Here is a 144,179-nt window from a genome sequence, read left to right on the forward strand (position 1 = left end):
ACCCTGTGCCATGACACCAAAGTTGAGATCAGCAGAGGAACCTGAGCTCAAGCACTGCTTATATAATTGAGAAGGGGCTGCTGGCCACGTTCTCTCTAAGAAAGCCCTATGAATTTTGAATTCGCTCCCCTCCCTTCATCCAAAATACCTGCTTCTTGTATCACCATAAATCTCCAATAATTTGATGTTAAAATATCATTAAAAGCAGATGTGCACAGAAAGCTCTTTTACTTTGGATGCTTCAGAACTTCAAAGAATTAAATCTCAGCATTCACTTACCCCCTGAGCCAAATTTTATACTTGTAAATAAGCTACTGCATAATTAGATTTACAATAGGTTGTATCATTTATTCAGACTGTTGATGAAGTTAGTTAAGAGAAGATGGCTGTTCTGGTCCTTCAAGCTGGATAGTGGTGCTGTCTCACAAAGCCAGCTGCTGGGCATTTTATCTTCTTGACAATATAGTTCTTAGTCCCCGCACACTGAAGCTCTATTCAAAAATTAAACTAGCTGGGTATAAATACAAGCCTTCATTTTCTCAAGAGTGAATAATATTAACAGATACAAATCCTGCTTTTTTTAAAAAACAGAAAACTTTCTGACAAGCAAGGTATTATACATAAAGGTCTTCTGAAGAAAGAAGTACTTTAAACAATACATGTTCTTTCATGTTGCATTTTAAAAGAATTTAAGATCTGCCGAACAACAGAAGAACAGGGTATTTATTATGCCTGATGTGAACATTTGGCAGGTCCTACTTTAATTTTTTTTTAACTGCAACTAGTCATTTAATAATTTGCAATTACTAGTTTATATGAACATTTTCTTGTTTTCATACACAAACATCTATCTTTGCAGCAAATTTTTTTTAAAAGAGTATTTGTTCTGGGGGAGTTCCTGAACTGGTCACAGTCTTAGGAAAAAATGGGGAACTTTTTTTTAAGAAGGCTTTTAAACCTTGCATCTGCAATGACACACCTACTATCAATTACAGCAGTGGTCACCAACCAGTCAATCGCGATTGACTGGGAGATCCTAGAGGATCTCCCAGTTGATTGCGATCCCCGGTAGTGCAGTGTGGCTGCCGCTAAGGGAGACTCCCGGCCTACCCTGGCCCCACGCCACTCCCGGAAATGTCCAGCGCAGCCTCAGGGGCAGGGATCTCTTTCCACGCGCTTCTCCTGCCTGCTAGCACAGCCCCCACAGCTCCCATTGGCTGGGAGAGCTGCGGGGGTGGTGCTTACAAAGAGGGACAGCGCAAAGAGCCACGTGCCCCCATACCTCACAGGGTCTGCAGGGGCCCATTGGTCCCTTTCAGGAGCATGGTGGAGCTGAGGTAGGCAGGGAGCCTGCCTTAGCCTCACTGCGCTGCCAACTGGGAGCTTCCGGAAGCAGGTGCTGCCTGGCTTGGAGGCCGCATGCCAATCCCCTTACCTGAGCCCCCTCCCGGAGCCAGCACCCCATACCCTCTTCTGCACCCCAAACCCTTCCCTGAGCCCCCTTCCGGAGCCAGCACCCCAAACCACTTCCTGCACCCCAACCCTCCTCTCCAGCCCTGACCCCACTCCCAGAGCCAACACCCTGTACTTGCTCCTGCACCCCAACACTCTGCCACAGCCCAGAGTCCCCTCCTGCACCCAAACTCCCTCCTAGAGCTTGCACCCCTCACCCCCTCCTGCACCCCAACCCCCTGCCTCAGGCTCAGCCCAGAGCCCCCTCCCACACTGTGAACCCGTTGGCCCCAGCCCAGAGCCTGCACCCCCTCCTGAACCCCAGCCCCCTGCCCCAGCCTGGTGAAAGTTAATGAGGGTGGGAGAGAGCAAGTGACCGGAGGGGGGGGGGCGGGAAATGGCATGAGCGGGGCAGAGCTTTGGGGAAGGGACAGGGTAGAGGCTGGGTTGCCCTTAGATTCAAAAAGTGATTTTGGGCATAGAAAGGTTGGAGACCACTGAATTACAGGCATACAAGATAGAATTTAGATGTCTAACTATTTTCTTATACCTGCGTTAAATGCCAGCATAGGATTGGAGAGGCAAAGGCCCCCAGGGAAAGACAAGAAAAAGAGCCTCAGGATGTGCTTATGATGGGGTGCTAATCCTTCTGCTTATGGGGGAAGGAAAACCAAAGCAGTCACATGCTGTCCTGAAGCTCCTGTTCTGCCACTAGTGGTGCTTGTCTGGAGAATAAGGGCAAACACGGAATAATGGCAACAGCTAAATCCTCAGTCTATTAACTAGTAAGGCCTGTGTTCCTGAGTATTACTTACAGCACTGCAAGTTTTTTTTCCATTTTGAACAACGTGCTCTTTTGCGAGAAGAAAATGCTCAAAGTTAATCTCAAAATTTGGGTTTGGTGGTTCATTTTTGTCAACCCACCTCCCAACTGATAATTTCAAGGTTTTTATTTTTCCCTTTCAGAAAAACAGTGGGTTATTTTGAGGTCAAAAATATTATTAAAAATAAAAAACACAAGAACCCTGGTCAGTCAGAAAATGCTTTGCCCATCTGTTTTCACAAACATTTAGGGCTTATAGGTGGTTCAAGAAACAACTGAAAGGCTCTCTAAACATTACACACCAAAAATCAAAGGATCAGTGTTGCAAGGCAGACTATTTAAATATACTAACTGCATTTGGTATTGCAAATTGTAGTTCAGTGTATGAGCACTCACAGCATCAAATGGGTTCCAAATACTACTACTATATATCAAAATAAACAAGCACACACACATTTAAGGTACGGTCAGAAATGTAGCTTATTGCATACTCTAGCCATCACAACTGGATAATTGTTTAGATACAGTCTACAGTGTTATTCTGAATATTAATTCACACAACCACAGTTAAAACCTGCAACTGATAAAAGCATATATTGAAATAATTTACGTACATGTTTTATAAAATTAATTGTGATATCCACCTTTCATCATCTAGTAGATGTTAGACATATAAATCTACAGGTTTCAGAGTAGCAGCCGTGTTAGTCTGAATTCACAAAAGAAAAGGAGTACTTGTGGCACCTTAGAGACTAACAAATTTATTTGAGCATAAGCTTTCACGAGCTACAGCTCATGCACACGAAAGCTTATGCTCAAATAAATTTGTTAGTCTCTCAGGTGCCACAAGTCCTCCTTTTCCTATATAAATCTATGTATCAGCATTATTTCTGCACCTTACACTACTGAAAATGTTCCTCGGCTAAACTGCAGTGTCATTTCAAATACTCTAACCACTAAAGCACTGGAGAACCTATGCAGTCTATTATTTAAGCAAGACGGACTCCTTTAGAGGTTTTTAATATTTACCAAAGATGAAAGAAAGGTCATACAATATTCTAGCTAGTTATTAAAAGGCAGGGTCCCCTCTCATGGATGTTTATTTTAAGATTTCTGTGCATAACTAGGCTATAGAGTCTAATTTCAAATCCTCTTCTATCTATTCCCTCAATCTGAGTGCAGCAGATCACGCTGCAAGAGGATTTTTGAGATCTGTACTGCCCTTGCAAATTAGTGTTCACAGTGCTTTCATTTCCTCCTACAAATGCTAACATGTATGGTGAGCTTGTCTACAACAAGCATCTACAAGCACTAGTTCCAGGATAAAATTGTTTGTTACCCTAGCCTAAGCCTAACTGACAATTAACTCCAGGTAAAAACAGTCCAGCATAGACATACCCTTTGGGCCACACACTCACCCACTCTTAGCTTCACACCTACTTTTATACAGTCCTTTGAGCTTATTATGGTCTTTCTACTTTTTGATTGCCATTTACCTGCTATTTCCTCCTCTTTCAAATTTATCTTCACATTTTACTGTATTCTATTTAGGTTTTTATACTGTACCCATTACTGTCATCTGTGACTCTTTTCCCATTATTCCTGCCTATGTTGGCTCCCTCACCAATGATTTCTCCACCCCCTCCCTTATTTCAACTGTTATATCCTACCTTGGCTGGTCTATGTTGTAAACTTTTTTGGTCAAAGGCTGTTGTGTCTATTATTTTCCCTACAGAGAACCATTAACATTGACAGTACTAAATATGAAAAGGAGTACTTGTAGCACCTTAGAGAGACTAACAAATTTATTTGAGCATAAACTTTCATGAGCTACAGCTCACTTCATCGGATGCAACTAACACGGCTGCTACTCTGAAACCTGTCAGTACTAAATATGATTATCTGAAGTACACTACTCATATGTTCTTGGCTTAATGTTCTCTGCTCCAGCTAAACAGACTCCCTAAATCCCTTCCACCAAATGTACAGAGTCCCAATGTAACAGACTGCAAACACTGTGCATCTTCCAAGGCAATAGTTCCTTCTTTCCCTTTTCTTCTCTCACTTTCTCAAAGAACTTACCACAGTTCAACAAAGCCAACTCAGTACCTCTAACAGTTCACTCTACTATGTCAAAATTAGCTTCTAAACACTGAAATACACTGAAAGCACAAACCTGAGACAACCCAGAATTCATGTAGTATCAGACAGTCTGACCAATAGAGTCACCAATATATTCCAGAAAATGTTGGCTCAACTCCCCATGTATACGCACTACCCTAACTTAACTGCACTGAATCCTCCTCTAATTTACATTTTGCATCACAAACTGTCATGGATCAAGATGGTATTTGTGACAGTCTGTATTCCTATGCTCTCCCCTTTTACAAGATGATAAATTTTGTACAAAGGATGCCTCGTGAAGTATCATCTGAAAACTCAATCTGCTGATCATTGTTGTCCTGGTAAAATATCTGTGGCAACGTTCTATGTAAATCTATAAAATTCTACTGTATGATATCACTGAGACATGTTCCAAGTTTAGAAAAGCAGGCATAAACCAGTTTCTCAGAGACAAAAGGCAAACTGACACCTCAGCCAGGTGTCAACAAAATCAAATTGACAATCACCTGGTTAACCGGCCATTCTTTGGCAGGGAAAAGGGTGTGAGCGAGAAATTTACATCTTGGCAAAGGAACAGCTGGATGTTCCCATCCCCACTGACCTTCTGTCTCCTAAACCCCAGCTGGAGATTATTTTCAAAGAAAAAAAAAAAAGAATGATAAAGGGAACAGATGACCCAAAATACTCTTCCCTTTCTCTCTGCGCATGGCATCAACACCACCTTAAGGACAAGGAAAGTAACACTGAACTGGGGGAGGAGTCCTCGCTGAAAGGGTTCCAGCCAGCAAGACTGCTGAACCACGTGGTGAGAGAGACCCTTTGTTTTGAATTCATTTAGCTTGTTAAGTTAGACGTTAGGTTTTTTTTACCTTTTATTTTCTTGTAACCACTTCTTACTTTTATGCCTCATTACTTGTAATCACTTAAAATTTTTCTTCCTGTACTTAATAAACTTGTTTTACTGTTTTATCTTAACCAGTGTTTGGATTGAAGTGTTTGGGAAACTCCATCTGAGATAACAGGGTTTGTGCATATCATTTTCTATTAATAAAATGACAGGCTTTATATGAGCTTGTATTGTCCATGAGAGTGCTGGGCAGTAGTAAGATGCACATTTCTGGGGGCAAGTGGGGGACTGGGAATTTGCTGGTATTACTCTGCAATGTAATTCATGAGTGGCTGGCTGTAGCACTCATACAATATAACTGGGAGTGATTTACATACTGGAGGTTGTGTGGGCACAGTTCAGGAGTGGTTGCTCTCACAGCGAAACAGTATAAAAGGCACCCCAGGTTAGAGGATTGAGAGGACACAGGTGTCCATCAGTCCAGACTGTACCCTGGTAATGTCACAGTACAATCATACAAGATGCAAGTGTAAGCCTCAGACGGAAGAATAAGGATACAAACAACCAGACTGCTTTCTGATGTGTTCAAAAAAAGATTTGGAGATATGGAACAAAAAAAACATATTGTGTTGTGTGCTCCAAGCCCCATCTGGACCCAAGGAAAAAGAAAACTCAAAATATACACTATAGATTTTAATCAGTAAGTCGGTATAAGATTCCCAAATCGAATAAGCTGCAGAGGCAAGAAGCCAGGACAGAACAAATTAAAGTAATGGTCTGATGGCAGACTGTAACTGCAGCCACTCACAACTCCTTTTGCTATCACAGGATTGCACATGTGCTACACATTTCAATCATCACAGAATTATAGAAATTAGAGTGGAAAAAACAAATATATAGTTCGTATTAAGTTTCTCAATCTCCATATCTGTATAGACTTGTTTCAGAGTGTTTTGTCCTGGCTATTTGTAAATGACTCAAGTGGCAGAACTTCCATTATTTGCCTTTGGAGACTATTCTATAGTCTAATACAAATATGATTTTTTTGATGTTCAGAACAAGCTTTCCTTTGCTTAATTTGATCTAGTTTCTCCTACTTATACCGTTTTGGATCACTCTAAACAATTGCTCTCCTTCCCTACTCTTACACAGCTGTTTTTATCTCTCCATAAATCTATGTTCTTTTTTCAAAAACTTAGCCCCAATATGAATGTGATGCATAATCATCACAATCTGGATCAAGAAACTAACTAGTCAATGGCCAGCTCGTGTTAATTGACCTGCAGAGAACAACAGATGTGTGATTAAGTTATATTTTAAATAAATAAATGCTTTTTAAGAGATTTAGTAGAACTTGTACTATTCTGCTACAGTGAGATCTTGCACCAACTTGCTCTGTTTGGCAGTCCAGATAAATTCTGATTGGCAGTTAATTGTGCCATTCATAAAAACAGTGCTTTGATGTTTTTACAAGAAATCATAGTTTTGCATTTTGTATTTTTGGAAGCCATGTGTGTTTACATGGTTTGCTGCTGACTATGTAAATAAAACTGGTATTATAAATTGCAAACATTCCTATGAGCTTGCAATTCCTACTCTAAAAGGGTCCAGGTTTTAATCCATCACCTACAAGTTTTGGAATATTTCATAATTGCATTTATTTTATATCATTTACTGTATAAAATATTCCTTTATCAACTGCTGTTTTACAAGGAATCTCCCCTTATTTTTTTTTTTATGTTTTCATTTGGCCTTGGATTACAATAGATACAGTCAAGAAGGGATGATAAAACCAGGTTATATGTTCCACCCTATGAAGGTTTCTCTGAACTCTTCCTTGGCCAAGAGCAAGCTTTCTATTTTGCACATCAAAATGCTTCTAGCTCATCTTTCAATTCAACTAAGAAAAAAATCCCACATGAATATTCATGTCCCTCTTGTAGGTCCCCATTACTGTCATGCTTGCTTTTTAAAGGTACAGCACTTGAAATAGAAGATCACGGGGGTTTAGGTTTTGTGAAACCCTAAAGAAATATTTCTAATTATTTTAAATGTTCTAACAATATACAGAAGTGATTTAAACAAACCATTTAATGGAAATTACTCAGAATGTGTTAAACATATATCAATTTGTTCTGTAGCATAGATGAAACTCAACTATATTCCTTTCTGGCCTTTGTCTACTGTCAGCATCTCATCAGTCTTCTCCCTCTGCACCTTTATGAACTGGACTTTCATCTTCTCTGTTCCAAGCCCGTAGTCTCTGCTCTCAGTTCTTTCTCCTCCAAGACCCCATCTTCCTGATTCCACTATGCTTTTTTCCAGCCTCCCTCTAGTTTCTGTTTGCTACAGGCACCTTCTTCTCAATTCTGTCTCCTCCATTCTAATCCCACCGCTGGACTATACAGCTTGCTCCACAACAACATTTTCTAAGTGGTCAGCATTTTTCAAATACAGTTGCCTGAAGACAGGCACCTAAGGCTGTATTTCCTGACCAGACTACATTTATTAGTTTAGGTTTATAAAAGGTAACCAAGACATGGTCTGAGAAACTCTGCGGCCACTACAAGGTTTAAAGATAAAACTAGGGAGAATAACTTTGAATTAGGGGTTGGCTTCAAATATTCCAGCCCAATCAAACTGAGAAGGGAAAAGTATGCAAACCCTGTCCACATGTGCCACACAATATCTGAAATTCCCTTCCGAAAACAGAAGGACAAAACACTTATATGGATGCCTATATACCGTAGCGATGGGCACGCTATAAATATGTAAGACAAATCTTTCTATCGACATTAACTTTTGAGCTAGGCCTGGCATTTTATTTTTAAGTCACAAAGAGTCACCAACTCTCAGCTCACTTCTGCAGCAACCAAAACTGAAATGCACGTTTCTCCTCTCACTTACATGGATACAAAAGCCAGCATAACTCTACTGGAGTCACTCCTAATTTACACTGATGGGAGAAACAGGAGAATCAAGCCTCTTCATTGTGCATGTGAATTATATATATGCACACATTCAGTTTTTTTAATTTTGATATCTGTTGCTGTACATACTGGACCAAATCCATCCCTAGTGCTATGCTGACAACTCTCACAATCTGATTGCTGTACTTAAAGCTCCAGCTTCTGGAGACAATTATATGAGAATCTCAGCTTTCATTTTAAAAGGATGAAGTTTCTAGTCACCATGTTTTCATGGAAAAGCTTAACATATGTGACACAATTTGAATCCTGAAAGCACAAAATCCAAAAGACAGATAAAAGGAATGCATTTTTTTTCAATCTCATGATTTCTTGGGGATTAACATAATTTTTGAATTTGTCAGTACTGCTAGTAGCATTCCATTGACTTGAGTCAGATCCTCAACCTCACTCCAGCCCCTATGTGCTAGGTAAAAATGCCAGAGCAGTGTAAAGAGTCTCTAAAAGTCCCAGCTCTGGATGGGGAAGTATCAGCCAATACAGCAATTGAGGATAACAGCAGCAGGCTGTCCTTCCAAATACCCCCTCACAAGCTCAACTAGCCAAGGAGTGTGCTGGGGCAGGAAAAAGAGCATCAGGACCAGGGCCACACATAGTGCTGTGGAGAGTCTGGACAGCACATGGGACTGCCTAAATCAGTCATTTTCAAACTTTTTTTCTGGTGACCCATTTGAAGAAAATTGTTGATGTCCAAGACGCAACAGAGCTGGGGATGAGGGGTTTGGGGTGTGGGAGAGGCTCAGGGCTGGGGTCAGGAATGAGGGGTTCAGGGTGTGGGAGAAGATGCTGGGCAGGGTTGGGGGGATGGCGTGCAGGTTCTGGGGTGGGGCCGGGGATGAGGGGTTTGGGGTGCAGGAAGGGGCTCCGGGTTTCAGGAGCTCAGGGCTGGGACAGAGGATTGGGGTGTGGGCTTACCTCGGGGGCCTCCTGGCACAGCAGGGGTACTAAGGCAGTCTTCCTACCTGTCCTGGCACTGCAGACCACGCTGCACCCCAGAAGTGGCCAGCAGCAGTTCCGGCTCCTAGGTGGAGGCGCACAAGTGGCTCCACGCGGCTCTCGCCTGCAGTCAGTGCCACCCCCCCCAGATCCCATTGGCCAGGAACCAGCCAATGGGAGAGCGCAGCCGGTGCTTGGGGCACGGTGCAGAGCCCCATAGCCCCTGCTGCCTATGAGCCACACCTGCTGCTGGCCACTTCCAGGGCGCAGCGTGGCATCAGAACAGGTAGGGATTAGCCTCCCTTAGCCGGGTAGCACTTCCGACAGGACTTTTAATGGCCCAGTCGGCAATGCTGACCAGAGCCACCATGACCCAGTGCCTTACATCCTGCGACCCAGTACTGGGTCACGACCCGCAGTTTGAAAACCACTGGTCTAACTTACACTATGTGCTACTCCAGCCACTAGAGTTACCAGCCTTTCCAGAGGGGATAATAGCTGCATTAAATTATTACAAACATCTTTTAACAGCCCTTTTTTAACTGACAGATTGTACTCTCAGGGAAATGATAGGAACATGCACTGTTAACCTTTAAATGACCTGTTTTAAGCAGTGGTCATGCCCCCTATAACTGAACTGAAAATTTGCCAATACCTAAGCAATTCTCTTTCTACTTTCTATTCCTTTTACTGTTCTTCTCCCAAGTAACTAATCTTTTCTGCTTCTGAACTTCTTTCTGAGGATTCTACCTTTCTTCCTGATCTATTCTATTTTTCACTTTTACCTTCATTAGCTATCTTTTCCACTGTTTCTCCAATTCATACCCCAATTTTACATGCCAATTGGTTTCCAAAAGTGTACATTCTTCTTCAATCCATTCAACTCTCAATGCTCCATCAAAAACTATTGTCCTTTCTCCTCAAATCTCTTACGTATTTTATTCTCAATTCTCTCACTTTCATTGCTACTTTCTATTCAAGTCTCCAATACTTTTTGCCCTTGACCCTTTCATTTACATGATAGCCTTTCACATAATAGATGTTGCTCTCTATCCACCAACTTCTACAGCCTTTCCTTTCCACATACACTTTCCATACTACAGTAATACCCCCAGTGAGAATAGCAGGAGAAGAGGTTGTCATCACTCAGTGCCTTCTGTTAAATGATTCATCCTTACAGGTGAGTTAACACACTACCATTGAGTTCTCGGTCACAAAACGTTGTGTGAAGTTAATTTGTGCATCTACTGGTCATATACTGTACCTTAGTCTATCCAAACCCTGTAGCAAATTTTGATTTTTTCTTCAATCAATGTAATGCATTTAAACCATTAAATGTCTCTTTATTGGTGTTTTTGCTAAAAAAATGTTTTGCTGATCTTCATATTGGTGTAAACGGCATCTTACTGACCACTTAAAAAAAAGAAAAGACAGGTCTCTTCCCAGAGTATTTTACAATCTAAATTAAACAAACAGCATGGATGACAACAAACAGGAATGGCGAGATATTGAGGGGGACGGGAAAATGAGAAACAATTGTTATAATAGTGAAAAATCATGCTACGCTAATTTTTATAAGCATCTTGGTAACCCCTTTCTGGGATAATTATGTTTTAAAATTAATATATTCATATTTGGGGACATTGTCTAAATTGAGGACCTGAATACAGGTCAGTGGTATTAATGTATCCAGCAATTAAGTTACAGATCAACTCTATTTATTCTAAGGCAAAATATTAAACTACAGCAACAACTGTATTTAGAAATAGCTGAAATAAAAAGGTCTCAGTATATTTTAATGGTGCGGGCAAACAACACCTAATTAGGGCTAACTTATTCTTCCTTATGCCTCACCAAAATTCAGAGATCTTATGTTTAGATTTATAAAAAAAACAGAAGAGAAGCCAAGTTAGCCTTAATTGTGTCTTGTTTAACTGACAATTTGAAAGGCAAACTCTTTTTTAATGTGGCTGTTTTTTAAAATTATCACGTCTATTTCTGAACTGTTCTTTTTCCTCATTTGACTTTTTTTTTTTTTTTGCACAGAGATTTGGATCAAATACTAAGTATAGTTGCTCAAAGAAGAAAAAGGGTACTGTGAGCTCTTACAGGAACATTTTATAATTCAAGCTGTTATGCTTCATACTAAATGTTAACAAGGAGAAAGCTGTAATCACATTATGAATTGAACCATTTCAAAACTGAAACAACGCAGGAAGTAACAGAAGATCCAGATGAACATTTCTATATGTATTCAACAAGCACTACAAGAGGAAAGCTGAAGAGTGGTCAAGACGAACATTTGCAATGCAGTTAGGCTAGACGAGTAAATCTGACTGTATGCCAGCTGCAAGGGCTTGCCCTTAATTCACACAATCAAATGTCTAGTGTTGCACAGTGTCTAGCATCACTACCAACAATCTTAAAAATCTCATCAGATAACTCTACTTTTACTGAGCATTTTAATCAGGGACTGAACACATTTCTAGCTATACTATGTAGCGCACTCTTTCTGTTGGTCCACCACCATCTGTCACTTATAGCTTCCAGAAATACAAAATTTTTCACTTCATACAAACGCACTCTGCACTTAAACTAAGCTATCATTCAAATTCCGACATGAGAGCTGAATTCCTTTTCTAGTGTTCTTCAACTCTGACCCAACTATACCCACTCCTTCACTGAAAAGGGCAAAGACAACAACCCAGCAAGTGGGACAGGCAAAACAGACCTCCTTTGTTCACTTCTTTTTTTTCTTTCAGTTTTCTATTGAGGTAAATAACTGAAAAGCTCAGCCAGCCTTCAGTGGCTCAGAAGAATGCAATATAGCTAGCTTGCAACTATGCTTTCCTGATCAACAAACAGTATGATGAAACTTAGGGAGCATCATTTCAACCTTAAAGAACAATGTACTGAAGCTTAGAACATCTTTTAAATTATAGTAGGAATAGTACAATTTACAATATTAATCAAACATGTATACATAAAGTGACAATATCTTTAATGTTAACACACAATAGGCACTATTTGCTTGCTATCTTAAAATTCAGCAAATCATCACTATAAAGAAAATATACTGAATTTTCTACATGCTATCAGCCCACTCAAGAAGGCAATATCAGATCCACTGCATATTGCAGAGCAGATGACCTGCTACTTCATTCCCTCAGTTTACACTCCCAGGATATGCATTTTTCAGTGTTACTTTCCATTTCTTTCCTGCTCTGTACATAAAACAGAACATAAACATACATGCAATAAGAACTATTACCAGCCTGTCCTAATGCCACTTAATAACAATGTCGGCTTCAATTGTGTTTGGCTTTGTTATCTGACAGCCAAGAAAAACATAGGGTAAATAATATCTCAATTCAAGGTGATTTGGGGAATCTATGTAGCTACATATATGCAAAACAGATTTATTTAGCGTTGCTTTTTGATATTTATTCTGTAGTTTAATCTGTGTAATAGGCCAGTTAGCCTTTTTAGGACTCAGTATTTCTTATGGGTTTCAGAGTAACAGCCGTGTTAGTCTGTATTCGCAAAAAGAAAAGGAGTCCTTGTGGCACCTTAGAGACTAACCAATTTATTTGAGCATGAGCTTTCGTGAGCTACAGCTCACTTCATCAGATGCATACCGTGGAAGTAACTGTAGAGATTCACTTCTTTGGATAAAAAAAAAAATCATCGCCTTTGTTGAATTGAAATTTCAATCCTGCACACCAATAAAACAGGTGAATTAGGGTGATGCTGTCGCTCTCCCATTAACTCTGCTGAACAATTATAATCTTGTAGTTAAAGCTTATGCTGTCATCTTTGCAGAGTCCACAGTAGAAGGCAATACCCCAACACAGCAGGATCTAACTAGCAGCACCAGCAAAGTAGTAAACATCCACCTGAATGTTTACACCTTTATCCTTTTCTCTCTTACAACCCTTCTCTCTAACAACAACAGAATTAATATCAGTTAGACAATCTTTTCCACACTAGAGAAAAAGCATGCTAAATATTGGTCAGATTCTGATGCCCTTACTCACAAGGAGTGTTCTCTTATTTTGCCAGTATTCCCATTGAGGTCAGTGAGACTAACTGCATAGTAAGGGCATCAGACTCTTTCCCCATATATTCTCCCAGCTGGTAATATTTTATTTCAATGGCCTCAGCATAAAAAAAATCCTATATTTACATTAATTTTACATCATAGATTAGATATAATTTCAGATATTTCTGACTTCAAATATTTGTTTTTGTTGTAATTTGTATTAAAAATATTCACTTGTTTAACCATTTAAGTCATTTGCTCAGTAATTAAACATTTTAAAATGAGTACAGCCATCAACTAATTGCATATAGATTTCCCTGAAATGCTTATAATATAACCTACCTCAAATACATGGAAATATAAGAGATAAAATAGTTTGAATTAAAAATAGAATGTCTGTTGCCCCTGCAAATTGGTTTTCAAATAAATTTTTATATCAATATTGTACCATCTGAACAACTTCTTCCATTTTTCAGCTCACATACTTATAGATATTTGTTGACCAAAGTTTGAGACTTTTCTCTCAGCACATCTGGAGAACTGAAATCTAAAATGAGGCCAACTGACACTGAGTAATGCCCAGCTCTGCGCCTAGCCCTATCAATTTCAGTTTTAAAGTGTAATGTTAATTATGTCAAACAACTGGAAAAGATGAAGAAGTTGATCATATGGCTACTGGAATTAATGGAAGTTTTACCATTGACTTCAATGAGTGCAGGATTAGGTTTTAAACTTTTATCCACTGTTCCACATTATGTACTAAACACATTTTTAATTTGAGTCTAAACAGCAAAGCAACAGAGAAGGAAATACTACAAGGCTGAAGAATGGGAACACCAGTGAAAGTGCTAATCTTCACTGCCTCAATCAAAAGGTTTTGTCTGAGTAAAGAGTGCAAAATTGGATGCTACATAAGCAGAAAAATTCACATCCCTAACAGTATTAGACTCCCAAACTACAGTCTCACACTATTGTTATGTCCTTTACCTCACAATACAAACACCAAAGAAACATTTTGCACTACCTTTCTTAATCGGATGGCCAATAGGGATCAGCGCTGGCGATTTGACAGAAGCACAATATCATCTTAAATTTTTAACAGCTTGGAAGTCTTGTGATTTTTCCTGATAATCAGATATAACTTACTATTGAACTATAAGGCCTTGATTGAAATACATTCAACACTTCAAAAATAACCTTTTGTGCTCAATGGTATAGTAGCAGATCAAGGTCAAGTTAATTATTACTTTTTAACTAAAAGGTAAATACTTTTGCCACACCGACTTTATGTTCATTTTCTGCCAGTTACCATTAAAAGGGAAGAAGCAGAGAAAAGGTGCAGATGAACACCGCAGTATCTATGTACCGTTAAGTTGTTGCAACCATACAGTACACTGTATTTCCCGGTATGTGCATATAAATTTAACCACAAGGAAAATGCCAAAAGGCATCTTTGGGTTAAAAATAAAATGGTTCTACTAAATACATTGTACACTCCCAAACTACAATGATACATTTGACAGGTTTCAAATTAAACTAGATTGTGCTGGTCTACTTCGAATGGCCGTCTGTATAACGAAAAGGAGTACTTGTGGCACCTTAGAGACTAACCAATTTATTTGAGCATGAGCTTTTATGAGCTACAGCTCACTTCATGCTCAGGAAAGCTCATGCTCAAATAAATTGGTTAGTCTCTAAGGTGCCACAAGTACTCCTTTTCTTTTTGCGAATACAGACTAACACGGCTGTTACTCTGAAACCCGTCTGTATAACAGGATACAGCTAAAAAGAAAAAACAGCACTAATGATAATTCACTAATGCTTTAGTAGCAGCGAATGATCCCCCAGCAATAGGTCCAGTACTCATGAGAAAACTGCTCTACTGACAGGAAAAGCGTTTAACAGCGTGCAGGGGACTCTTCAACCCTAATCCCATGCAGTTTGCTACTTCAGCATAGACAGCTCCTTCCGTGTATTGCCAGGGAGACAGGAGGAGGAGGAGGAGGAGGAGGGGGCGGGGTGGCGTGGGTGGGAGGACAGGGCAGCAGCTAAAGCGGCCTGCCTGAGCCAAGGGAGGCAGCTCCTTCCCTTCGCCGTTGCGCATTTGCAACCCACTTACGTGCAAGGGTGAGAAAAGGCGGCCTGCGGGAGGCAGGGGAAGCGGGCGCCCCGCCAAGCAGGCAGCCTGTTGCCCCCTGCTCTGCGCGTGAAATGGCGACCTCCCCGGCTCAGCGGAGCGCGCGGCGTGGGAGGCCAGCCCGGCGGGGCTGGATCCCGGTCCGCGGAGACGGAGCGCGACGCGCGCAGCGTCTCCGGCCGTGGCCGGGCGGGGGCAGCAGGGATGGGAGAGACTCTCCCAGTCCCAGCATCAGTGCGGGCGTCGGCACGGTCAGTCTGCCCCCGCATGCACCCGACTGAGCACCGCCCACCGGCCCCCAGGCAGCTCCAGCCACCTGCCGCTGGCAGACCGTGCCCCGGCACCAGGCAGCCCTCCCAGCCCGCCCCTGTAGCGCTGCCCCGGCGGGAACGAGCCTGGCCAGGGCCAGGCAGGGGAGCCACACAGGCACCCCCACCCCGGGGCGGCGGGCACCGCGCCGATAGGGAAACACACACACACACACGCCTGTGCGCACGTCCCTGGAGGTGGGTGTATAAATAGCTCCCTACACAGCCCGGGGCCACCGCACACCCATGCAGGTGCCTTGCTCACGCGCACACAAACCCTGGGGGACTGGACGCCGGTCTCGCCCGCCAGCCGCCCCGGAGCAAGGCTCCCCGCAGACCCCTCCGTGCCCGCCGGCCCCCGCCCTGCACAGCCCCGGCAGCCCGGCGGGGGCGGTCCAGCTGGGCGCGCGCCCGCCGGGCTGCCTGGGCATTTGGGGGCAGCCGGCGCAGGACACCGGGAGGCGGAGGGTCGCGGGTTCCCCATGTCCGGCGCTGCAGCGGCGCCACCTCTCCCCGCTGCCACAGGGCCCGGCGAGGCGGCGGCCTCTCCCCAGGCTCCCCCCGCGGACGGTACTCACGGGTGGCTGCGGCCCCGCTGCCCGGCTCGGGGTGGTGGTACGGCGCGCACCTCCCGCGGCGAGCCCCTGGCCCTCCTCCCCGCTCGGCAGGCTGGAGCAAAGCGCGCCGGCAGGCGCGCTCCCGAGCCTATCCCCTCCCCACCGCCCCCGATAGTGCCGCGGGGCGCGCGCCCGCCCGCCTGGAGGGAGCTGAGCAGGCTGGGAGCGCGCGCGCGCGCGCCCGCCGGACAGACGGCAGCGGCCGGCGGCGAGCTGCTGCTCTGCCCCGCACACCTGGCAGGGGGGAGGCGGCGCGCCCCGGGCGCCTGGGCTCGTTAATGCCACGGTGCGCGCGCCTCGGCTCAGGAGGTTGTGCAGCGCAGATACGTGAATACAATTGTCCCGGCCACTTGTCACAGCCCGCGAGACGGAGAACAGCCACTCGTATCCCAGGCGTGTGCGCTAAAGAAAGGTGTCCCTAGACATCTACCGCTGCTACAAGGATTTCCCACACTGGGGGGAGGGGCTATTCCACCTGAAACATTTTTTTTTTCTAAACAGACTAGTCCGTCCCCCAGTGTTTAGTAAAGAATAAACCAAACCGCCTTTTCTTATATGTCTACACTACGAAATTAGGTCGAATGTATAGCAGTTGGTTTTTTAGAAATCGTTTTTATACAGTCGATTGTGTGTGTCCCCACACAAAATGCTCTACGTGCATTAGCTCGGCGGAGTGCTTCCACAGTACCGAGGCTAGCGTCGACTTCCAGAGCGTTGCAGTGTGGGTGGCTATCCCACAGTTCCCGCAGTCTCCACCGCCCATTAGAATTCTGGGTTGAGATCCTGATGCGGCAAAAAACATTGTCGCGAGTGGTTCTTGGTACATGTCATCAGGCCCTCCTTGCCTCCCTCCCTCCGTGAAAGCAATGGCAGACAATCGTTTCGCGCCTTTTTTCCTGAGTTACCTGTGCAGACGCCATACTACGGCAAGCATGGAGCCCACTCAGCTCACTGTCACCGTATGTCTCCTGGGTGCTGGCAGACGTGGTACTGCATTGCTACACAGCAGCAGCAACCCATTGCCTGGTGGCAGCAGACGGTGCAATAGGCCTGAAAACCATCCTCATCGTGTCCGAGGTGCTCCTGGCCGCTTTGGTAAGGTCGTGACTTGACCAGGTCATTCTCTTTAGTCCTGCAGGCAGTCCTATTGTACCACCTTATGGTGAGTAGGCAGGAGATGAGGACGGCTAGCAGTCCTATTGCACCATCTTCAGCCGAGCAGCTAGGAGATGTGGGTGGCTTGCAGTCCTACCGCACTGTCTGCTGCCAGCCAAAGATGTAAAAGATAGATGGAGTGGATCAAAACAAGAAATAGACCAGATTTGTTTTATATTTATTTGCTCCCCCCCCCCATCCTTGAAATCAACAGCCGACAATCATTTTGGTTAGGTCTGTTAGGGGCACCTTGAAAACTTTAATGGAGATTCAATCCTGCCTGAAATACTAGAGGGAAGTATAGCTTAGTGGGTTGAGCATTCGCCTGCTAAACCTAGGGTTTTGAGTTCAATCCTTGAGGGGGCCATTCTGTATGACAGTTGTTTTTGTTTCTTCTTGATGTAAAGCCACCCGCTTTGTTGATTTTAATTCCCTGTAAGCCAACCCTGTAAGCCATGTCATCAGTCACCCCTCCCTCTGTCAGGGCAACGGCAGACAATCGTTACGCGCCTTTTTTCTGTGCAGACGCCATACCACGGCAAGCATGGAGCCTGCTCAGATCACTTTGGCAATTAGGAGCTCATTAAACACCATGCACATTATCTAGTGGTATATGCAGCACCAGAACCTGGCAAAGCGAAACAGGGCGAGTAGGCGACATCAGCGCGGTGACGAGAGTGATGAGGACATGGACACAGACTTCTCTCAAAGCACGGGCCCTGGCAATGCGGGCATCATGGTGCTAATGGGGCAGGTTCAGGTGGTGGAACGCCGATTCTGGGCTCGGGAAACAAGCACAGACTGGGGGGATCGCATAGTGTTGTGGGTCTGGGACTGTTCCCAGTGGCTGCGAAAATTTCCCATGCATGAGTGCACTTTCGTGGAACTTTGTGACTTGCTTTCCCCTGCCCTGAACCGCATGAAACCAAGATGAGAGCAGCCCTCACAGTTCATAAGCGTGTGGCAATAGCCCTCTGGAAGCTTGCAATGCCAGACAGCTACCGGTCAACTGGGAATCAATTTGGAGTGGGTAAATCTACTGTGGGGGCTGCTGTGATGCAAGTAGCCAACACAATCAAAGATCTGCTGATATCAAGGGTAGTGACACTGGGAAACATGCAGATCATAGTGGATGGCTTTGCTGCAATGGGATTCCCTAACTGTGGTGGGGCCATAGATGGAACCCATATCCCTTTCTTGGCACCAGAGCACAAAGCCGGCGAGTACATAAACCGCAAGGGATACTTTTCAATAGTGCTGCAAGCACTGGTGGATCACAACGGACGTTTCACCAACATCAACGTGGGATGGCCGGGAAAGGTACATGACGCTTGCATCTTCAGGAACTCTGGTCTGTTTCAAAAGCTGCAGGAAGGGACTTTATTCCTAGACCAGAAAATAACCATTGGGGATGTTGAAATGCCTATAGTTATCCTTGGGGACCCAGCCTACCCCTTAATGCCATGGCTCATGAAGCCGTACACAGGCAGCCTGGACAGTAGTCAGGAGCTGTTCAACTACAGGCTGAGCAAGGGCAGAATGGTGGTAGAATGTTCATTTGGATGTTTAAAAGCGCGCTGGCGCAGTTTACTGACTCGCTTAGACCTCAGCGAAACCAATATTCCCACTCTTATTACTGCTTGCTGTGCACTCCACAATATCTGTGAGAGTAAGGGGGAAGACGTTTATGGCGGGGTGGGAGGTTGAGGCAAATCGCCTGGCTGCTGGTTACGCGCAGCCAGACACCAGGGCGGTTAGAAGAGCACAGGAGGGTGCGGTACGCATCAGAGAAGCTTTGAAAACCAGCTTCATGACTGGCTAGGCTACGGTGTAAAAGTTCTGTTTGTTTCTCCTTAATGAAACCCCCTGCTCTTTGGTTCACTCTACTTCCCTGTAAGCTAACCACCCTCCCCTCCTCCCTTTGATCACTGCTTGCAGAGGCAATAAAGTCATTGTTGCTTCACATTCATGCATTCTTTATTAATTCATCACACAAATAAGGGGATAACTGCCAAGGTAGCCTGGGAGGGGTGGTGGAGGAGAGAAGCACCGGGAGGGGTGGTGGAGGAGGGAAAGACAAGGCCACACAGCACTTTAAAACTTATTGAATGCCAGCCTTCTGTTGCTTGGGCAATCCTCTGGGGTGGAGTGGCTGGGTGACCGGAGGGCTCCCCCTCCCACCACGTTCTTGAGCGTCTGGGTGAGGAGGCTATGGAACTTGGGGAGGAGGGCGGTTGGTTACACAGGGGCTGTAGCGGCGGTCTGTGCTCCAGCTGCCTTTCCTGCAGCTCAGCCATATGCTGGAGCATATTAGTTTGATCCTCCAGCAGCCTCAGCATTGAATCCTGCCTCCTCTCATCACGCTGCCGCCACCTTTCAGCTTCAACCCGCCACTTACTCTCCTCAGCCCGCCACCTCTTCTCCCGGTCATTTTGTGCTTTCCTGCACTCTGACATTGTCTGCCTCCATGCATTTGTCTGTGCTCTGTCAGTGTGGGAGGACAGCATGAGCTCAGAGAACATTTCATCGCAAGTGCATTTTTTTCGCCTTCTGATCTTCACTAGCCTCTGGGAAGGAGAAGATTCTGTGATCCTTGAAACACATGCAGCTGGTGGAGAAAAAAAAGGGGACAGTGGTATTTAAAAAGACGCATTTTATAGAACAATGGGTACACTGTTTCACGGTAAACCTTGCTGTTAACATTACATACATAGCACATGTGCTTTCGTTCCAAGGTCACATTTTGCCTTCCCCCAGCGCGTGGCTAGCCCCTCTACCCTCCCACCTCCCCGTGGCTAACAGTGGGGAACATTTCTGTTCAGCCACAAGCAAACAGCCCAGCAGGAACGGGCACCTCTGAATGTCCCCTTAAGAAAAGCACCCTATTTCAATCAGGTGACCATGAACGATATCACTCTCCTGAGGATAACACAGAGAGATAAAGAATGGATGTTGTTTGAATGTTTGAATGGATGTTGTTTGGATGTTGTTTGAATGCCAGCAAACATACACTGCAATGCTTTGTTCTACAATGATTTCCGAGTACGTGCTACTGGCCTGGAGTGGTAAAGTATCCTACCATGGTGGACGGAATAAGGATGCCCTCCCCAGAAACCTTTTGCAAAGGCTTTGGGAGTACATCCAGGAGAGCCACAAATGCCAGGGCAAATTAATCATTAAACATGCTTGCTTTTAAACCATGTATACTATCTAAAAAGGTACACTCACCAGAGGTCCCTTCTCCGCCTGGCGGGTCCGGGAGGCAGCCTTGAGTGGGTTTGGGGGGTACTGGCTCCAGGTCCAGGGTGAGAAACAGTTCCTGGCTGTCAGGAAAACTGGTTTCTCTGATTGCTTGCTTTGAGCTATCTACAACTTCATCATCATCTTCCTCGTCCCCAAAACCTGCTTCCGTGTTGCCTCCATCTCCATTGAAGGAGTCAAACAACACGGCTGGGGTAGTGGTGGCTGAACCCCCTAAAATGGCATGCAGCTCATCATAGAAGCGGCATGTTTGGGGCTCTGACCCGGAGCGGCTGTTTGCCTCTCTGGTTTTCTGGCAGGCTTGCCTCAGCTCCTTAAGTTTCATGGGGCAGTGCTTCGGGTCCCTGTTATGGCCTTTGTCCTTCATGCTCTGGGAGATTTTGACAAATGTTTTGGCATTTCGAAAACTGGAACGGAGTTCTGATAGCACGGATTCCTCTCCCCATACAGCGATCAGATCCTGTACCTCCCATTCGGTCCATGCTGGAGCTCTTTTGCGATTCTGGGACTCCATCATGGTCACCTCTGCTGATGAGCTCTGCGCTCACCTGCAGCTTGCCACGCTGGCCAAACAGGAAATTAAAATTCAAAAGTTCGCGGGCCTTTTCCTGTCTACCTGGCCAGTGCATCTGAGTTGAGAGTGCTGTCCAGAGCGATCACAATGGAGCACTCTGGGATAGCTCCTGGAGGCCAATACCGTCGAATTGCGTCCACAGTACCCCAAATTCGACCCGGCAACACCGATTTCAGCGCTAATCCCCTTGTCGGGGGTGGAGTAAGAAAATTGATTTTAAGAGCCCTTTAAGTCGAAAAAAAGGGCTTCGTCGTGTGGATGGGGGCAGGGTTAAATCGATTTAACGCTGCTAAATTCGACCTCAACTCCTAGTGTAGACCAGGGCTCAGTCTTTATGAAACTGGCTGTGAACAGCAAACCGCAGACTAGTCTGTTTGCACCCTCGCCCAGGAGAGAGATGCAAGACGCCCACCACGAGCATGAGTACCACAAAAGAAAGGTTTCAGAGTAGCAGCTGTGTCAGTCTGTATCCACAAAAAGAACAGGAGTAATTGTGAAACCTTAGAGACTAACAAATTTATTTGAGCATAAGCTTTCGTGGGCTACAGCCCACTTCATCGGAAGAGGTGGTGGATGCTCTTCCTGCGGTAACAGGCAGGTATTGTTAACAGGAACAGAGGTCCTGATTCTGCAAAGGGACCAGCACAAGCAGACCTTTACACCCAGAGTCCAATTCAAAGACTTTACTTTAAATACACGGTATTTTTAATCTCATAGTGGCCCTTTAAATAGATAATTTAGAGTAGTTCCTAACTGGAGCTAGGGATAATTATTGGTCTTTATTACATGTATTATAATAGCACCTAGGAGGAGCCCTAGTCATTGTACATGACCCTGTCGTGCTAGGTATTGCTTTCAATTTAAATAATTTTAAGCTATTAAAATTAAGTAATTTTAAGCTAGTTTACTTCCGGAAGCGGACTTTCAGAGTTAATATAGTCATTACTTATTAACAGTCCTGATCACAAAATATTTACATATGCTTAACTTTTCACAAAAATAGTCCCATTGAACTCAACTGCGCTACTCATCTGCATATAGTTAAACATGAGCATTTGCAGGATTGGAGTCAATACTTTTGCTCTGGCACTGTACAACAATGCAATAAAGAAAATCATTTTTAAAATACCAAACTCATGCAACTGAAGCTTAATAGGGGCCAAATTCTGGGACATGCTGAATTTCCTATAAAATGATGATGAGCCATTACAGCTTCTTCCTACAGGCTGTGACTAGAAGGTTTTTCATTCTCATTCTGCAGACCACCTTCCACATCCATCTCTTGATACCAATCCCTTGACTTCCCCACTTCATTCTTTGTTCCAATTGTCCTGAGGACTATCCAAAAGGGCTCCAAGTCTAGAACATCCAATAACCTTTCCAAATCCTATACTACTGAATTTCAAACCATTCACAAGTAAATTTAATCTACATTCTCAATACTGCCATAGCTTTAGAAAGTTGAAAACTTCCTAGACATAGCTACTAAAGATGAATCAATCCACAAGATGAATTCTATGGCACTAACTTAATAGCACAGAACACAATGTTTGCAGTGTGCAAAAACCTTATCCTAATTCTACTGACTGTACCAACAAAGCCATCATTACAACTGTGCAGTGTTAAAGCTGTACTACTGACCTACTGAAAACACAGTGGATAAATGACGGGTTCTAGAAATGATGCAGCACAAGTTTAAATATCCAGAATTTTACTAAGTAGTAAATCAACTGATCGCCACTTTAGATTCCATAGATACTAAGTTCAAGTCAATCAATGTTGTGCAAGATATTAGGTATTATCAGTTTGTTGTCCAAGATTAGATGGATGAGGGAAAGTCTATCTAGACTAGTTAACTGTGTTAACATTTAAAAAAAAAAAAAAAAGAAACAGTAAGCACTCACATAGTACACCATGATGTAATTTACTTGTACTTCTGCACTTACACAGCCTTCAGATATAGCATTCTCCAATTCTCATCTAACTTATTTTTGTTTATCATGAGCGTAGTAAAAATACAATTTAAAAACCCAACAACCAGCAAGAGGAAACCAGAGGGCCCAGAACGCCATGGTGCTGTCTGACTTATCCTCCCCATTGGACACAGTTCTCTTAAGAGATGTGTTGTTTCCCTGAGTGAAGAAGTACACGCATGAAATGCTGAAAGCAGCATTAACATCCAGAAAGATATCTGCTTGCGTTCCCACCAGATTCTGAGAGTGACCTGCAGAGCTGCAGCAATGAGCTTCTACAAACTTTGAAGGAGAGATTGCATGTAGTACAGCTTTTGCTCTTTTACACCCTTTGTGTGCACATAACATATCTTAATACAATATTAAGTATACAATCACACAAGTCACAAAATTCAAAGTCATAGTTTCCACAGTAATTTAAGCTCCGAAAGTTGTGTGTGAGATAGAATATATATTACATACACACAGAGTATGTATACATTCTAATGTAGACATTCAACAGCATAAACAATAATACAAAATACCAACTATTTATGATGTGCAGAGTTTACGCTTCTGAGGGAACCTTCACTTTTCTTCATGTAAGTTTTCAGAGTGACTCTTTGCAGCTTTGCATTCTATGAATTCGTTTTGCTACCTTTCTGGTTTTGTAATGTTTTACTCTCACTTTTCACGCTGAGTGTAAGTGGCTGCACAGGCTGCCAGGCAGTTGAGAATCCATCCTAAAGTCTTTGTGCTGCATTAACACTACCTTTTTCCATTTTATGTACTGCATTAAATACTACATTTATTAACCCTTTGATATTTGTCGATTTTTGGTCACTTAAACACCAGTCAGGTGATATAATATGGCATATGACACTCAGATAATTGACATATAGAAGGCTTTCTCATGTGCTATAGCATAGGGAAATATACCATGTAAATAGGCATAGAGTGCATTATGGATATCAGTCATGACATGGACTCCTGTGAAGCATGGGTAGGAAGAAGCTACCAGCTAACATTTGCTGAGTGTTGATATAGGGAGGAGGATGGTTTCAGCTGAAAAAATATTGTAAACATTTTGCTCCTGATCCAACTCTCATTAAAGAAAATGGAAAGACTCCCACTGACTGTAATGTGAGTTAGTTTAAGTTCTACACCACCAGTTGCTTTCATGTCACTCGTGCTGATGTACGGAGCAGAACGCAGTGAGGATAAGAGATAAAAATTTCAAAAGCACCTGAATGACTTATTGAGTTATATTGAAAGTAAATAGGTCTTAGACTCCTAAGTGACTCAGGCACTTTTGAAAATTTTACCCAGGGTATCATGGGGCCATCCCTGCCGTATCCTGGTCACCTTTTAAGGTGGAAGTGGCCAATCCAGGTGTTCCCCTGACCTCTTCTTTTACAATAAGCCACACAACAAACTGATTTAGCAAATTGTTTTACATTTATAACTTGGTACATTTTCATCTAACTAATTTTTTATTATTACTAATTTCTCTCAGAGGGCCTGCTGATCCAGTATATTCACTTTTCCTTAATGGTTATTTCTGGGTTGTTGTACTAATGCACATAGGAAACTAGTATTTCTAGGCATCAGATAAACTGTGATGCAAATATAGGAAAATTAAATAATGCAAAGCAGAAAAAAAGAAGATCAAAAGCTCTAGTGCTCACGGTCTAATGTAGAAACTGTACTGTTTGGTATACAGTAACAAGGTTACGTTTCACAGCATGCCATCTAGGATATATTCTTTTGATGTAAGATGTAGAGAACTTGTCTGGAAAATAATCACACTGAAGATGAAAAAGAGTGAATGCACAGGTTGTGCTGTGTTGTGAAGAACTTGGTTATTGAAAATAATTAATATCTAATTTACGGCGTCAGTGCACAATAAATATCAATTTCATTGTCCACTAACTGATATTTTAATGGGTCCAGTTGATAATTCCTTATTTTTTAAATTAAACTGAAGGGTATGCCACAGAATACTGCATGGCAGATACTCCATGGTAAGCTAGTTGTTTTTATTGATGTCAAAATTACGCTTATTGAGATCAAAAGAATATTACCTACTCTATATTTATTTATTATATTTGTATCCAACTGGATGAAATTTTATCTCCATTGAAGTCAATGGGTGTTTTGCCATTAACTTCACTGGAGCCAGGAATTTATCCAGAGTGTACAGGGGCAGATGTTATGTAGTCTGCAAACTTTAAATATTTCTTGTGCATGACTGCATCATTCACCTTTCTCTCTTGTAAAAAACATCTCACTCAAAAGTTCTTAAAAATAGGAAGCCTAAAGACAGGCTTAACCTTGAGAGATTATCTAAAACACTTCTTGGGTTAATCATATATAATCCAGGGATTTTGCCTTTTCTCTGGAGTTTTACAAAACAGAAAGTGAGCATGGGGGCAACTCTCCTTTTAAGACTGTCAATTTTGATTAGCGTGTGAACTAATTTTTGTTAGTGATATAGTTTTACATTACTCTGTATGTCCTGATCCAGCAAAGATTTAACCTTACATATGACCAGTAGACTTACTGACTTCAGTGAAACTACGCAGTGTGTAAAGTTCATTGTGTGTTTAAGTATTTGCAGGATTGGAGATTGTGTGAGATTTAAGGATGGTGGAAGGGAGAGTAAATTTGGTGAGAAGGCAAATTGATGATCAAAGAATAAGTGCTGCCTTTTTTTGTTTGTTTCCCCCCCCCCCCCAACACAATTTTGTAAAGTCAGCTTTGTCCACATGATTAAATGTATTAGGACTCATGATTGAGGGAGTTTGGGAATGAAGGATTTTGCATAAGCAACTACAAAAAACAGGGGAAAATGTTAGTAAAAAATTGCATCATATAACAAAAGTAAGATGGAAGTGATGCCGGGGACTTTAACCAGAATGATGCCCTAAAGATCTTCTGTAGTTTGATTTCCTGAGATACTCTTTATTCTAAATCCTTTGGAGCTTCCAAAGAGGAGATGCCATTGGATCACATACAGGCTGTTGCCCTAAAGGCTTATATGTTTTGATGCTTTGAAGCAGTTTAAGTGAGAAAATCTCTGGATAAATTTGTAGGATCTGTTATGATTCCCTGAGGAAGAAAGTATTTGAATTTTAGTTTGATGGCCTTGTAGCTTTTTTTTTTTTTTTTTTTTTTTAAGTAAATGATTCATTTCAGGTTCTAGTCAACCATTATGAGTTGACTGACGCTAATGAAATTAATGTTGTAGCCGTGTGGGTCCTAGGATATTACCTCATCCACCTTGTCTCTCTACTGATATTAGATAGAATGCAATTTAAAAAATCATTTTTGATTTCTAATTCTTAAACTAATGCACTTCATTTTTGAGAGCTGCACAATTAGGGCCCAATCCAACTCCTATTGAGCGAAGTGTGAGTATTTCTACTGACTTCAGTTTAATTGGATGGAGCCTTTCTTCGCAGATTAATCACCGTTATTTAGTTTCTCTTGCTAAGCAACTAAACATTTTGCCTAGACTCTGTTAGCAGGATAGCATCAAGATAAAGAATTGTACTTTACAAATTTCCTTACCTATGTTATTAGTAATGCCTGAAATTATTAAAAAGTGAAAGTTTTCTTATCTGACTTTACCTTTCAACATTATTGTTGTTATTTATCTAACTTTACAAGAACGTAAGAGAGATCCTTGCCCCCACCAGCATACAGTCCATATAGACAAAACACACATGGCATGGGGAAAAGCAACATACAAGCCAAAATCCCTGATCCTACAAACACTTAAGCATAGGTTTAATTTCATGCATGTGAGTAGTGTCATGGAAGACAATTGGGTCTACTCACATGCCTAAAATTAAGCACACGCTTAAGTGTCTGTAGGATTACAGACAAGAAACTGAGCTGATATTTGGCACATGTCTTGCTAGGTATAGGATTTTCGTAGGTTTCATCATCCCTACCTATCACCACCATCCCCAAAGTGGTCTGGTGGGTCCTGCTGGGCCCAGGGACAACAACTGTTCTTATTTTTGCATTTAATTCTGTTTAGATACTGGACACTGGAATGGTCATTTTCAGTTTCTCATATACTAATGCAGTGGTTCTCAAACTTTTGTATTGGTGACCCCTTTCACACAGCAAGCTCTGTGTGCAACCTCCCTTATAAATTAAAAACAATTTTTACATATTTAATACCATTATAAATGCTGGAGGCAAAGCAGGGTTTGGGGTGGAGGCTGACAGCTCGCGACCCCCCATGTAATAACCTCGTGACCCTCTGAGGGGTCCCGACCTCCAGTTTTAAGAACCCCTGTATTAATGTATGATTGGCATGTTTATGTTTTTGTCACAACAGAGGAGTACATTCAATTCCATTTAAAAGATTGAACAATAAAAAAAATGATAAATAGTTCTATTCATATTACACTTTATAACAACATGTTCTTAAAACCTAAATTTGGGATCTAAACTTTACATCTATAATTGGCTAATACACTACCCTCGCATACATAGGCCAGATTATATTAGTCTCTGTATTAGTTCCCAATATAGGAATAAAGGGTTTGTTTGTTTATTAAGGTGGGGGAAGGGAAAAAAAATCACCCAATAATTCTCACCCTCAGTGAAAGAAACACTTCTCTAGATTTCCAAACTTAAATAATATTTCTCCTCACTAGAAGTAGATACACAACATGAATAAATCAATAGTAAATTGAATCAGTCTCTTTGCTTTAGTTCATTTAGTTAGCAACAGAACCCATCCTCCAAAATTACACACTCAACATTACCATTGATTTCTGCTTTAGGTTCTGTGTGGCCATGTGCAAAGTCATATATAAGGACCGTGTTGTATTTCAAACTTGATTGTCTGGGGGAAGAGGTGTTAGAACATTTTGAAGCTGATCAAGTTGGGAATAGAGAGAGTTCTTCATTTTCTCCCAAAGGAGAGGGACAGTGTTGTGTTCAAATTCTACGGTGCTCACATATTCAGTATTAGTGTCCACACATCATACTGCAAACACAGATAGACTATGTAGACTGATTAGCCACACTTCATGTATTAACACATGGTAATGTTTGTTAACAAATATTAGAAGATAAAATCTTCATTCTTTCCCTGTTCTTGCCCGTATGTAGTTGCATCTTTTCCTCAATCCTTCTGTGTCCATTTTTTCCTCAGACTAATTTTACTATTATTTTCACACTTTTGAAAATCTTATAATTTGTATTACCGTGGAGCCTAGGGGCCCCATTTATGGATGAGGAACGTCCTTGTGCTAGACACTGTACAAACACTGAAAAAAAGCCTCAAAAAGCTTAACATGTCCAGTTGCTTTGCCACCCTCCATACTTTTTGTCATCCAACTTAAAGACAGCCCCCTAAAAGATATTTTTATTCTTCATTTCTTTATTCCTATTACTTACTACATATTTTCAATCCTTAACTTTGATTTTCTTCTCTCCTCTCTTGAACCCCTTCCTCCAATCTCCCACTTTACCTTCCTAAACAATCTGTCTCTCTCTCTCTCTCCACCATTTTCTCTCTTTTCTCACCTGGTTAGTCTCACCTCCTTTCTGCCCACACCCTCAGTCCCATTCAGTCCTTTTGCATTATGCCCACAAAAGTATCTTCTCTTTCCACTCTTATCTGGCCAGAAGCCCTCTTTGATTCCTTCTGCAGAGTGAAATAAAGTGGGGCACCTGCTATTGAAAATGCTGGTAGTGAGGTCCAGTGTCTCTCTGTTTCTCTACTCTTCACTGGAGGATCCAGCCTACAGCAATCCTCATTATGTCAGACCTCTCAACTTTCAAGGACAACTTCCCACTGAAATTAGTGGAAAGTTTTGGTAAATAAGTGAGGGCATGATGCTGGGGTTCTGATCCTGGGGGAGGCAGTAGGGTGCCGATCACAACAGGTCCTCTGAAAGCTCGGTCAGAATGAAAGAGTGCTTGTGATTAGAGCTCAGGGTTGCCAACCCTCCAGGATTGTCCTGGAGTCTCCAGGAATTAAAGATTAATCTTTAATTAAATAATATGTATATGATGAAATCTTCAGGAAAATATCCAACCAAAACTGGCAACCCTATGTGGATTTCTTCAAATCTCCTTACTCTACACTAGTGGTCCTCCCCATTCAGGCCACCTATCCATCTCTCTCCTACATATGCTGGTCTCTGACACTCACTTATTCAGCATGGTGCTGCCTATGGACTATCAGCAACAGCTTCCTAGCTCTTTGTAAAAGGGAGATTTGCCAAATATGCAGTAATATGTTCAATTCTACGGTTTTTATTCGCATAAAGTTCTTCTTTACAACACCTCTATGCTAAATGAACTTAGTTTGCTTTTCAGAGCAAAATGCAGTATTAGTACCAGCTGCTAGCTACCCTGTTTTATAGCAAGCAGCGTTACGAGAAAAAAAAATATTGAGAGTAGGATTGTCACGTATTGACCCAAAGCTAGCTCCACCACCATGTGACCTTTGGAAATCCACATCCAGAGTTCCAGGTGGAGTCTAAAGATATTAGCCCCCTTGTTTAGTGCATGAACAAGTATTGTAGCCTTGGGGACAGAGAATAAGATCCCCTGGTGTGCATACTAGCTACATACACTCAAGTACAAACATCTATAATATTAGCTCCCACTATTCCACCCACTCCCATTCCTTAGTGAATTACAAAGAATTCCTTTATTTCTTTCAATCTACGATAGCACCATTTAATTATAGTATTTTCCTCTCTCCGCTGATAATTCCCTTTTCTTCTGCTTTCTTTGTTCCCCTGTCTTTTATCCCCAGCAGATTCTTAATGTCAATCCACCTTCTAAGGAAACTACTTCCTCCTCTCCTGTATATCTAGGTCTGTCTCCCATATGCTTACTAAATTACCTCCAATATCCAACCCCTTTGTCACTGGTTTAGTACCTGCCCCAACTTCTCTGAAGTTATATTTGTTATATTTTTATTATACAAGTACCCTTCCCCAACTCTCCAAAAACAACCCCCCTCCCTGACCAATTCTCCAACACTACTTATCTTCCTTTATTTTAGCTACATGATTTAAAAAAGGAGCTATCTCTCATCGAAAAAGAGAAAGCTATATTACTGTTTCAGTTATTTGCTGAATGTCTTAAAGTATCTTCCAAGAGATAGGCAAGAAACATTTGTGCTCAACTCAGCCTTTTAGAAATACCCTAACATTGTCATTTTTGAACACAAGAGACAAGGTTATTTCTTGTTTTATTATAGCACTTTGTGTTATTTTTTGTTCAATGGCACAAACTCAAACTCAGAAAGTAACTAAGAGAATTACCTTACCCCAGTATAACTTTGTCCCTGAATAAACAGGAAAATAGTTGAGGACAAAGATAATTACTGTAATCTTTTAGCAATTAATGCTGCTGTAGCTGTTAACTTTCAAAAGTAGGCATTCAGGCACTGACAACATTATAAAGCGAACAAGAGTGCTAGAAGAGGAGGTTGGGGAAGGGAGTCAACATTAGAGTACAAACCACAAGAAGTTAGCCTGTAAGACAGAGCTAGTGAGAGTTTGTCAGAAATTGGAGCTAATGCATGGAAAGTGCTGAGGTTTTCTGGTAAAGGGATAATAAAGAACCTAAAGTAACAGAGAAACTCATGTCTGAACTCAGACAGGAACACTAGCATACCTTCCATTCTAGACCCTGATTTTCACCAGATGTTGTCCTAGATTTTGGTAGTAAGATGAGACTAGACCTACAACAAGGCAAGATGACTTACCTGAGAAGATCTAATGCAATTAGACATCTTCGCTGAGATAAGAGGGATCAGATGCACCTGAAAGCAGTTGACTGCTCACCAGCGACTACCAGTGCAGCCTGTTTAGTAACGATAGAGACATTTAAGTAGAGATTAGAGATATATTTCTCTGACACAGACACCTACCAGTACACATAAGTAGTATATTTAACAGAATAAAGGCCAAACAAAGATGTAAAACATTAACATTGAAGCTGCTATAATGTCATCCCTGCCTATGAGGTAAGGTGACTACAGACAAGAGGTTAACTTTAAAATAAAGAATAGCCATAAAGGGTATTGTTTCATTCAAATTAAATGAAGGCTTGCAATCTTATATTACTGTAAACCTTTTCAAGTATATCTGCATCAGATTAGAAAATATAAAACCTGCTGTGTTACTGTTTGGGGTGATGAGATTTACAAGGAGCAATGTGTTTGGCTTTTGAAAAAACAACCTGACAGGGCGACCTACCTTTTTTGTTTCTTTTCAGGTGTCTGGGGAGGAAAAGCTGTCTAGGGATTGTCATTTAAGGTATATATTTTGGAGTTGTTGTTTAGGGATCCCTGAGGGTCATACTCCTGAATGGGAGATTAAGAGTTCTATTCACTGCCCTATCCAACCCTGGTCATATCCCACTTAATTTCTGGTTTCTCCTCTGCACTGGGAATCCTCTTACTTGATTTCTCTGAGCAAGAAGAGACACAAATAGTGAATGACTAATCCAACCATCCTTCTAGATCGTTGCAAATCTGTCTTTCTAATAAGCTCCAGAACAAAAGAATGGTTCTTTTACCCCTTTTCCTGTGAAAGGACTAACTGGATAACTGAGTGGTAACTGATGTAGAGTAGCCTTAATTCAGAAGGAGTAGATCTGTTATGCAGTTGGCCACTCCCTGGATATGGCTGCTGTTAGGCATCAGCCAGCCAGCAGTGGCAATTTAATGAATAAGCAAACAACAGAAATGGAATGTAAGTAATTCTGCTCTATAGGAGTGACACAGCAATAGTCTGGAATAGTATAAAGCTGGAGCAATGCTACATGATTTCAATTAATAGATTCTGGATATATTCTGAATTCTTGAACCAGTATTCTGCTTTTCTTTTAATATTTTGTTTTACATGAATAATTCCTACTTACTCTGACAGGTTTCAGAGTAGCAGCTGTGTTAGTCTGTATCCGCAAAAAGAAAAGGAGTACTTGTGGCACCTTAGAGACTAACAAATTTATTTGAGCATGAGCTTTCGTGAGCTACAGCTCACTTCATCCGGTGAGCTGTAGCTCACGAAAGCTTATGCTCAAATAAATTTGTCAGTCTCTAAGGTGCCACAAGTACTCCTTTTCTTTTTACTTACTCTGAGTCATCTCAATGTAAGCCTAGAGCATCTGTACTGAACTGGGGAGAAAAGACATTTTGTTGACTGTCTGCAATGCACTTAGTCAGTATAGAGGAAAAGACAGTTCCCCAAAGATCTTACAGTCTGAAGTAGATGGATAATACAGGGAAAACACAAAATACATTGGATGATCAGGAACTGGGAATCCAGGTCAAAATGGGTCTGGGATGTTGATTTTAGTGAATACTGTGCACCAGTGTGGTCTCACAGCAGTCACACTAAACTCCTTGATACTCAACTGACTAACACCATACGCATAGTGTCAAGGATGCTCAAATTGACTCCAGTTCACTGGCTCCCAGTCCTATCATGCATCCAGCCTCCACAGATTTGAAGAGTTGCCCAGACATCTTGCTTTCTCAACCATGTCAATGCAAACACAAGGATCCCATTGCACGATGACTTCAGAACCTGCCAAACACAAGATTAAAATCCTGTAACCCTGGATGGAACCGCATCAAGACCCTTACACTCAACTTTGACTCTGAGGTTCAATGGAGAGCCACATGGAGCATTCTGACTGCTCAAAACAAACAGCTCACCATTGACCATGCAGAGGAACCACTGGGTTTTGATTTATGTTGGAGAGACTGGTGCAGATTGAATCGCATCAGGACATCTCAAGGAAGATGTGGACAAACCCTCTTTAAATGGAAAATGAGGCAAACACCTGTATGTGATGGTGGTCACCAGGCACAAACAATGGAGCACATCATATCTGAGTATCCCCTTCATTCTTTCGCTGGGACTCTGAAGGACATATACCAGCTCATTGCTTCCTCAGTGTGCTGGCTATCAAATCTAGATTTACATTTGTAATCGTTGCTACCTACCCAAGCCGTACGAAAGAAGATTTTTGGTTAGAACTAGCGGCATAAACACAGCACTTTATATTGTATTTTTTATCCATGTGGCTAAATATACCTCCTCCTGGACTGCCTTACCTGCACTCTATCCACTAAGCCCCTTTCCCAGGGATTTACAACATTTCAAACCTGCTGCAAACATCCACTATTTTTAAAATTCAACCTCCTAGGGAAATGTTTCCTTTTCCTTCTACCCCAATGTGTGCAATTCACACAAATCTGCAATAGCCCAAAGCCAGGCATTATTCAGCACTGCCCCATGACAGATTTAAGTCTAATATCTAGCTAACCTGTACAGCTAGAAAAGAGAACTCTCTAACATTCATCCCCCTTCAGCATCAATGGGCCACAACAGCACTTGCTTCCAGCTAAGTTCTCAGATTTTAAAGTTGTGACAAGGTTATCCATAGCAAAATTATGTTAAGTCATTTTCAGAGGTTTCAAGTTTAATTTCCCTCTTATTCCTAACTTTACCTCATGGTAACAGAGCTACATGATTTTCCAGGTAGAAGGATATAAATTAATTCTAATACAACTTTCAAACTATCAAACCTTTCTAAAATATTTTTTCTGCAACACTTGTGACTATTGACTCCTTGTTTATTGGATTGCATGATTGCTTGTCTTATCTGCCTTTCTCTCTTCTATCTCCCTATTTCCCAGTGCCTGACATAGATGAAAAAGAAGCCAGACACAGTCTAGAAAACAGCTTTGAACTGACAAGACTGAGTTCCTGGTTCCAGCTGAGCAGCCACATTAATCGACCGAACAGGAACCAAACCATCGGTTTTGCTGAAAAAAAAGACCATATACTTGAAATATATTCTTATCAGGTTATAAAGCAATTACTTTAGTGTGACTGGGGTTCCAGTGGGGGCCAGCTGTGGTCACTCAACTAGGGTGAACTGCAAAGAATGGGGCAGACAATCCCTGAAAAGCTGGTGGATATTCCAATACTTAGATTTACCAAGACAGCATAAAACAGTTTCTTTATTACCTTACTGGGTACTCAGAAGTCCAAACAACACAGTTCCCTTAAAGTGATCCAGCCTCAGGCCTCCATCCAGGTACCTAAGTCAAATATGTTGATTTCTGAAAATCTTATTTCATCATATAAAAGAAAAGGTTCTACCAATCCCAAAGGATTGGACACATTAACTCCCAGGTTATTGAATATTCCAGATCTTACCCAAATACACGCTACAGACAATTTTTATTAACTAAACTAAAATTTATTAAAAAACAAAAAAGAGAGGCAGTATGGTTAAAAGATGAATATACATACAGACATAAGTTCAATTCTTAAGATTCAGATTCATAGCAGAGATGGTGAGCTTTGTAGTTGCAAAGAGTTCTTTCAGAAATAGTCCATAGGTTATAGTCCAATGTTTTTATTTCAGGGTGATCCAGTTAGAACTGGGATCTCAGTCCTTGTGGCTTAGGCTTCCCCTGCATGAAACCTCGAGCTGATCTTAAATGAACAGGATCAGGACCCAAGGGTCTTTTTATACAGTGTTCTAGCATCAACTTGACCACACAGTCCTGCTTAAAAAATAGACTTTTGATGTAACCTTTTGCTTGCTAAACACTACCAGTAATGAGTTACACAAATTAATATAGGGCAATTTATCCATTAGGCAGTCTATTACAAACGTCAAAGAGACATATAGACCATGCCATTATTTAACCCAAGATTCATCTAAATGTTAATATTCCATTTTGATCTCTGAATTAATAGTTATAGTGACAGACAGAACTATCTGTTTACATGCTATAAAGACATGTTATAAAGACAATGGATTTCAAGAAGGCAGACTTTAGCAAACTTAGGGAGTTGGTAGGTAAAATCTCATGGGAAGCAAGTCTAAGGGAAAAACAATTGAAGACAGTTGGCAGTTTTCAAAGAGACATTATTAAGGGTATAGTGTCCATCAGAGCTTAGGAAAGATAGGAAGTAGGGCAAGAGACCACCCTGGCTTAACCAGGAGGTCTTCAGTGATCTAAAACTAAAAAAAAAAAAACCTCCTACAAAAAGTCAAAACTCGGTCAAATTACAAAAGATGAATATAAACAAATAATACAAGTATGTAGGGACAAAATTAGAAAAGCCAAGGCACAAAATGAGATCAAACTACCTAGGGACACAAAAGGAAACAAGAAAGCATTCTACAAATACATTAGAAGCAAGAGGAAGACCAAGGACAGAGTAGGCCCATTACTCAATGAGGGAGGAAAGACAATAACAGAAAATATGGAAATGGCAGAGGTGCTTAATGACTTCGTTGTTTTGGTTTTCACCAAGAAGATTGGTAGTGATTGGACTTCTAACATAGTGAATGCCAGTGAAAATGAGGTAGGATCAGAGTCTAAAATAGGGGAAGAACAAGTCAAAAATTACTTAGACAAGTTAGATTTCTTCAAATCACCAGGGCCTGATGAAATGCATCCTAGAATACTCAAGGAGCTGACTGAGGAGATATCGGAGTCATTAGCAATTATCTTTGAAAAGTCATGGAAGACGGGAGACATTCCAGAAGACTGGAAAAGGGCAAACATAGTGTCCATCTATAAAAAGGGAAATAAGGACAACCTATGGAATTACAGACCAGTCAGCTTAACTTCTGTACCTGGAAAGATAATGGAGCAAATAATTAAGCAATCAATTTGCAAACACCTAGAAGATAATGAGGTGATAAATAACAGTCAGCATGGATTTGTCAAGAACAAATCATGTCAAACCAACCTGATAGGTTTCTTTGACAGGGTAACAAGCCTTGTAGATAGGAGAGAAGTGATAGATGTGGTATATCTTGACTTTAGTAAGGCTTTTTGTCTCGCATGACCTTCTCATAAACAAACTAGGGAAACACAACCTAGATGGATGGGTGCATAACTGGTTGGAAAATCATTCCCAGAGAGTAGTTGTCAGTGGTTCACAGTCTGTCAAGGTTCCTTCCCCACTCTGAACTCTAGGGTAAAAACTTGCCCAAGGTACAAACTTTGCCTTGTCCTTGAACAGTATGCTGCTACCACCAAGCGATTTAAACAAAGAACAGGGAAAGGGACCACTTGGAGATGTCTTCCCCCAAAATATCCCCCCAAGCCCTACATCCCCTTTCCTGGGGAAGGCTTGATAATACTCCCCACCAATTAGTACAGGTGAACACAGACCCAAACCCTTGGATCTTAAGAACAATGAAAAAATCAATCAGGTTCTTAAAAGAAGAATTTTAATTAAAGAAAAGATAAAAGAACCACCTCTGTAAAATCAGGATGGTAAATACTTTACAGAGCAATCAGATTCAAAACATAGAGAATCCCTCTAGGCAAAACCTTAAGTTATAAAAAGACACAAAAACAGGAATACACATTCCCTCCAGCACAGCGAATTTTACAAGCAATTAAACAAAAGAAAATCTAGTGCATTTTCTAGTTAGATTACTTACTAACTTTACAGGAGTCAGAAGGCTTGCATCCATGATCCGTTCCCAGCAAAAGTCTCACACAGACAGACAAAACACTTTGTCCCTCCATCCAGATTTGAAATAATCTTGTCCCCTCATTGGCCATTTTGGGTCAGGTGCCTGCAGGGTTACCTTAGCTTCTTAACCCTTTACAGATTAAAGGGTTTTGCCTCTGGCCAGGAGGGATTTTATAGTTCTGTATACAGAAAGGTGGTTACCCTTCCCTTTATATTTATGACAGTCATGCTAGAAGGGCATAATGAGCAGGGATTGGTGCTGGGTCCGGTTCTGTTCAATATCTTCATCAATGATTTAGATAATGGCATAGAGAGTACACTTATAAATTTTGCAGATAATATCACGCTGGGAGGGGCTGCAAGTGCTTTGGAGGATAGGATTAAAATTCAAAATGATCTGGACAAACTGGAGAAATGGTCTGAAGTAAATAGGATGAAATTCAATAAGGACAAATGCAAAGTACTCCACTTAGGAAGGAATAATCAGTTGCACACATACAAAATGGGAAACGACTGCCTAGGAAGAAGTACTGTGGAAAGGAATCTGGGGGTCATAGTGGATCACAAGCTAAATATGAGTCAACAGTGTAACACTGTTGCAAAAAAAGCAAACATCATTCTGGGATGTATTAGCAGGAGTATTGTAAGCAAGACATGAAAAGTAATTCTTCCACTCTACTCTGTGTTGATTAGGCCTTAACTGGAGTATTGTGTCCAGTTCTGGGTGCCATATTTCAGGAAGGATGTGGACAAATTGGAGAAAGTCCAGAGAAGAGCAACAAAAATGATTAAAGATCTAGAAAACATGACCTATGAGGAAAGATTGAAAAAATTGGGTTTGTTTAGTCTGAAAAAGAGAAGACTGAAAGGGGACATGATACCAGTTTTCAAGTACATAAAAGGTTGTTACAAGGAGGAGGGAGAGAAATTGTTCTTCTTAACCTCTGAGGTTAGGACAAGAAGCAATGGGCTTAAATTGCAGCTAGGGTTGTTTAGGTTGGATATTAGGAAAAACTTCCTGTGACGTTGCACTCTATATGATTTTATAAAAATATGCTAATGTGTGTGAATATAATGTAACTGGGATATGCTTCATGCAAAAGATCTCGTGTAAGGTATCATTACAAAGCTTATAATCTACTGAATGTGTTCATCCTATTTGTATGAATGTATCATTCTTGTATCTGAAACTAGAAATATAAAATATAACTCTGAGGGCCTATTGTAATTACGCAAAGTGTGGGCCATTAATGGTGGTTTGGAATCTTAATGGCTCCCATTAACCAGGACAATTGTCTGTAGATGGCTCTGTTTTACTTGTAAGTCTTCCTGTATACATATGTGCTGGCAAGTGGGTAATGAAGTTTTACAGTGACATGTGATCATTTGTCACCTGAACTGGAATCCTGGCATTTAACCTGACATTTTTCCACTGAGAAGGAGGGGTGGGAACCCAGAGGGACAAAGGATTCCTGCCTTATGCAAAAGATGTATAAGTGGGTGGAACAGAACAGAGGGGGCAGCCATCATGAGAAATCCCCTAGCTGCCACCTGAGCTGGAACAAGGACTGTACAAGGGGAAAGGATTGTGCCCAGACTCAAAAGGTGTCCAGTCTGTGAAAGAAACTTATTGAAACATCTCTGAGGGTGAGATTTTATCTGTATTCAGTTTTATTACTGTACTAGACTTAGACTTGCGTGTTTTATTTTATTCTGCTTGGTAATTCACTTTGTTCTGTCTGTTACTACTTGGAACCAATTGAATCCTCCTTTCTGTATTTAATAAAATCACTTTTTACTTATTAATTAACCCAGAGTATGTATTAATACCTGGGGGGGGGCAAACATAATAAGGTTTATACTGGGTAAAACAGATTTATTTAGGGTTTGGACTCCATTGGGAGTTGGGCATCTGAGTGTTAAAGACAGGAACACTTCTCAAGTTGCTTTCAGTTAGTCTGCAGCTTTGGGGCACGTGGTTCAGACCCTGGGTCTGTGTTGGAGCAGACTGGAGTGTCTGGCTCCACAAGACAGGGTGCTGCAGTCCCAAGCTGGCAGGGAAAGCAGGGACAGAAGTAGTCTTGGCACATCAGTTGGCAGCCCCAAGGGGGTTTCTGTGATCCAGCCCGTCACACTTCCTAACTGTCAGAGTGGTTAAGCACTGGAATAAATTGCCTAGGGAGGCTGTGGAATCTCCATCATTGGGGATTTTTAAGAGAAAGTTGGACAAACACCTGCCAGGGATGGTCTAGATCAGGGGTGGGCAAACCTTTTGGCCCAAGGGCCACATCTGGGTATGGAAATTGTCTGGCAGGCCATGAATGCTCACAAAATTGGGGGTTGGGGTGCAGGAGGGCATGAGGGCTCCGGCTAGGGGTGCGAGCTCTGGGATGGGTCTGGGGATGAGGAGTTGGGGGTGCAGGAGGCTGCTCCGGGCTGGGATCAAGGGGTTCAGAGGGCAGGTGGGTGATCAGGGCTGAGGCAGGGGGCTGGGGCACGGGACAGGGTAAGGTGTCAGTTTCTGGGTGGCACTTACCTCAAGCAGCTCCCAGAAACAGCGGCATGTCCCCACTCCGGCTCCTATGTGGAGGCGTGGCCAGGTGGCTCTGCATGCTTCCCTTTGCACAGGTGCCGCCCCTGCAGCTCCCACTGGCTGCAGTTCCCTGCCAATGGGAGCTGCGGGGGTGGCGCTTGGGGTGGGAGAAGCGTGTGGAGCCCCCTGGCTGCCCCTACGCGTAGGAGCTGGAATGGGGAGGTACCACTGCTTCCGGAAGCTGTGCGGAGTGGGGCAAGACCCCGACCCCACTCCCCAGCTGGAGCGGGGCAAGCCCCAGACCCCGCTTCCCGGTGGGATCTTGAGGGCCAGATTAAAACGTTTGGAGGGCCAGATGTGGCCCCCAGGCCATAGTTTCCCCACCTTTGATCTAGATAATACTTAGTTTTACCTTGAGTGCAGGGGACTGGACTACTAGAGGACCTCTCGAGGTCCCTTCCATTTCTATGATTCTCTGCTAGCATTAAAGATATACACAATTAGTATCACTTCTAATGTCTAATAATATAAGTTCTAGCCTACCTAGCCATAGAATGGCCCTAATTACCATTTCTAACATGTCTTTAAAGGTTGGCTTTGCATACTGCAGCCTGCAAACTGTTTAACCCTCTCTGGCCATGAGTTACACTTTGCATAAGATTTGTGGCAAGTATACAACAGTATAGTGGTAGAAATAATGGCTTGCATAATTATATTTTAATCAGACAACGTCACACTTAGTACTTTACTATCAAAACTCTGAGAAAATCTGGAGATGCTGAAGGAGTGATCCAAATAAGGTTATTTTAGCTTTAGGTTAATAGATACAGGCATGATGCAAGCCTTTCTCCCCCCTTTATCTGGGTTTTCACAACTTAGTGAATCTTAAAACCTAAATTGTAGATTTACTAAGATCAGCATGTTACTTTATTGGCTTGCCAGCAGCTGTATCTCTAGCTATCCTAAATGGCGTTATCTGAGAAAAATCAAAATAATGGTATGGTCTTTCCTCCTCAAAATTGAGGGCTTTCAAATTCCATTTCAATGATGATGTTTCTTAGGTTACTACAGTTATATGATATTTGGTTTCCTTTTTAGAATGCTTGAACTAAAATTAAGCTATAATTATAAAATATTCTTATAAGAAACTGTATTAAATTAAAATTCAAAAGACAAAAACTGTATTATACCAAAGAATATTTTAAAATATACTTTGCTCCCAGTGATTACAAGAACATTTAAATTCCTGGTTTGATATATTATTGTGCTGAAAGATGCCAATGGCTGCCATCAGCAGAGTGTTGGATCCAAAGATAATCAGAGACCTTATTAGAGCCAGTGGATGTGTCAATCACCCTCCTTCAAGCTCAAGCCCCTTTATATAGTAAGGACAGCTGCAAATAACTGAGGCTACCACCCAAAGACTAGGTGTGTGGCATGCCAGAAACCTGATTGCAAAGGCATGGACTAGGAGACTGGGTTACAGCCTGTGTGTACTAGAGCAGAAAAAGACTGGAGGAGTTGTGAGCATGACCCCGAGAGGAAACATGGAGACAGTTTCTTAAGCACAGAGATCACAAAAATCACAATTGAGGGTTTCTGAGCAAGGAAACTGCCTGCTGTTGCTTATTTCTACTGTGTTCAGGAAAACAGGACTTCTTTTTTGGTAAAGAAACAATATTACACCAATAACACCTGACTCGTATAACTGATGTTCTCATCTTACTGGAAACAACTTTGCAGGGCCCTAAACTTGGCTAGCTACTTGGGCCAATCTACTGCATTTGGGGCCTGATCTGGTAGGCAGCCTCTGAGCACATCTAGTGGATCAGGTCCCATTCAACATCCAGCTGGAGGAGATGATGCCCACCTTATAACTCTTAGTCTAGTGGTTTGCTCACTCACCTAGCATGTAGGAGAGACAGGTTCAATTCTCCCCTCCTTGCTAGAGGAGGAGAAAGGATTTGAATAGGGATCTCCTGCCTGATTTGCTTATGTTCTTAGGACAATAAAAGAAGCTCCAAGCATAGGACCTTAAAAAAAACTAATGCCTTAAACTTTATTTCCCTCCCCTGACAGGTGAAACTTCCCCCCGCATTCCCTTCCACTCACATTATTGAAGAGTTACAGATAACCTGTGGACGTCCTAAGTCTCTGGTGTAGCATAAAGATAAAGAAAATCCTGTTATATTTATATTTATTGATTTTAAAAGACTTTGAGATCCAAGGTGCTTAGTGGTTACATGGGTAGGCTTAAGAATGATAAACAAGATATCTATACCTGTTTCTTCTTTTGTTTGAGCTTTTCCTTCCTATTGCCTCTCAAGATGAGATGAGAGTTCTGTGTCACTTCTGCAAAAGACCCGATACCATCTTCATCTAAATTTAAGCAGAGAACTTCATCTGTTATACTTTTTTTCCCCCCATGGCATTATTGATTACTTCACAGAATTCTGAACACACTTCTGGCAGGTAAAATTCCTTTCACTCTACTTTTCAAATGTATTTGTAAATGTTAAGTTTACACATGCACTGTACTGTGTAAATTATATTATTTTAGGGACAGATTTTGCTACCTTTATTCATTCTGATTAGGGCTGTGAAGCGATTAAAAAAATGTATCTCGATTAATTGCACTGTTAAACATTAATATAATATCATTTATTTAAATATTTTTGGATGGTTCTACATTTTCAAATAATTAATTTCAATTACAACACATAATACAAAGTGTACAATGCTCACTTTATATTTATTTTTTATTACAAGTATTTGCACTGTAAAAAAAAAAGTAGTGTTTTGCAATTCACCTAACACAAGTTCTGTAGCGCAATCCCTTTATCATGAAAGTTGAACTTACAAATGTAGAATTATGTACACAATAAACTGCACTCAAAAATAAAACAATGTAAAATTTTAGAGCCTGCAAGTCCACTCAGTCCTACTTCTTGTTCAGCCAATCGCTCAGACAAACAAGTTTGTTTACATTTGGAGGAGATAATGCTGCCTGCTTCTTGTTTACAATGTCACCTGAAAGTGAGAACAGGTGTTCTCATGGCACTGTTGTAGCCTGCGTAGCAAGATATTTACGTGCCAGAAGTGCTAAAGATTCATATGTCCCTTCATGCTTCAACCACCATTCCAGGGCACACATGCTGATGACGGATGCTACTCAATAACAATCCGAAGCAGTGTGGACTGACGCATGTTCGTTTTCATTGTCTGAGTCAGATGCCACCAGCAGAAGGTTGATTTTTCTTTTTTGGTGGTTCAGGTTCTCTAGTTTCCACATTGGAGTGTTGCTCTTTTAAGATGTCTGAAAGCATGCTTCATGTCCCGTCCTGATCAGAATTTGGAAGGCACTTCAGATTCTTAAACCTTGGGTTGAGTGCTGTAGCTATCTTTAGAAATCTCACATCGGTACCTTCTTTGTGTTTTGTGAAATCTGCAGTGAAAGTGTTCTTAAAATGAACCACATGTGCTGGGTCATCAACTGAGACTGCTATAATATGAAATATATGGCAGAATGTGGGCAAAACAGAGCAGGAGACATACAATTCTCCCCCAAGGAGTTCAGTCACAAATTTAATTAATGCATTATTTTTCTAACGAGCATCATCAGCATGGAAGCATGTCCTCTGGAATGGTGGCTGAAGCACAAAGGAGCAAATGAATGTTTAGCACATCTGGCATGTAAATACCTTGCAATGCCAGCTACAAAAGTAGGAGCACTGCCAGCAGATCAAGGGAAGTGATTATTCCCCTCTATTTGGCACTGGTGAGGCCACATCTGGAGTATTGTGTCCAGTTTTGGGCCCCCCACTACAGAAAGGATGGACAATTTGGAGAGAGTCCAGTGGAGGGCAACAAAAGTGTTTAGGGGGCTGAGGCACATGACTTAAGAGGAGAGGCTGAGGGAACTGGGCTTATTTAGTCTGCAGAAGGGAAGAGTGAGGGGAGATTTGATAGCATCCTTCAACTATCTGAAGGGGGTTCCAAGGAGGATGAAGCTAGGCTGTTCTCAGTGGTGGCAGACGACAGAACAAGGAGCAATGGTCTCAAGTTGCAGTGGGGGAGGTCTAGGTAGGACATTAGGAAAACCTATTTCACTAAGAGGGTGGTGAAGCACTGGAATGGGTTACCTAGGGAGGTGGTGGAATCTCCATCCTTAGAGGTTTTTAAGGCCTGGCTTGACAAAGCCCTGGCTGGGATGATTTAGTTGGGGTTGGTTCTGCTTTGAGGAGGGGGTTGGACTAGATGACCCCCTGAAATCTCTTTCAACCCTAATCTTCTATTATTCTAAAAAGAGGGCAGCAGTATTTCCTGTAAATGTAAACAAACTTGTTTGTCTCAGCGATTGGCTGAACAAGAAGGAGGACTGAGTGTACTTGTAGGCTCTGAAGTTTTACATTGTTGGTTTTCTATACTTTTTTATTTCAAATACAAATACAATATATGTAGAAAAACATCCAAAATATTTAATAAATTTCCATTGGTATTCTATTGTTTAACAGTGCGATTAAAACTGCAATTAATTTTTTTAATCGCAAGTCATTTTTTTGAGTTAATCATGTGAGTTAACTGCGATTAATTGACAGCCCTCATTCTGATTAGTGCCTTACTCTGGAAGTAGTCCCACAGTTTGTACTACACACAAGGTGAAATCCTGGCTGCAGTGAAATCAATGGCAAGGATATCACTCTGAGTTTGACATCTATTTTTGTCCACTGTCTAAAATTGACCTTTGCCTTCTTTTCTCTAGATTGAAAATTCCAGTACTTCTCTACCTTTTCTGATTCAATCTTTCTTGTTTTCCCACTCTTTGTTATTCTCTCCCATTTGTTTTTTTTTTTTAAATGTAATAACAAAACCTATTACAATATGTTGCTTGAGGGCTTACATGCTAAGCATAGTAAGATTACAATCTTATTCTTCCATCTACATATTCCTACTTATACAACCCTATGATATGATATGATACTAGAGGTTTATTTTTCCCTCAACAGTGTCATTTTGTTGACTTTTTCAATTTGTTAACTGCGATATCTCCCAGAGCTTTCACTGTGGTACTGCACCAAGGCTGTGTGCCTCCCGCTTGTGCTTTTGCATTATTCTTCTCCCATGATCAAAATTACATTTGTTCTTGTTAGAGTCTCATTTTATTGGTTTTAGCCAATTTCTTCAATTTACCAAAATCATAAAGCATTTAAATCCCATTGTTCAAAGTATTTGTGATCCCTCCCAGCTCAGTGCAACCTATGCAGTTAATTAACACATTCTCCAAGCCATCCTCCAAGTCATTGTCATTTTCCTGCAATTCCATCTAACCCAGTGGTTCTCAGCCCGGGGATTGTGTACCTCTGGGGTACACAGAGGTCTTCCAGGGTGTATATCAGCTCATCTAGATATTTGCCTCGTTTTACAACAGGCTACATAAAAAGCACTAGCGAAGTCAGTACAAACTAAAATTTCATACAGACAATGACTTGTGTATATTGCTCTACATACTATACACTGAAATGTAAGTACAATATTTATATTCTAATTGATTTATTTTATAATTATATGGTAAAAATGAGAAAGTAAGCTATTTTTCAGTAATAGCATGCTGGGACACTTTTGTATGTTTATATCTGATTTTGTAAGCAAGTAGTTTTTAAGTGAGGTGAAACTTGGGGGTATGCAATACAAATCAAACTCCTGAAAGGGGTCCAGTAGTCTGCAAAGGTTCAGAGCCATCTAACCCACTGTTCTCTAGCACCTCTGTGAGCATACAAAAGTGCACCAAAGCCCCACCTGAATATACAGCCTTAATTTATGTGTAGGGTTGTAGGAACATGTCCACAGCAGATGAGATTCTAATGCACTGTTTCAATTTTTCTTGAAGGAACTAAATAGGTAATCACAAATGTATGGCCGCTGTATATTTTCACTTGGGCCAAAGGGGAAGCGTACTCCTAATCCATTCCTGTACAGTGTGTTTTGTCCTGAGGATCAAGGTGTTTACTATGAAAGGATTTTGTACATTTGTCTTAGAAATGTGTGCATGTAATGGCATGAAAGAGTCAGAATTAATTCTAGTCTGCAGCTCAGCTCACTTTTACGTATAATTTATAAGTACACCTAATGAGAGAAATAGAGCTACAGTAAATAAAGTTGTTACACTATAAAGAATAGAAGAAAAAGTGTTACAAATAAAGACCAGATACAGGCTACCAGCAGAAAAAAATTAATAGAATAAATGCAGCTCCTGCTCCAATGGAAGCAAAAGCAGAGCTCCTTCGGGAGCAGGAAATCAGCTGAAAAGAACAGCATGCAAAACAACGACAATAATCCTGACTCAAACCAGAACCCTCTCGTACACCCAATCTGGATCTGAAGAAAGCCTCCTCTGCCTATCTCTTCGTGACCCCCGTTTTGCTAGCTTAAGGTCAGAACTTTGATTTTTGACCTACTTCACTCCCTACATGGAAGAAGGATTTCACACTGGGAATTTTTGCTATGTATCCCTGTGTACTGACATGAATTTGTTCTGTCCCAGACAGTCATACTTATCTAACTCTGAACCAGAGTTCCATTACCACACCGTGAGGGTGAGGCCACGTTAAAGACAATAGTTCACACATTACCCTTCCAAGTGCATGTGCTCGTACCAATATCTCAAAGTTCCAAATTCAGGGGTTTTATTGTTATTTAAATTAAATCAAAACACAAGCTTACAGATAAGACAATCAGTTCTTTCCTAAGTGATCATATACTTCAAAAACTGCATACTCCAAAATTAGCACTATTGTGCACAGAGCTGGATTAAAGCAAAGGCAAACTAGGCAGATGCCTTCGGTCAAAATTTGCAGGGGTTGGGGGGCAGGACAGGGTCAGGGTGCAGCAATTTAAAAAAAAACAATGCAGAGTTGAGTGCAAACTGAAAGAACTTCGCTCCCTAGAGAGAGTGGTGTTGCGCTCCCATGCACCAGATTTGCAATGCCACTCAAGTGAGTGAAGTTCTTTCAGTTCACATACGAATCCACACCAGTGGGTGAGTGGGCAGATAGTTCTCATACACAGCTGAGGCTATGCCTACACTTAAACCACGACAATGGCACAGCTGCAGCTGTGCCCCTGTAGTGCTTCAGTGTAGACATTCACCACAGTGACAGGAGAGTTTCTCCCATTGCTGTAGTTCATCCTCCTTCTGTCAGCCTAGCACTGTCTACACTGGGGGTTAGGTTGGCTTAACTATTTCACTCAAGAGGTGTGAAAAATTCTCACCCTTGAGTGACATAGCTAGGTTGACCTAACTTTTTAGGGTTGACCTGGCCTGAGTCCCTTTGCCATTCCCAACAGAATCAAGGAGAGAAGAGGGCGTTGGGTAAAGAAATCGCTTCCTTCTCCAACAGCAGCAAGTGAACAGGCTGGCATGGGGATTTCCTGCAGAGGCATGTATGAGGGAATATCACTGAAGTGTATTTCCCCCCCTTCTTTCTATTTAGTAACTGATTGTTGTTATTCATATTAGAAGGTAGTGGCCCAGTGATGAGTTAATCCAACCTTGATTGTGCATGTGTATGCAAGCAAAATAATGTAGGTTTTCTCAAGACACATGGGTATTGTGAACTTATGAAGTTATAGTTAAGCCCTTTGAATTTGCATCCTTTGAATTTGAATTTGCAAGTGTACAAATAAAGGTTGAGAGCCATCTAACCCACAGGGAAGGGAGAAAAGTGAGGTAAGCACCGTGCCCTATTTACCCTAAAATGTCCATTTTGCCAAAGGATACTGACAGAATGGCTTGTCTTTTCACAAAACACCTCCTGTGCTTCCTTCAGTGGTGTATAGGCTTTTTTTTTTAAACCCCCCCTCCCCCCACTTACTTCACAGCTCACAGAACAGACTGCCAGTGAACTAAACAGATTCTTGCCATTCTTTTGGCTTTAAGGACACTTGAGGGTGAAGATCCTGAAGAGAGGGTGGGAGTTATATAATTCTTTTCCCCACCAAAACTCTACAGGTTGCTCTTACCAAACACTCCTTGGTGTCCGGTGACGGCATTGCAGGGGAATTAGCCTCTAGTGACCCCTGATGACCACTTCCTTGGCCCTGCAGTTGTCTGTTGCTGTCTGGGTCTTCCCAGTCCTTTCCCCAGAGACTATGGCAGTTTTCTTCAGGGCTTTCCCTACTACCTGTAGGCAATCTCTCACTGCCTCCTCCACAAGAGCCTAGCGTGCTTCCTGGGGGTCTCTTCCAGCATGAATTTCCCAGGCTCTTCCCAGAGAAGAAACACCCCTTGCTCCTCTTTCCCTGATCACTTCCTTTGACTGTATCCACAGCTCTGTTTAAGCAACCCCCCTCTCTGATCCCTTCAAGCTAGGGTCAGCCATATAATTAAGTCCATCAGCCTCAGCTGGGCGATAGCTGTCTGGTCACAGCAAGGCTGAGCCCAGCTTGCCTTACAGGGCAAGCCAGGCTGCAGCAAAGACTATAGACATGTTCTTTTAAAGGAATTAACGTTAGCCTTTGTTCTGGGAACCCTTTCTGGTGCATGAGTGTTCATAATGACAAATGACCAATATACTTTATTTTTTCACCCAATTACTGTGACATCCTATTTTTCTAATCTTTCCCCAGATCAAGGAAAAACCCAACCTCATTCCTTCCCCCTCTGGTGCCCCAAAGTAGAAAGGCTTCTTTGGCCTTTGGGTATCTGGAATTTATTTGCATCATGGAGATCATTAAAACACTCCAGCCAAAGGTTACACTTGGGCCTTAACAGAATTTACTAGCTTCAAAGACAAAAAGAAACCTGGAAATCATGGAAAGTCTTATAATGGCTGAGGAAGGAAGAACAGGTGGGGCAGAGAGGTGACAAGAGTCTCTCATGTGAAAGTTGAAAGCGTTGATTTTGTTTTACCCTAATCAAGCCAGGAGATATGTGGCACCCTGCTGAGGGGAATGCAGGATCTCAGAAGTAGCTTCCTCTTCCTACTCTGAATCCCCCTTAGAGACACTCCCTCAAAAGGAACCCGAGGACGTGTGGCACCTTAGAGACTAACATTTATTAGAGCATAAGCTTTCGTGGGCTACAGCTCACTTCATCGGATGCATAGAATGGAACATATAGTAAGATATGCATCCGATGAAGTGAGCTGTAGCTCACAAAAGCTCATGCTCAAACAAATTGGTTAGTCTCTAAGGTGCCACAAGTACTCCTTTTCTTTTTGCGAAGACAGACTAACACGGCTGCTACTCTAAAACCTGAAATAGTAAGATATATATATATACACACACACACACGTTGGAAGTTACCATACAAACTGAGAGGCTAATTAGTTAAGATGATCTATTATCAGCAAGGGAAAAAACACTTTTGTAGCCATAATCAAGATGGCCCATTTAGATAGTTGACAAGAAGGTGTGAGGATACTTAAGGAAACAGATTCAATATGTGTAATGACCCAGCCACTCCCAGTCTCTATTCAAACCCAAGTTAATGGTATCTAGTTTGCATATTAATTGAAGCTCAGCAGTTTCTCCTTGGAGTCTGTTTTTGAAGCTTTTCTGTTGCAAAATTGCCACCCTGAAATCTTTTACTGAGTGGCCAGAGAGGTTGAAGTGTTCTCCTACCGGTTTTTGAATGTTATGATTCCTGATGTCAGATTTGTGTCCATTTATTCTTTTGCATAGAAACTGTCCGGTTTGGCCAATGTACATGGCAGAGGGTTATTGCTGGCACATGGCATATATCACATTGGTAGATGTGCAGGTGAACGAGCCCCTAATGGCGTGGCTAATGTGATTAGGTCCTACGATGGTGTCACTTGAATAAATATGTGGACAGAGTCTCAAAAGAAAATACACATTTTATTTGAACTTATTTACTCCATGCATCATCTTTATATACTTTTCTTGTACATTGGTTTCTAAAGTTTGGTGCTGTCCAGTTCTGAGATTTCAATATGTTAAGAAAGTCACTATTGCAGCATGAGAAGTGGGTTATTTCAAGAGTTTATTTCCTTTATTATGTGACAAGAATATTTGCTGGGATGAGGTTTGAGAGTTATTTTCCAACAACGAATAAATTATTCTGGAGTTGAACCTATAAAAGTTCATGCACAGCACACCTTAAAATTACAGAAAAAATACTGGTTGATTTTGAGTATTTTATACCTTTTTATAATCAGCAAACATCTTACTGGACAAAATTAATTGTTACACACAAAAAAGTGCATATTACAAACAAATTTTAACATTATCTTTGAAATCGAAAAGTGCATTTACATAGGCCAAGGTTTAGGTTTTCATAAACTGAAAGGATATTACCTTCGCTGGCAGTAAAACAGCTTGTACTATATATTGCAGGCCTACAATATACTTATTTAGAAATGAGTTTGATTTTTGTTTTTATTTTAAATTCAATAATAGGTAAATAAACAAGGTATTACTGTCAACATGATTATGGTATATATTTACAAAAATGTCTAGCATATTTGCTTTTCATAATTGTCAATCTTAGCTAGCACAAAGCAAGCTAGATGTAATTAATCTAAAATAGGCCTGCATGAACAGCCAAAAAACACCTGTATTTTACTAAAATTAACTAGTACAACAGTAATTTTCCTAAAGCTCAAAAAAGGAACACCATGAAACCTTATTCCAAGGATGTGTGTACAAAGCAAGCAGCACTATTCCAGTGCTTGACTGAGAAGTGCTTTCTCCAGCATTCCCTGGACTTTGACAGCGATCCAGAATTATACAGTAACGATGTATGCACAGATCCCTTATACTATTGGCTGGATTTTCTGGAACAGTATATGTAAGTTTTCGTTAATTACATATTCACAGTTTGGAAAGAAATGGAAGTCCTTCACACATGTAGGCTTTTAATCTTATCCACTCATTAAATCTCTGCAAAACTGTTTTTTCTTGTGTTAGGATTCTGGCAGCTTTTTTAATTTTTTCTTCATTTCGTTCTAAATACCGTATTCCATCTGTCCGCAACTGATAGAGTTTTTCCTTACGATTTTCATCCAGAGGTATGTCTTCATTCATTAGAGGATTAAATCTGAAATAGGTGTCTGGAGGTAACAGGCCATCCAGCATAGTATGGACTTCTGGTTTAAAACAAAGATAGTAAAATGTTAAATCATAATGAAGTTTCTGACAAATCAAGAGAGAAGCAGTCCTACAAATTCTGCTTGCTTTTGCAGGCTAATTAACGTCACAGCAACTCGACCCTTACCAATCACCTCCTTCAATATCTCCTCCCCTCCACATTTCTTAGCCATAGTAGCTCCCATATCACCAAATTGCTTAGTTAAGCTTCTCTTCCTTCCCTACTTCCACACAAGGTGAACAACTCAGCTACCTCTCCACTTCACCATTTTACACTGATGGGAGGCAAAGTAAAAGTAATAAGAGACCAAATCCAGCTTGCCTTACTGAGTAGTCTCACATTGTTGATCTACTCATGCATGGAACTAAGCAGCAGGAGAACTATAAAGACATGTGGGTACTTTTTACATCAACATGTATCAGTTCACTCTGAGCCAATAAGTTTCCAATAAGTGTTGATAAGGACAAAACATTATTCCAGACATTCACATTTCTGCAGCTTATAAAATGGAGAAAGGTATGACCATCTAATTATGTAATTCTACTGTGCTCCCATGCCTAGGTGAGATTTTGTTCTCAGATGTGTGTGAATGGCTCCCATCGACACCAAAGAAAGACACACTGATTGACAGACAGAACTTGGTCCTTAGAGTGAAGAGGGTGTTTTAAAAAATGTCACAAGTTTCAGAAGACAAATCAACATTCTGAATCAACTGCTTTAATATTTCTCTGTGAAAAGTTGAAACTATATACATAGAAAGTGTCCCCTATTTCCTTTACTCCTGAAATGATTTGCAGGATTGTTCTTCTTCTGAAAACCAAGTTAAAACAAACAAACAAAATAAACAGTGCTTGACTACAGTAATTCTCAGCCAAATTCTTATTGTGATTTCTAAGGTTTGTAACCTTTCTTGATGTAGTTTTGTATTCCTAATACAGCATCAGTATTATGGCTACACTGCTCTGATGTGATGTATTCATCAATTAAAGACAGCTTAGTAATAGCATACTCAAGGTGCAGACTCAGAGAGATAATTTAAATGCATATTTCACTAGCTCTATAATCACCCAGTACAATAACAAATAAAAATAAAAAGCCAATATCAGAGGTAATAAAGAGAGGGAAAATGATAAATTTAAAATATAGCAAGAAAACTGGAAATATTTACAATGTATGGTGAAAACAGATTACTGAAAAAACATTATTCTTTAAATCTCCATTTTCCTGCTTTGGTCTAAATTGACTTTTCATCTAAACTAAACCTGAAATCCAACTGCATATGCAGGCAAAGAGATTAACAATCAAATCCCAATTTGAAAAAAGGTCATGAAACGTTCCCTGGACTAAAAGTGGACAAGATACATTTAAATTTTCTTTATTGCATATATTTTCATGGTATTATATTTTTTTGACGTACTGTATTTCTAATGATAACAAGTGACACCCTGAGAACCATAAATAGTTAAATCAATTAGAAACAAGATGACAAATCATTTAGACACTAACCTTCTGTGTCAGTTGCGCTGCTGATAACATTTGTAAGTTTGGTTTTCAAACTTGTGTACGTGATGCTGTTCTTCCTCTCACTTTCATATCGACCAGTGCCCAACGATATTACACACTGCAGTGGGACATCTGGCCAAAGGCATTTGCACTCATGGACTGCTAAAGCAGTGGGATTATTCAGAAGCAGACCTCCATCCTGCAAATTAATATTATATTAAATTGCTTGCATTTCCATTATGATTTAACACTGCACAGCTGAAATATGACAAATTAATGAAACAGAACACACGGTAACTTGGTGAGTATTGTGATTGGTCTCCTTGGTCTCCATGAGGGTCACGTGGCTTGGCTTCCAGGACCTGAATAGGCCAGGTGAGACAGGATTGATTTGTATCTCTGTTAGGACCATGTGTCTGAAACCTTGCTTCTATGATCAGCTCCTGCGTTTGAAGTCTTTGTGTGGTTAATCCCTCCCTCTTTTTGAGGGGATGGATTCAAGCAGTGAGATTAAGTACAGAAGTCAGTTGCTAAGCGAACTCCTAAACAACCATACAGGAAGGGCAAATGGCCGTTTTGAAGGGAATGTAAGAGGCTCTCTAGGTTCAGTTCTAAATGCAATAATGCGATGGCAAGGAGGAGGTAGTGACCTGCAAGGGCTATGCCGTACTTGCTTTCCTGTCAGAAGCCAAAAGGGACTTCCTCTATGTGAAGAAATTGGAGATACTGTGTAATAATTCACAAATACTGTACATTGATCTATTATCGGGATGTTTACTGTATGAATTTAGTGGTTTAGCTTAATAGAGTTCTGTAATGAAAACAAGCAGGAAACGAGAGAATGGCTCAAGTTAAACTACTTCTCAGCAAACAGTTGAGGGTTGTTAAGAGACAATGCCAGGAAACAACTGGGGAGCATAAAAGATCAAAGGATTAGCAGTTTAAAAAAAGGGACTATCTTAAGAGAGGGGGGCGGGGGGGTTGTTTGGGGAAACCAGGGTGAGAAAGAGCCCCTACTGTGGTGTCTGAAGAAGCTGGGCTTGGTAGGTTACCAGCCCCTTAGGGTAAGACAGACATCTGTAGATGGTTTCAAAATCCCTTTCTCTAAATGCTTTTCCCCTACTGTTAAAATAAGCAATACTTAGGTTTTAATAAGGTCATTTGATCATAACAGATGCTATATATTATTGGTCACAGACTTTCTATTGGGAGAACTGCAAGTGCTAAATGCAGTCAGACTTGCTGGGTAAACATGGTTTATACACAGGGAACCATAGCCCAGGACACAGTCTAAGAGCGGGAGAATACTGGAATTCCATCCCAGGATAGGTAAAGGCCCGAGCCCTGACACACAAAGGATTATATTCAGAGAAACCAGGAAGGGGACAAAGGTGCAGCTAGCTTTTAAACTGTGACACTCTGTATGAAGTGCAAGTTGGCGGCTGAGCTGGAAGACAAGATTTGCGGTTGGGAAGAACAAATACTGATTCTGCAGAGCATCATTAAAGCTGATGAGCACTTGGAGAGCCAGATTCAGGAAGCATCACCATCCCAGATTCAAGGAAAGAAAAGGAAGTGCTAACAAAGGAATGAGAGAGAGCAGAAACCAGGGAGAGGGAGAGGCACTCTATGTCAAAAATGGCTGTCTGAGTCACTGACAACTCTGAAACAAAATTATCCTGAATGCTTATGGATCATTGTCCTAATGGATAACACTCAAGATGACTGGGGCCTGCTACAGACCACCAAAAATCACACTAGAGAACAGGACTCCTTAAGCACATATCTTTAACATGCCCAGTATTCTGTCTTCCAACAGTGGCCAATGCCATGTACTCCAGAGGGAATGAACAGAACAGGTAATCATCAAGTGATCCATTCCCTGTTCCCCATTCCAAACTTCTGGCAAACAGAGGCTAGGGAAACCATCCCTGCCCATCCTGGCAAATAGCCATTGATGGATCTATCCTCCATGAATTAATCTTGTTCTTTTCTGAACTCTGTTATAGTCTTGGCCTTCACAATATCCTCTGGCAAAGCGTTCATAGAATCATAGAATATCAGGGTTGGAAGGGACCCCAGAAGGTCATCTAGTCCAACCCCCTGCTCGAAGCAGGACCAATTCCCAGTTAAATCATCCCAGCCAGGGCTTTGTCAAGCCTGACCTTAAAAACCTCTAAGGAAGGAGATTCTACCACCTCCCTAGGTAACGCATTCCAGTGTTTCACCACCCTCCTAGTGAAAAAGTTTTTCCTAATATCCAATCTAAACCTCCCCCACTGCAACTTGAGACCATTACTCCTCGTTCTGTCATCTGCTACCATTGAGAACAGTCTAGAGCCATCCTCTTTGGAACCCCCTTTCAGGTACTTGAAAGCAGCTATCAAATCCCCCCTCATTCTTCTCTTCTGCAGACTAAACAATCCCAGTTCCCTCAGCTTCTCCTCATAAGTCATGTGTTCTAGACCCCTAATCATTTTTGTTGCCCTTCACTGGACTCTTTCCAATTTATCCACATCCTTCTTGTAGTGTGGGGCCCAAAACTGGACACAGTACTCCAGATGAGGTCTCACCAATGTCGAATAGAGGGGGACGATCACATCCCTCGATCTGCTCGCTATGCCCCTACTTATACATCCCAAAATGCCATTGGCTTTCTTGGCAATAAGGGCACACTGCTGACTCATATCCAGCTTCTCATCCACTGTCACCCCTAGGTCCTTTTCCGCAGAACTGCTGCCTAGCCATTCGGTCCCTAGTCTGTAGCTGTGCATTGGGTTCTTCCGTCCTAAGTGCAGGAGCCTGCACTTATCCTTATTGAACCTCATCAGATTTCTTTTGGCCCAATCCTCCAATTTGTCTAGGTCCCTCTGTATCCTATCCCTGCCCTCCAGCGTATCTACCACTCCTCCCAGTTTAGTATCATCCGCAAATTTGCTGAGAGTGCAATCTACACCATCCTCCAGATCATTTATGAAGATATTGAACAAAACCGGCCCCAGGACCGACCCCTGGGGCACTCCACTTGACACCGGCTGCCAACTAGACATGGAGCCATTGATCACTACCCGTTGAGCCCGTCAATCTAGCCAACTTTCTACCCACCTTATAGTGCATTCATCCAGCCCGTACTTCTTTAACTTGCTGACAAGAATACTGTGGGAGACCGTGTCAAAAGCTTTGCTAAGGTCAAGAAACAATACTTCCTTTTGTTTGTTTAAACCCGCTGCCTATTGATTTCATTTGGTGACTCCCTAGTTCTTGTGCTTTGAGAAGGAGTAAATAACACTTCCTCATTTACTTTCTCCACACCAGTCATGATTTTATAGATCCCAATCATATCCTCCCTTAGGCGTCTCTTTTCCAAGCTGAAAAGTCGAAGTCTTATTAATCTCTCCTCATATAAAAGCCGTTTTATACCCCTAATGATTTTTGTTTCCCTTTTCTGAACCTTTTCAATTCCAATATATTTTTTGAGATGGGGCGACCACATCTGCATGCAGTATTCACTATGTGGGCATACCATGTGAGTTTTTTAAACTGTTACTCTCACCTATGATTTTATCTCTGTGTAATATTGTTTGATCTTGCAGCTTTGGTAAGTTGTAATGTTGTATAATTGCACAATTTTATTGGCTATACTGTGAAATGTATGATATTTGGTAACATACAAATTAAGTTGTTTAGCTTTTTGTATTGTTTGTTTCTTTATAAAAATCAGTCATAAAAATATATTTTTTCTATAGGACACCTAGTCATGTCCTGACACTGAATACCAGACTTTATTTCCAATTTCTGATTTTTTTAAAAGGTGTAATGAAAAATTTGATAAAACCACAATACCAACCGCCACGAAGTAAATTAGACCCTGTCAAGGTTCCTCCCCCACTCTGAACTCTAGGGTACAGATGTGGGGACCTGCATGAAAAACCTCCTAAGCTTATCTTTACCAGCTTAGGTCAAAACTTCCCCAAGGTACAAAATATTCCACCCGTTGTCCTTGGACTGGCCGCTACCACCACCAAACTAATACTGGTTACTGGGGAAGAGCTGTTTGGACGCGTCTTCCCCCCCAAAATACTTCCCAAAACCTTGCACCCCACTTCCTGGACAAGGTTTGGTAAAAAGCCTCACCAATTTGCCTAGGTGACTACAGACCCAGACCCTTGGATCTTAAGAACAATGAACAATCCTCCCAACACTTGCACCCCCCCTTTCCTGGGAAATGTTGGATAAAAAGCCTCACCAATTTGCATAGGTGACCACAGACCCAAACCCTTGGATCTGAGAACAATGAAAAAGCATTCAGTTTTCTTACAAGAAGACTTTTAATAAAAATAGAAGTAAATAGAAATGAAGAAATCCCCCCTGTAAAATCAGGATGGTAGATATCTTACAGGGTAATTAGATTCAAAAACATAGAGAACCCCTCTAGGCAAAACCTTAAGTTACAAAAAAGATACACAGACAGAAATAGTTATTCTATTCAGCACAATTCTTTTCTCAGCCATTTAAAGAAATCATAATCTAACACATACCTAGCTAGATTACTTACTAAAAGTTCTAAGACTCCATTCCTGGTCTATGCCTGGCCAAGACCCAGCATACAGACAGACACAGACCCTTTTTTTCTCTCCCTCCTCCCAGCTTTTGAAAGTATCTTGTCTCCTCATTGGTCATTTTGGTCAGGTGCCAGCGAGGTTACCTTTAGCTTCTTAACCCTTTACAGGTGAGAGGAGCTTTCCCCTGGCCAGGAGGGATTTCAAAGGGGTTTACCCTTCCCTTTATATTTATGACAGACCCCCTCTCTTTCTCTTCCTCCCTGCATTCTGTGTAATAGCCAAAAGGAACGTGTCTCCCCACGTGTAGCATTTAGTTACTCTACACATTGAATTTTTATTATAATCATATCAAGGACATTCGGCTATCACAGAGTTAATTTGCAATCACAGTTCTAATGGAAGTATAAAAATTGATAATGTACAGTACAGGATTTTGTAATGTAATTACCTAGTCAGCAGTAACTGAATTTTAATAGCCATTATACAATTCTACTTTTCCTTAGCCACTTCCAAACCCCACTGAAGGAAAAGAGTTTTTTCATTTAATTCAATGGCTTTTGGATCAGGTTCTCTGTTCAAAAAAACATGTAAGCACATGCTTAATCTACCCCTATTCAGGACCGTCACTTAGGGCATGTCTACACACCCCTGCAGTTCACACCCCTGCGGTTCAGACTTATGTGAACAGAAGTACACAAAAAAATGCTGCCCTGCAAGTCCCCCATGTGACCACTGCAGGCGTGAACTAAAAGGTTCCTACTTTGCTTTAACATAACCCTGTTCGAAGATTACATTATTATTTTAAGTATGTACTTAAATTCCATTAATTCTAATGGGATTTAAGCATGTACTTAAGTGCCTGTCCTGAGTTGGGATGCTTTCCTATTTCAGCACCCACACCACTTTCTAATAAGTGGACATCAAATAATGTTAAATATCAACAGAGTTACTTATTACAGTTACAGGAAAATCAGAACAATTCACTGTGATCATTATTATGATGAACACCAAAGGATGTAATAAAGATTTACCACATATTATGCATTGCTGCTGTGGCTTCCAATATTATTCTGTTCAAGTCTCTAACCCTTAACCATTGCATTTTAAATAGGGATCATGATAGGTCTTCCCAGTTTTGTTTGTTAAAGAAAAGACGAATGTTAAAAGCTGTGTAGCTTTGGAAGAAGTGTAAGTGAAAGAGAGGAAATTTGAAGGAGAACAAAGTGATATGGGAAGTAAAAGAGAAAGGGGAGCTGTATGGAGAACTGCAGAAGCAAAAGGGGCATTTTCCTTTTTATTTAAATAACAGAAATACCAAATTATGCTAAATCAAAATTGGAAAAATGAATTACAAGACTATTAAACATATAATGTCACTACAGTCTATTAATACAGCTTGTAGTTCTAGTTACAAAGCTATGAATATGTATTATGGCACTATAACTACTAGATGCATTTATAGACTGTAGTGATCTATAATTTATTATAAATAGAGAAAAATATGATGGCTGATGTCTTATGACCATTATATTTTATGCATTCAGAGAAGAGGATTAACTCACTTGGGAACTACCAAAGTCCTGCCTGTAAAAATACTATAATAAAATATATGTACTGCACAAAATGTCTGAAGCCATTCTAGTCCTCAAAAAGCAGACAAGATATAGACACCTTTCACTTTCAGGTGCCCCAAAGGGTTGTTCTTCAAGTGCTAATATGACTACACATATAACCAATGCAAATTTTGCTGCAACCACAGTGGTGTTTTTCTTAACAGGATTGTTTGTGTTAATATGTATATTTCAGTGAAGTAATTAAATTTTATGTTAAAAACATTTAAGTAACAATCCAAAAATGCAAGGCCTTTTCCAGATAGCGGTCACATAAAAGCCTTGCTACAAGTTCATACAATTTCAAATGTTTCAGTATTTAAAAAAAAAAAAGGGAACTACATATTTTCTGGAACCAAAATGTGTTCTACTAACTGTAAAATGACCTTTAAAAGTTTACCAAGACTAGTGAGTCACTAAGCACTGGGAAAACTACTTCACTGGAGCTGATGTCACAATATCCTTTACAAAGCAATTAGCCCTTACAATAACCTTGACACATACTCAAACAGATTTTTCATCTTTCAATCCAACCAAAAGAATTGGACATAAAATCCAAAATGCTGAAAAGGACTTCCTACATGGGGAAAACATCACAAAAATAAAAATACCGTGAAAGTTTGAAGTAGCCCAGTCAAAACAGAAAACATAATCAAGTTCAACAAGCAGCAGTTGAATAAATTCCTTGGAAATGTACCGTTTAAAATTTCACCTTCAGGCTTCTTTTGGGTGGGGGTATGGTTTTTAATATTTCTGCATTTATGACATATTTAAAAGTTCCAAACAACATCATTTTCACTGGCTATGTAAAACTGAGTTACCTCTGGAGAAAACAGACCAATTTGCCACTAATTTTGATACTTATTTTTTAACCAAACAGTTCTTTTCTTATAGCAAGTACGTATCAGTTATTGTACATTTATTTTGCCCTTGAAGCTTAGAGAGATGTTATAGCTGAAAGACAGACACTCATCTTGGAATAACACCTTTTACTCTGGTGTGAATGTTGGAATTATATCACTGCTAAGATGCACACCAATGGTTTAAAACTCCAGTAACTCTCCTGTTGGAGGGCAGATTATTTTAATAAAAGTGGACCTCCTAGTTCTGAAAGCTGAATTTTGATACGAGGCAAGTAGTCTTTTTTTCTTGTGATTGTGGCTCCATTTGTGTCTGGCCCAATTAACCATTACGCAAAGTAAGTTAATAGCTCAGTCAAATTGTGACCTGTTTAAGGGCCTGATTCTGCTTCCACTAACATGAACTGGCCTATATCGGGGCAGGACCAGATACTCTGGCTTTGTCTACACTACAGACCTTACAGCGGCACAGCTGTACCACCGCAACTGCTCTGCTGTAACGTCTCCTGTGTAGCCGCTCTATGCCAGCAGGAGAGAGCTCTCCCGCTGGAATAATTAAACCACCCCAATGAGTGGCGGTAGCTATGTCAGCAGGACAGCATCTCCATACCGGCGCTTTTGTCGGTCGGGTGTGGTTTTTTTTTTTCACATTCCTGGCCAACAAAAGTTTTACCGACAAAAGTGCTATTGTAGACAAAGCCCCAGTCACCAGATGAATAGAGTGAAAACAGATACCAGAGGAGGGTAGCTTACAATCTCTTCTTACTGCAGAGATGCAGTCCAGTAATGCATGTGTGTCAACATTACACCGCTATTATCCTACAATCTTTCTCCAATGTGCTGCTATGATGAGCTATGGGACCTTTTCCCCAACTCAAGAATGTGCCCAAGTGCTTTCCTAAAGCCACTCACAATTGGATTTCACTTCCCCCTTGTTCAAAACAGCCCAAATCTGCTTTCCTTCTGGGTGTGGTGAAAGCCCACCATTCTGAGTAGGCATTGCGCAAGACTAAGGAAATGGAGCTTTTTTTTGGAATCTGAGGAGAAATTTTATCTCTGCATATTAGTGGTTGTATGTATGAGGTTTAGCTGGTGTTTGAGTTGATTTTAGTGGATAAGGACTGCACTTTTAATGGATGACAGAGCTGTCTAGGGCCTGGGATTGGTTTTATTATTGTAGCTTAAATCCTAACAAAATCATATCCAAAAACATTTAAATAATGTAAATATAGATTAAAGTTACAGTACAATATAAGAAAAACATATCAGCTCTTAACACTGGTCCATCAAATCACAAGAATAACCAAAGATGCATTCATACTCTAGCCTAGTTTGGAATAATAAATAATTTAGAGTGGATTCACTTTCAACAGAAACCTTTTTTTTTTTTTTTTAAACTACAGCTGCAATGGATAAATAAATGTTGTGAAAACAGGATTATTGGCTTGATGAGGTTTTTTTTTTTTTTTTTTTTATTAAGCTTTCATTTGGATCTACAAAAGCTCTTTGAACTGTTGCTGGACTGGTTAGTACATTTTGCTCAAATGCAGCTGAAACGAACAGTCTTGTTTTGGTACACCGTATCCTCACTTATTGTTAATCTGTGTTCTATACAAAAAAAATCCCAGCCCAAAAATCGAAGTATAGTGTTGCCCGTGAAGAAGTTAATTATTCATAGGACCTTAATCTAAAACGTCAATATTTCTATTTTGCCTGCTTATTTTCTTAATCTTAGAATAGAGTGTGTTAACTGAATCACATCTACTCATTCTAGTGAATTTCATTTAAGTTTCATTACAGTTCTGATTTTCACACACACACCCATCCCCCATGTGCTGTAGAGAAGAATATGCGACTTGTCACCAAAAACTGAATGGAATTATAACCATCTGTAAAGTAGGCAAATCCATTAAAGCAATAATGCTGAAGTGCACTGCATGCTTGGATATTACTAGGTCTGGCCATGTTGCCATGACCAAGGCCAAAGGAGTGTGCAGTGTACACAACCACTGGAATGTTCCCAGCACAGCATACACCTGAAGTATCTCACAGGGATAATAGACCTGTGCAAAGAGTTTTAAAAGTGTGTGTGTGTGTGTGTACAAACACACCCCTTCCCTCCCCACCCACTGTCCCGCCCCTAAAAACTTATATTACAAAGCTCCTGCAATGAGAACACACAGAGTAAAGATTTTATAAAATACTGATTTAAAGGGGAAGCCAATTTCAGCTGCATACAAATGAAGTTAGAAATTGTTCACTGCTTCCAATTCATATTTTTAAAGTTGAAGGCATGAGTGAGATATGGACTGAGGTTCAAGAGAAGTGCTTCCCAAATATGGGTCCTTGCAGCTCTAAAGGGAGTTTTACGAAGAAAGATTCTCTACAAAATTTAGCTCAGTACATGGTTCTCTTCCATTTCCCAAAAGAAGTGTTAAAATTAGAGCAGAAAGAAAGATTCCAAATGACCTCTTATATATTTGAGATATTAAAGATGAAATCATTGAAGTCAATAAGAGTTTTCCCCTGACTTCAATGAGGCCAGGATTTCAACATAAATTTTAAAATCTCTCCTATAGTGAAGAAAGGTAGGGCATGAAACAGGCGCTGATATCAAAAGCAGGATGTAATGCCACCTTATCTGAAAATGCATACTTTTAAAATACTAGTTATTATATAACAGGGTAAGATTTAAAACAGCCTAAATTATTGTTTATTAAAAATAATGGGAGTTACAATACTTGAAGAGGAAAAAATTGACAGGGAAGTTCTATAAACAATCTTTTATTTTATTTGTGTCTAATCAAAGTAATTGGCAAGGTAATCATGACTATCAACAAGGTCGCGCATCCTATGTGGTACATGAGACTTATTCCTACTAGCTGTTTATTTTAATATAAATTCAATTATTTTATGTTGCCCCTGATTTTAAATTCTGTGAATTTTTGTACCGACAATTAATAAATCAGTTACAGAAGTGGGGGGGGTGGCGGAGGCAGAGAAACTGGAAGTTAATCGCTGAATACAGACAGTTGAGGGTGAGTCATGGGAAGTTTTGGAGATCTTTAAGCAAGTATGGATGTTGGTAGTGGGGAGAGCAATGTATCTCCTCCTTCCCTTCCCCTTTTTGTTTTTGGAAAGGGTAGGGGACAATTTCCTGGTGCAAGTGCTGGAGGAACCAACTAGGGGCAGAGCTCTTCTTGACCTGCTGCTCACAAACCAGGAAGAATTAGCAGGGGAAGCTAAAGTGGATGGGAACCTGGGAGGCAGTGACCATGAGATGGTCGAGTTCAGGATCCTGACACAGGGAAGAAAGGAGAGCAGCAAAATACGGACCCTGGACTTCAGAAAAGCAGACTTTGACTCCCTCAGGGAACTGGTGGGCAGGATCCCCTGGGAGAATAACATGAGGGAGAAAGGAGTCCAGGAGAGCTGGCTGTCTTTGACCATGGGATGGTGTTCTTTGACCACGGGATGGTGTTCCATGAAGGAGGAGTGCTCTTTGACCATGGGATGGTGTTCCATGAAGGAGGAGTGCTGGGCAGAGACGGGCTCCATCTTACGAAGAGAGGGAAGAGCATCTTTGCCAGCAGGCTGGCTAACCTAGTGAGGAGGGCTTTAAACTAGGTTCACCGGGGGAAGGAGACCAAAGCCCTGAGGTAAGTGGGAAAGCGGGATACCGGGAGGAAGCACAGGCAGGAATGTCTGTGAGGGGAGGGCTCCTGCCTCATACTGAGAATGAGGGGCGATCAGCAGGTTATCTCAAGTGCTTATATACGAATGCACAAAGCCTTGGAAACAAGCAGGGAGAACTGGAGGTCCTGGTGATGTCAAGGAACTATGACGTGATTGGAATAACAGAGACTTGGTGGGATAACTCACATGACTGGAGTACTGTCATGGATGGTTATAAACTGTTCAGGAAGGACAGGCAGGGCAGAAAAGGTGGGAGAATAGCACTGTATGTAAGGGAGCAGTATGACTGCTCAGAGCTCCGGTACGAAACTGTAGAAAAACCTGAGTGTCTCTGGATTAAGTTTAGAAGTGTGTGCAACAAGAGTGATGTAGTGGTGGGAGTCTGCTATAGACCACCGGACCAGGGGGATGAGGTAGATGAGGCTTTCTTCCGGCAGCTCACGGAAGCTACTAGATCGCATGCCCTGATTCTCATGGGTGACTAATTTTCCTGATATCTGCTGGGAGAGCAATACAGCAGTGCATAGACAATCCAGGAAGTTTTTGGAAAGCTTAGGGGACAATTTCCTGGCGCAAGGGCTAGAGGAGCCAACTGGGGGGGGCGCTTTTCTTGACCTGCTGCTCACAAACCGGGTAGGATTAGTGGGGGAAGCAAAAGTGGATGGGAATCTGGGAGGCAGTGACCATGAGTTGGTTGAGTTCAGGATCCTGACGCAGGGAAGAAAGGTAAGCAGCAGGATACGGACCCTGGACTTCAGGAAAGCAGACTTCGACTCCCTCAGGGAACTGATGGCCAGGATCCCCTGGGGGACTAACATGAAGGGGAAAGGAGTCCAGGAGAGCTGGCTGTATTTCAAGGAGTCCCTGTTGAGGTTACAGGGACAAACAATCCCGATGAGTCGAAAGAATAGTAAATATGGCAGGCGACCAGCTTGGCTTAATGGTGAAATCCTAGCGGATCTTAAACATAAAAAAGAAGCTTACAAGAAGTGGAAGGTTGGACATATGACCAGGGAAGAGTATAAAAATATTGCTCGGGCATGTAGGAATGATATCAGGAGGGCCAAATCGCACCTGGAGCTGCAGCTAGCAAGAGATGTCAAGAGTAACAAGAAGGGTTTCTTCAGGTATGTTGGCAACAAGAAGAAAGCCAAGGAAAGTGTGGGCCCCTTACCGAATGAGGGAGGCAACCTAGTGACAGAGGATGTGGAAAAAGCTAATGTACTCAATGCTTTTTTTGCCTCTGTCTTCACTAACAAGGTCAGCTCCCAGACTGCTGCGCTGGGCATCACAAAATGGGGAAGAGATGGCCAGCCCTCTGTGGAGATAGAGGTGGTTAGGGACTATTTAGAAAAGCTGGACGTGCACAAGTCCATGGGGCCGGACGAGTTGCATCCGAGAGTGCTGAAGGAATTGGCGGCTGTGATTGCAGAGCCATTGGCCATTATCTCTGAAAACTCGTGGCGAATGGGGGAAGTCCCGGATGACTGGAAAAAGGCTAATGTAGTGCCAATCTTTAAAAAAGGGAAGAAGGAGGATCCTGGGAACTACAGGCCAGTCAGCCTCACCTCAGTCCCTGGAAAAATCATGGAGCAGGTCCTCAAAGAATCAATCCTGAAGCACTTGCATGAGAGGAAAGTGATCAGGAACAGCCAGCATGGATTCACCATGGGAAGGTCATGCCTGACTAATCTAATCGCCTTCTATGATGAGATAACTGGCTCTGTGGATGAGGGGAAAGCAGTGGACGTGTTGTTCCTTGACTTTAGCAAAGCTTTTGACACGGTCTCCCACAGTATTCTTGCCAGCAAGTTAATGAAGTATGGGCTGGATGAATGGACTATAAGGTGGATAGAAAGTTGGCTAGATTGTCAGGCTCAACGGGTAGCGATCAATGGCTCCATGTCTAGTTGGCAGCCGGTAAGTGCCCCAAGGGTCGGTCCTCGGGCCGGTTTTGTTCAATATCTTCATAAATGATCTGGAGGATAGTGTGGATTACACCCTCAGCAAGTTTGCAGATGACACTAAACTGGGAGGAGAGGTAGATACGCTGGAGGGTAGAGATAGGATACAGAGGGACCTAGACAAATTAGAAGATTGGGCCAAAAGAAATCTGATGACGTTCAACAAGGACAAGTGCAGAGTCCTGCACTTAGGACGGAAGAATCCCACGCACTGCTACAGATTAGGGACCAAATGGCTAGGCAGCAGTTCTGCAGAAAAGGACCTAGGGGTTACACTGGACGAGAAGCTGGATATGAGTCAACAGTGTGCCCTTGTTGCCAAGGCGGCCAATGGAATTTTGGGATGTATATGTACGGGCACTGCCAGCAGATCGAGGGATGTGATCGTTCCCCTCTATTCGACATTGGCGAGGCCCCATCTGGAGTACTGTGTCCAGTTTTGGACCCCACACTACAAGAAGGATGTGGAAAAATTGGAAAACGTCCAGTGGAAGGCAGCAAAAATGATTAGGGGTCTGGAACACATGACTTATGAGGAGAGGCTGAGGGAACTGGGATTGTTTAGTCTGCAGAAGAGAAGAACGAGGGGGGATTTGATAGCTGCTTTCAACTACCTGAAAGGAGGTTCCAAAGAGGATGGCTCTAGACTGTTCTCAGTGGTAGCTGATGACAGAACAAGGAGTAATGGTCTCAAGTTGCAGTGGGGGAGGTTTAGGTTGGATATTAGGAAAAACTTTTTCACTAGGAGGGTGGTGAAACACTGGAATGTGTTACCTAGGGAGGTGGTGGAATCTCCTTCCTTTGAGATTTTTAAGGTCAGGCTTGACAAAGCCCTGGCTGGGATGATTTAGTTGGGGATTGGTCCTGCTTTGAGCAGGGGGTTGGACTAGATGACCTCCTGAGGTCCCTTCCAACCCTGATATTTTATGATTCTATGATTTTTGGGCCAGGGCAGAGGAAACAAATGGGGGGCAGGGGAGGAGGTTTGGTTTATTTCTCCCCCCTTGAACTAGTTACCTGACTGCATCCTGTTCCCAATCTGCTACTAATTTAAACAAAGACAAAAACATAATAGATTGCTGTGTCTGTTAAAATGAACACTGTTGAAACTGTAAATGTTGACAGTTAATGTCATCATTTGGCTTCAGAGTTAACATCCTACTGACATTAGTGAGGTACGTTCAGACTTACCACAGCTATTGTTTTAGGCCTTCTGCAGACTCAGGAAGACATTACCATATCCATTTACATTTGTTTCACATTGTGAGACTGTTCTTTGTTATATACTTTAAAAAAATGAAATCCTAGATTGTGGAGTACTGTTGTGTAGCACTTAATTATCTGCTATGATCTTCATTGTATACAGGGCACTAGCTATAGACAATGCAGTTACAATGAAGGATTTCCAAATGTCATTGTATAATAAACATTTATATCAAATGAAATGATCTTTCAGATTCTAAATACTTGTTTCCTCACTTCATATTGGTGAAGACTGGAAACTGTAAAATGTTTTCATTGAAACAAAATATTTTTAAATAGTCAATACATAAGTCCTGAATGACTGACTTAAATATTGCATAAAGTGGATCACTTCATGGGATCATGATGAGCTTTTCATATTTGTCTGAGACTCTACAAGATACTGCAAAAATAATTCCTTATTCAATTGTATTTATAAAACACATTGAGATTATCACAATCTTCTTTACAACATACGAATCCTTGGTTGGCATTTGAGAGTATCTATTTTTATTGTCAATTTGAGTTGGGTTTGTGCTAATATTAATTTAGTTTCTTTCTTCCATTTGCTGAGCATGTTCCATATTTGTTACTATTTTAAATGTTTTTTTCCATAGTTGTAAGCATTCTTAGCTTCTAAAAGTCAGGCATTACTATAATAGACACAAGCCAAAATATAGGCTAATCATTCAGTTTGGCTCACGTCCTTTCAGTGCTATGGAATATCCAACAGACTAAAATTAAAGAAAATGCAGAAGTACTAAAACAATGTCAGGTAAAAATGCCAAAGTTCTACATTGGCAAGGAGTTGACAAGTAAATAGATAAACTTGACCAATCCCTGGGTGCAGGGATTATATTTGTGGGCCAAAATCTGAAGGTTTGCTCTTGACTTCCTGCCTTTATTTTAAAAAGCAATTATGTCAAGTTTGTCGGTTTGATTTAAAGACCCAGTTTCCACTGTATCTGCCTTTTTGAAGCCTTTATCAATCACCTTTCTGAAGCATTTAATCTATTTGAATATTGGAGGTGTAACTGTTATCACCATTCCCAGCATGCTTCTGCAGCAAAGAAGAACAATGACAGGCCAAGGGTAGTATATCTGTATGTGAAGAGACTTACCCAAGCTATTCATGTTTGACTCTCGCTTGAAGAGATGGACCAATACAAGTTCATGATTGTGTGAAATCAAGTAATGGAATGAGGCTATGAAACACCTTGGTAGGTACAATAAATTATACAGTGGAGTGGCCATCACTGAAAAGAATGTGGGAACTATAGTGTACAAGAGCCTACCAGCTGTGGTGACAAGTTGCATTTTCTAACCTACAGATTAATAATGATGAGGTTTTGGAGAACTAGCTTGTTTTTCATCTACATGTATAATCAGTCGCACTTAAACCATGATGAACTTTTGAATGCTCCTAGGTGTAACAATTAGTGAATGCAAGGCATCAACAAGAAGTATAGAATGTATCACAAGAAGCATGTAGCCTTTAACATGCATTCTGACATCTCTACCTTTAAGGTCAAATATTCATTCCTCTCTCTATGTTTTCAAAATAGTGATTTACACTTATAACACACATTTCATGGACCCACTGTGCATATATGCATTCTACTGTCTCAAAGCCTCCCCCAACTTTCAGCTTATCCTAAGGAAAGATCAAGAAACAATGCAAACAAATCTATTCTTGCTTTACCAGACTGAAAATGTTTTCATCAAGATTAAATTATATCCCAAACAAAATGACCAATTTAAGGTGCAACTCTCCAAGCTCATGAGCACCTCGTGTGGGGAACTGAGCCTTCTCAACTCCTGGAGAAGAGAGGTGAGAAGAGAATCAACTCCTCTCAGAAAGTACAGAACACATTCCAGTATAAAGCCTCATTTATTTATTTATAAGGAATAGGGTGTACATCATGGAAGCATATATAATCAGTTAGTTTAGATTTAAAGTGAACACTTGTTTAAAAGATGTAGTTTTAGAAGCTGAACTTTAGTGTCAGCCTAAATCACATGTCATAATATAAATGGAATGGTCATTACCCATAGGGATTGGTACGTTGGAATCCATGATGAATCCAGATGTTCTTGTCAACTGCTGGAAATAGCCCACCTTGACTATCACTACAAAAAGCTCCCCCTCCTGCTGATAATAGCTCACCTTAAGTGATCACTCTCTTTACAGTGTGTAGGGTAACACCCATTGTTTCATGTTCTCTGTGTATATAAATCTCCCCACTGTATTTTCCACCGAATGCATCCGATGAAGTGAGCTGTAGCTCACAAAAGCTTATGCTCAAATAAATTTGTTAGTCTCTAAGGTGCCACAAGTACTCCTTTTCTTTTTATGATGAAAAGGGTGACTACAATGTATTGCCACTCTTCAAATAACTATTCGGTTAACAAGCATCCATATAAAGTTTGTGCAAATGTCCAAGGTTCTATTAGACTACTGGGCGAGTGGCCAGAGCTGACAAGTGGCTCATTCCCTTTATTCTCCCTGGTTCTTATGTTGTCTTGACCTACATTTTGACATCTCTTCCCTTTGTTTACATTCACAACAGCTGCAAGTCCCCCTCTTCACTTAACCAAACAGAGTCATCCCTGCCCTTTGCTGTTTCTCCATTCTTACAATGCTCTATCCTGTCATGCTGTTGCAGTCAGTGAGATAGCAAATAAGTCACACTTCCTAACATTATGATTTTTGCAACAACTCTCCAGATATAAGTCCGCTTTGCTGCCAGAACACTGAACATAAAGTCATACAGCAAGGAAAGAGGATGTAAATGAGTGATGAAAAGATTTTCCAACAGGTGTTCAGTTAACATCCCTTGCTCAACAGCAAATCAACTAGTGTCATACTGGACAATATAAAATTTTTCACACAGTGACAAATTTTACCAAAGCCTTTTATAAAAGTAATTCAGTACTATCTTTTAATTTTTATGCAATTTAGTAATATATTCATAGATCTAGTGTTATTTAGCGTGATATGGAAATTCAACAACAAACATTACAATATAAGATTTTTTTTCCTTGAAGTTTTGAATGTCTGCTCTTGGTTAGAATAGTAATTTCAAGGCTGGGGGAAAGATAAGAATTTTACTTCTAAAGCACTAGAACTCACAGTTACAACTTGATACTGCCAAAGGAACTGATATGTGCCAATTATAATGCAAAAGCAAATACGATGCAATAAACAGGGTGTGGGAAATCAAATGGATGAGATTCTAAATGCAGCCATTTGCAGTTTTGCCCTATTTATTCTTTTGGAAGGAGATGGTCAAGTTTTTAAAAGTTGGTTATAACACTCCCCCAAATTTACAGTATACACATAAATGTACAAGCTTTTACATAAAGTGAGAGAGAAAATACACACAATTCAACATACATGGAACCTGAAAGATACTGAGTCTCACTGAAGACCAGCACACAAGGGGTAATTGAAGGAATTTCTGGTTGATTTGTACATGTCAAATTAACATATTTGAAATTGATGGGGTTTGCATGCACTCTGTCTTCCTCAGGACCAGGCCTTTGGAGCAGTGGTTCTCAAATTTCTTAAGCCCATTTCGCCCCCTTCCCAAAAATTCACACCTTCTCTCCACATTACAAAACAGATTAACTAATAGTTGTGGAACATTCCTCTCTTTAGTTTTACTGATGGAGATTTGAGGGGGCTCAGGCTCTTGCAGAGCTTTAAAAAAAAAGACAAAAAACCCCAACAGATTTTTGTAACGGCAAAGTAGCCTAGAAAATGATTTCTTGTGACCAGCCTGCAAGATACCGACTAATTTGCAGCAGTAAGAAAAGGTAATTTTTGTGAAGTTAAAAACCAAACAAAACCAAAATAATGAAAACCAACATTCGCCCCGCACTCCAACCCCCGTCCCCCAGAAAACTGAAACCAGCCAACTACCATTGGTTTCAAAGGTAAAGAATTAAAATTATGATATGGAAGTCAACTGTGGCAGGGATGTATAAGTACTATAAAGGAGGCAGACACAGACTTCTAAAGTCATAGGGAAATCTCACACATGCTAGAAACCATAAGCAGTGGAACAGGGATGGGGTGAGAAGGCTAGTGTCCCCACAATGGAAATACTGGAGGGCAGCAGCTGATGCATGTCCCCCTCCCCGCCAGTGTTTTCCACCACCACAATATCTCACAGAGGAGAGACTGGAGCAGCCACCACAGTGCATGAGGATTGGGCTGGCTACTAGGAACGGATCTCCGCTCTCTGCCTTCTAGCCACCACTAGTCCCAGCAGAGGCACCAAGCCCAGGGGAGGGGCAGAAGCACATGTGCAAACTGTTGGGGTGGGGGACAGGCCACTCAGGCAGTGGAGCATCAGAGCACAGGGTGCCAGCCACCACAGGGCACCAGCTGCCAAGGAATTGCCATAGGAATGGCAATAGGAATTGCTGGGATGCCCTTTCCAGGGTGGGGATGGCTGCTCTCCCTGCTGACATCCCCATAGATCCCCTTGCTCCCCCTCATATCCTTCCACCCCCCCCCCATTCACAGCAATCTTATGCCCCCCACTAGAAACACAGGGGCACAGAGGAAGTACTGTTGACCTCACGGGAGGTCTTCTGTTCCCTTGATGGTCACAGACTGCACTTGAATAATCCTGGTTTTAGAGTATATAAATAATCGGTAAGGATCAAATCAAAATACATTACAGTATTCTATATTGTACTAACAATAGAAGCTTAATTACAGTTTAATTGTGTCATACTTTACTGTTGACAGCCAGCTGTTTGTACGTTCATAGCCAGTCATCATATTTCCTAAATTTGTTAAATTCAGATTGTGCCTTGAAATTTTCTATGGCATCCTGTATACTGCACAGATTCACTATAATGCTGTTAAGCTCTGTGAAAAAATTTACCATTATATATGACTTGGTACAGCCAAGTCTGATATTTGGGAGTGGAGTCTGTTGGCTCCATAGTAACCATTTCACTTCACTGCTTGTGCAGACATGCTTTGAATTTCTAGTTCACTTTTACAGACTTGCTCTGTTGTTTACCTTCATTGTATTTGTGAAAAAGTGGAGACAGAACTAATACAAGACTATTGCAGGCAAAGCCAAGATTATGAAAGGATTTCTCAAAAGTATTTTTCAAGTCTAAACGTAAAAATCAACATAATTAACAGAGATTAAAGTTAAGACTTGTTCTTGGGTTGAGGCATATGAAATGCTTCTACATTGTTAAAATGGACTACTTTCTAAAAAAATTAAATAGATTAAAGACTTTATCCTAGTTTCCAATAAGTGAGTGTGCACTGCCAAGTATACTGTAAATTCAGTTAATGCGCTTGCATAAGTGGCAGTGGATGTCCTCAGACCAGAAGGCAGGACGAAGCCTAGAAGCCAAATTTATGCAGCATCTTTTACTATGTGCAATATTTCTGATTTGGGCAGACACACAGAGAAAGTGAGAGACTGACTCTACAGCCCAGTGATTATGACATTCACCTCGCAGGTGGGAGAGGCAGATTCACGTCCCTGCTCCAAGAAATATTATTTTTACAAATTGGAACAGCTCCAACAGAAGAGACTGAGAGAGACAGACCCAACCCCTGAACTCCAATAGCCTGGTGGTTAGGACACACTCCCCTCCCTCGACTATCTTTTGTGCAGATTAGGCATAATCTGAACATGCTTAATGGACTGGGTTCCGCAGGTGACACAGATAGGGAAAATGTCCAGTTTGAGAATGCTTTTAGGGTTGAAGTGTGAACTAGTGTGCTGAATATCTCAGTGGTATTGGGATTTAGGCATTTTTGATATGCCCATCAGGGGAAATTTAGCTGCCTACAGGGTTAAGCAGCAGCTGGGTATGGTTTTGTGAATGCCAGTGGTGCCTAAATATTGGCTTTAGTTACCTAGAGAGCTAGTTAGGTGCTTAAATCTCTGTCAATCTAGCCCTTATATTTGTTCAGGCAATTATTACTGGTCTGCTAAATCCTAGTTTTTTCGAAGATATGCTTGAATTCAAGATTTTCCTTTTACATATAAAAGGAGTCTAACAAACCAAATCCAATAGTACCATAAACTAACCCCTGAATTATCCCCAATAGGAACATACTTCTGATGTAAGTGCATAAAACAATCCAATTGTCATCAGGCTGATTATTCTTACCTATTCATTCTGAATGTGTGTGAAGAACTTATAATTTGTGGTGATGTATAATTTTAGGTGAACTGTGCTCTATAAGAATAAAAATCAATTTAAAAAATGTTTCTTTTAATAAAAAAATAGCAAAACTTAACCACTTTGGAAGTGCTACCGAATATGAGCTCCCCAACAGGCACTTGAAATCCTTAGGGACTGTCAGTCTGCTCTGTAAGCTATTTTCAAAAGTAGGGAAAATGGAAATTACACACTAAATAATGGAGAGCTAGAATTGCCTGACTTTTGCTTTGATGGTGGTTGGCAGCCAAGGGTGGTGATATTTTTATCTTAAAACCAGAAATCCCACATATATATTTTCATAAGGCTCTGGAACTAACTACTTACAGTTTCATTTTAATGTTAGGACTGTTCCATTTTGAAAGGGGAAGGGGGAAAAGTAGTTTTTAATCTTAATAAAATTTATGTTTTATAGAAAATTGATCTTGTGGTTTAAAGGTAACCCTTATCATATAAATAAAGTATTTCATTCACAGTTTATTTGAAAAGAATACACACTTTTGCTACACAATAGAGATGCCCTAAGGTCACCAGATTCATTTATGATGTATGCTGTGTGTTGCTGTATTCTAAAATGGGGAATTAATTGATGATGTATAACAAATACTTTCCTTCCATAGACCGAATGCATCCATCATTTTAAGAATCAATCTATTCTTTTCCCATCCAGAAAGACAGAGACCCTCCTTCAAATTGCTCTCAAATGTAGCCGTGTAAATTGATAAGTAAAAGACCCATCATTATATTAACCAAACTATGATTTTCGTTCAATTTATTATTTTAAAAAGTTTAATACCAGAAACAAATATGCTAAATCAAGCTTTGAGAAGTGATTGTTATAATCTGGCTGCTTAATGGAACACATTAATGCCACTAGAACTGGCTAACGGAATTATTTAAAAAAATTATTTGCATTACAAATTAAATAAAATGTAAATAGGAAAAATTTTCCCTCTCCATGTATTTATCTTGTTGCAAAAATAATTCTGGTATAAAAGCCTCCTTTGCTATCTAGTCTGACTTTTAATCATCATACAGAATGGATGTAAATGGCACACAAGCTGCATTATGAACAAAGACAGGATTACTTTATGCTGGATGACATAACGTCTCCTCTCAATTTTACCTTCGACTGAGAAGAAAACTATGCAGACAGTAACAATGTATAGAAAAGGAAACTAAGTTTCACAGTATAGCATTAACAGAACTTCTGAAACTCTTGAAATTTCACATACATACTGTATATTTAAGGAAAGTATGATTAATCAGTATTGCACTCAAAAATACACAAATAAGAGGCCTTATAAACATGAATTAACACTATATACTAAAGTTTGAAAGTCCTTTCCAACCCACCCAAACATACTTGTGAAGTAAAATACATGTACACACTTATTCATAGGATAATTGTTATATTTACATTTAAAATGTAAATAATTTTATTCAGATAAAAATTGATTCCCTTACTAACATGATATACTGTCCCATATAATAAATCCCGTCTTGAAAACCATTCAGTTGATACTGTAACACACTAATGAACAAACATCTATGGATGTCACACACAAATGTCACTCTACAAATTCTTAACTGGGCATATGAATGCTATTGCTATTAGAAGTTAAACATTTGAAAAACTTTATTTTTTTTAAAATAGCAATGCTTGTTCAGGGCATTTCTTCAGGATTAATGATGTGCTGGGGTTAATGGGCTGATTATCTTGAGCTATCAACTCCTCTCAGCCACTCATTAATCAACAGGAAATGCTCAGCTGGTTGGTAGTTACTGCTGAATTAGTGGCTGCATACTAGATATTGAGAAAATACTCCGATATCCTACTGATGGACATTTGCTAAATATTGACTAGCATATTAAAGAACAATGATTGGTCATAAAATATACTGTTAGATGTTTCATACAAAACATAGTATTATTATATATATATATATATATATATATATAATAAATTGAAGTCTGTACACTGTTTAATGAACCGAGGCACACATCACCAAACAATACACAATACAACTCCTATTTTATGAGCTAATTGGAGACTGAGTTCATTAAATGAAAAGTTTACAAAATTTCACATCTCAAAATTAGTCAGTACTGTGCATAAGTTAACTTATGGATCATTCAATGATAATGCACATAAAGGGTAACAAAATGTACAGTGTTTCTTGGCTATCACGAAAGAGAACACTGAAGAACACAAATGCTCACACACTACCTTTTCAAAGCAGGACTCATCTGATACCAAGGTGCCTTCCCCAAAGTGTGGGAAGGTAAATAAACCCATACAAAGTGTGGGTGACCTCTGCTTACTGCCCAAGAACATATATGTGAACGTAGATGAGGGATATGGGTTTTTTTTCATGTTGGGTAAAAATAGTTCATGTAACTGGTGGTTCATAAAAATCAGTGTGTGCAGAACTGGGGAGTTCTACTGTACTGTGATATACAACATACAACTTGCCTGCTTCATCGGGATGTTGTGAGGGTTCAATTCTTAAGAAGAGAAGGGACTATTAGATCACCTGGTGCAATCTCCTATATATCACAGGACATAAAATTCCACCCAGTTTCCATTTGTTTAGAGCCCTATAAATTGTGTTTGGCTAAAACATACCTTTCAGAAAGGCATGAAGTCTTGACTTAAAAACTTCAAGACATGGCAAACCCACCACTTCCCTTGGAAGTTTGTTTCAGTGGTTAATCACCCCCTCTCTTAAAAATCTGTGCCCAATTTTTAATCTGAATTTGTCTGGCTTCAGCCTCCAGTCATTGGTTCTTGTAAGCCTCTCTGTGCTAGATTTAAAACCCAACACCAAATTTAGTACGCAGTATTTTCTCCACAGGAAGATACTTATACACTGTGATCAAGTCACCTCTCAATCTTCTTGTTGATAAAGTAAACAGACTGAATTCTGTAAGTCTCGCACTAAGGCATTTTTCTAGCCCTTGAATAAATTTTGTGGCTGTTCTGGAGATTTTTCAACATACTCTTTAAAATGTGGACATCACAACTGTCACAGTAGTCCAGTATCAGTCTAATAAATGCTGTATACACAGAGGGAAAAAATCACCTCACTATTCCCGTTTATACATCCAAGAAAATCACTAGCTGTTTTTGCAGCAGCATCGCACTGGTGCTTATGTTGAGTTGCTTGTCCCCTGTGACTCCCCAAGACCCTTTTCAGCGTCAGTGTTTTCCAGAATCCAACACCCCATTCTATAGACAGGGTCTGCATTCCTTCTTTCTAGATGTATAACTTTGCATTTGGCGGTATCAAAACACATTTTATTTGAATTGGCCCAGCTGACCAAGGGGTCCAGATTACTCTGTATGACTGCCCTATCTGTCATTATTATTTTACACTCTGCCAATCTTTATGTAATCTGCAAATTTTATCAGCAGCGATATTATATTTACTTCCAGATCACTGATAAAAATGTTGAGAAGTGTTGGGACTAGTACTAATCTCAACAGAACCCAACTAGAAACTCTCCCATTCAATAACGGTCTCTGTCCATAGGATTGAGATCACCTGACAGTGCATTTAGCAGGGACAACCCTAGTTGAAGACCTGAAACCAGACTGGAAGGGGTCTAGAATGTTGGTGGTAGTGACAAGTTCCTAGAGTTTGCTAGCCACCAACTTAAATGAATTTACCGCAGGAGGGAGAAAGATTAGTGACTGAGGAGTAGCTGACGTGCTTGATGGAATTAAATGATTGTTTCTTGACCATGAGACAGATTGATGCATGTTATAGAGATGATGGAAAAAATGGTTACTTTCTCGTAACCGTTGTTCTTCGAGATGTGTTGTTCACGTCCATTCCACATTCGGTGTGCACCCTGAAAGGTGCCAGGAATGGAGGGCTGATCAGTTATGCCCTCGAGCTCATCGTTTGCACTGTGCTCGCTTAGGTCTGGGCTCAGTGGGGCTTGTGCTGCTGGGACTGCCAGTGCCGTTACAGTGGCCTTCCCGCTCTTATCCGGGCCTTGGGAGGCACCGGCCTCCTGTGCGGGGAACGACCATGCCTTCCTTTCGGCTGTGTGGGGGGCCGCACCGGGGAGGACGAGCGGTGCCGGGGCCTAGTCTGGCGCTCTGGGGCCGACAGTTTACAGTGCTTAGCCGGCGTCGGGTCTCTTGACGGCTCCAGGGCACTACGCACCGAGGAAGCCTGAGCCGGCGTCGGGCACTCCAGGCCCGGTGGCTATAATGCGGCTTCCATCAACAGCTACTTTAAACAAGTCTCTTTCTTTCCTTGTTCTTGGCTTAAACGTTTTGCAAAATGCTACACCGCTCAGTTTGATGTCTGTCTCCCAGGCAACATAGACGTGAGTCGTGGGGGTCACTAACTGGCATAGGTTTGTGGCACATGGCGCAAGCCTCGAAGCCGTGGGCCTGCGGCATGCCCTGCGGCAGGTGCTGGAAGCCTTCAAGCAGCTAATCACTTAAGTGTCCACAATAAAGGTATGTTAACTAACTGATAACAGCTAAGGGACTGCTCTTCTACGAGAGAGAGAAGGAGAGAGAGGTTGTTCCAACGCCGCCATGGACGGTAAGAAGGAACTGGAGGGGGTCGGGCTGGCAGGGGTATATATGCACAGCGCAGTGGCGCCACTCGGGGGGGGGTCCCGCTGGCCCGACGGGAGCCGCTAAGGGAAAAAGTTTCTAATGCTCGTGCACGCAGCGCGCGCACACCTAATGTGGAATGGACGTGAACAAGCACTCGAAGAAGAAATAAACCTTCCTTGAGGGAACAGCTGTCAATAGTGGCTCTAAGTATTCTCCTCTGGCTTTTACTAGCAATGAAAACCACAAGTCCATGTCACATGCTTCCTTCTGTGCTTCCAGTACCTCTGTTAGAAACACTGGCTTACATTCTGTTTGGAAAGGTGAAGTGTTTTTCACCTTTTATCTCGAGCTCGTTTGATAGAGCTGGAGAGATTGTCTCTGATATACTTGATTCTTTTAGCATTCTCATAGCATGTAGCATTTAAGTCTGGAACTCTACAGTGCCCTAGACTGGTTAGATGGCTCACTAACTGAATCAGTACTGCAGGCTGACATTTTGCGGAAGTCCTGGTAGAAAAGGAACATGATTCTTTACTCTCCTCTTCCACGATGGCATGGATATCATGCAAACCCTTTATGACGCAACTGAATGGACTCAGATTTAGTTCTTCATTATACCACCCTCTTCTGCTTTGTGTAAATTTGTGTTGTATTGAATAACTAGCTGGGTGAGCTGCATCAATAAAGTTCTACAAATTCACAAATCTAAACAAAATATTTTAATTTAACAATACCAAAAAAGTCACCATAAACCAGCTATAAGTGCCCCAATAATTAAATTCACATCTACAAAAAGATATCACCCAACTGCACAATACATAAAAATTAACAAACCACCAATAACATAGCAGCAAGACATACCTCCTCTCCACTTTGCCCAAACACACTATGCTCACAAACCTCCCCAGAAGCCCTAACAAACAAGAATTTACACACGTCCATATACTTGGTGCATAAAGGTAAATTCCTCCTCTCCTAAACAGTAAAGGAAATTTCCAGTAGGACTAGAGGAAAGTACATGTGACAACAACTGGACTGAAACAAGAGATAAAAATAAATATTTGGAGTTCTTAGTTTCAAAATTTGTTTAATTTTATAAAATTGTGAGAAGACATACCTATCATGCTGCATCCTATCTAAGCCTGTATTGCACATCCATCACCATAGTATATCCCAGGCATGGGCAAACTGTAGCTCGTGAGCCACATGTGGCTCTTTTACTATGAAAGTGTAGCTCCCAGAATCCCCCATGCATCTCCTATTGTCTGGCTACAAGACTGGGCAGGGGGGGAGCTTGGGGCTTCTGCCCTGCAACGGGGTAGTAAGACTAGGGGCTTTAGCCCAGTGTGGGGAGAGAGGGGAAGAAGCCCCATATCCTGGCAGGCACTGCCCCATGGGACAGGTTGTGTGTGTCTTGTGGCTCTTGAACTTCTGAAGATTATTGTATGCGGCTTGGAGGGTCAGTAAGTTTGGCCACTCCTGGTATATCCCATGAATGTGAAGACCGCTGAGATGACCTACATTCTAAGTCACCTCCTTAGAAGATGGGAGGCAGTCTGGAGTTTAATTTTGAAAGCTGCAAGTTTAAAACCAGTTGGGGTAAGGATTCACTGAGCAAGTCACCTTTGAGGGCCTCTCTATTTGGTGCAAATGTTGGAGTACCTCTGCAGGTTTGTTGCCTTTAGTTACTAGGAGAAAAAAGTCTAGAAAATAACTGGAAATTATATTGTTTTCTCTTTCATTTTATCAAGAGCCCACTTGAAGTTCTAGGCACTTCAGTATATTACTTTGACATTTTAAAATATTTTTCTATATTACAGAAGATATTTCTGTTATCTTTTAGGTTGCATCTTCACTCGCCGCCTTCTTCACATTTCCCATTATTCCACTTTCACAGGTGAAATTCCACCATTAGCAGTACTAATGTAGACTAGCTGACAGCAATTTAACTACCATGTTATCTAACCCTGCCCAGAACAGGTCTAGATGACATGGTGGTTAAATCATTAGTGGCTTGCCTACATTAGTGCTGCCACAAGTGGAGTTGTAATATATTAGCACAATGATGGGAAGTCTGAAGAAATTTGCTAGTGAAGGGGAACCATTAGTGTTAACGAGTATATTTTGTCTTATGAAAGAAGATATATTGCTGTTTTAAATCTTTATTTTTTAATTATTCCTATGATACAAGTTAATTTTTTCTGTGAAATCAAACAAGTGAAATGTGCATAATAATTTTCGTTAAATCTTAGCCTGCTCTATTATTTAACTAACAAATTGCTTAACATGCTATGCTGCCTAGTCAAGAGACATTACTGAGTATCCCAAACACTGAATGTTTTTCATACTGAAGAAAAAAGGAGGAGAAGATCTAAGAAACTGCTTTCCCTTCAGGGGGAAGTGAAGGGGAAAAAAAACATTAATTCGTAGCAAGAAGACTGGGAGATTCTAACAGATCATTGGTGTTTTATATCTAGATTTTAATATCAGATTTCTTTTTATATATAGATAGTAGTATAACTTCCATATCTTGACGACATGACTTGGTATCCCTAGACTTTCATGGTTACTGCTGAAGCACGCTAGAGGGATAAAATCCCTTTGAATGTTTAATGTGTTCCTCTTTTGAACCACAAAGAGCATTAATCCTCCTCCTCTCATCTACCAACAGCTGCACTGTTTTTCCGACTTGCTAGGGCGTAACAGGATAGCACCACACGACTGAGCGAACATAAACATTGCTAGTTGTTTTTTTGGCAATACAAACTTTATAGCAGCTGATCTCCATCCAACAAATAGGAAAAATATTTAGGCATCTGATGCCTGTGAGATGTAGCAATCCCATACTCTGTCAACACTTATACTGAGAGTTAAATTTAAGAAATAATTAGCATAATACATTTCTGAGCCTTTCCAAAATTTGATAGCACCCAGTTCAGCAAGCCATCTTGTACGTGTTTTCCTAGAAATTGTTTGTGTGTGTGTGAGAGAGAGAGAGAGAAAAATTTTTAAATGAGAAACCGATAGCCATGGTTAGATTCAGACACAGTTCAGGAATGCATTGTTCAACATTCCCTATGCCACTCGGCCAATGCATCTCAATCCTGGCCTTGCTTCACTCATCCAACTACTTCATACAGTTCCACACAAGACTCCAATTTCAACAAATATCAGACAACATTCGTAGGGAAAACAGTAAGGCCGACTACCTGTAAAAATCTACAAAAAATTTGAAATGTCAGAATAAATATTTTTCAGATTCATCCTGATACCCTAAAGTCAGGTCTGTTTTTGAAAGCAGAACTGAAGGATGCAACTGACTGACGAACTGATGCAACATACTGTCTCTAAGTAATCCCTTATCAAAAACTGAAAGGCCAAAAGCCATACATGATAATGTTTCAGTTATAATGCTGTACTTTCACTGATACTTTAACAACCATCTTGACACCTTAACTGGGTCTCCAGGGACCTCTACAGAAGTTTTTTCAACTGTAAAAATTGTAACCAGGTCTCCATATACTATTCATGTGAATAGAGAATTAGTATTTTTGAAAAAAGACGACATGATGATGAGCTATTCTGAGTGGTGAGAGGACAATTTCCAAGCCATTTGAAAAACTCTTCTTTTAAAAACAAGTGTCATCATTCTGAGATAACACTACAAATATTAAAGCCTTTGACACAGGCCATTACTTCCAATTGAAGTAATGCCTCCTGGTTCTGAGACCCTTTGCAAACATATATCTACATCATTTATTTGATGTAAGCATTCTATATAATTTCTGTAAAAAAAAAAATAAAAATTTTAGTATGCATTTAATTTCCAGCCGAGTCTTGAAGAGTATGCAGTATTCAAAGCTCCCAAAATATAGCCACAATTTTCCCCATCAAATTGATAAATGAACAGATGTAATGTAAAAAAAGTAACCGGGTGACAAAACAGAATGATTCCTCTTTATACTAAAAATCAAAAGGAAAAAACCTTTTCTGCAGTATTTTGGTCAATGAGACTGATCGATGTAGGTAATGAAAATGTGAGTACTGAGTGCTCCAGAAATTGTACCACGTAGGGTTTTCTAAGGTACATATCACCATGATATCAACATCACTGTACAGGGAGGCATACTAGGATTTTCCCCAAATTCCACCAGAGTCCAGGCAATCTTGACAGGTCATGTACCAGTTCACTTGTCCAATATGCCTTGCACACACTGGCAAAGTAAGATTTGCAGGATGAGTCCAATGGGAAGACTGATTCCCTCTGACTGCATCCTTTAGAACTCTACAGGAGAGTCTTCTGCCCCTCTAGAGATAGAGCTCCCTTGGTGCTTGCTCTCCAATGCCATTTGTCATCCATGATTTTTTACTCTCAAAATATAAGTAGGCAAGTGGATATGTTGAGAGCTGACCTTAGGAAAGCAGAGAGGAAATAAACCATCAAGTTCTCCCTACCTGAGCTGGAGAAGTTTCAAACTAAACAACCACTGAGCTGACTATATACCAGAATTACTTTACGCTAACTTGGAGAAAGGAATGCATGGGAAACAGCAGGTTTGACAGTTTTAAAAGAACTCTATAAAGTTGTAAATTGTATGCACTGATTGATTATGTCTGACATAATGTCTTCTAAATTCCATTCTGTTAGTTTACCATCTTCTTTCCATTAGAGGAAACAGTGTTTAGTACTGGAAACATGCTCAGCCCTCTACAATACAGAAAAATAAAAACTGTTCCTGCCCCCAAAAGCTTAGACTGAAAGAATGGGAAACCCAGAGGTGGAATAATTTAGAGTAACCCACCACGTCCCACATCTCTTGTCTCCTAATAATTAAAATAAACCAAGTGAGGTTTTTGGAAAGATCTGAATGAGAAAAGAGTGGTGGATCTGTGAATTGGGAGGACTTTACACACAAAGGACCAGAATGGAAAAAACAGAGATGGGAGCGGAAAAATAGAATGAATAGGGTACTGAGTCTGGCATCAGCAGATTTTGATAACTGTAGACAATGGACCTGATTCTTGGTTACACCAAGGCCCCTTACATGCTCTGGCAGCGTAAAGGGGCCTTAAAGTATGTAGATCATGAGTATATCATCATCTTTAAGGCCCTTCTACATTGTGGTGTAAAGTGGGCATTGTGTAAATGAGACTCAGTCCCATCATACTGTAACAATAACAATCAAAATATTCTATTGAGGGAAAAATCATTCTACTTTTTAAACCATTCTTCATATAGAAATGGACTTTTGTGAACAGTGCTCTCAGCCCAAGGAAAAAGGGGAAGGAAAGGTGAGACGAAGAAGAAAAGTGCTTCACATGGCTTAACAGTGACCCAACAAGCAGTTATGGAGCAGCTTGGAAGGTCTCCAAAAGCAAAAGCAGCCTCCTTTCCAGTCCTTCCTGGCCAGATGGGAGATCTACATACTGCTGGGTCTCAAGCAGTGCTCAGCTTGGTAATAAATGTGATGTATGTGTCCATTTTTCTTTTAAAAATAAAACTGTTATAAAATAACAACCTCAGTCGGCACTGGTGAAAAGTGTGTACCTGGTTATAGTCACATATATCACCCCCAAAAAGAAACAGCCTCAAAACAAACACATGAAAAATAACGTATTAAGAAAATGGAAGGATTCTCAGGATCTGACTGAAGTGGCTTATAAATGTTTATACTCAAATATTACTTAAATTGTAAAGTCACTATTTTAAAACATTCCATAATTTATTAGGATTTAATATATTGTTTTCCCAACTACTAGACACATTTCATGCTACAAACATACGAACAAAGACACGTTGCCTGACACACACAAAATTAAAAGACTGGAAAAAACAAAGTGCACAATAAGGAATAATCCTTCTCTTGTAGGAAGATGTGCTGGATCACCTAATAAGTCTTTCCTCTGAATGTACCTTAAAAAAACATACTCCCTATAATAGATGCACTAATGCAAATATGATTTTTTAAAATAGAAAGTCAGCATTTCAAAAACTCTATTAACATAATTTGATACCCTCAATTCCTATTTTATTTAAAACAAAACAAGGTATTATAGGGTACTGTGTGGCTACTCTCAAGCATCAGGCTAAGATCCATTCCTTCAATAGTGCTGACTCTCTGAATTGGACTTCCAGAATATTCCTACTATGTTATGTTATATAAGTGCTAATTATGTGCTTGGTGCTGCAAATGGCACAAATTAAAAAAAAAGCAGTCAGTGTTCTGAGGAGCTTACAATTTTAAGAGTCCAAACCTGCAAACAGTTACTAGGCACATCTTTACTTCTGTACATAGCTCCACCAAAGTCTTGTGTTTCACCCAATTTAGTTTTAAAATATGCCAAGAGTGTCTTCCACCACTTTCTTTGGAAGACTATTCCACAGCCAAATTCCTTAGTGATCTCTCACTGTGAGGAAGGTTAGCTGATAGGCCTATGCACAGAAGTTTTCAGGATCAGGTCCTAAGAACAGACACAAATATGACTCACTAGGAAGTTCAGAGGACAGTGCAGTGTAACTTGTTGGATAAAATGTGCTGTGTTCTCTTCTAGAAGCTGCCCCTCATTCAGTGATCGAGCCTACTAAAGTTACAACATAATGGAACTTCTCCTTTAGCTCATGGGATAGAAGCCTGTGCTTTTGGTGCTGAATATCTCAGGTTCAATCTCCACTGACAACTGTTTCTGACAGTCAGACAAATACCGGTCTGCAACAAAAGATTTAAGTGCATTCTACCTGTATGCTATAAAAAATACCCTTTAAAATCAGAAGACCTGCAGGACTGGCAGTAAAGAGAGCACTGGAGGAAGGAAACAACACAGAAAGACTGAAGAGAACTATTAGAGAAATGTATGCGTCTCTTTCTACTTTCTCAAAAGTCAGTTAAAAGGTAACAGTACCTTAAAATGGAACAGGCTGTTGACATAAGAGATTGGCTTATTCAAGTTTTAATAACTATACATTTTTGTTGAACCAGTTAAAAGTGGGTGCTGCCAAAAGGGGTGCTGTAACAGCAGGCTATTCTCATAACGTAGCATGTGGTCTTGGACTGCAAGGGAAATTCTCTTAGGAGTTATGACTGTTAGTGAGGGAAATTGAAATAATAAATTTTCTTCCCTAGTGTAGGGAACACGAATAGTACTAATTTGTATTTTTCATGCTTTATGCTATTGTTTAATATTAGTTATAACATCTGCTTAGTGAAATAATGCTTAACGAATTACCAGTTGGAAATAGGAACTTGGAAGCAATTTGCAACTCTTGTATAGTTTCCTTCCAGAATTAGAAGAATTTGAAGGCGAGAGTGGGGTATGTGTGTGTGGAGGGGGTTGGTCAGTGAGAGACAGACATTCTCTTTCTTCATACTTTTTAACTCTTCTGTAATTGCTAAGCAAACTAAGAGTTTCCTTTCCTTCCCATAACCTTCCTGGGATTTTCTCTATGCTGCCACTTCCTAATAATCTAAAGAATAAATAATTACTAAGATTAGAATTAAACATGATAATAGTTCTTACATATTCATCTCCAAATATAATGTAACAGGATATTTATTTATGCAGATGTCAACTTACCTGATGAAGGTCATTACCCAACACATACTCCTGAAAGTAACCTGGTGCAGCAGATGATGCTCTAATGGCTTGCCATAATTTATACTGACAACCTCCAATGTAGTGAGACTTGACACCTGGAAAATGGTTGTAGTTTCTAAACACAAATGCTTTCAGTGGTGTTCCTCTGTTTACAATGGTGCTTACTGCAGCTACCTTGTAGATTAGAAAAATAAAGATAATTTCAGATACCGGCACACTACATCTCCCCTCCCACAGTTACAAGATTTAAATATTAGCTTTGTACATCATGCTGTGGGTACAAGTACACTTGACAACCGTTCAAGTAAAACGGGAAAATAAAATTCACATGACTAGCTTGAAGAAAAATGAATCCCTTGTAATCTACAACCTTGTCATACCAATTTTTTTTATAAGGTATAATCAAGAAATTTTCTTCTTCGTTTTTAACCCTATGTCAGGTTCTATTGCCCTTCTAGTTGTGAAATATGGACATTGCTCCCTGTGGAGCTCACCAACGCTTCTCCCATGTCAACCAGAGTCATAGCTGCAGAGTTGAGATACCTTCTCCCCAAGAGTCTGCATGCCCATAAAAGCCAGAGAAGCTCAAACTCTGAGGCAAAGACAGCATCCTGTATTATTTTTATCCTTAAAAAGAATACAACAAAACTCAATGGAAAGAAAGCACGGAGGACGAAGTTTTGTTTGTTTTTGAATTGCAGGTGGTAGTAGAAAGAACCTACAGACTTTAAATTCCCTATTCCTCTTCCAAACAGGCAACATGAGTTACCAGCACCTTATGCTACATTAGTCAAGAGAAAATAGGTCTCCATATCAACTAAGAAAGTTTGTAAATCAGTGAAATATCTTTTCTTGAACTTGTTATTTTCTGAGAGAAATGATGAGATTATCACCATTTGCTATTCTGTTTTTCACAAGCCCTATCAACTGAAATTTAACAGAAAATAGTCAGGTGCCTGACATAAAATGATGTTTGGGTTTTTTTAGTACGTTACAGGCAAAGGCAAATGTTGGAGAAAAAATATTGTTTAAAGACAAGTCCCAATGTCTAACAAGTGTTTTATTATTTTTAACTTATGTGGATATTTACAGATTCTTGGAGCTACTATAAAATAGTTATTTCTAATCAACACAAAGAACTACATTAAAATGTGGTCAAAGCTGCGGAGTGGAGCACTCAAAAAGTAAAAAAAAAAAAAATAGCATTATCCAAGTAAAAATGATGTGCAACACATACCTAATGTTACAAGCATCAACAGAAGTAACTTTAGATTGCCCAGTCTAGCACAGAAGCTCATATCTTAATAATTCATGTATAAACTGCACCTTTGTATTACACTTGTGGCATGCTTCCTTATCTCAGGAAAACAAAAGAGATAAAAAACATTCACTATATTTCAACAAAAAATTAATCAAATTACTATATAACTAAAATCACTAAGGTGATTAGTAGTATGAAATTGTCCTACATTTTATAGTTCTAGAATTTTCCATAAAGATACTGAAATATCATGAACAAAAGAACTGTGCATGTCATTCCAAGTGGGAGACAGAAAGTAGTCCTTCCCAGAAAGAAAGGTCTGGAAGCAACGATCAGTATGGTAAGAATTTGAAAGATCTTTAACTGATGATGCATAGTGCATGGCTGGCATTGTCTAAAACAGTGTCTCTTGGCAAATTAGTGGGTGGGTGATACTATTTGCATACTAGTTTACAAAGCAGTCTTTGTTTTTGTGAATGTATTGCTCATCAGCACTTGAAGCTGAAGTTATGGTATCAGCATATTAACTCCCATCTCTCAGTTGCACAATTACAAGTAAATCACTGTATTCACAAAAAATATAGCTTTACCAGGAAAAAAACAATACATGTAAAACTTCTATATGACAGTGATTAAGATACAAATGATGAAGTACAACAATTTTCTTTTCACCCCAAAAGGGTCGTCTTCTGCTCCCATTGAAGTCAATGACAAAACTTCCATTGACTTCAATGGGAATAGGATCACACTGAAAAGCTCATATTTGTTTTTTTTAACACCTACACATTTTTCACTTCAGGATATAATCCTAATCTGTGAAGTACTAAATGCTTCCTGCAAGGCACTAAGCATCCAACTCTTAATAGGAATTCAAAAGGAGTTGAGAGCATAAAGCACCTTGTACGGTTGCATGTTTTATTTGTTTTATGTTTTATTGGATAATACTATAGCCCTGTTACTTTGAATAACTAACAATTTCATTTCTATTTATATACTCATTTTATTACTCAGGAATTTAGAAAGGCAAGATCTCAGTTCAAAGACAACTTTTAAATCAAGTCAGTATAGGACATCAAATCCCTCAAAAAGTAATATGGTGTTCCAGCTTTTTCCATGTCCTCCTTTTACACAGAGAGCATAAGGAGAGTCAGTTGAGCTCATGTCTATTTTCAGAAGAATCTGAACCTTTTCCATTTAATAGTAAAACACCGAATATAGTACTATAATGACACTAAGACACCTGTTAATTACCAAATTGTTCTTAACAATGTGCTATTTTATTTCTTCTCCTTCCTAATAACAGAAACAAAATACCCTCTCCTTTCTCATTTTTCACTCTTGTGCTGTGCTAGATATAACACCCCTCCAATTTATTAGTGCCCTTCATATGCTACAGGCAAAGAGATCACTACCTACCAAAAGGACAAGAGGAAACCTGGTGATGCAGATGGAGGAGATGGTATGATGGGATAACATGGTTTTGGTAATTAAATATTCATGGTAAATAGGCCCAATGGCCTGTGATGGGATATTAGATGGGGTGGGATCCGAGTTACCCAGGAAAGAATTTTCTGTAGTATCTGGCTGATGAATCTTGCCCATATGCTCAGGGTTTAGCTGATCGCCATATTTGGGGTCGGGAAGGAATTTTCCTCCAGGGCAGATTGGAAGAGGCCCCGGAGGTTTTTCGCCTTCCTCTGTAGCATGGGGCACGGGTCACTTGCTGGAGGATTCTCTGCTCCTTGAAGTCTTTAAACTATGATTTGAGGACTTCAATAGTACAGATATAGGTGTGAGCGTTTTTTTTTTTTTGTAGGAGTGGTGGGTGAAATTCTGTGGCCTGCGTTGTGCAGGAGGTCAGACGAGATGATCATAATGGTCCCTTCTGACCTAAATATCTATGAAAAAAAAAAAAATGGGGAGAGACTACTAGCTCTCTCACACCACCCACAGGAAGAAAGTTAACAGCCAACATTACAGGACTGCAAGGAAACACTGAAAGGATTCTAGGACAAAATAGCAAAACTGTAGAATCAAAGATGTGACATAAAAGCAAGGGTAGTTGAGAAGTATGTATTCGTAGTCAGTTCACAAACATCATCTCATGGGAATTAATGTATGTAAAATCAGGACACTTATCCGCTAAGAAGTATAAGACTACTGCAGCAGGGTTGGCAAATATTTAAGATATCTTGTGGAATTTTAATTATTAAATGGGGATTGTTTTTATAGATACTTTTCAGAGTATAGGTTACAAAAAATCATGCAAGTTGTACAAATAACATTCGTCAAGTGATGGCACTATCACCCGAAGCTATTTGTTCCTAATTAATTTTTTTCAGTAAAATATTAGTTTTTGAAAATCTACACTTACCTTAGGACATTTGGGATTTCTTGCAGTTTCAATCATGAGATCCGATCCCATTCTATCTCTATATAAACAGGTAAAAAATTGAAAACGCATCACCAGTTTGGCATCATCAGAACAATAAATTAGTCAACATCAAAGAGACAAGTAGGGTGAGATAATATCTTTTATTAGACTAACTTCTGTTGATGAGAGAGACAAGTTTTTGAGCTTACACAGCTCTTCAGGTCTGGGAAACTTACTCAGTGTGTCACAGCTAAACACAAGATGCAACAGATTGTGTAGCATAAGTAGTTAACACATATTTCAAGGGACCATTCAAGGTGAAGTGGCCTGTTATCATCTCACCCACCTTGTCTCTCTAATATCTTGGGACTGACATGGCTACCCCACCACTGCATAGTCAAAACGACTCATTTATGCCTACTCTTACTTCTGGTATTTTCTATTTAAAACATACAGGGTGAAATCCTGGCTACATTGAAATGTATGGGAGTTTTGCCATTGACTTCAACAGACCCCAGATTTCACCCTCTGTATCTCCTCACTGGTTGGAAATGATGAACTCAGTATAAAAATGATTTGAAAAGAATGACTGAGGCCTCAGTCCAGCACAGTATTTAAGCATGTACTTAATTTTAAATCAATGGGACATGTAATTAAAGTTAGGAACATGTTAGAGTGCTTTGACTGTTTGGGACTTGAAAAAGGAACTCTTAAATATAGTGGTTTTACTTTAATGAAAGTCATTCTTGCTGAGGTGTACACCATTATCAAACAAGAAATAAAAACATCTTTCTTGAAAAAAAACCCACCACTATTATGAATTTTTTAGACTATAAGCATGCAGCGAGAAAACAGAAGTTAAAATATCTATTCTTCATTCTGCATAGATTCTTTACAAGTCTCCCAACTGCTAAGGAGAAACCATGCAAATCATCCAAAGCTGAATAGATCATCACATCAACTTTAGGGTTAGTGCTGCATCTTGTATATAACCCTTGTATATTCTGAGTCAGAAGACGACCTCAATACACGATCCAAGACTGGTTTCGGTAGAAGCCTGGAAGCAGCACTGTGCAGAGGGCCTTGTATCAGAAGATACCTCTGATCTTTCTTCTCAGCTTACAACATTCATTTACACCTTAAAATAGATAACAGCTTGACAGTTCTTGTGGGGACAGTTATAGACAGTAGGCTCTTGCCCAAGACAGATTCCCTCAGCTTCTGCAGAATACAAGCTTTCATTTACATAAAAAAATTCTAGTCCTCCTGATAACAAAAAAAAAAACCTTCTGAATGCAGCCCAAGTTTAAAGCAGTGGGGTGCGGTCTTCCTAAGTCTGCAAAGACAGTTCCAGTGCTGCCATAGTCACTAGTTAAGGTGGTTCTGTGACCCAGTCAACGCTTGGTGCCAAATGGCAGAGGGCACAGGGAGTGCATAGGGCTTTACAGGGATCCTCTGGGTCAGATATACACATAATAATCAAAGGGTGGCATGTAAGGTCTGTCCTGAGAGCTGGTATCCCACTGGTCATTATAATCATTGAGAAACATATGTACGGATAACATTTAAGGAGTTACATATCTATACCAAAAATTACGTTCTTAAGGTCTTGACATTAAAGCAGGTCACCAGGAGGGGGCATACTCAGGCATGCTGCTTTCATACAAAGGCTAGCAGACACTTATCTCCCTATCTGGCCAGTTGGGTATTGTGTATTGTATGCCTATTTGCATGAAAGAATACAACGAGAGATTGTGAAACTCTACAAGAAAGGAAATCTACAAGATGAAACAAACACCATCGGGAGCGTTCCTGTTGATGAATAAAAGACACAGGATGGGACTGGTATATTTTGGGAAGCAAAGAAACACTGGAGTTCTTCATCTAGGAGGCAAGCTGACAGCATTTGTATCTCATGAAGAGATGGATCACAGTCAAACCTGGCTGTAACGTGCTGCAATGATTTTGGGGAAGCATTACTCTACTATATATGACAGTATTTCAGTCTAGGCCCTAGGGTGAACATTATAATTTTATTTTATATTTAACCACGTTTCCAATACTTGTACTTGCTACTACTTGAATCTCTATAAATTTATACTCGATTTCACGATAAACATACGTAAGTGCTGTGTGTTAAGTGGGGCACTGATCTAAGATGGAACTAGTAAGCTGGGGTGTACTATCTTTTGGAAGCAGCAGATCTGAATACCCTGAGTGTCCAGTGGACCAGGAACTGGACACTCCAGGAAAATACTCAAGGGCTGGAGTGTACCAACTGCTAACCTGTAGAGACTGCAATGCTTAAAGGAGAGTGCTTGTGTTGGCCATGGCCAGTAGAGCGGGGGAGGTGACTGTTTATGTGGGGCTGGCATTCATTGATTTGTTTATAGGGTCTAGATTGTGCGGATCCAAGTAGAGGACCGGTGGAAGACCAAGTAAAAGGGGTGCATGGCTTGGGCGAGGCTCAAGATAGGGAACTGCCCTTGGGAAAAGTAGGCTGAGCCTTTGGGATAGTAGACGTTGGGTAATTTTTCAAGACCAACTCAGGCAGAGAAAGTTTACTGTTGCACCAGCATCCACTACAAATTTGTTAGCATTATTTATTATAACTCTTGATATTCTTAACATTCACTTAAGTGTCCAATTCATTTTTGAATCTTGCTAAGCATATGGCCTCAACAACATCCCATGGCAATGAGTTCCACAGTCTAATTTTCATCCAATGGTACAAGTCATTGTCTGTTACTAGTTTTGAATTAGTCCATCTTTTAATTTAATTGAGTGTCCTCGTGTTTTTGGGTTACCTCCTCTATACTATTCATTATTTTACATACTTTTGTCATGCCCCCTCTCATTTGTCTCCTTTCAAAAGGAAACAAATCCAATCTTTTCAATCTCTCTTCCTTTAAGAGTTTTTCCATGACATAAATAATAGGTCACCCTTTTCTAAGCCTCCTCTAACTCTTCTATCATTTCTGAAATGAGGTGACTTGTATTGCATACAGTTTCGTCACTAGGGCTGCACCACTGATTCATATAATGGCCATCATAATATCTTCTGTATTATTATCCATCCTATTTCTTATGCATCCAAACATCCTGTTTGCTTTTTTTGTGCACAGACCTTCTTCACTGAGTTGTCCACAATGACACCAGGTCCCTTTCCTGAGGTAATAAAGTTAATTAGAAATCTGCAAGGTGTAGAAGCAGTTACATTTTCCCTTGCAATATGCATTACTTTGCATTTATCAACACTCAGTTTCATTTGTCAGAGTATGGGATGTGGCCCAAAATGGTAAATAGGTTGAGAACCACTGTCATATACAAATTTATCAGTTCCCCTCAATGTACCAATATTTTGGCTAGTTTGTCAAACCCCCTCTGCTGCTCCCTCCCAGATAAGTCTTCTACATATAGTAGACACTATTCAAGGACAAAACAAAACAAAACACACATTCAAACTCAATTCAATACAAAATCCAACAATATGGGACAAAACTATACCCCTATTTTTTCTAGCATATTAAACTCAATATGGTATTATGTAAATAGATTTACATAAAAAAGTAAGGTCACTTTTGCTTTCTGCAGGAAGAAAATGGAAATGAATAGTAAAAGTAACTACATGTCATAAATGTAATGATCTTAATGATGCTATAATAGGAAGCCATCGAATTAAATGAAAAGCAAAACAGGTTGCTCAATTAAAATTAAAATGCAAAGTGTTTATATGCATAAGATTAATACTGAAGCAAATTCTCTGCATTACTTACAGCAAAAAGCTATTGTTCACCAAAATTAGTTGTAATTTCCCAAGTAGCTTTATACCACATGCCCCACAATTGTAGGGAAAACATTAGCTTTACTACGGTTATTAGAATTGTTCTCTCAAAAAGTGTTTTTTATTAATATATACTAGGGCAAATTTTATATTGGAAACCCTACGTTGAAGCAAGGAAGACTGTGTATTTTAAACAGAACAAGTTAGCACAACAAGGCATGTAAAGTTAAACTGCCTTGTATATTCTGCAATGACTGGAAGTGAGCTTAATTGAATTTTCTTACTGAAGCATTTAGAGAAATGCCATCCAACATGAATACTTTTTTAGTATACATTTTAAGGCCCAGCTGCTAGATCATGACCTGTGTGGAACCCCACTGAATTCAGTGGAACACTGTGCGGGCATAGAGTCTGCCCTGATCCCTCCAAAATCTCATTGTAGGATCAGGCCAACAGTTATATTAATATTCATGGATTTTAATTTTCAGTTTAATTTGTAGACAAAGTGTGTAACATGAAGATGACAGTAATTGCCTTGCCACTATCCACATCACAAAAAGCGTACAGTACTAGAGTGCTTAATCAATACACTGCCTACCTCCTGCGTTCTTTGTAGCTGCAGTAAATTTTCATTTTCATGAAAGTGTGTGTGTGTAGCATTTCCAGACAAGTTGATTTTGACTTACACCAACCCAAGGGGTCTGCACCCATTTGCCCTAAATGTGAGACAATTTTCCTGAGAAGATTCTGTTGAGCATAATCGGGAAGCTGAAGGTCAATCCTTCTTTTTCAACCACCTAACACTAAAGATGGATGTGGAAGAATTTTTGAAATTTAAAAACGTGCACTGGACTGTTAGATGCTGCTTCTTTATAAATGGGGTTTAAATAGGACTGGACAAATGTATCAGATAACTGCACATGAGAAAGTTCTCATCTTTCTCTTTTTTGTTGCCTGACCAAATGGCAAAGATCTCCAAGTCTTACTCCTTTCTCTGCATTCTTGGATAGCATCTTCAGACATCTGGACACAATAGGTCTGTGGTTTTCCTTTCATATAACTAAATAGGAATGCATTTTTCCTGAATGGGTGCTTGTCACCATTATCGGATCGTTCTTCGTATTCAACCATTTTACATTGGATTTTTGTTTTGTTTTTTAATATTGTGTTTCTTCATTTTCAGATGTCGTAGTGGACCAGAGAATTTAAAGCTGTCTGGAGAATATCCAAGACAAAGAGCTCCAATTATTAAATTGTCATACACTGTAGGTGTGGATGGCATAAAAGGAGGACAAAATTTTTTTTTAATCGAGTACCTCTCTTTGAATATACTATAATATCATAGTGTAAAGGCAAAGATTGGTGTCCGCCATTTTCAGGATGTCAAAGACAAATAGAACTCCTGAATGAAGCTGAAAAGCTACTGAGAGGCCTGAAATAATGACTAAAGATATCATCACGGTTATGTTTTGAGGATAATGGTGATGCTGAAGGTGTCTCACTTGAAGGATTATCCAACTCCATGTTTTCCTCTTCTACTTCAACAGTGAAACACTTTTCTACATTATGCTTTTTAACTGTGTTTACTCCCATATAGTATTTCAGTTACTTCTGACAATATCAGAAGTTAGACTCTTACATTAAGATCCCTCATTAGCTATTTCAGTAGAATGATTCCCTATCTCAGTTTTGCTTAAGATGGTTGATTACTAACTTTCTGTAACTGTTGTTCTTTGAGATGCGCTGCACATGTCCATTCCACTATTAGTGTGTGTGTGCCTCACGGACAGTCACCAGAAACTTCTCCTTCAGTGGTACCCGTCAGGGTGGCTTGAGCACCTCTGCTGCCGGCATTGGCACAAAGGGTCCAGTTGACCCCCAGTCTCCTCAGTTCCTTCCTTCTGGAAACTCTGATGCAGAGGGGTAGGAGGTCAGTTTGTGGAATGGGGGCATGTGCAACACATCTTGAACAAGTTACAAAAGGTTAGTACACTGGACCCTCGCTAGAATGTGGGGTTCGGGATCCACGCGCGGTATCATGTTAACGTGGGGACCGCGTTACCATGGATCCCACTTTAAACATTTAAATTTGGGATCCATCACCGTGACCGCGCTATATGCAAATCCGCGCTATAGCAATGTGCGCTCTAGAGAGGGTCTGTTGTAACTGTTTTTTCTTCTTTGAGCGATTGCACATGTTCATTCCACTCTTGGTGACTCCCGAACAGTTAAACAAGTGGAGGGACTGGCGTTCATGTACACAAAGACTGCACTATAGTTCAAGCAAATTTGGCATCATTTCTTGAATACCGAATGGTGGCATAATGGGAGAAGAAAGTGTGCACAGATGACCAGGTTGCTGCTTTGCAAATGGATAGGGATCTGTGCTAGGGATCCCATGGAGGATATTTGCGATCTTGTAAAATGGTCAGTCAGCTTGCCTGGAGGAGAGACACCTGCAAGATCATAACACAAAAGGATACAAGAAGTTATCCAAGATTAAATCCTCTGTGTGGAGACCTTTCTTTCTGTCTGCTATGACCATGAATAGTTGGGTGGACTGCCAAAACAGTTTGGTTTATGTAGAACAATAGTGCTGGTTTAACATCCAGTATGCATAGCCATTGCTCAACCCTATTTGCATATGGTTTGGGGTAAAATACAGGCAAGTAAATGTATTGATTGATATGAAAAACTGAAACTACCTTAAAGAGAAACCTCGAACAAGGGTGTAAATACATCTTATCTTTAAAGAAGACTGTACAGTGGTTTGGATGTGATGATGTGCCGTTCGGAGACCCTTCTGGCAGAAGTGATAGCAATTAGGAAAACCACATTCCAGGAAAGGTTTGATAAGGAGCACATTGCTAGAGGATCCCATAAGTTTAGACAAAACTAAGTTCAAGTCCCAAGGGGAAATGGGCTCCTTTAGTTGAGGGTAAAATCTTTCCAGGCCTTTAAGGAATCTAATTGTCATGTTGTTAGAAAAAACAGAACAGTTATCCATTGAGCGCAGAAAGCTGATATTGCTGCCAGGTAAACACTGATAGAGGAAAACTGCTAAGTTTGTACTATTTCAGGTGCAGCAGATAGTCGAGTTTTTGCTCGACTGACGAATGCAGCAGTGAGACTCTTTGGTTCCCTGTAAGCTAACCACCCTTCGATCACTGCTTGCAGAGGCAATAAAGTCATTGTTGCTTCACATTCATGCATTCTTTATTAATTCATCACACAAATAAGGGGATAACTGCCAAGGTAGCCTGGGAGGGGTAGGGGAGGATGGAAGCACCAGGTGAGGTGGTGGAGGAGGAAAGGACAAGGCCACACTGCACTTCAAAACTTATTGAATATCAGCCTTCTGTTGCTTGGGCAGTCCTCTGGGGTGGAGTGGATGGGTGCCCGGAGTGCTTCCCCCCGACGTTCTTGGGCGTCTGGGTGAGGAGGCTATGGAACTTGGGGAGGAGAGCGGTTTGTTACATAGGGGCTGCAGTGGCGGTCTGCACCTTTCCTGCACCTCAACCTTACGCCAGAGCATATCAGTTTTATCCTCCAGTAGTCTCAGCATTGCATCCTTCCTCCTTTCATCACGCTGCTGCCACCTCTCCTGTTGCTCCAGCCTCCTGTCCTCGTGTTCATTTTGTGGTTTCCTGGACTCTGCTATTGTCTGCCTCCACGCATTCTGCTGGGTTCTTTCAGTTTGGGTTGACTGCATGAGCTCAGAGAACATTTCATCGTGAGCGCGGTTTTTTCGCCTTCTTATCTGCACTAGCCTCTGGGAAGGAGATGCTAGTCACAGCGTTGAAACATTTGCAGCTGTGGGAGGAAAAAAAGGGAGATTAAAACTGAAAAAGACACATTGGCCATTTAAAGGGATGGGCTGATGTTTTCAGGTTACCGCCTCCCCCCCCCCCCCAAATTCTCTGGGATAATCACTTCACCCCTTCTCCCACCACGTGGCTAACAGCAGGGATGATTTCTTTTTAGCCACAGGCAAACAGACCAGCAGGAACGGCCACCTCTGATGTTCCCTTAATAAAATTCCCCTATTTCAAGCAGGTGAACATGAATGATATCACTCTCCTGAGGATAACACAGAGAGATAAAGAACGGATGTTGCTTGAATGCCAGCAAACACCAGAACCACACGCTGCAATGCTTTCTTATGCAATGATTCCAGACTACGTGCTACTGGCCTGCCATGGTAAAGTGTCCTACTATGGAGGACGCAATAAGGCTGCCCTCCCCAGAAACCTTTTGCAAAGGCTTTGGGAGTACCTCCAGGACAGCTTCATTGAGATGTCCCTGGAGGATTTCCGCCCCATCCCCAGACATGTTAACAGAATTTTCCAGTAGCTGTACTGGCCACGAATGCATCCCAAGTCTTCTGGGCAAATTAATCATTAAACACGCTTGCTTTTAAACCATGTATTATATTTAGAAAGGTACACTCACCAGAGCTGCCTTCTCCAACCTTCAAGGTCCAGGAGCCCGGGTTGGGAGGGTATTGGATCCAGGGTGACAGTTCCTGGCTGTAGTGGAAAACGGTTTCTCCGCTTGCCTGGTGTGCGCTATCTTCCTCATCCCCAAAATCCTCATCCCTATTGCGTGAGACTCCCCCCTTATAGGAGTCCATGTACAGGGGTGGGGCAGTAGTAGGGGCACGCCCTAGAATTGCATGAAGCTCATCATAGAAGTGGCATGTCTGGGGCTCTGACCCCTAGCAGGCGTTTGCCTCTTGGGTTTTTTGGTAGCTTGCCTAAGCTCCTTAAGTTTCATGCGGCACTGCTGCGGGTCCCTGTGATAGCCTCTGTCTTTCATGCCCTTGGAGATTTTTTCAAATATTTTGGCATTTCATCTTTTGGAACGGAGGTCTGATAGCACGGATTCGTCTCCCCATACAGTGTTCAGATCCAGTACCTCCCGTTTGGTCCGTGCTGGAGCTCTTTTGCGATTCTGAAACTCCATGGTCACCTCTGCTGATTGCCAAACAGGAAATGAAATTCAAAAGTTTGTGGGGCTTTTCCTGTCTACCTGGCCAGTGCATCTGAGTTGAGAGTGCTGTCCAGAGCGGTCACCATGGACTACTGTGGGATAGCTCCTGGAGGCCAATACCATCGAACTGTGTCCACACTAACCCAAATTCGACCCGGCGATGTCAATTTCAGCGCTAATCCCCTTGTCGGGGAGGAGTACAGATATTGATTTTAAGAGCCCATTAAGTTGACAAAAATGGCTTCGTTGTGTGGACGGGTGCAGGGTTAAATCGATCTAATGCTGCTAAATTTGACCTAAACTCGTAATGTAGACCAGGGCCTACACTAAGAGTGGAATGCACATGGGCAATCGCTTAAATAAGAGCTCTTAGTGATATCTTTCCATGCAGAATGTGCCACCTGGGTAAAGCTGCTGCAGTGATCCTATACCCCAGCCCAAGGTGAGTCAAGTCACTTGACTCCATCTTGTCTAAACCTGAAAATATGCAGGAGTTGGACCACTAAAGCCACAGAAAATCACAAGCTGGTGAGAGACTGGACCTGTAACACTTTGTCACTCAGAATAGGCATCTTATGCCAATTCAAGGCCAACCCTGAAGATGCATATATTTTTCACTTCAGGCAAGGCTGGGGAAGAAAGAAGTTATTGTAAAATGTTTGCTCCACATTTTCATCTCTTTAAAATATTGAATGTGGAGTTAAAACAGCATTTGTTTTCAAGGATTAAACTATGTCCCCGATCATTTTCCAGATACTGAGGCAATTCAGGTATAATCTTCTACTAATAGACGCGACCTTCAATATTGTGTGGCTTTCAAAGCAACAGTGGGGAAGACAGACTTCCCAGAATAGCAAGACATGGCAAATTCTCCATTATACTACTGAGTTTGGATAGCAAGTTGCTTCTACTTTATGTACAATTGCAAACTTGCAGTCAGTAGATACTATTTGGTAGCGCAGATACGGTCCAGAGCATCAATTTTTTGAGACAAGCAAATGTGTCAGCCAACCTTGTGTATACCCTACCATCTACAGATGCCTGCTTGAGAGAAACTTGACTCACAAATACTCAGCTGTCTTAACACAGACGCAATGCTGAGTTTTCTACAATGAAATGTTATCATCGAGGGAAAAAGAGTTAGCAGCCGGTGAATGTGATCCTTTCTGGTAATGAATAGGGAGGTCTAGTCCATCTCAGCTTTAAAATGTCCTCTAAACAAATACTCAATGCTTTCACCAGTAAATACTGGAAGATAATATTGTAATAACCAACCTCAGGTGCTGACATAAAAGCTGCTCAAAAGAGACAAGGAACAAAACAGAATGAGTATTGAAAAATCAGGATTAAAATGTATTGGCAAGTCTACATATGGAAGCTTGCCATTATTGTTTGATAGATAATCAATGTTATTTGTCTCTCATTAAGAGCCCAAAAGTTTAAAATTTAAACAACTTTCCTCCATAATGTTGATATAGGTTTTCTTAACTTTACTATTTCCAAAAAGCAAGCCACTCTAAATACACCATGAATTATGAATACTAGAACTATTTTAAATATGAATATGAAGCAATTTAATAAAAAAACCTCCTGACATCAATATATAAAAACACTAAATGCATTTCTTCAACAAATGATTTCCTAACTTGTTATCTGTTATTACACACACAGAAAACTAACTGCTCCTCACTTTATAGACAGATTTTACACAGCAGCAGGTACATCTTTTCATCACAGTATCTTTTAGTGGATTTTTTCCTTTTCAAAGAAAAAGGCAGTGGGTAGGAAGATACATAATGTAGCATTTAAAATGGGGGGCGGGGTGCTTGACACAGCCTATTATTTCACTTTTAGCACTTTTCCTTAGGGAAAATTCACAGCATGTGGCTAGCAATATTTGTAGCAGACACGTAATGAGACAGAATGAGCAAAGCTGGAAAGTATATGGGCATAAAATCAGAAAGCTGTATATCACAGCTCATTTTATTCCCTGGAAACAGAAGAATGATTGTATTAAATGCTTTCAGATACTTGGGCTAAATGGAAACAATCAGCTATTTCAAAAGATATTGGTATAATGTATCTACCCTTTTAGAGCTGTGTTTTTAAACTTTTGCTTACAATTAAAGCAGCAACAAGACCACATATTTTCAAAAATGATTTAAAGTCCATTTTAACTTACTTGAGCATCTTTTCCCAGATATCACTGTCATAAAATGCATGGCTCCAGCCCATTTTCATTGTCCCAACAATAACATTCTGCTTAAACACATCTGATCCTAATTTGTGATACAGTTCCTCACATTCATCCAGAGGGATATGAAACAACCCCAACATAAATGCTAATATAGCACCTGAAAAAAATAAAATAAAATTTGAAATGTAACTTGGGATGACACAATGATGCTGTATTACTTCTTTTAATATAATAAGTTTCAGAAGCCATGGTAATTCACATATTATAATATTTTCCTTTAAAAGGTATGATCAACTGACTTTCTTTTCACAGGCTCTTTTTTTGTTCAAAGAGTATATCAATTTGTTCGGAGGGACATAACTAGAGACAGCTTTTACTTTCAGCAATAAAATTACGGAAAGTTTTGTAAAGAAACAATAAAATATACTGTGATTTATTATTGCAAAGAGTTACATAAAATAAATATGATATTTGTAACAAGTTAAGTCCCTTTTTTTATTTGAGAAGGCAACCTAATACGTGAAGTCTAGGCTACATGTAACGGCCTAAAATCAAATCATGATATTTATTTTTCACTCTTTACATACAGAATGTCTGACAAACTCATCAGTTCAGTAAAGATACTAAATAAATATGTAAAGATTCCAGGAAAGCTCAGAAAAATTAAAAGCTTTGTAATATATTTATCTGCAACTGATTTATAGTTAGCCATTCATTCATAGTGTCACGTAGCGTGTATCAAAATAGCCTGACCCTGAACTGCTGAGAAAAAAGGTTCAATGGTATTTGAAGAGCATGCTTGCAGAATACCACCAAATGGACTTTAGACAGTGCTGACATGTGTATCACAGCAGTGGCTTTAAGGGCAGGGCCAGGATCTATGACAGATGGAATTATTATTCTAGAGTCACTCTGCAGCTAGCACAAAAGAGAAGCATAGATGTATGGAAGTGAAGCTGAGCTCTAGTCAGATGCAGAGTTTATACTACAGTAAACCAGACAATACTGCAAATGTGGGTGAGGACACAAATAATCTATACACTGTATAGACGTTAGGAATCTGGGTATAAAATAAAATTAGACTCAAATTGGTGCCGTTCAGGAAAAATAATGTAAAACTACAGATAGTCAAAAAAAAGGGGAAATATTGGGACACCAGTAATGTCAAAAAAATGCATACATATAAAGAACAGCAGGACCACAGATTAGATACGGACTGGCAATGTGATATTATGACTGAACCTCTCCTCCCACCTCCCCCAAAAGAGTAGAGGCACAGTATCAGGGACAGGGTGTTAACAATTTCCCTTTATAAAAAAAAAAATCACGAGACAGATTTTAATTTGACCAGTAGACAATTAAGATAGTGGAGAGAGAATTTAGTAATATCTGAAGAGTTTCAATGCTGGTGAGGGAGAAAAATTGTTCAGGAGAGACAAAAAGGTACAAATTAGGAGTAATTAGATTAAACTAGGTAAAAGAAAATTTAGGCTCAATATTCCCCCCAAAAGAGTCCTAGACATAACTGAGATATTTATTAGGAAATGTCTAATTAGTAGTCATTTAAAAGCTAGACTTCTCAGAGTAATAGAAAATATGTAATAGGGAAAAATCCTGCAGTCACAAATTAATATTATCCACAATGCCTGGTCAGGTCAGGCTGTATTGTAGCCTGCTATCATAATGGCAATAGATGGTACCATCTGTGTCTGGCCAAAGTCTCAGGAAGCACCAATGGCTTTGGATGGACAAACACGTTGGGAGTGTAGTGCAACAGCTGATGGAGGAAATGCCATCTAAAGGCAGAAGTATTCAATAACGACTTAACCAGTGCAGCCACAAACCTGAGGTAAGGCAATTGCAAACCACCTTTTATATTTTCTCTCACAAGAACTATCATGGGAGAACAAAGGTAACATGATCCATGTGTGGTGCTGGATGGTGAGGAACACCCCTCTCCCTTCCACCCCCCCTCCCCGCATACACAGGTCCAGACGGCATGATAAATTACAGTGGGAAAGAGGTTCTGACCATATAAAAGAGTACTGCTTGCAGTTATGGTGGTATACCAAATCCTTCAGGAAATAGTGCCTGATATTTGCTCCAAGGTAAAGAATGACCTGAACTTTCATAAACTAATCATCAGAGTAAAGTATATATAAATGGAGGATTACTATTGTGACCAAAGAAATGGAAAGATGTAAGATAGCTGTATGTGGAACCTCAAAGCTATGATGGAATGGTAGAGGTCATTTCAGGATGATAAATGGTAGAGGTCATTTCACATGCTTTCTTGGATCCTGAAGAGTAACAGAAAATGGAATTATATTTATCTTATCCAAGGAGACATCCAAGTGTGTGCTTCGATACAACCCATCAACAACTGACTCATTATAATTCGCCTTTGAACTAAGCCAGTTAATATGTCGATCATACAGGTTTATGACCCAACAGCAGCAGCTGATGACGCAATTCATAAGTTCTCCACATGGTTTGAAGAGACACTCATTCAAAACACCAAGCAAAGACATCACCCTTGTAACTGGGAACTTAAAAGCAAAAACTGGAGCTATATGTTGTCCTAAAGAAGGAATGGGAACAATGGTCTTTGTTTACAAAATGAGAGAGGAAGGCTCCAATCATCTGGTCGTTACAAACACCAAATGGGAGGTCAGCTCAGTATGTGAAGTTAGGGATGGATTAAGAAGGCTTCCAAAAATTGTGCTATGATGTCACCAGTATTCAGACATGAATAAATAGTCTTTACTTGAAACTGCCTATTAGATCTGGAAGTTCTCTCTAGTATTTATGATTCAACTCAGTACTTCCTCATGGAAAGTCAAACTGCAATATTTCAAGTTGTGATGCCTGCTAATGTATTTTGGGAACAGATTACATTGGAAGAGATATACAGAGCAGGAGAAATGGGGTACTTAAATTTCTAAAGTGAAGTGTACTGTTTTGTAACCTAAGCTGTATTGTTTTGTAACCTACAATAGACCACTTACATCAGCCTTAATAGTATTAAATTGTTACTGACTTGACATTACTTTTTGAAAAGTGAACACCAGGGTGATTAATTGGTCAGTTTTGGCCTTCTAAAAAATGGTTTGGAACCTTTCTTCTTTTCTAGGGAGAAGCATCAGCCCACCTCTTGAGGTTGTTTTCTAAATCAACACTCCTAGTAGTAGGAGCTCCTGAAAATAACACACTGCTGTTTGAACAGTAGCTTAAGATGTACAGCATGGATGGTCAAAGAAGCTTTGGTGCCCACCCTTAACAGAATATGGCAGCTTAGGCAAGAAATGCCACCTCCTGAGAATGAGATGATTATGGTGGAGATCACTAGGCTGGTTGATGGAAAACCAATTCTATGAGGGAAGATAAGACAAGGGGTGGAAGGAAACATAGGTGCTGTATCCTCTTCAAGTGAGTGGCAGATCAAATGGTTGCCAGAAGAGGAGTAGTGACAAGCAGGCCAGGACAGCAGATTGGCATGGGACAAGAGGAAGAATAGGAGCTCAGCACTTCTCTGTAATTGTTCTGTTAGGGTTCTCTCTTTTGCAGAGGAAACTTATCTGCTTATCTGCCCCCTCCCACAAGCTGCCAGATCTTAGAAGAGGAGCACAACTGCTTCCCCTCCCCTGGCCTCAAATTCACTGCACATCTTCAGCCTTGTTTCTTCAGGCACTTTGGACATCTGCTGCCTAGAGCCCCACTCCTGCTGATATACAGGAAAGAATCTCAGCAAGTAGCAAGGCTTTTCCCTGGACATGGGGAGGCAAACAGCTAAAATTAAAACTATTTTAAAAAAAGACCCAGATTACAAGTATATTTACTATGACGCTCATAGACTCATAGAATATCAGGGTTGGAAGGGACCTCAGGAGGTCATCTAGTCCAACCCCCTGCTCAAAAGCAGAACCCATACCCAATTAAATCATCCCAGCCAGGGCTTTGTCAAGCCTGACCTTAAAAACTTCTAAGGAAGGAGATTCCACCACCTCCCTAGGCAACGCATTCCAGTGTTTCACCACCCTCCTAGTGAAAAAGTTTTTCCTAATATCCAATCTATACCTCCCCCACTGCAACTTGAAATCATTACTCCTTGTCCTGTTCTCTTCCACCACTGAGAATAGTTTAGAACCATCCTCTCTGGAACTACCTCTCAGGTAGTTGAAAGCAGCTATCAAATCCCCCCTCATTCTTCTCTTCTGCAGACTAAACAATCCCAGTTCCCTCAGCCTCTCCTCATAAGTCATGTGTTCTAGACCCCTAATCATTTTTGTTGCCCTTCACTGGACTCTCTCCAATTTATCCACATCCTTCTTGTAGTGTGGGGCCCAAAACTGGACACAGTACTCCAGATGAGGCCTCACCAATGTCGAATAGAGGGGAACGATCACGTCCCTCGATCTGCTCGCTATGCCCCTACTTATATATCCCAAAATGCCATTGGCCTTCTTGGCAACAAGGGCACACTGCTGGCTCATATCCAGCTTCTCGTCCACTGTCACCCCTAGGTCCTTTTCCGCAGAACTGCTGCCTAGTCATTCGGTCCCTAGTCTGTAGCTGTGCATTGGGTTCTTCCGTCCTAAGTGCAGGAGCCTGCACTTATCCTTATTGAACCTCATCAGATTTCTTTTGGCCCAATCCTCCAATTTGTCTAGGTCCCTCTGTATCCTATCCCTGCCCTCCAGCGTATCTACCACTCCTCCCAGTTTAGTATCATCCGCAAATTTGCCGAGAGTGCAAACCACACCATCCTCCAGATCATTTATGAAGATATTGAACAAAACCGGCCCCAGGACCGACCCCTGGGGCACTCCACTTGACAACGGCTGCCAACTAGACATAGAGCCATTGATCACTACCCGTTGAGCCCGACAATCTAGCCAACTTTCTACCCACCTTATAGTGCATTCATCCAGCCCATACTTCCTTAACTTGCTGACAAGAATACTGTGGGAGACTGTGTCAAAAGCTTTGCTAAAGTCAAGATACAATACATCCACTGCTTTCCCTTCATCCACAGAACCAGTAATCTCATCATAGAAGGCGATTAGATTAGTCAGGCACGACCTTCCCTTGGTGAATCCTTGCTGACTGTTCCTGATCACTTTCCTCTCATGTAAGTGCTTCAGGATTGATTCTTTGAGGACCTGCTCCATGATTTTTCCAGGGACTGAAGTGAGGCTTACTGGCCTGTAGTTCCCAGGATCCTCCTTCTTCCCTTTTTTAAAGATTGCCACTACATTAGCCTTTTTCCAGTCATCCGGGACTTCCCCCGTTCGCCACGAGTTTTCAAACTTTTTAAAGAAACAGCATGTTTAAAAAGAACATCAAGCCATGGTAATAATATGTACACATGATCATAATACATACTGTGCTGACATATTAATATATTCATGACACGTCTTACCACTTCTCTCTTCTATACTGAGGTGCCCATTTTTAGTCACTCAAACCTTATAACAATTATGACCCACATCAATAGAATTATGTGTTGATTAAGCATCTTGGAATGTGATGCCAAAGAGATAGTGGATTTCAATCCCCCTCCCAAAACAGCAAGACCCAGGAAACCTGCTAAATATCAAAGAAGGTGTACACACATAAGATATTAATATTATTGCATCTGTTACATTTGTTTTTCTATAGACCCTTTGTGGTATTGCTCAAAACCTGCAATATTCCTCGTCAGTATTTATGGGACACCAAATATCTTGATAGCTAGGTGTTAAAGAGCACTTTCTTCAAAAATAAATTCCTCTCAGTTTCACGGCTCAACATAAAATTAGACGGAAATGTGCGGTAATAAGCATTCTTTGTGTCACCAACATTTCTACTTGGCAAACAATTATAGCCATTTAACCTAGGTCTTAAATTACACTGTAAATACAAGAGCAAACTTCTCAAAGTTGCATCCAGTTACCAAAAAATAAAACATTCCCCAACAAAAGAACTGGTTTACATTTATAAAGATGGAGTTGTTTTCCTGGGGGAAAAAAGATTTTTCAGAAAAAAGATTTTTTCATATTTTTACTTGTATTAAGTTTATCACATAAAAATCCATAATGTGAATACTAATTACCTGTGCTTACACCACAAACGTAGTCAAAAAGTTCATGAACGGGCTTTCCAGTAAGTTCTTCTAGTTTATGTAAAGTCTGAAGTGCTACTAAACCCCTGAAACATATTAAAGGAACATCACAGAGAATGGTGGTTTGGTTACGCCTTATGCAGAGCCAAACATGTATACAGTTTGAATAAGCAACAACTAAGACAGGACATAATAAGTCTACAAGGTTTTAATACAAAGGAGGAAGAAGAATTTTGTAGTTTGACAATTATAATGAGGAGTAGTATGATGCAATAAGTAAGGGAAAGGTATAGGTTAAATACCAGTGACTAATGATTTTTGGTGCCTAACTTAAGAGCCCTTGAAGGAGCCTGACGTACTCCATGGTGCTCAGTACATTCTGAAAATCGAGCCAGACACCCAAATTAAGGTACTCAAAATGACTAGTCGCTATTTAAAACCTTTCTAGAAAGTGTCCTGCAGGAAGCAATCTCTAACTTTCATTATCTTGAAACTAAAAGTACAGGAATTATTATATCAGTTGATGAAACACAAATGGGTACCATAAAACTGATTTTATATTTTGATTACATAAGAAAATGCATTTTACTTTTAAAGTAAAAGTTGAAGAATTTTGCAGATTTGCCTTAAGACACCAAATAAAATTAAGTTTGCAAATTTTCTATTCCCCTGCTTTAGAAACCATACCATAAAAAATAAAATTACAATATGAAGACCTACAAGTCTTAGTATCTAATTCCTTAAAAATTAAAGGATTTACAAATAATTTTATACTGAAGTAAATAGAAATTTAGTCCCCGGTTTTCAGAAACTTAGTTTCTACTGCACAGATCTAACTCATGGGAGAAAAGGTCAAGGCTGCATAGCAAAAATGTAAAGCCCTCGGAAAATTAAAACGGAGTACAAAAACTAGAATATTTTATTTGGGTACGATTAATGTCTCATAAAATGGGAAACAATCTGTTGTCATTCACCTTTATAGCTCATTGGTTCAAAACCAGACAAGATGATAGTGATTAAAAGAAACTAATCCTTGAAGGAAGCTTTATAATTTTTATGCTCTTGGTTGTAAAAATAAATTCAGGTCCTAGTGGGCAAGAAGCCAGATTTCCCCCAAAAAGGCAACTGGCACTTCCCTTGGCACTCTGACCACTGCGTCTAAAGAATAAATAGGAAGAAACAAGTTTTCAGCCTGAAGATTATTCCTCTAGAGCAGAATTAAAGTAATGCGGCAAGATGTCATGAAAAAACACACATGCCCACTGCAAGTATATCTACTCTATGGATACATAAAAGACTTTCATTTCCAATATAGTTAATCTGACTTCTTTGTAAATAATAAAACTATGCAAATATTCAAATATTTGTAAAGCAGAAAAGTGAGTGCCTTTTGTTCAAACTACACTGGTATTTACATTTTTAATGAAGACTGAGCCTATCGCTACCTCTTTATGATCTTGAGACCCTGCGCTGCAGGCTTTGTGGGTCCTCTGCCAAAGCACCATAGTAACCTACAATTGTCTGAATTAAGACTTGACCCCCGCAAGTCTTATTCATGCTAAAAAGGGCTGAAGTAACAGTCCTTAGAATCTAAACTCCTTGTGGAATGAACCCTGTCAAACATGTTTGTCCAGTTTAGAGCACACTATCAGTGCTAAATAAATTAAATATAGGATTGAAAAGAGCCACTGCATTATATAAATCTATTTTCACCATGTCAACTCTCTCAAGGCTTTTCCTTTTGCATTGAAGTTTTCACACTCTAAGTGGAATGGTGATTTTCTTTAGGAAAACATTAACAAAAGTCAGCTGAGTAGCTTTGGAGATATGCTAAAGGGGGGACAAGGCATATCCTCTAAAAAAGAAAAAGAAAATGATTTATATACTCAAGTAACCAAAACAGGACCTTAAAACTTGCCATGGACTTAGTCCTAAATAACTGTCTTTGATGTGAATGAAGAAATTTTACTCCTGAGGGCATTCTGTGCCAAAAAATTAAAAATTCTGCACCAAAAGAAAAATTCTGCACACAATCTTTTAAAATTCTGAAAAATTCTGCAAATTTTATTTGACAAATAAATGTGGAAACTCCAGCATGGCATTGGGGAACATGGGCCACTGGCTGCACAGAGGTGGGAGATCATTGTGCAGCTCCTGCTCCCGCAGGGACATGGACTCAACGGTGAAGCTGCATCCAACCCTGACACAGCGCAAGGGCCAGGCCTGCTGCAGAAACACCCAGGGGACCTGCTCCTCCATGCCAAGTGCACCAGGTGTTAGCAGGCAGGCTCAGCAAGGCAGGATCCAAGTGTGAAGGGGCTTAGTGTGGGTGGATCCAGGTGTGGGTTGAGAGGTTCTGTGTGGAGCAATCTGGGTGCGGGGGCTCAATGGTGGATCCAGGTACAGGGGGATCTGGATGCATGGGGCTCGTGGGGGGTTACTGTGTGCAATGGAAATGGGACTCTGAAGGGGGGGCGGGAGAAGGTGGCTGGGCCTCAGCAGAGCGGGGATCTGGGTGTGGGGGGGATAGAGCTCAGCAGGGGAATCTGCGTGTGGGGGGCTCAGTGGGGGTAGGGTCCAGATGCTGGGATAGTGGGCTGGGGATCCACGTGCAGCTGTTTGAGGCTCGGCAGGGTGGGTATTTGGGTGTGGGCGGCTCATCGGGGTGGTCCAGGTGTAGGGGGAGTGGGGCTCGTCAGCGGGGTTCTGGGTGCAGGAGAGGGGTATGAGGGTCGGTGGGAGGGTCTGAGTAGGAGGGGGTCTGGATACACAGGATTGGGTGGATGGGAGAGTAGCTCCCTGTCCAGTGATCCCTCCCCCTGCACCTGAGCAGCAATGGGTGCGGGGAAAGGGGGTTAGGAAGAGTTTTCAGAGCTTCCAACAGCCAGGCAGAAATCTGTGGGTGGATCCGACACAGCCCCAGATGCTGTGCAGAGGAGGAGGAAGTCCTGCACTCCCCAACCCAGCTGGGACTAGCAGCTGAGCGCAGGGTATAAGCCACTGGCCGGGTCTTACCCAGTCCCACCCCTGGCCTATAGGGATTTACTTCTCTTCTGGCTGCCCTGGACACCAGAAACATACGGCTTGGGAGGGTCACAATCACTCGTGGTTTCCCTTTGCTTCCCGTCACAAAGTCATTTTTCTGCAGGGAAGCAAAGAAATCTGCGGGGGACATAAATTCTGTGCATGCGCAGTGGTGCAGAATTCCCCACAGGAGTAAGAAATACTGTGCACCTACATCTATAAGCTATTGAAACTGAACTACAACTGCCCAATATTTCACTTTCCATTGGGGATTATCTGAAACCCAATTTTTTTTAACATGTTTGAAAACACTTGTTCTTTTTGAAAAATTTGGGACCCAAACCTGCAAACACTTGTGCACATGCTTAACTTCATACATGTTAGTAGTTTCACTGAGTTCAATGAGGCCTCACATATGGAAAGTTAAGCATGTGCATAAGTGTTTTCAGGATTGGAACTCTAGTAATCAAGTAAGTTAGGAAGAGGAAAAGAAAAAAAAAAAAAAAAAAGGATTAGTGACTGGTGGTGGAAGAGGATGCATGAATTAGTAGGCCTTTAAATAGTGCTTTCTTCACCACACCATTCATTCTTCTATAGAGGACAATACCAGATGAGCTGCTAAAACAGAATACCTGAAAAGCTGCTACTTGCTATACCCATTGTGAGAGAGTAGTGTACTTTTGCATTATCCTTGCTCCAGGAACTACATGTGAATTTGTTTGTCTTACTGCGAGTTTAGTACCACAAACAAATACTTGTGGTACTAAACTTGAGGTATTTTTCATTTTTATACCAATTTTGAAGTTTTGTAAGCTGATTCTTCCAACGAATTAGCAACTACACACTCTAAACAGCATAATGCATGATGGAACCCTTTAAGATTAAAAAAACTAAACTGACTTTTTTACAATGTCTAATCTCAGGTATCAGAACTATTAAGATCAATCATAAATTAAGAACAGAAAGACTTTTTACAAAAAGAATCTTACATTTGTTTCCTTTACTTGCCTCCATAAACAAACCAGGGGCCCATTCCCACAAACACTTATGTACATAGTTTACTTCACACAGGTGAGTTATCTTAGGGGGATCAACTGGACCATGCACATACGTAAAGTTAAGCACACACACAAATGTTTGTAGAATCAGGTTCTAGAGGTTAGAGTTTGACTGCAATTTTACCTATATTTGCAGTTTACAAAGAGATAAAGAGTTTCTGTCATACCTTGTTCCTCCTCCATCAATAGTGAGAATTCGAATTCCCCAGGCTTTCACAGGGTCTGTATATCCAATTATAGCCAAAGCCTCCCTAACAGCAGCATGAAGAGTTTCATCAATTCCTTGTCTCAGCCGTAGTAAGCATGGAATTATTTTTTCCTACAGTTGAAATTAAAAAAGTTGTATTTAGACTAAGTGTTAACACCAAAAAACTTCCACTGTTAATTTACTACTTTAAAATCTAAATTTAAATGCAAAGTTTAATTTAAAATAGCTTCCCCCCCCCCCAGTAGATTTACTATCTCAGGGTGGGAAGGGTAGGAAAAAGTCCAATACCATGTGTCTTGTGCATTCACAGGAAACTTCATATCACAGCGCAACAATCAAAAAATTCTAATATCAACTACAGCTACAGAGGTTTTAGAGTTAGGGTGTCAATTTTGGCATACTAGCTAAATAGCAGCTCAGGTTATTTAATAAGTCCCTTTTTGGATCTGGGCCAAAGCATGACAATCCTCAGCATTGCAACTCCTGAATTCTAGTCACCTAGCCACACACTGGAATTGGCAAACCCTGCGCCCGACAGCCAGGCTCCTTATACAATGCATGGAAAGAGAGAGAGGTGCCTGAAAATGGGATGCACAAAAACCAGCATGCTCAGCGGGCACATGTGTAAATTAGGCCATATCAGACACTGAGGAGAGGGGAACATCCTACGCCCTGCCCCCCTCAGGGTCTTAGGAGCCTCTCTCTCTTGGCTGGAGGGAGGTACCTATCCCTGGGCAGCGGGTGGACACCTTTGGAGGGGCTAGCCTCCTGGCTCTGCCCCGCCCTACACAACCCCCGAGGCAGAACCCTGAGGCACCCCCTGCCCTGCCTCCCACAGCCAGAAAAGCCCAGGGCCTATCAGAACCCCTTCCCCCACCACTGGAGGAGCTCCAGAATGGCCCGAGCTGCGCCAGCAGGCCTACCTGAGCACCGGCCTGGCTGTGCTGGCAACCCAACTACGCTGGCCCCAGCCCAACCACACTGGCCCCGGCAACCCATGCAACCCTGGGCCGGTCACAGCTGCACTGGCTGACCGACTTGAGCCCCAGCCACGTCAGCCAACCGACCTAAGCCCCGGGCCAGCTCCAGCTGTGCCAACCTGAGCAGCCCAGCCCTGGCTTAGCCAGCTCCAGCAGCCCCAAACGCAGAGCTGACCCAAGCTACACCAGCCGGAAAATGGAAAAGGCAGTGCACCTTCCACAGCTACCCAACAGAAGAATGCTGAGCTTTTTATATACACCATGCAGGTTCAGGGATGGCTGAGGAGGCAGTATGTACTACTAAGCTTCCCAGGTTCATCAGTAATCCCTCTGGAGTCCAGGGAGATTACTGATGAACCTGGGAAGCTGAATAGCAGACACAGCCTCCTCAGCTGCCCCCGGAACCTGCATGATACATAATAATAAACAAAAAGCCGCTAACAGTGTCCTGTGGCAGTGGCTTCGCCTTCCCTGGCCTATTATACCCACTGCCTACGTACCTATTGCACAGCTAGGAACCCTCTCCTGGAATTAGGTATCTTGGTGCATAAGCCATTTCTTGAAAGAACAGCAGCAGCCCCTGGCTAACTCCACACAAAACAGCGAGGGGGTCAGGGTGGAAAGTGAAAGAGGAGGAGTCCCCCCCTTATAACCTTTAGCCCAGTGGTCAGGATACTCATTGCAGGATGTGGAAGACCCTGGCCTGGATCAAAAAAGGGATTGGAACAGGGGTTTCCCATCTATCAGGGATATTCTGATGTGGGTCTCCTGTTGAAGCTGTTCCACCTTGGATAAACAATTAAATATGCATTAGGCTAGAGAGACAGAACAACTGCAGTTCAGTGGCTAAGGCACTCATCTAAGAAGCAGGAATCCCCTGTTTAAATCGTGTTCTTTTCAAGCAGAGGGAGGACGTGAACTGGGGTTTCCAACATCCTGGGTGAGTACCGTATACATTGTACTAAGGGTTTGTAAGAATGACCCTACCAAATTCATGGCCATGAATAACGCACAACAGACTGTGAAATCTGATCTCCCGCATGATACCTAGCTATTGTAGGGGATGGGCAGGGCTGGGGGTACCCCAGCTGGGGACTCCCATCATGTGCTGGGCTCCAGCTGCTAGACCCAACTCAGTTGGGTAGGGATAGTACTTGCTCTTTACCTGCAGAGGCAGCTCCTGGGGCCGGTCAGACCCATCTCTGGGCTCTGGTGAGCTGGGCTCTGAAGGCAGCGCAGCTGCAGAGATATTATAGGGGAGGGGCAGGACTGGGGACGACCCATTTGGGGGCTCCTAATGTGCAATGCGCTCCAGCTGCTAGTCCCAGCCAGGCTAGAGAGGGATGGGACTTTCACTTTTCCTAGTGCAGCCAGGGGAGGTTCCTGGATGTGGATCTGACCCAGCCCCGGGAGCAGCCTGTGCAGGGGAACAGGAAGTCCTGTCCCTCCACAGCCCTGCCAGGAATAGCAGCTGAAGCCTGGAGCACAGTATGAGACCCTGGCTGGGGCACACCCATCCCTGTCCCTCCCCAGCTCTGGGCTCAGAAGTTCAAGGGGCCTTCTGCTGGCTGTGGGGAGGAGGCGGGATGGACCATGGTGTCCCCCTGACCTTGGGCGGTCACCCACCCATAAGGCAGGCCCTGCTCCCCAAAAAAGTGGCAACCCTGCCTTATCCTGTGACCCCCCCCCCCCCCCACACACACCACCATAACCCTCTTTTGGGTCGGGACTTCCATGGTTACAACACCATGAAATTTCAGATGTAAACATCAGAAACTGGCTATTTAAAAAATCCTACGACCATGAAATTGACCAAAATGGACAATGAATTTGGTAGGGTCTTAGTTATAAGGGTAGCCTCCTTCTCCCCCATACCATTTTGTGTGGAGTTAAGGGTGCTATAAGCACACCTTCTGGATCAGGCCCCGCAGACAAGAGGCGGGGAACACCTGTCTCCACCTGGTTTGATAATTGTGCTGGGGCTTAGGTGTGAGATTAGGCATCTGGAAGCCTGCCTGACACAGTGGTACACATGACCAGAGACAGAAACTTAGGTACTTACTGAGTTTAGATGCCTACAGGGTTAGGGGAAGGGTAAGTGGGAGTTTTGTGCATCACAGTAATGCACAAATCTGGGCCATTCTTCCTTTTGTTTTAAACAGGTATTCATAGTTTGTTATAAACTACAATGCCAAAAGCTAAGGTGTTTATTAAGACAAAATAAGGCACTCTCAGACAGGAAAAGCCTTCAAATTATTTTAGTAGTATGACAGAACAGAAACTTTTCTTTGTACTGAACAGTCTATTAGGTTTATTACTACTATTCATTATTTGTATTACACAAGCACACAAAGGACCCCAATTAGGACAGGGGTTCTGTTAGGGCACTGTACACTGTATTGCTTTGAGAACTAAAGAATTCCTTAACAGTTAACGTATAGGAGAATTAAAAGTCCAAGGTTTTCTCCAAAGCAGATACTGACTGCCAATCATCATGGCTTACATATGTATCTCTTGGAGGGAATACATTAGCAATAAAAAAAAAAATGAAGATACTCATATAGTACAAGTATAAGATACAACAGTTTAAGAAGAAAAAAAAAGATCGATTATACATTTATCTATTTTATGATAAAACATCTGTCATTACAAAAAATACTTGTTATCTATCTGTAGTTGATAGGTTGAAAGTGAAAGTGATTTGTACCTTAATAGCAACTCCTCTGGTTTCTGGAAATTCCAGAAGATGGTAAGTCAATTCTTCAATCCTGTTAATAGAGACTCTTCGGTTAGAAGATCTTCGTAAGGCCTGAACTAAAGCCCGTGTTCTGTTATCAATACTCACTCTTGCAATTATCTAAAGATAAAGAGATATGTATATTAAGAATATGAAACTGCTCCAAGAAGAGAGATACAAATCTTGACATGACTTTTTTCAAATTTTTGTTTTCTTAGATTACTCCAAGAAGAGATGAATAGCTTATAGTAGAATACCACTAGAGGCTTCAAGGAAGGTGGCTTTTCGTTTGTTTGGGTTTTTTTACTGAACTGATCTCTGGTTCTTCATTTACGTAAATTAGAAGAGCCTACTATAAATCTGGCTCACAGTGACAGTCCTTCAAATATCTTGGTTCAATGTTTCACCTGTGCCGGTGAGATTTCAATATAGCTTTGATATTATAACATTATAAGACTATAGCATGCCTCTGACAACTATAGCAGCTAAAAAACCCAGTATTTGTAAACACTAAGCAAATACTTGCCTTTTCTCTCTGAAGAGACAAACGCTTTTCTTTCCCTTCTGCAGTTTTGATCTCTTTGCTGCCATCCTCTTCATCTTTCAAAGACTCTTCGCGTTCTTGTAGTTTATTTTCTGAAGCGGCCTTTGTCTCAAATCTCAACTTGGGGACCAGACTGCCTACATAACTGTCTACAAAAGCTTGTACACTGTTACTAGGGTATGAAAGGAAGCTTGCAATGCTCTTTTTAGTGGAAGTTGGAAGAGCAGTATTTGTCTTGTCAGCACCTTGAATCTCAGCTGCAGAAATTAAAGCAGATGCTGAACTCATCCTATTTTCATTACTCATTATGTCACTTTCTGGTGAATCAAGTTTATTTCTGAGTTCGTTCTTAGAGTCTTGTAGAAAAGCATTTCCTTTTTTCTCTTGATCCATAACAGTATTATTCCCAAAGTACCAGTTGATATGATTTGCTAAAAAGTTGTAAGTCTCTCCAAAATTTGTCATGAAGTAGCTTACATGAAAAAGGTTGTTTTTAATATCTACGGAATCTTTTAAAGTATCTTGATTAGTGCCACTTCTACTTATCAATGTAGACTCTGAGTTTTCATCTGTGTGAACAAAGTTCTTTACAACTAGGCTGTTGTAATCTCCCTGAGCTCCAGCACATGTAGTTTGTTTATCGTTTTCTAGGTTTACCTGGAGATTGTTTTCCTGAACATTATTTTCAAACGCTTTCCCCAACGTGCCAGAGTTGGGCTTGAATCGAGCTATTCGTGCAAGCAGTTCACTGTGAGTGCCAGAAACAGCCTTTGAAACAGATTCAAAAGTGTTCTTAATTCGTGACATACGACTATTCACTTTTGTTAGTCCCTTGGGAGAAGAAGTGCTATGTTTAGAAACTCTATAATACAAAAAGTCATGGCTATAAATGTGTTTACTACACTTCCGTGTTTTGCTTCTGGTCCATTTACATTGAGTTTTGCTTGTATGAAAAACTCTAAGTGGAATACCATGACTAATCCTCCAGTAAAGTTTAGGTCTACACAAGTAGTACAGCTGCTTGTTTCTCTGCTTCCCCCAAAGGCTTCTTGTGTTAATCAGAAGATAAAAATATGCATTTAAAGGCAAATTAACTGACATTACTTATAAATATTTATGTATTTCATATGTTGCTTCTTTACTTCACTCCAGAAAGCTTATCTCAAAAAAGTCACACTTCATGATGTTACCTGAAATGGAAAAATATTAGTAAATTAAAATAAAGATTAGGAGTAGTTTACAAATGAATACAATTTAGTTCTCTTTCTACTTAAATAGGGAACAAACATATGGAAATGAGGTAAGTTCTTAGGGGTACTGTATTGCTCAGAGTATTTGGTAATGACAGGCAGCACTTTCCCACTTTAGGTTATTAGTTTAAATGCACCCCAAGGCAATAAACAGCAACTCAAAATATTTGGTTGCCTATCATAGAATATCTGGGTTGGAAGGGACTTCAGGAGGTCATCTAGTCCAACCCCCTGCTCAAAACAGGACCAATCCCCAACTAAATCATCCCAGCAAGGGCTTTGTCAAGCCTGACCTTAAAAACTTCAAAGGAAGGAGGTTATACCACATCCCTTGGTACCGCATTCCAGTGCTTCACCACCCTCCTAGTGAAAAAGTTTTTCCTAATATCCAACCTAAACATCTCCCACTGCAACTTGAGACCATTACTCCTTGTTCTGTCATCAGCTACCACTGAGAACAGTCTAGATCCATCCTCTTTGAAACTCCCTTTCAGGTAGTTGAAAGCAGCTATCAAATCCCCCCTCATTCTTCTCTCCTGCAGACTAAACAATCGCAGTTCCCTCAGCCTCTCCTCATAAGTCATGTGTTCCAGTCCCCTAATCATTTTTGTTGCCTTCTGCTGGACGCTTTCCAATTTTTTGTAAAAAACTGGACCCAGTACTGCAGATGACGCCTCACCAATGCCGAATAGAGGGGAATGATCATGTCCCTCGATCTGCTGGCAATGCCCCTGCTTATACAGCCCAAAATGCCACTGGTCTTCTTGGCAACAAGGGTACACTGTTGACTCATATCCAGCTTCTCGTCCACTGTAACCCCTAGGTCCTTTTCCGCAGAACTGCTGCCTAGCCATTCGGTCCCTAGCCTGTAGCGGTGCATGGGATTCTTCCATCCTAAGTGCAGGACTCTGCACTTCTCCTTGTTGTTAGGAAATCACAAGGTAGCCCCCATACAGTTTCTAATAGACAGGTGAGCAGAGACCAAGGGTAACATGGAACGATCATCCCTAAAAATGATTTTTCCAGTCAAGGTGTTGCATGTGTTCTGTGAATAAATAGTTGACTTTACACTTTAGTACTGCAAATCCAGCAGATTCCACCAATAAAAATAATATATTGAATACCTTTCACTCTGAATCTTATAAATCTCATACAACCTATACACAGAGATTTAACACACCACTGAAGCACCACCACTTCTAGAGTGAAATGCAACAGTTTGAAAAAATACTATACAATAGCTCCTATATCAGCTGAAACTGTAGGAAGAACTCAGGCAGGCAGATCATTACTCCAACTAGAATTTGGCCCAAACATCAGGGTTTAACACCTCTGTTCTTGTGAGTACTGCCATAAGTAGTCAGGACATGGTTTGCAAAAGCTGAGGAAGCCATATTCTGAGGTGCATGGCTGCAGGCAGGTAAGTGATTTACATGCACAGCATACAGATACATAGACTATGTATACACAGAATACAGAGATACGGTATACATGTACACACATTCATACACAGTATAAATACAGGGACAGGTACACATAGGTGCTACTTAGCTATCACATACCCAATACATGCTACAAGCACAGTGACAAGAACAAAAGTCACTCACTGATGGTATAAGCATCACAACATACAGACAGGGCACACACATTGTATAAACACAGAGACATACGTACATGATATACAGAGGACATGATACATGGCATATGCACATACAGGACACAAATATGCAGTCTAAACACAGTGACATCACACACACACACACAAGATAAACATGGTCTAAACACGGTGATACACACAAACGCAGGACAAAGTGATAGGCACGGAGGGACATGAGACACACGCACGTAGACACAGTGCCATACGTGGTATAAACATGTAGCGTGACACGTGGGGCGGAGGGAGGACACACGGGGAAGAGGGCACACCTAGGGATACACACCCCGTGTGCCATGCAGGGCGGGACAGAGGGCACACCCAGGGATACACACACACTCAGCGACACACGGGGCGGGCGGGCGAGGGGGGGCAGAGCACACCCAGGGATACACGCGCAGTGTGATACGCGGGGCGGGGGAGGAGGGCAGGGCACACCCTGGGGATACACCCACCCTGAGACAAGCCTGTCAGTCTCGCTTGTTCGCCCTCCCGTCCACAGACGTGCCTGGCACAGTCTCTCGCCCGCCAGAGACGCGGGCCGCCCAGGCCCAGGGACACACGCCCGGGGAGCCGGTCCGGCAAGAGTCCCGGCCCGCGCTGAGCGGAGCCCGCTGACACTTACCCCGGGGGAACCCGGCCCCAGGCTGGCGCGGGGTGGCACCTGTTGGGCGACGTTCACGCCTCGCTCCGCTCCCCTCTCGCAAGACCCTGAGGAGGCCCCGCGACCTGCTGCCGCCGCCGCCCCTCCCAGACAGGGCCAGCACCGGGGCCGTCCCTCCTGGCGCGCGGGCCGCGGCGGGTCCCTCGCAGCGGCGGGGAAGGAGGGAGGCGGCGGGGCCTGGAGACCGGCTCCAAACAACAACACGGCTACGGGCAGGAACCGGAGGCACCCCCAACGCGCATGCGCCGGAACCCGCTGACGCTTCGCTCGCTGAGGGGCGGTGCGTGTCGTCCTTTCCGCCCAGCCCTGCGTGAGTGGCCCCGCCCCCGGCCCTAGGGCGGGTGAGTGCGGGAGGCTGCTGAGGGACGCCAGCCCGGCGCCGCGCTCAGCGCCCGCTCCTTCCCCACGCTGAGTGCGTCGCCCCGCGCAGGGCCGGTGTAACGGCAGAAACCGCAGCCGCCCAGGGCTCCTACCAGCGGATCAAACCCCGGGGGCTCTGTGCAGGCTGAGCCCACCTGGCAGCCCCCGGTGGCTCTGTTACATAAGACTGGCCATACTGGGTCAGCCCGAAGGTACAGCTAGTCCAGTATCCTGGCTCCTAGCAGTGGCCGGTGGCTGGTGTTTTCGAGGGAATGACTAGGGCAGTTTGTCCCGTGTCCTATCCCCTGCCCCCCTCCTAGCTTCTGGCACTCACAGCATGGGGTTGTATACCTGACCATCTTGGCTAATACCCACTGATGGAACTCGTCTCATTCTTTTTTCAAAATCCAGTTACACTTTTGGTCTTCACAATATCCCATGGCAACGAGTTCCATGGTTGACGGTGCGTTGTGTGAAAAAGTACTTCCTTTGGCTTGTGTTAAACCTGTGCCTATTTATTTTGTTGGGTACCCATTCGGTGTTGTTATGTGAAGGAGTAAATAACACTTCCTTATTCACTTTCTCCACATCAGTTATGATTTTATAGACCTCTATCATATCCCCTCTTAGTCGTCTCTTTTCCAAGCTGAAAAGTTCCAGTCTTATTAATCCCTCTCATATGGAACTTCTCCCTGGCTGCAGCACCCCCAGCCCTGCCCCTCCCCATGGAGGAGATCAGATTTCATGGCCTGTGACATGTTTTTCCCAGCCCTGAATTTTTGTAGCCCTCCTCTGTACCTTTTCCAATTTTAAGGTATCTTTTTAGTGATAGGTTTCAGAGTAGCAGCTGTGTTACTCTGTATCCGCAAAAAGAACAGGAGTACTTGTGGCACCTTAGAGACTAACAAATTTATTAGAGCCTAAGCTTTCGTGGGTTACAGTTTGTACGGCAACTTTCAACTTATCTGTATGTGTGTGTATATATATGTACTTACTATATGTTCCATTCTATGCATCTGATGAAGTGGGATGTAGCCCACAAAAGCTTATGCTCTAAGAATTTGTTAGTCTCTAAGGTGCTACAAGTAATCCTGTTCTTTTTAGTGATAGGGTGACTAAAACTGCACACAGTATTCAAGGTGTGGACGTACTATGGATTTACCTAGTGGCATTGTGATATTTTGTCTTATCTTTCCTAATAGGTCCTAACATTGTGTTAGCTTTTTTGACTGCTGCTGCATGTTGAGCAGATGTTTTCAGAGAACTATCCACAACGATTCAAAGATCTTTCTTGAGTGGTAACAGCTAATTTAGATACCATCATTTTGTATGTATAATTGAGATTATGTTTTCCAGTGTTCATTACTTTGCATTTATCAACATTGAATTTCATCTGCTATTTTGTTGCCACTCATCTAATTTAGTAAGATTCCTGTGTAACTCTTTGCAGTCAGTTTTGGGTTTAACTATCTTGAGTAATTTTGTATCATCTGCAACTTATACTACCTCGCTGCTTAGCCCTTTTACCAGATCATTTATGAATATATTGAATGGCACTAGTCCCAGTACTGATCCCCGGGGGACATCACTATTTACTTCTCTCCATTCTGAAAACTGACCATTTATCCATACCCTTTGTTTCCTGTCTTTTAACCACTTAGTGATCCACGAGAGGACCTTCCCTCTACTCCCATGACTTCTTATTATGCTTAAGAGCCTTTGGTGATGGAGCTTGTCAAAGGCTTCCTGAAAGTCCAAATACACTATATCCACTGGATCACCCTTGTCCATGTGTTTGTTGACTCCCTCAAAGAATTCTAATAGATTAGTGAGGCATGGTTTCCCTTTACAAAAGTTGTGTTGACTCTTCCTCAACAAACTGTGTTCATCTGTGTGTCTGATAATTCTGGTCTTTTCTATAGTTTCATCCAATTTGCCTCTGAGGTGCCTCATCTGTGAAAAGTCTTTATAGATTAGAACCAAGGTTGTAGTTCAGGCTGGAGACCATTGGGGAGTCTGTGGATCTATTGAGGCATTTGGTATGTGTGTCAGTTTTTTTTACCTACGTCCACTTTGCATGCAGTGCCAGATGCAGCTTCCACATGATGATCGTGCTCAGTCATAGATAAATTGACCTGCGCAGACCTGACCTACACATGATGAAAATGTGGATGATTTTTTTCATGGATCAGATGGCGCTGTCTCCTTCAACTGTAAACTCAAAGGGGACTTAAATGTTAGGCATTCATAGCACTGACTTAGGTGGCCAGGCTCCTACAATAGGGAAAAGCTAAGTACCTCTGCACGGGATCTACAAAAGCAAGCATGTTGAGCAGAGAGTTACCTATCCTAGTCAATATCAAATGCTGAAGGGTGGCATGGAGGGAAGGCATGATGAGGGCTAAACTGCTGCCTTTCAAAGGGACTTAAGTACCTAAATGCAGACCGGGGGAGGTGCAGATCTCAATGTAAGATTCATAGCTGCAAACCTTCTTCTGGAGATAGGCACTTAAACTCTTTCTCAACAAATACCAAGGAGGTGATGTTGGTTGGTGGTAGTGTTCCTCTTTTTCTCAGTAGTCCAGAGTTTTGTTGTAGAAATCTGGATCTTTTTTAGCATTTAAAACTAAAGAGAAAGGAAAATCAAAGTCCTTCTCAATAATTCTCAAACAAAAAAAAAAGGGATATATTTGCTGAATAAATTTGTAATGATTATTTCACCCAGGGCTTGTCTACACTGGCCTACTAAATTGGCACCGCTGCTATTAATGCAGTGGCATCAATTTAGTGGGTCTGGTGAAGATGCAATAAATCGATGGGAGAGCGCTCTCCTGTCGACTTCAGTACTCCACCTTCCTGAGAGGCGGAAGCTAAGTTGGCAGGACAGCATATTCCACTGACAGCGTGCGGTATAGATGCTGCATTAGGTCGATGTAAGCTGTGTCACTCAGGAGGGTGATTTTTTCACACCCCTGAGTGACGTAACTTACATTGACTTAAGTGGCAGTGTAGCCCCAGCTTGGTTGTTCAGTTCTAGAAAACTCATGAGATCACCAAGGCAGCATGGCTATAGATCTTCAAAGGGAAAATGTCAACCAGTTTATGCTCCCTAATAACTTTAAAGAATAGACACCACCCATGCAGCATCCCTTTAGGATGCATGTTATGTATAGGGATGTAAATATTGTTTAAAAAAAGTAACTATTTAAATATTCAAATTGTATCGGTTAAACATTTAATCGTCAAGGAGTTCACAACATAGGCAGGGAACTAGGGATGTGGGTGGTGCTACAGCACCCCCACATTCTACGCAGGGCTCCACTGCGCTCGGGATCCCAATTGCCAGCCCTACTGGATCCATTATATGTTATAATAGAAATATTGTCAATTAAGATATATTACTTACTAGCTGAAGTAAGCCGCTTTGCATCGACCTAGTTGTGCATATGTCCACTTAAATTTGTCTCCCACCAATATAAGCTCCCCATTATGCTGCCATAATAATACCCTCTCTCTGAGTGGCATTGAGCCATGGTTGATATACTGAGGTCGTGCAAGTGTAAACACTGAGTTCTCTATGCCGATCCTAACAGTGCTCCAACAGCTGTCCCACAATGCCCAACACTGACCGCTCTGGTCATAATTTTGAACTCCACTGCCCAGAAATCATGCAGACTGGAAGGCCCCAGGTCCCTCTAAAGCCCTGCAAATTTTTGAAGTGCCTTTTCCTGATTGTCCAGGTTGGTGAGCAAACCTAACAGCTCTCCATTGTGCAGCTGCCCCGCTGACCATGCCAGCTACTTGCTCCAGATGTGCTCCAGCTTGGGGTAGATAGAAGATACTGGATCTTCTGGGCCTAAGGGGAGAAGAGTCTGTGCAAGCACAGCTATGGACCAGCCATAGAAATGTAGTCATTTATGAGCAAACTGGGGATGCAGGAAAAGGGGTACAATAGGGACCAGCAGTAGTGCCATGTGAAAGTGAAGGATCTGTGGCAGGAATACCGGAGAGACCAACAGTCAATCCAGTACCAAGCTGCAGACCTGCTGCTTTTACAAAGAGCTGCATGCTATACTTGGCAGAGAAATCATCCTTTTCCCCAATGATTCAGTTCTTGCAGCTCTGCAAATACTGGAGGATTGTGTGTCCTGTGCTTACAAAACTCATGACAATAGTGCAGATGTGCAGGCTCCATGCTTTTGTAAGAGATGGACAGTGAGGAGGGCCATGTGGGATTTTGTAGGGTTTTGAAAAAAAAAATACATGAAAATTATGGGATGGAGACAGTTGCACACCTTGATCCCAGTCACCCCTGTACAACTTGTTTCTGCCCCACCATGTGTTGCCAAATTTCCCAAAGGAGAAGGCGCTGAATGGTTGCCCACTGGAATACCTACTCCTGGAGCACTACACTATGTATCTATACAAGCAGTCCTGTTGAGTACCTGCACTGCCAACACAAGGAGCCAGGTGTGCACATACGCAAGCTATATACTAATTGCAGCGACTTTATGCTGACATAATTTGCATCAATCAAAGTTTGTATAGTAGACACAGTCTAGTTAGCTGCTTACTTTTAACACGATCTTCTAGGCTTTTTGTTATCTCATTGGTCAGTTCCAGTGGTACCCCATGTATTACCCCCTTTGTTTCGCTCAAACATTTTGGTAGATGGCAACTTATTTTAACTTACCTAAACTTTTAGTTTGTTAGGAATTTATCAGCCTACTCTTTGTATTTACATGCAGCTAAAATATCCCTATCTTGCATTTTTCTGGCTTTTACTATATCCCCTATGCTTTCTTAAAACCAGTCATATCTACTTTCACAGTGCTAACGTCACCTATTCTTGTTTCCTTTGGTAGTGGCCTTAGTTATAACATTTTGGTTTATTTATTTTCTCAGCTTTGCTTTTTTGACTATGTCACCATCATTTCAGTCTGCTTCTACTTTTTTCCTACTTTGTATCCATTTGTCCTCTCTACTAAGCTCTTCTTCATTTTCTGGAGTTACCCCCCCCCATCCCCCCAAAAAAGTAAGACTATCTTCTATGGCACTCCACAGTCAGCCCTGGCTCTAGTACTCCTCCCATCCCAGCCTCCTAATGACCCTCATTAACAGCTCTCAGACTGAGCTCACTCAGGACTTTTATAAGGCTTGCTTCATACTACGAGGACACCCATCAGGTATGTCCGTTGTAGCTTTCTGTTCCATTCCTCCAGGAGTAGGTTCCTTGGTAGTTGACTCTGAGTATCTGATAAAAAAAATCAATACTTCTAGCTGCGTTAAATGCCTCATAGTTCTTTCCCCTTAGTCATAAGTAAGTCTGGTTCTTTAGTTTCTACTCTCCTGTTCCTGTATTGCCAACCTTCTACTTGTGGTGTCTGTGGCAACCATTTGTGAATCTGGTTGTCCAAAAAAATTTTTTCTTGGATGCTGTGCAGTGTTTGAACTTGGTCTTCCAGACCTCGTATCATCTCCTCCAACATGGCTACCATCTTGTACCAGAAATTTCTTCTGGCTTGTGGCAGAAAGGAAAACAACACATCCAAGGCAGGTCACAGCAGTTGTTCCCTGGTGTTCATATCAGCTACATGGGATAGTCATACCTAAACAGAAGGAACCACACACTTCCTCCTGTAAACTACCTGTTAAACTGCCCTGTTCACCTGCACAAGGGTTTGCTTTGCAAATGGCAGATCCTAAGCTTTGCTGTGTAGCTCCACATTGTAACTGATAAGTTAGAATCCACAAGGATACTTAGGTGCCTAAATCCTGTTTTTGGGTGTCACTGTGAGCCATAAAAGCCCCACTCAGTTGCCACCTAACCCTGTAGGCACCTAAACTTATTCAGTGAGTAAGTTTTTACAGTAAAAGCTCCCTAGGTGCCTATGTTCCTGCCTCTGAGCATGCACTCTGCTACCTCACTCTAGGTCAGTGGTTCTCAACCTACTTACCACTATGGACTGCATATGCAGCTCTCTGTGTTATGTGGGCTGCATCCACACAATAGATATGCTACCTGTATGGCCCTGAGGATGTCACATGAGCTGCAGCTGTGTACTGATTGGGCTGCAATAAGTCCATGGGTTGAGAACTACTGCTCTGGGGTGCTTGGGCAATCTATCTCCTACCTAGGCTCCAGAGTGATCCACAAACCATTGGAAAGATAGGTGCTTCTCTGCCTAAGTCAGATGTAGTGCCAGATCCAGTAAGCATGCTCTTGTAACAGTAGACAAGCCATGTAACTCCACACAGGAAAGGTGGGGGGAGGAAGGGAGAAGCTGGCTTCTCTTATAACCTTTACCTCAATGGTAAGGATACTCACCTTGGCTGTGGGAGACCCCAGGTTCAAGTCCCCCCAGCAGCCTTGTGAGGAGAAGGGATGTGAACCAGAATCTACCCAGTGTTTAATTTGTAATGAAAGAGGTGCCAGGGCTCAAGCAATTAAATGCTGGGCTCAAGCCATTTTTTTTACATTAATAACTGATACAGCAAGCCCAGAGGTGGTATGAATTGCCAAGCCTAGAGGTGTTGGGAATCAGCCCTGGCAAACCCTGGATCTACCACCCTCTCAGGTGAGTGTCCTAGCTACTGGGCTATGGGATATTCTGATATGGGGCTTCCTCAATCTCTCCTGTTGAAGTTGTTGCACTTTAATTAAATAATTGAATATTTAAATATTAATTGAGCCAGAAAAAAGTTAGAATGACTTTAGCCCTGTGGCTGGGGCATTCATCTGATGGGATTTGAACAGGGGTCTACCACCTTTCTCCTTATCAGGCAGCTTAGGCTTGGACCAGAGGTCTTCACATCCTAGTGAGTACCCTAACCACTGGGCTACTGCTGCCACCTAACCCCAGCTGCTTTGAGCTGTTAGGTGGCCTCTGCGCACACCTACTAGATTGGGCCCCACATGTAACCGGGGCAGCCAAACACCTATCTTTCCCCACTTTGTGGATCTCTAGTGGGGTAGGTGCCTCTCTGTAGCGCAGATTTGGGCACCGAACTCTAAGAGAGGGATGGACCTCAGCTTATATGCCACTTGCCAGAATCTCCCATTGGCTAGATTAGGCGGCTTCCCGCCTAGCGTGCTGGCTTTGTGGATTGCTTTCTAAGGAACTTATTTCTCCCTATTCATTGTATAGAAGCCTAGGCACCTAACTCAGGACTTATGGATCATAGTTTTGTTCCTCTGATTTTCTAGGCATCTAAACATTAGGCACTGCAACACTCAGTGCACAACAGTTAAGTCTCTTTTGTGGATCTGGACCATGCTGCTTAGCATCATGAAGAGTCCTATTAGATTCTACACCTAGTAGTCTGTGTCTGTCAGTCCCTAACAGCATGAGACTGCTCCCAGATGAAGTTAATGGTGAAAATGGGTTGACATTTGTCATAGTTCAGGGCAACAGCACCTGTATTTCCCTTCAGTGGTCCAGTAAGGGCATCTACTCTTAGGCTTCCAGTTCCCCAGCTGTTGCCTTTCTAGGGTGGAGATCTGTGTCTCCCTCCCTTCTGACCAGGGTATTTCCAGACTGCACAGTTTGCTGCCTTACTATGTTATTTCCAGCAGAGACAGGCTGCCCAAGTATACCTGCTTGCTCTCCCTTCAGAGATGGCTAACAGAGTGACTGCCCACGGTTACAGATACCACACAGCTCTTTTTATTCAAACTTGTTTTAATCTTAAGGTAAAAATGCTATGGAGGAAGCATTAAAAACAATAAAAGAACCTATACCCGTTAACAAGCTTACAAGAGATCTCCCAAACCATAACAGGCTCTAGCAGGAGCAGTCCTTCAAAACCCCATAAAGGGGTCTCTTCTACAGTCACAAATTCATAACAGCCACAGCTCAGAGCTAGCACCCAGTCTTATGGGCCTCAATAGGCCCAAGTCCTTCCACTCCATCTCTAAGGATTGGGGCCTTCTGTAGGCCAGAGGTCCTGTCTGTTTGCTGGATCAGTTTGCCCTGAGCCAGTTTAAAACCAGGCTGTTTATCCAAGAATCCATTTTTTGTCTGTTGGACCCTGGATAATCTAGTTTGAACTAGTATATGCATACCACTTCAAAGGTCTGATGATGGAGGAATTATATCATCATCTCACCCTCCTAGTAGAAAAGGTACATACAATAACATACACAATTGCATTTTTAATATAATGGACCCCAAAAGTATTAAACATAATTCAATAAGGTTTAACTTACTTCATTAAAGTTTATCTTCTTTCCATAAGGTTTGTCCAGGATATTACTGGATATTGTCAGTCTGCTTGACTCCAGTATCTCAAATTCAGCTTTGGGGAAAATACTGTTTGTTTTTCACATTAACATAGTTTAACAGTAGTCAGAAGCTTTATAGTATTCTTCATTTTTTAAAAAAATATTTAAATACAGAATATATATATATATTCTGCATCCTAACACTAGATGGCAGCCAAAAGTGGCAAAAGCCCCTTTTTTCAAAACTTTTCTGTAAGGATTAATTGACAATTTAGTTTTATACATTTAAAGTTCTCAAAATATTAAGAATGGAGAGGATTGGATGGGTGTAAAAGTTATAATATCACATTAGATGCTTTGAGCTCCTTTCAGTAGTACTGTGGTTTCTGGCACAGATGCTATTAATTGACTAGAACATTTTCTGTGTTATAGCTAGGCTTCCTCATTGCTTTTTCCTCCCTCAGCAACATCCCTACAGTATTTCCCCCCCTCTTTAGGGAATAATTAAAAATTATTATTCTTGGGCTTAAACAACTGAGCCAGATACATACTAAGCCTACTGAGAAGACTTTTATTAACAATGATCCCCATGGCTGTGCTTGTTCGGCTTCTGAAAACAAATGATGTGAGACCTGATTTTGTGATACATTGAGTGTCTTCAGCTCTCATTAGCTTAATGGAAAATAAAGGGTGATCAGCATCTTACAAAATGGAGACTTGATGTAATATTCATTTGTAAGTGAACCCCAATTTGTCGGAAGAAGAGACTAAAATGACATACTTGTAGAAAAGGCAGTTCAATTTGATAGAAAGTTACAAACCGGGGCTTGTTGTAGACATCCAGAAATCAATCCATTTAAGGAAGAGAAGAAACTTTCTGAGCAGTTACACACTTCCCTCTCTGTCGCAAATCCAACTGAACATACTCAAAAAGAGGTTTGAGGAATTCCTGTAGCAGGAAAGTCAGGGGCCTTAAAGGAACAATAACCACATAAGGACACTGTCATTTATATAAAGGGAGGGGTAAACACCTTTAAAATCCCTCCTGGCCAGAGGAAAAATCCTTTCACCTGTAAAGGGTTAAGAAGCTAGGATAACCTCGCCGGCACCTGACCAAAATGACCCATGAGGAGACAAGACACTGTCAAAAGCTGGGAGGAGGGAGAAAAACAAAGGGTCTGTGTCTGTCTGTGTGATGCTTTTGCCGGGGACAGAACAGGAATGGAGTCTTAGAACTTAGTAAGTAATCTAGCTAGATATGCGTTAGATTATGATTTCTTTAAATGGCTGAGAAATTAAGCTGTGCTGAATAGAATGGATATTCCTGTCTGTGTGTCTTTTTGTAACTTAAGGTTTTACCTAGAGGGATTCTCTATGTTTTGAATCTAATTACCCTGTAAGGTATTTACCATCCTGATTTTACAGAGGTGATTCTTTTTTACTTCTATTAAAATCCTTCTTTTCAGAAACTGAATGCTTTTTCATTGTTCTTAAGATCCAAGGGTTTGGGTCTGTGGTCACCTATGCAAATTGGTGAGGATTTTTACCAAACCTTCCCCAGGAAGTGGGGTGAAAGGGTTGGGAGGATTTTGGGGGGAAAGATGTTTCCAAACAATGCTTTCCTAATAAATAAACCCAGATAAATGTTTGGTGGTGGCAGTGGAAGTCCAAGGGCAAAGGGTAAAATAGTTTGTACCTTGGGGAAGTTTTAACCTAAGCTGGTAAAAGTAAGCTTAAGAGGTTTTCATGCAGGTCCCCACATCTGTACCCTAGAGTTCAGAGTGGGGAAGGAACCTTGACAGACACATTCATCCCTTAATGATAGAATCATAGAAATGTAGGTCTGACAGGGACCTTGAGAGGCCCTCAAGTCCAGCCCCCTATGTTGGAGCAGGGCCAAGTAATCCTAGATCATCCTGACAGGTGTTAATTCAACTTGCTCTTAAAATCTCCAATGGTGGGCACTTCACAACCTCCCTTGGAAGCCTGTTCCAGAATTCAACTGCCCTTAAATTAGAAAGGTTTTCCTATTAGCTAACCTAAACTTCCCTTGCTGTAGATTAAGGTTATGACTTCTTGTCCTACCTTCAGTGCACATGGAGAACAATTGATCACAGTCCTCTTTATAACAGCCCTTAACATATTTGAAGACTATTATTATGTCCCTCCTCAGTCTTCTTTTCTCAAGACTAAATGTGCCCAGTTTTGCTAACCTTTGTTAAGCTTTTATCATTTGTTGTTGTTTTCCTCTGCATTCTCTCCAGTTTGTCCACATCTTTCCTAAATGTGGCACCCAGAATTGGACACACCTTGTCCTCACCAATGCCTACTGGAGTGGGACAATTACCTTTCATGCTTTACATACAGCACTCTTCTTAATACACCCCAGAATATTAGCCTGTTTTGCAGCAACACATTGTTGACTCATATTCAATTTGTGATCCAGGATAAATTCCCAGATCCTTTTCAGCAGTACTACCACCTAGCCAGTTATTCCACATTTTGTAGTTGTGCATTTGATTTTTCCTTCCTAAATGAAGGACTTTGATCTGAAATCAGTAAGATGAAATTCAGTAAGAACAAGTGCAATTCTCCAATTTGTCGAGGTCATTTTGAATTCAAATCTTATCTTTCAATGTACCTGCAACCCCTCCAAAGATTGGTATCGTCCATAAATTTTATAAGCATATTTTCCACTCCATTATATAAAAATATTTACTAATATGAGACCCTGGACTAACCCTTGCAGGACCCCACTAGATATGTCCTCCCAGTGACAGCAAATGAATAATAACTACGAGTGCTGTCTTTCAACCAGTTGTGCTCCTCCTTTTAGTAATATAATTTAGAGCACATTTCCCTAGTTGGCTTATGAGAATGTCATGTGGGACTACGTTCAAAAGCCTTACTGAAGTCAAGGTATATCATGTGTTCTGCCTCTCATCCACTAAGCCAGTAACTCTGTCAAAGTTAGTTTGGCATGATTGGTTCCTGTCATATCTATTCTAGCTATTTTGTTACGACCCTATTATCATCTAGGTGCCTACAAACTGATTGTTTGACAATTTGTTCCACTATCTTTCCAGGTATCAAAGTGAGGCTGACTGGTCTATAATTCCCTGGTTCTCCCCCCCTCCCCTCTAGAGATAGGTACTATGTTTGCCCTTCTTCAGTCCTCTGACACCTCACTCATCCTCTATGAGTTCTCAAAGATAATCACTAATGATTCTGAGATTGCTTTAGCTAGTTGTGTAAGTACTCCATGGTGAATTTTACTTTACTTTAAGACATCTAACTTATCTAAATATTAACTTTTTCTTTCCCTATTTTGTCTGGCATTCCTTCTCCCTTGTTAATATTATGTTGAGTGTTTGATCACAATTAGCCTTTGTAGTGAAGACAGAAGCAAAATAAACATTAAACATCTCCGCCTTCTAGTTGTCATCTGTTGTTAGCTCTCCTTCCCTGCTAAGGAAAGGACCTACACTTGCCTTTGTCTTTCTCTTGCTCCCAATGTATTTAAAGAACCTCTTATTGCCTTTTATGTCCCTTGCTAGGTGTAACTCATGTAACCCTTTTGCCATGTGGAGCCAGCAGCAACAAGGGCCTGGTTCAGTGTCTAGGGGTTCCTTTTTCACCAATACAACACAAAACCAGCTTGAGCCGCCACCCAGTGATGTGGGACTATTAAACACCACCCCTGGGCCCCTTTAAGAGGCAATACTTTCACTCTTGCAAGCACAGAGTCTGAGTGTAACAAAAACTTTTAATAAAAGGAGGGAAGTAACTCAGCATTAATTTGAAAAAACACTGCAACTAGGGTTCATAAACCTAAACCATGAGAAAAGACCCACTCCCAAGTAAGTTGGGCAGTGTTCTTTTCCTTTCAGGTTCTTAAGTCCAGCAGCACAAAAGTCCCTTTAACGTGCCTGACCCTTCTCTGCACCCCACTCACAGTTGCTGTCTTTGGCCAGTGCAGCTCCAGAGTTCAGAGGTTCATCCGCAGAGTTCACCTCCCACTCTGAGTGGAAGGGGGGTAAGGAGGCGCTTTACATGCTGGGCTGCTTTGGCACTCGCTCACCATCCTGCCGGCCAATTGCCACACCTCTCTATGGGACTCTGCTCTGGCCCTCTCTGCCAGCCGCCCTGCTGTCTGCTCGCTGCGCCTCTCCGCCAGCCGCCGTGCTGGCCACACCTCTCTGCCAGCCACATGGTTGGCCACTCACCAAGATTTCTTTAGGGCCCACCGCGTAACACAGCTCTCAGTGATTTCAGCTGTTAGCTGGTGCACACTGGGTAGTCTCTTGCAATACAGATGCTATCTCAGGGTAGGTCCAATACTTAGACCTAGATATCAGTAATTTCAGCTCTGCAGCATGTAATAAGACTCTTAAGTGAGTCTAAATTAGCTTTTTTATTATACTATAGAGAGAGGAAGGGTCAAATGGTGTCTAGAACCCTTAAACAGAAGGTATAGGTTCTTGTTGTTCTATTCTATTCTCTCCTTCCCCTCACTGGGCTTTGGAACCCATATCCCCTTCCTAGCAAGTTCCATTCAGTTGAGGGTGAGTCCCTCCATCGGGGTCTACCAGATACAGTTCTGCTGCCCTTGATTCACACAACAATTTATTACTCCTGCCCCAATAACAAGGAGACTGAGGATCCAACACCAGCCACAAGTGATCATCTGGGCAAGCAATCGCATCATGCTGAGCACCTAGGCAGGGTGGGTGTGCCCATGCAAACGAGATCAGCTCCTGAAGTCCTTTTCCACAGCTCACCACTAGATGTCAGGGGAGAGCTCATTTAGAGTCTGCTTACACTCATATTGTGCCTTAGTCTTTCTGATTTTGTGCCGATATGCTTGTGCAAGTATCCTCCTTAGCAATTCATTCATGTTTCCACTATTTGTAAGATTCCCTTTTTTATTTTCAGTCTTTAAAGAGTTCTTGATGGTGCAATACTGGCCTCTTACTATCTTTCCTTTGCATGGGGATAGCTTGCAGTTTGTGCCTTTAATATTGTCTCCTTGAGAAAATGCCAGCTCTCCTGAGCTCCTTTATCCCTTCAATTTTCTTCCCACAGTACCTTGTCTACCAGTTCTGAGTTTGTTAAAGTCTGCTTTTTTTGAAATCTATTGTCCTTATTCTGCTGCTGTCCCTCCCTGCCTTTCCTTAGTATCGTGAAATCTATCATTTCATGATCACTTTCACCCAAATTGCCTTCCACTTTCAGATTCATAACTAATTCCTCCCTGTTGGTCAGAATCAAGTCTAAAATGACTCTGAATTACAGTTGCTGGAGCGAATATGTAAACCTTCTGCCAGGAGCAGTTGGCAGCTAAAAGGGCTGGATTGAAACATCTAGGGTCCTTCAACAATTAACACATATCACTGGCACGAGCCCTCACCCAAAAAACCTGGGAAAACTAAATTACCTCCCCTGGGTATCCTTGATATACACTAGTTCTCCACTCACAAGCTCTAGTCTGAGGTTTAAATCAAGAACTTTACTCTATATCCCTTCTCCACCCCCAGTGAATTTAGAAAACCACCAATAATCAACTGACAATATCTATCATATCTGTTAAGTAAAACCTTTTACTCTCCATTCCCACCCCCCGGATGGTTTGGCAATAATTTTAAACTCAGTCCTCCTCTGTGTGTCAAATAAAACCATGACAGGTTTCAGAGTAGCAGCCGTGTTAGTCTGTATTTGCAAAAAGAACAGGAGTACTTGTGGCACCAGCTGTAGCTCACGAAAGCTTATGTTCAAATAAATTTGTTAGTCTCTAAGGTGCCACAAGTCCTCCTGTTCTTTTTGCAAATGAAACCGTGTGTTTCTGAGACAGCCACCTCCCTTTTCTGCTTCCATTGCTGCATCTCCATTCACATTGGGCAGAGTTCAGAGTTTGGGCAGATCCATCTTCAGCCACTAAAGGAAGTGCTGCTTGGTCTGTTCTGGGTGCCAACCACCTAATGCAACCCTATTGATTCCAACTTTGACTGTTGGGTAGGGGGGCCTTCAAAATTCCTCAGCTAGGGGGCTGCCCTCTGTGGCTTTAGTGAAAATCACCTCAGTACTGCCTCAGGTTGCACAGCTATTTGTGTCATCTCCATCGCTACCTCTGCCCAGTGATGAGCTGCCAAAATCTTAACAACCGGTTCCCTCCTCACCCCACGAGGGGGTTGTGCCCCCTCCCCTGTCCCCTGACTGCCCCTGGATCCAGGCAGGAGGGTCTCATTGGCCACCATAGTGGGTGCCCACCCCTTCCCACCCCTAAGAGGCAGAGGGACCTGCTGGGGGGTGAGGTGGGGATTCCCAGCGGTGCTTACCTGGGGCGGCTCCCATGAAGCATCCGGCAGGTCCCTCTGGCTCCTAGGGGCGGGGTAACGTAGCTGGGGGGGAGCAGGGCAAGCGGCTGCTCCCCCCACTGATCACATCAAAAGTGGCGCCTTAGGCGCCGACTCCGTGGATGCTCCGGGGCTGGAGCACCCACGGGGAAAATTTGGTGGGTGCAGAGCACCCACCAGCAGCTCCCCGCCTCACACCTGGCCCCAGCTCACCTCTGCTCTGCCTCTGCCTCCGCCCCCGCCCCTGAATGTGCCACCCCAGTCTGCTTCTCGGCCCCCCACACCCCCGGCTTCCCGCGAATCAGAAGCCTGGGAGGGCTGAGAAGCAAGCGGCGGCTTTGCGCTTAGGCCCAGGGAGGCGGAGGTGAGCTGGGGCGGGGAGTGGTTCCCCTGCGCGCCTCCGCCCCCCCAGGTTACCTGCTGTGGCGTGGGCGGTCCTCCTCATGCCCCCCCACCCCAGCTCCCCTCCGCTCCGCCTCCTTGGGCCTGAGCACGAAGCCGCCGCTTGCTTCTCAGCCCTCCCAGTCTTCCCACGCGAACAGCTGATTTGCGGTAAGCTGGGGGTGGGGGGTGAAGAAGCAGAGAGGGGCGGAGCATAAGTCAGGGCGGAGGCGGGGCGGGGCGGGGCAGGGAGAGGAGCTGCACCCACCAAACTTTCCCCGTGGGTGCTCCAGCTCTGGAGCACCCATGGAGTTGGTGTCTAAGGCGCCACTTGTGGCTGGTTGCTAAATTTAGAAGCTCTTTTAGAACTGGTTGTCCCTCGCGGGACTACCGGTTCTAAAAGGGCTTCTAAATTTAACAGTCTGTTCCAGCAAACCGGTGCGAACCGGCTCCAGCTCACCACTGCCTCTGCCCACTTCAAAGCCACCTCTGCACTGTTCCCCACTCACAAAAGCTACCTCTGTATCACTTTTTTGCAAAGTCGTCAGAGAGATCAGTGGCTGAACAGAGTCTGATGCAAGCTTATCCTGGGTGACAAGGAGTAGGAACCCCTTTCTCCTCTGGCTTTGTTCTGGCTGTTCCCCAAGCACACCAGACTGTTGTTTTGGTTAGCATGAGGCTTCACCCCAGGTACATTTGGTGCAGTTCTCTTCACCTTTCATGACCCCCAAATTTAAAACAACTGTCCCTAACTGTCACATAACAGAAATGCAAATGAAGCCTGGCCTATTCAGTCCTTTCTCTATGCTCACCAACAGATGCTAGCAGAGAGCTCTCTCCCCGAGGCTAGTGGTTCTCAACCTTTCCAGACTACTGTGCCCATGTCAGGAGTCTGATTTGTCTTGCATGCCCCCAAGTTTCAACTTACTTAAAAACCACTTGCTTATAAAATCAGACATAAAAATACAAAAGTGTCATAGCACACTATTACTGAAAAATTGCTTATTTTCCATTTTTACCATATAATTATAAAATAAATCAATTGGAATATAAATATTGTACTTACATTTCAGTGTATAGTATATAGAGCAGTATAAACAAGTCATTGTCTATATGAAATTTTAGTTTGTACTTCACTAGTTTTTTTTTATGTAGCCCGTTGTAAAACTAGGCAAATATCTAGCTAAGTTGATGTATCCCCTGAAAGATCTCTTCATACCCCCATGGGTATATGTACCCCTGGTTCAGAACCACTGCCTTAGGGAACCCTTGTTCACCGGGAGCTCTCAAACTAGTCTGGGCTGCTCTTTTCTGAGTTCACCAACAGGTTCCAGTAGTGAGCTCCCTACTCCCCTAGGCCAAGGCTTCAGGACACTGGGCTTATGTTTAATATTTTCTTTATTTCATTTCTGAAAGAACATTCAGTGTTCTGCCCATACAGCCATTATCAAAATTATAGAACCCGATTCTCTGATTTTATTTTACTCTCTACGGGTGGAATTTTCAAAGTGCTTGAAAGAGGTAGGTGCCTTACTCTTACTGAAAGTCTTAGAGAGTTGGGCATCTCACCCTCTTTTGAAAATCCCTTCCTATATAATTGCTTGCAAACAGCCTAGGGCTGGACAATAGTATATTTTATTTTTGGATTTCAGTTATTTCTGTAAGTGAGTAATGGACGCCCTAGTTTTAACATCTAAGGAGTAAATTATGATTCTATTGTGTTCCTTTCCCCAACCTTTAATATTCTGTATTTTTTAGACTGTAAAAAAGCTCTTAGAGGCAGGGACTATTTCCTTATGTTAGTACAACTTCCTGGATAGGGCCTTTTGTGTCCTCCAGCACTATATTTAATAAAGGATCATAATAATGTGATACAGAATTTAAGAGTCATAGCCATGCTAAAATACAGTATTGTGGTTCCTTTTATGCTTATTTGTGATGACTGAAATAGTTGTATAATTTTTCTGCAACAAATAATCGAGATATGAGTTTCATTACTGTAGCAGCTGGTTGAAAGTAGGGTTGTCACAGTTTATACAAGTGACAAGGCCCAATGTTTGGCATGAATGGGGGTCAGAATAAGCAATCTCCCCAGGTGCATTTGAATTATTTCCCTGTCCTCACTATGGTGTTTGAAACTGTTGGTTTAGTATCGCCTGAGAATTTCATTCATTGCTGTTTAATAAGGATGTTAAATAAGATTGGACTTTTTGCCAATCCTTGAGGTATCGTATTAGGTACTTCCTCCAACTCAATACTTTGCCATTTATTATGTCTTTGTTTACAACTTCTGTATGTAACAGATTCCGCCATTAATGTAACGCCAAAAATTTAACAAGGAGCTATTTCAGAAGTTTCCCACCTCAGACAGCAATACAGCTCTGGGTAAAACACTTTTTCCACTGACCCACAGAAAACAATCCATCAGTTCCATAGGCTGCCCTTCCAAAAGCCATCAATCTTTTCAACAACCCACCCTCCAGCCCAGTATCTCTCCATCCTCCTTGCTTCCTCCTCCCTGGTACCTCAGGCTCCTGTAGGTGGCTCCCTTATCTGGCAACTATTCCTCACAGCACCAAGTGGGTTGGCAAAGTCTTTTTGGGCTATCTGGGATGGTATAACTGGAAAGAGATAACTTGTTGCCTGTTAGTACAACTGGCAACTGCAGTGATTCAATCAGATACCCTTCTCAGGTTCAGCTAAAGGGAGAATGCGAAGGACCCCACTGTTACTTGCAGGAATAGTAGACATACTTAAAATGTGCACAGTAGCTTGAATGCTAATATTTTAAAAACCTCACAAAGTTTTCTGAGGCCAGCTGAAAGAAACTGATGTTTAAAGAATCATTTACAAGATGAGGGAAAAGAGTTCTACAACTGGAATTCAATTGTAGCAATTGTGCACGAAAGTTGCAGTCTTAGAGGAAAATCTCCAGTAGATGTGTAAGTGGGGCTCCCATTAACTTTAGTCGATATTTTTGAAGTTAATGAAAATCACGCACTTAAATCTGGAGTCCAAATTTGGCCCCAGGTAAACATTCTCAGTGGCTGATAGGGGAACCCAGGCCTGCCCTTTACTCCAGGTTCCAGCTCAGCACCCAAGACAGTCATTAGCAGCCAAGGTCTGCCCTATCCCACACCTTGCTCCCTTTCCCCTGAGCCTTTCTTACCTCTCTTACTCTCCCTCTTCTCTGAGTTCACCAGCCCAAAATCCCTCCTCCCAGGGTGTAACTGTAGGCTACCTAGCTCTATAGCCCCAAACACACCTCCCTTCTCCTAGGGAGTGATTGCAGACCTTTCCTGCATCCCCTTTTTGCTCTCAGCTTCTGGGCTTTATACAGGCCCCTCCTGTTTCTGTCCAGCTGAGCCTCATTTAATCAATCCCTGCTCTTTGGCTCTTTCTCCAGGTGCAGCCTGGGGCGTTACCTGGCCACCTTAACCCCTTCAAGTCTTGGGTAGGGTGGACACCCCATCACACTCTTACATAACAATTTACTGAGCAAATAACTATTGTGATCCTTTCTCCATCTATAAAAAAACAGTCTCAGAGGTTATGACATTGCCAAAGTCACATTTCAGTACCAGGTGCAGAATCTAGTACTTCTGACTCTCAGTAATGTGCCTAATACATTAGACCACACTAGATCCTGGGCAAATCCTTTATAGGCAGTGAGACTGATTGTGATGCCTGAGAGATGCTATGATTGATGTATAGGACCAAAAGTCACACAACCTGATTCTATTTCTGGACCTGGCAGTGGTTTTCTGTGTAGCATTGGGCATATCACTTAATCTCACTTAAAATTAGAGTAATAATGTTTGTTTGTCAAATTCTACACAAACACAAAGTGTTATGGTATGGCAAAGGTGGGAGTAGAATCTAGTCTAGGGTTGGTTAAAAATGTTTATCAAAAACTGTGGGTTTTTTTTTGACTAAACAAAATTTTTCTATGGAATTTTTCTATTTTCTATAGAAAGTTTTGGTTTTTCAACCTAACATTTTTCAGTTTTCATTTTTTTTCAATGAAAAATTGAAATTTTCCTTGGGAAAATGATCTCAGGACCTTAAACCACTGGAAAATGCACACTCGTGTAGGAGAGTCTCAGTGCTACTTCTTGAAGTCCTGGGCATAAAGAGGTAACTAGTGCTGCAAGATTCACCAAGTATTCCAGAAGAAATCTGAGTGAGTGGGTTGGAGACATATCAGCCCTCTCCCACAAAGCCCTTTTTATTCAGATTGTTATACCAACCTTATCACCATAACTGAGCACTTGCAAATAGTGCATTAAGCAATGTGACTAACAACTGTCACATGAGGCTTGTTCTTTCATTCTCTCCCCAGGGGGAGAATTGTATGTGTAGTGCTGTCTTTTTGTTTTTTAAAACGTACATGCTGCTGTATGTTTATGTTAGAGAAGGCACAGTCAAAGAAGTGGCCCTTGTGCTTGCAGTTGGGAGCGGAACTTGGCAAGGTTTGTGATCGTAGGTGGTGGGTATAATAAGCCAGGGGAGGCTAAGCAACCACCACCACTGGACCCCAGGTTGTGGGTTTTGGCGGTTTGCATGGGCCGGGCTTCCGCCGGAGGACGTTTTTATTATGCGCCATGCAGGTTCTGGGGCAGCTGAGGAGGCGGTGTGTGCTACTCATCTTCCTGGATTCTTCAGTAATCTCCCTGAACTCCAGACAGATTTACTGATGTACCCACAAAGCTGAGTAGCACACCCCGCCTCCTCAGCCGCTCCGGAACCGCATGGTGCATATAAAAAATTCAGGTTGTTCCGGAAAAGCTTTTGCTTGTCCCATGGGGCAACTCAGGGTCTCTGGCTGGCCTGGGGCTCCTCCAGACGGGTTGGGGGTTAACCTCCCCAAAGAGAGTGTCCCCCCTGCCGCCCATGTTTGTGATGGCCTTTAGTTTCTGTGGGAGTCTCTTCCATAGTCTCAGACTGGTTTCCTGCCCAGATGAGCTTTCCCCCTATAAAAGAAAAATTCATCATGTTCAAGGAGTGGAACTGTCACCTACATTCATCATCCTGCATTTTCTAATGCCTCGAGGCCAGCATCAGCAGCAATCTATATTGCATGATTTTAAAGGTGTTCTAAATGTTGCTTTTTAAGTATATTCCATGCAATAACCCATGGCCATTATGCCTGCTTCTACTTAATGCAGACAGCATAGCTCTAGCTACTACTATATGGATGTTTTACCTATATACACATTCCCCACCAGTGCTCTAGCTGTATGAGCTATAAATGAATTCTTAGGCCTGGTCTACAGTTTTTTGTACTGGCATAACTCCTTCAGTTATGGTGGTGTGGTTTTTTTTTTTTTTTTAAATCAAAATAGTTATACTGGTACAACCTCTAACATGGTTGCAGTTATAGTGGTATAAATGTGCCTTATAACTTATTCTTATAAGGGAAGGGAAATAAGCTATACTTAAATACTAAATGCTTGAATTGTTAAAGCACTTCTTTTGCTATAACTCCCTCCATTCTAGAAGGGTTGTGCTTTAACTATACAGCTTTTGATTTCGCTAAGTCCTTGCTCTTTTTGCCAACGTCCCATACACAAGAATTCCTCTGCTAGCAATTATCCTGCTCTCAGAAGGAACTCTTACTGTGTTTACATGACTGTAGTTATATTAATATCCCAGAACATACTTCTTATCATTAGGAAGATTATTTATATTTATGACAAGACCCTTGGGAAAATAAGAACTGATCTAATTTTAAAGGGAAGGGTAAACCCCTTAAAAATCCCTCCTGGCCAGAGGAAAATTCCTCTTACCTGTAAAGGGTTAAGAAGCTAAAGGTAACCTCACTGGCACCTCACCAAAATGACCAATGAGGAGACAAGATACTTTCAGAAGTTGGGAGGAGGGAGAAAAACAAAAGGTCTGGGTCTGTCTGTATGCTGCTTTTGCCTGGGATAGAACAGGAATGGAGTCTTAGAACTTTTAGTAAGTAATCTAGCTAGGTATGTGTTAGATTATGATTTCTTTAAATGGCTGAGAAAAGAACTGTGCTGAATAGAATGAATATTTCTGTCTGTGTCTCTTTTTTGTAACTTAGGGTTTTGCCTAGAGGGATTCTCTATGTTTTGAATCTAATTACCCTGTAAGGTATCTACCATCCTGATTTTACAGAGGTGATTCCTTTACTTCTATTAAAAGTCTTCTTGTAAAAAGAACTGAATGCTTTTTTATTGTTCTCAGATCCAAAGGTTTGGGTCTGTGGTCACCTATGCAAATTGGTGAGGATTTTTACCAAACCTTCCCCAGGAAGTGGGGTGCAAGGATTGAGAGGATTTGGGGGGGAAAGATGTGTCCAAACTACATTTCCCAGTAAACCCAGTTAAAGTTTGGTGGTGGCAGAGAAAATTCCAAGGGCAAAGGGTAAAATTAATTTGTACCTTGGGGAAGTTTTAACCTAAGCTGATAAAAGTAAGCTTAGAAAGTTTTCATGCAGGTCCCCACATCTGTACCCTAGAGTTCAGAGTGGGGAAGGAACCTTGACAGGTCTAGTAGAAGACAGTACTATAAAAAAATGAAACAAGTGTCCCTTTCTGGCTTTGAGCACCCACTGGAATGAGGCAGTTCAGTAAAACCGCTTTAGGCCGGGCAGGCTCAATTACTCTGTCAAAGATGAACTATCATGGGTGGAACCTCCGCCTGGCTTGGGAGCTGTAAATTGATCTTTGCATTAGGATTGATGACCAATTAACGGGGAGGGCCCAAGAAAGATGTTGTGCTACCCGATCCCCCTCGGTCAGAACTCCTCCATCTCCCAAACTTCAGTTGTCCTACCAAACCCTGAACTGACGCAAGTTGACTGAGTCCAGCCCATCTCTCTGCTGATGAAAACAGCCATCGTGAGATATTCGGATCATGCCTGTACTGTGGGATGCACAGGCACATTACAGCAGGTTGCCTGACCAAGGGTTGGCCCACCCCTTGGTCAGGAAATTCCAGAGCCCAGCTCCAGTAAGGGGTTCTGGTTGGACTTATGCCCTACTCCTCCCCACAGCAAGTCTCATCGCCACCTCTCTGCCAGAATCTTGCAGCTTCTATTCCACACATCGCCACTTTTTGTCTTCCTCTTCATTTCCAGCATCCTGTCATGCCTGATGTCCACTTAAAAGCGTTAGCTGACGCAGGTGCCTCCAATCATTGACCAGGAGTTTAAGGAGATTTGATTCCCAACCTCTACAAGGACTTCCCTGAGATCATCGAGGTTATCAGTGGGTCACCTCTTTCTTCAGGCTCCATCATGCATCAAAGAGCCTCCTGAAGATCATTCTCATTAGTTATCATGATATTTTGCAGTTGGTGTTATCCATGCTCCACATGCGCCAGTCATCCCTGGTGTCCCCTGGCTCATCACCAATGACTCCTGAATCAACTCACAATCACAGTCTATACTCTTCTGTTCCCCACAGTGCTGATGAGCATGCATTCCCAGCCCCATCCGATGATCAGTCAAGCTCCGCAGGGTGCTCCAGACCCCTAATGATCCAGGGTCACAAACTGTAGGTTCATCAGCAGTGTCCAGAATTCTTGTGAAATATTGAGAGTATGCCAATGTATTTGACAAACAGGAGGTGGACACTTTACCACCTCATTGCAGATACAATTGCCTCATCAACCTCTAGTCAGGAGCAGAGGTTCATTTTGGACACATTTACACCATAGACAAACCTGTGGTGCAGGTCCTTTGGGAGTGTCTTTGTGTCTGATCTTCATCCACCCTCCAACTTCTCCAATGCGGGCACCTATTTTCTTTGTGGCTAAGAAGGGTCAATCTCTCTGATCTTGGGTCATTTATTGAGCCCTAAACAAGATCATCATCCATAACGGATACCCCTTCAACTCATAAACAAACTCCTGGACAGACTCTGTCTCAGGTCTTCATGAAGCTAGACCTGCAGAGAGAATACAACCTGGCCAGAATCCAGCAGGGGGATGAATGGGGGATGGTATTTCAAATCAGATATGGCCATTTTGAATACCTAGTTATGCTGTTTGGTCTATAAAATGCTGCCACTATCTTCCAGCATTTTATGAATGTCTTCAGAAATACCCTTAACCGATTCATGATCATCTACTTAGATAATATTCTCATTTTTCCTGAGAATCAAGAGCTCCATGACCACCATGTGTGCACTGTTATTGATTGGATTTGCCAAAATCAACTTTATATGAAACCCAAGAAATTTGAATTTGACAAGGATAGTGTGGCGTTTCTCAGCTGGGCCATCTTACCAGTGAAACTCTCCATAAGGCTACCACTATCACTGAGTGGAAGGTGCCCTTGAACATACATAGGGTGCAGCAGTTCTTCAGGTTTGCAAATTTTTACCAGCAATCCATCAAAGGCTTTTCTAACATGATTGATATATATCACATATATAACATCCCTTTTCAAAAAGCGGGCTGACATGCTTTTGACTACTTGAAAAAGGCATTCTCTTCTGCCCTCATTTTGACTCATCTGGACTCAACAAAGGCCTTAATAGTAGAGACCAATGCCTTGGATTTTGTGATAGGTGTAGTCCTCTACGTATTCACAGGTCCTTGCCAGCTGCTCCATCCCTGCACCTTCTTTTCTCAGAAACTGACTCCCACAGATTGAAATTATGATGTGTGGGAGAAAGAGATCCTGGCCATCACTGTCACTTTTGAGGAATGGAATCACCTCCTTGAGAATGCCTGTGCCCCTGTCAGAGTCTGGACAAATCACAAGAATTTGGAACATCTACAGACATGACCACTCAACCAGTGTCAGATTTGCTGGCCCCTTTTCCTCTCTTGATTTGACTTTATGGCTACGTACCATCTAGGAACTAAGAACAGTACTGTGAAGTGGAGCAGGAAGCCCTCACCACTGTCCTTAAATCCTCCCACTTTGTCAGTGGGACCACTAGTTGTATCTTTGCTCCCAGGTGATCCTTTTGCAGACCTAATCTGCTGGTCTCTAAGACCTATTGGTGTTTCCCTGGATTCAAGGTTCTAGCTGCAGCAAGACCTCCTGTGTTGTGGGATTACCTTGACATTCCCGAAGACAGCCCCTGGCTTTATGTGCTAAGATTTGTAGACCCGGCTTGACATGAGTAATTGAACAAGGGTGAGGCCTTATTTCTTGTGAGAAAGGAATAGGAAGGTAAGTGGATTAGCAGGCTGGAAACAGAATGTCTATAGTAGCTAAGATAAGGGTGAACTATCCAGGGAACCACTGACAATGGACAAGTCTCACAGGGTCCTCTCACCCATAGGTGTAACTCTTCCTGATTGCTCTGGGGATTAACTCTTTCCAGGTCTGAAACCCCTTTCTACTGCTCACTGGCATGACCTGAAGCCCCTTTCTGCTGCGTGCTCTCTCTCTCTCTCTCTCTCTCTTACTCAGGATGCGCTGTCTTTCTGGCATGGCCCTCCAGCCAAGTCACTGTGTGTTTTCCTCTTCTGGGGTATCTAAGTCTCTCCCTCCAAGATTGCACTCCTTCTTTCACTGCCTAGACTGTGCCACTTCCCCAGTGGCTGATAGGGAAACTTGGGCCCACTCTCTATGCCAGGTTCCAGCTCCGGGACCCTACAATCAGCAGCCAAGGCCTACATCATCTTAAATCTTGCTGCCTTTTCCCTGAGCCTTTCTTCCTGACCCTCTCTACCTAATTTCTCTTCTTTCCCTCTCTACTGTCCAGAGAGTGGCTATAGCCTCCCTCACTACAGCCCCATTCTACTACCACTTTCCTGGCTTCATCCTAGCTCTACCTGCTCCTTCTCAGCTGGGTTCCATCATTTTTCAGGGATTATGTAGGCCAGCTAAATTCCCTCAGGTGAGGCCTATCTGGTTAATTGGCTTCTCCTCAGACCCATTAACTCTTTCTAGGCCCGTTTGGGGTGAATGTCTCATCACAACAAGATAAAAATGTATAAAATAATCCTGGAATTTAAGATGAGGTAAAGAGTAAATCGTACATGGACAATGCATGGAGAAAGTATGCTGTACAGGGATTGGTTCCTACGAAGTAACCCAGCCAATCCCAAAACATGTAATGTGATATGTAGTAAACGCAATGTGATGTGTAAATGTGTAAAAAATAAAGAAGAGGGTTTCTGTGTAACTTTGGTTGTGTGGTGTGCCCTATACTCACCTCCTGTGCTTGAGTCTAATCAATTCAGCAGAGCTTTACTGTGTGCCAAATAAAGGAACCTAAGTGATGAGACTGAAGTCGAACTGAGTTCTTAGGAAACCAAGTGGAAGAGATCCCAGGGAAATTCAAATATAGTGGTGCTATGACTCAGATACACTAATTGGAAGCAGGTAATTGTAGTGGGGCGGCTGCCCGATCCAGTAAAACAGGGGTTAAAAGCAGCCAAGCTAGGGTGATTGGGGAAGCAGCCACATCTATAGCCAGCTTAATTAGGGCCCAACTGGCCCTGATAGGAGGGCTGTGGGCCAGAAGCTGGAAGAGTCTCGCTCTAGTCCTGGAGTAGGAAGGGTTAGCCGCTTGGGAGCAAGGTACCTGAAGCAGAGCAGAGCAGAACAGTGTTGGGAAGGGCAAAGCTGGGGAGCTCCAGCCTGGCAAACTCCTAAGCTGCAGGCCTTGCTAAAGGCCAGGAAAGGAATTGGGGCTACAGAGGTATAGCCTGGGAATAGGCAGAGGCAGCTGGTCCTACCCCCTTGCCAATGATAAGTGGACATTATGGACTGAAGTCTGCCCCAGTGAGCAGGGACTAGATGATGACTGGTAGTTGCCACTGAGGCAAGGTGGGTTTTGAGGGTTGGGGGTTCCCTTGGGAGGGGAGACCCAGACTGTGGGGTACTGCAGTGGGCAGAACCCCAGGGTAAGGGGCACTGGGGTCTGGGAGGGACATGGGGAGCCCTAAAGGAAGGTGAGAACCTGGCCTGCAGAGGGCACTCTGGGCTGGAAGAGCTAATTCCCAAGATGACCAGCAGGAGGTTCCATGCTTGTGAGTCTAGCTTTGCTACAGTAATGTATATACCTCTTAATGTGAGGGTCATAACCTAGAATTGAGGGAAATTACATTGGAAGGGTTTAGGAGTTTCAATATGTGGAAGTTAATACTATGCTGAAGAAATGGGTTAACTCTAAGGGTAGACTTTATGGACTCCCCACAGAAGTATTTGGGACTGGGTGAAAAAGGAACTCCAGAGAGTGGTATTAGATAAAAAAAAAATAAATAAAACAACAACAAAAAAAACCCCCAAACCCAGAATGCTTGGTAGAGCACAGCAAAGGTTTGTTGAATGCCACTGAAATCTTCAAAATATGGGACCCATTGGCAACTGTGGGAAAAATAGTATCTTGGGTTTTTTTTTGTTTTTAACCAAGGCAATTGAAGACCAAATCAAGGCAGCAGTTTTGGAAAGATTATTTCTGGAGGGTAAAACTTTACAAATGAAATTACTCCTGGGGGAATTCTGCGCCACTGCGTGCATGTGTAATTCTTATGCCCCATATAATTATTTTTTTTTCTGCAGAAAATAGCTTCTGCTGGAAAGTTGATGCAGTTCCACCTTTTGCCCACCAGAGGGTTCTGTGATGTTAGAACAGATCAGCTGCTTCTGGCCAGCCCCAGCTACCATAGGGAACAGAAAGAGCCTGCAGTGCCTTCCTCACAGCACCTGTCAGGCCAGGTCAGAAGAAAGGGGATATGGGGAGATAGACAGACAGCGTGGGGCACATGGGGTCACAGACAGAGGCTCACAAGTGCTAGCTGGGGAGGACAGAGTAAGGCAGGGGCTGAATAGGAGTGGAGGTGCAGAGCCACAGAGGGGAGGGGGGTTCAGGAGGATGAGGGGAGGA

The 144,179-nt window shown here is 41.7% G+C and overlaps 1 protein-coding gene across 2 annotated transcripts; it reads right to left on the bottom strand.

The window, feature by feature from the left end:
• Positions 1–49,105: 49,105 nt before the first annotated feature.
• On the bottom strand, positions 49,106–117,288 carry PNPLA8 (patatin like domain 8, phospholipase A2). 2 transcript variants are annotated; one of them, XM_077834067.1, is made up of 10 exons: positions 116,995–117,283; positions 113,448–114,655; positions 112,892–113,041; positions 109,164–109,315; positions 104,906–105,000; positions 98,797–98,968; positions 87,839–87,896; positions 84,183–84,377; positions 51,885–52,080; positions 49,106–50,376 (listed from the first exon to the last, which is right to left on the bottom strand). In XM_077834067.1, exons 2-10 carry the CDS (start codon positions 114,564–114,566, stop codon positions 50,102–50,104), a joined length of 2,412 nt encoding a protein of 803 aa, XP_077690193.1. In that variant the 5' UTR covers positions 114,567–114,655; positions 116,995–117,283; the 3' UTR covers positions 49,106–50,101. The 2 variants fall into 2 exon arrangements, with proteins under 2 accessions (XP_077690193.1, XP_077690200.1); XM_077834074.1 differs by lacking the exon at positions 84,183–84,377 and having other exon boundaries at positions 116,995–117,288.
• Between the last annotated feature and the right edge of the window lie 26,891 nt (positions 117,289–144,179).

This window comes from Eretmochelys imbricata, chromosome 1, assembly GCF_965152235.1.
Source record: "Eretmochelys imbricata isolate rEreImb1 chromosome 1, rEreImb1.hap1, whole genome shotgun sequence".
Lineage (NCBI taxonomy): Eukaryota > Metazoa > Chordata > Testudines > Cheloniidae > Eretmochelys > Eretmochelys imbricata.

Bases quoted from the DNA above. Each gene is read 5' to 3' on its own strand.
- PNPLA8 (XM_077834067.1), bottom strand. From the start codon at position 114,566: ATGTCAGTTAATTTGCCTTTAAATGCATATTTTTATCTTCTGATTAAC. The intron at 87,897-98,796 runs GTAAGTTAAAAT...CTGTTTATATAG, and splicing joins ATCTGGGAAAAGATGCTCAA to AGATAGAATGGGATCGGATC. The intron at 50,377-51,884 runs GTTAGTGTCTAA...GTTTTAAACCAG, and splicing joins CAGCGCAACTGACACAGAAG to AAGTCCATACTATGCTGGAT.